The sequence below is a fragment of the Gossypium hirsutum genome, chromosome A11 (genome assembly GCF_007990345.1).
Source record: "Gossypium hirsutum isolate 1008001.06 chromosome A11, Gossypium_hirsutum_v2.1, whole genome shotgun sequence".
Lineage (NCBI taxonomy): Eukaryota > Viridiplantae > Streptophyta > Magnoliopsida > Malvales > Malvaceae > Gossypium > Gossypium hirsutum.
The window spans coordinates 119,729,237-119,873,415 of record NC_053434.1 but is presented as its reverse complement, the minus strand read 5'-3'; the positions used below and the strand labels follow the sequence as shown (position 1 = coordinate 119,873,415).

The following is a 144,179-nucleotide window of genomic DNA, read 5'->3' as shown; positions in this document are numbered from 1 at the left end:
TTTTTTAAACCTTATTAAACTCCATCTATTTTATATTGATTAGGATAAGGTGTTTCAATCCTACTAGAATATGGCTTTACAAGCCTATAAATAGACATAGTCTATTCCTCTTGTATTGATTTCAAATTTTCGACATAGTGAATTTTCTTCTCCTCTGCCCGTGGTTTTTTCCTGAAAGGGTTTCCACGTAAAATTTGTGTGTTCTTTATTTTATTTTATTTTATTTTTCACAAATTGGTATCAGAGCTTCCGGGTTATTCATCTCGATCACGGTAATGGCTTCTTTGAAGTATGAAATTCCGCTGTTGGATCACAACACCAGATTTGCATTGTGGAAAATTTAGATGCAAGCAGTTCTTGCACAGATGGATCTGGAGGATGCCCTGCTAGGGATAGATAAGATGCCTTCGACATTAACAGATGAAGAGAAGAAGCGTAAGAATCAAAAGGCATTAACACAATTACATCTACATTTGTCCAACGAAATTTTGCAGGATGTGATGAAAGAGAAAACTGCCGCTGCATTATGGAAGAGGCTAGAACAAATATGTATGTCGAAAACTCTAACAAGCAAGTTGCATATGAAGCAGCGTCTTTATGCTCATCGTTTGGAGGAAGGTGCGTCTGTACACGAACACTTAACAGTGATTAAAGAAATTCTCTCAAACTTGGAGGCCATGGAGGTTCAATATGATAAGGAAGATCTAGGGTTGATTCTACTTTGTTCGTTGCCCCCGTCTTATTCAACATTTAGAGACACGATTTTATATAGCCGCGAGTCTCTCACAGTTGATGAGGTTTATGATTCTTTAACCTCATATGATAAGATGAAGCATCTTGTGGTTAAACCCGACTCTCAGGGAGAGGGTCTCATTGTTCGTGGGAGACAAGATCGAAATGTTGATGATGATCGTGGTAGGACACAGGAACGGAATCCTCGTGGTAAATCTAAGGGTAGATCGAAGTCTTCAAACAGAGGTAAAACTTGCAACTTCTGCAAGAAGAAAGGGCACATTAAATCTGAGTGCTATAAGCTACAAAATAAGATTAAAAGGGAGGCTGCGAATCAAAAGGGAAAACAACCAGAAAATTCCGGTGAAGCTGATGTTGTAGAAGACTACAGCGATGGTGAACTTCTAGTCGCTTCTGTCAATGATTCTAAAGTAAGCGAGGAGTGGATACTTGATTCAGGCTGCACCTTCCACATGAGTCCCAATCGGGATTGGTTTACAACTTATGAAACAGTATCTGAAGGTGTTGTTTTGATGAGAAATAATGCTTCATGTAAAATCACAGGTGTTGGAACAATTAAAGTTAAGATGTTTGATGGAGTTGTCAGAACACTTAGTGACGTGCGGCATGTTCCAGAATTGAAAAGAAATTTAATTTCATTGAGTACTCTTGATTCAAAAGGGTACAGATACACAGCTGAAAGTGGGGTTTTAAAGATTTCCAAAGGGTCCCTTGTTGTGATGAAAGGGCAGAGAAAAATTGCCAAGTTATATGTTTTGCAGGGTTCTACTGTTACTGGTGATGCAGCTGTCGCTTCCTCTTCCTTGTCAGATGATGATATTACTAAACTTTGGCATATGCGCCTAGGGCATATGAGTGAGAATGGCATGGCTGAATTAAGCAAAAGAGGACTTCTTGATGGGCAAGGAATTTACAAACTGAATTTCTGTGAGCACTGTGTTTTTGGGAAGCAAAAGAGAGTTCGATTCACTAGAGGAATCCATAACATGAAGGAAACGTTGGAGTATATTCATTCTGATCTGTGGGGGCCATCCAGAGTGCCTTCGAGAGGTGGAGCTAATTATATGCTAACCTTTATTGATGATTTTTCCAAAAAAATTTGGGCGTTCTTCCTGAAGCAGAAAAGCGATGTGTTTTCCGCATTTAAGTCTTGGAAAATTATGATTGAAAAACAGACGGGAAAACAGATAAAATACCTCTGTACAGACAATGGCTTAGAGTTCTGTTCTGATGAGTTTAATAGATTGTGCAAGTCAAAAGGGATCATGAGACACTTGACAGTTCGTCATACTCCACAGCAAAACGGCGTTGTAGAACGAATGAACAGAACGATCATGGAGAAGGTACAATGTATGTTGTCAAATGCCAACTTACCGAAGTCATTTTGGGCAGAAGCAGCCTCTACTGCATGTTTTTGATCAACCGATCTCCATCCGTTGCCATTGAGAAAAAGACTCCACAAGAGGTATGGTCTGGTAATCCTGCTAATTATTCTGATTTAAAGATTTTGGGTGTCCTGCGTATGCTCATGTTGATAATGGAAAATTGGAACCGAGATTCATTAAATGCGTTTTTCTTGGTTATAAAGCTGGTGTAAAAGGCTATAAGTTATGGTGTCCTGAAAATAAAAAAGTTGTGATTAGCAGAGATGTTGTGTTTGATGAAACTGCTATGCTACCTAACTTATCTCTTAAAGACTCTTCCAATAAAGAAAACCAAAAGCAGGTGGAGCATCAGATTAATACAGAATCAACTCCTTAAGCCAGTACAAAAATTGAGAATAGAGTTGCTTCTTCACCGCAATACTCTATCGCCAAAAACAGAACAAGAAGAGAAATTAAACCTCCAAAGAAGTATGCCGAGGCTGATCTAGTTGCTTATGCTTTAAATGTGGCTGAAGATATAGATGCGAATCAAGAGCTATTTAATTATTCTGAGGCGATTAGTTGTGAAGACTCAAAAAAGTGGATATTTGCTATGCAAGAGGAGATGAAATCACTCCACAAAAACAGAACATGGGATCTTGTAAAACTTCCTAAAGGTAAAAAGGCTGTTCATTGTAAATGGGTGTTTAAGAAGAAAGAAGGGACTCCAGGAGTTGAAAAACCCAGATATAAAGCAAGGCTTGTTGCAAAGGGTTACAATCAAATTCCAGGAGTGGACTTCACAGATGTGTTCTCCCCAGTTGTTAAGCATAGTTCGATTCGAGCTTTGCTTGGTATTGTGGCCATGCATGATTTGGAGCTTGAGCAGTTAGATGTAAAAACTGCATTTCTGCATGGAGAACTTGAGGAGGATATTTACATGCAACAAACAGAGGGTTTTACAGTCTCAAAAAAAGAGGACTATGTTTGCTTGCTGAAAAAGTCCCTTTACAGTTTGAAACAGTCACCAAGACAGTGGTACAAGAGGTTTGATTCCTTTATGACTTCTCATGATTTCAAAAGAAGTAGTTTTGACAGTTGTGTCTACTTTAAGAAAAATAGTGATGGTTCTTTTGTGTATCTACTTCTTTATGTTGATGACATGTTGATAGTAACAAAAGATAAAGTAGAGATAAGAAAGGTCAAAGCCCAACTAAGTGAAGAATTTGAGATGAAAGATTTAGGACCAGAAAAGAAGATACTTGGTATGGAGATCCTTAGAGATAGAAAAGCAAGTAAATTGTACCTAAGTCAGAAGGGGTACATTGAGAAAGTTCTTTGCAGGTTCAATATGCAGAGTGCTAAGCCTGTTAGTACTCCTTTAGCAGCTCATTTCAGACTTTCATCAGCTTTGTCTCCATAATCAGATGATGAGATTGAGTACATGTCACATGTTCCATACTCTAGTGCAGTAGGATCTCTCATGTATGCTATGGTTTGTTCACGTCCAGATTTATCATATGCAGTCAGTGCAGTTAGCAGATACATGGCGAATCCTGGTAAAGAACACTGGAAAGCAGTTCAGTGGATTTGAAGATACTTACGAGGTACTACTGATGTTTGCTTACAGTTTGGAAGAACTAGAGATGGAGTCATTGGGTATGTTAATGCTGATTTTGCTGGAGACCTTGATAGAAGAAGATCTCTCACAGGTTATGTCTTTACAATCGGAGGTTGTGCAATCAGTTGGAAAGCCACTTTGCAAACTACAGTCGCTTTGTCTACCACTGAAGCTGAGTACATGGCGATTATTGAGGCTTGTAAAGAAGCTGTTTGGTTGAAGGAACTCTTTAGTGAACTTAATAAAGACCTTCAAATCAACACAGTATTTTGTGACAGTCAGAGTGCCATCTTTCTTACAAAAGATCAAATGTTTCATGAGAGAACAAAACACATTGATGTTCGGTATCATTTTATTTGTGATATTATTGCTCGTGGTGATATTGTTGTGAACAAAATTAGTACTCATGAAAATCTTGCAGATATGATGACTAAGTCACTTCCTATAACCAAGTTTGAGCATTGCTTAGACTTGGTTGGTGTTCATTGTTGAAGTTAAACCTTTAAGGGGTTTTATGGAAGAGGTGGAGAACTTGTTTATTGAAAGTTCGCGATGAAGAACTTGTTCATTGAGAATTTGTGTCAAGGTGGAGATTGTTAGAATTAAGTGACCCAAATTCTTATTTAAATAAAATACGATGGAAAATAAAATAAAAGTAAAATCCATATAGAACTAGACTTCTTTTATTTTATTTTAGAATAAGGTTTTTTAAACCTTATTAAACTCCATCTATTTTATATTGATTAGGATAAGGTGTTTCAATCCTACTAGAATATGGCTTTACAAGCCTATAAATAGACATAGTCTATTCCTCTTGTATTGATTTCAAATTTTCGACATAGTGAATTTTCTTCTCCTCTGCCCGTAGTTTTTTCCCGAAAGGGTTTCCACGTAAAATTTGTGTGTTCTTTATTTTATTTTATTTATTTTATTTTATTTTTCACAACGATGAGTTAATAACAGAAAGAACCAACACCATTCCATCATTAACAATTATAGAGTCGTTTATTTCTCATAGTTGGTGAAGTTCAATTAAAGATTTTCTTTCATTTGTTTCTGTTTAAGATTTACGATCCAAATTCAAAACATTTCGTGATAGAGCATATTACAGCTTCAAAGGCCAAACTTGTTGTAAAATTACAACAATTGTATAGAATGTTTTGTAGCTTCAGTTAAAGCTAATGAACCCAGCATCTCCACTGTAACAAGCATGTGCTTCTTTTAGGTTAGTGTAGAATGTCTCTTCCACTATGGTTGGACCTCTCTTTTTTCCCTTTGTTGGTGTTAAGAGCAAAGAGCAAACAAGTTTTGACCTAAAACTTGAGCAGTAAGGCTCGATGCTTGCTGACCAAACAAGCAGAATTCAAGAACAAAATTTGAAAAGTAAAGAACAATGGAGAATATGGAAGGAAAATCTGATGATTTCATTCAAAATGAACATTGGCATAATGCCATTACATATACCAGATATAAGTTGGTCATTACAAGTCAAATTCACCTAAACATCTACCTAACTCCACTAAAACACATTGAAACTTGATAAACTAACTTGTACACTTAGTAAAGTTGATTTATCAACTCAACATCACCTAATTACATCATATATTTCACCTACCAAGTTCAAAAGTAACTAAATTACATGTCATCAACTAAACAAGAACAAAATGAATTGAATTTCATCAGCAGCACTTGGTATAGCAACCTTTGCATGGCTCGAACTGCTTGGTCTGCTTCTTTGCTGCTCCTGGTGCTACATGCTGACCAATCTTCATCACTCCTCCTTGGTTAACATGTTTCAAACTCCCTTTTTAGTTCTCAACTGAAGGAATAGTGCTACACTAAGGGCTTTTGTGAGAATGTCAGCAAGTTGCTCTTCTGAACTGCAATGAGTCAATTTTACTTCCTTTGCATGCTCCATTTCTCTTACAACATGAAGATTAATGCTAAAATGTTTTGTTCTACCATGGAAAATAGGATTCTTTGCAATTGCAACAATAGATTGGTTATCACAATAAATCTCTATTGCTTTCCTTTGATGTAGGTTCAAATCAGCTAGGATTTTCCTTAGCCATATGGCTTGATTCACAGCCCTAGCAGCTGCTACTTATTCAGCTTCAGCAGTTGACTGAGCAATCATATTTTGCTTCTTCAAACTCCAACAGAAGATAGCTGAACCAAGGGTGAAGGCATTCCCTGAAGTACTCTTTATATCATCCATCGAACCAGCCTAGTCACTATCAGTGTAACCAATTAATCTTAGGTCTTCAGCCTTTCTAAATAGCATTCCATAGCTCAGTGTACCCTTAATGTACTTGAGCACTCTTTTTGCTACTCGAAAATTCTTCTCATTGCTACAATACATGAACCTTGAGAGCAGACTCACAGCAAACATGACATCTAGTCTAGTGGCAGTCAAGTATAACAAACAACCAACTAGGCATCTATAGACAGACTCACTAATCTGCTCAAAGTCAGCTTAGCCTGATAGTGTCTCTCTAACAGTACCATGTGTGCTTGTTGCCTTGCAGTTTTGCATTGTGAATTTGGTTAGGATTTTTGAAGCAAATGCCTTTTGACTTAGGAAGATTCCTTCTTGTGTTTGTGACACCTCCATACCTAAAAAATAAGACATTTTTCCCAAATTAGACATTTCAAACATTTGCTCCATTTTGATTTTGAAATCTGCCAACATTGTTTGGTCTCGTCCTGTCACCAGCAGGTCATCAACATATAGAGACACAATGAGCTGAATTTCAACTCCTTTCTTCTTAACATACAATGTTGGCTCGCTAATGCTCCTCTTAAATCCCAAGTTGACCAAGTAGCCATCAATTCTGCTATACCAAACCCTTGGTGCTTGTTTTAAGCCATATAAGGCTTTATTTAGTTTGTAGACCATGTCTTCTTTATCAGGCACTTTGAAACCTTGAGGTTGCTCCATATAAATCTCTTCTTCAAGGAAGCCATTGAGTTCAAGGAAGCCATTGAGATATGCAGACTTTACATCAAGCTGATGGATCTTCCACTGTATCTGTGCTGCTAAAGCAACCAACAGCCTGATGGTGTCTAGCTTGGCCACTGGTGCAAAGGTCTCCAGGGAATCTATTCCATACTTCTAACGGAACCCTTTTACAACTAACCTTGCTTTTAGCTTGTTTAGACTCCCATCAGCATTCTGTTTTGCTTGATAGACCGATTTCACACCAATGATCTTCCTGTTGGCTGGTCTTTCAATCAATTTCCAAGTCTGATTCTTCTCTATCACGCTGATTTCATCAGCCATTTCCTGTTTCCAGCCTTCATGACCCTCAACCTCTTCAAAGCAGCTTGGTTCCACTATGGCTACCTGAGCTTTTTCATAAATTTTAGCCAATGGTCTAGTGCCCCTAACTGGTTCATCATCAATGTCCATTTCAGGACCATTTTGATTAGCTTCAATCTGATCAGCCATAAGGTCCTTAGAAACTGCCTCTGGCTTATTTTTGTCCCAATTCCAGTTTGCTTTCTCATTGAACACTACATCTTTGCTCACTAGCACTTTGTTTGTTAAAGGATCCAGGATCCTATAGCCCTTTTTCACTGAGCTATAGCCTACCAGAATGCCTGCTTGAGCTTTCTTATCCAGCTTGCCTCTTTTTACAACTGGTACTTGTGCATAACACATGTAACCAAAGACCCTCAGGTGAGCTAGTGATGGCTTGAGCTTGAACCAGGCTTCAAATGGTGTTTTGTGAGCCAATGCCTTGGTTGGAAGCCTGTTCTAAATGTACGCTGCTGTGTTGACTGCCTCTGCCCACAAGTTTTTAGGCAAATTTTTCTCAAATAGTAAGCACCTGGCCATATCCATCAAACTTTTGTTCTTGCTTTCACTCACACCATTCTGCTGAGGTGTATAAGTGTTGGTGAGCTGGTGTTTGATACTTGCTTCATCACAGAAGGCTTGAAATTGAGCTACGGTATACTCAGTTCCATTATCAGATCTTAGAGACTTCAGCTTGCAGCCTGTTTCAGTCTCAGCAGCAGACTTGAACTTCTAAAACACTGAGGCTACCTCTGATTTCTGCTTCAAGAAGAAAATCCAGCAAAATCTGGTGTGATCATCAATAAACAAGATGAAGTACCTACTTCCATTCAGTGATTCATTCTTCATAGGGCCATACACATCAGTGTGCACTAGCTGCAGCTTTTCAGATGCTCTTTAGGCCTTATCTGAAGGAAATGGAAGCCTGGCCTGCTTTCCTAGCTGACACACCTAACAAACATCTTCATTTTGTACTGAATTAGTGAAACTTTCAACTAATTCTTCATTGATCATCTGAGCCATTGATCTAAAATTGACATGACCAAGTCTTTGATGTCAAAGCTTGGATTCATCAATAGAAGTTGTATAAGCTGAGTTTGAAGCCTTGTTCCAATCAAAAACAAAGCTTTTATCTGTTATGGCTACTGTCATGAGCATGGATCCACTTGGATCCCTAATTTTGCACTCACTGCCTTTGAACACCACAGCATAGCCCTTTTCAAGCAACTGAGCAATACTGAGCAAGTTTTTGTCAATTTTAGGTACAAATAACACATTTGAAATGAGTTTGTTACCTGTGGGAGTGCATATCAACACATCCCCTTTGCCCTCTGCTTTGATAAAGTGCCCATTGCCAACTTTTACTTTGGTCATGCAGCTTTTGTCTAATGACTTGAAAATGGCTGCATTTGGTGACATGTGATTAGCGCAGCCACTGTCTAGGAGCCATCCATTTGACACTTTCTTTTGAGTAGCTGAGCAGGAGACTGCAAAGACTTGCTCCTTATGGTCACTACCCTCTTTAGCTACTCAAGCCTCAGCCTTTTGCTGCTGTAGTTGGTTCTGTCTTGGTCTGCTTTTGCAAACTCTTTCAACATGCCCCATCTTCTTGCAATGTTGGCGTTGAGCATCTGGTCTAAACTAGCATTTAGCCTCTGGATGACTAGGTCTTTTACAATGCCTGCAGGGTCTATCCCATCTTCTTGGAGCATCTGACTTAGGCTTGTCTTTCAAAGTCTTCTTGCCTTTGTAGGTAGTGGTACTCGAGTCAAGCTTGGTTTTGGCTTGGAAAGCACCCTCTTGGTGCTCCTCCAGTCTGCTGCCTTTTCTTTGCTCTTGTGCATAAAGAGCATTGATCAGCTCAGTTAATGTGATGCTAGTCAGATCCCTTGAGTCTTAAAGAGAGGATATTTTTGCCTCATACCTCTCAGGTAAGGTTGAGATCACCTTCTTCACTATTCTTGCTTCATTGAACTACTCTCCAAGAAGCCCTTATACTGTTAACCACAGCCATAATTCTGTCTGAATACAGCTTGACAGTTTCTTCCTTTTTCATCAAATTCTCGAAGTCCCTTCTCAAGTTCAATAGCTGTTGCTGCCTTTGTTCTCTCAGTCCCTTGAAACTCCTCCTTCAGTCTGTCCCAAGCGTGTTTTGGTGTCTCACAGGCTATGATCCTTGTGAAGATCACATCTGACACACAGTTCTAAATGTAGGACATGGCTTTGTGCCTCTTGGTCCTTTCATCAGCATGTTGCCTGATTTGAGCCACTGTTGGATTGGCTCTCAATGGTGCTGGTTCAGCATCTGAGTTGATCACCTCCCACAGGTCGAATGCCTGCAGGTAGGTCCTCATTTTGACCACCCAAATGTGATAGCCCTCTCCATTAAAGGCTGGTGGTGCTGTTGGTGAGAAGCCTGATGACGCTATCGATTTAAGGTTAAATTGCTATAGGTCTACTGAGATTATAGCTCTAGATACCAATTGTTGGTGTTGAGAGCAAAGAGCAAACAAGTTTTGAACTAAAACTTGAGCATCAAAGCTAGATGCTTGTTGACCAAACAAGCAGAATTCAAGAACAAAATTTGAAAAGCAAAGAACAATGGAGAATATGGAAGGAAAATCTGATGATTTCATTCAAAATGAACATTGGCATAATGCCATTACATATACCAGATATAAGCTGGTCATTACAAGTGAAATTCACCTAAACATCTACCTAACTCCACTAAAACACATTGAAACTTGATAAACTAACTTGTACACTTAGTAAAGCTGATTTATCAGCTCGACATCACCTAATTACATCATATACTTCACCTACTAAGTTCAAAAGTACCTAAATTACATGTCATCAACTAAACAAGAACAAAATGAATTGAATTTCATCAGTAGCACTTGGTACAACAACCTTTGCATGGCTCGAGCTGCTTGGTTTGCTTCTTTACTGCTCCTAGTGCTACATGCTGACCAATCTTCATCACCCCTCCACCACCGTACATGGTTTTCAGGGTGGAATCTGGTTCATAAGCCCTCGAAGCCCCCTTGTTCTTGTTGGAGTTGGAATCATCATTTCTAATTAGCACCGTAAAAATATATATCAACCATTAATCAAAAGCTTCTTTTTCAGGGTTAATGACAAGAAAAAAATAAAGAGCTGCAAACTACAAAGCCCCCTTGGCTCCAATGCAGAAACAGTAATATAGGGAGAATCCAACTAAGAACAGCTGAAAAAAAAACTTGCTATTTGTATGCATAATTTATTTTTACTATTGGTATTTAGATAATTTAATAGAGATAATATTTTTACTATTTGTATGCATAATTTATTTTAAATATTAGAAGCTATTATTCAATTATCTCCATCCTTAATTACTTTTAATAATTTTGAACTGTTATTAAATAGGTGCAGTCTATTACACATTATATTGTGAAATATATTTAACATAATTAAATTTTATAAAAATGATATGTATAAATTTGAAATTTATTCTTATAGTTTTATTTCTAAGTATTTAGTTTGTTTACTTTTTCAAATTTCAAAATCAAGATTTAATTGTTAACACATTTTTTCTTTAAATTTGTTTGTGTAATATTTTAAAATTTTTAAAAAATATACATTTACTTCTAATATTGTTTCTAGAAAAAGTTGAATTGGAATTTTGGTAGATAAAACGACAAAAGCATGAAGATCACTATGTGCCAAATTCACCCACCTTCCTTTTCTTATACAAAATTTTAAAGAGTTTCACGATGATGCCCTCAAGAAAAGAAAGTATACATTAAAGGAAAAAGGAATTGTGTAATGAGTGATGTCAGCTTCACCAATTATTTCTTCTTATCACATGCCAAAGCAATTTCCTTGTACAGACTGGGAAAACTCCTAGAATTTTGTCGAGTTTTATATAGTACGGACTACCAAGTGTATGAAGTCGACCAAACACATAGATTACTTCATCTATAATAAATATTAATCATAATGTCATGTTTGATCATGCTTGTGTTGCTGCTTTTCCTCTTGGTTGTTGCATCTTCAGATATCCACCAGGGCCAGTTTAGTTTCAATGGTTACTTCAATGCGAGGGAGTTACAGTCGTAGATTCAAGTGGCCTGTTTGAACTTACAAATAACAGAGGCAGGATAGGTGGTCAAATCTTCTACAAGAATTCGATCCAGTTCAAGAACTTCACAAATGCTACTATTTCCTCCTTCTCAACTACATTCATTTTTGCAATTGTACCGAAATACACCCACCTTGATGGCAATGGATTGGCCTTCGTAATCTCCCCCAATGATGAAATTTCTAGAGCTCTTCTCACCCAGTATATCAGTCTTTTCAATGCAACGAACATGGGCTTGGACTCGAGCCATGCTTTGATGATTGAGCTGGACACGGTTCGGGACTTTGCAGTCAATGACTTAGACGACAACCATGTGACATCGACATGATCAATAGCCCACTATCAGTGACAGCTGCTTCTGCTGGGTATTTCACTGATTAATGTGAGTTCAAAAATCTCAACCTCAAGAGTGGAGATCTAATGCATGTTTAGGTTGAATACGACGAGGTCGAGAAGCAACTCGATGTTACATTGTACCCCATCAATGTAACGAAGCCAAAAACTCCACTTTTATTCTTGAAAAAAGGATCGTCTCTATATTTGTACGAGTCTATGTTTGTCGACTTCACGTCACCCACTGGTCTTCTTGTATTTTCACACTACATATTGGCATAGAGTTTTGTTGGTATCGGAAACAAAGAGCAAGCAAGCTAAGTTGAAACTTGAGCAGCAAGGCTTGAGGCTTGCAGAAGAAACATGCAGAAATTTAAGAACAAAATTTTTAAAAAGTAAAAAGAAAAAGAAGATAAATGGAGAGAAAATGTGGAAGAAAATCTAATGAATTTTTATTCAATTATAACATTGGCACAATGCCATTACACATACCAGACAAGGGTTGGTCATTACAAGCAAATTTTCACCTAAACTTTTACCTAACACCACTAAAACACATTGAAACTTGGTAAATTAACTTGCACACACACAAAAAAAGCTGATTTTCAGCTCAATCACTACTTAATTACATCAAACATCATACCAACTTGGTTCAAAATAAACTGAATTACAAAATGTTGATTTAAAGTAACCAAAACAAAATAGAATATGGGCAGCAGCATAGTTTCTCAGCTGATGCATGCATAGCTCGATTGTATGTGCTGCTTCCTTGGTTGCATGAGCTACATGGAGGCCAACTTCAACACTTCTCATTGGCTTCCATGCTGCAAACTCCCATTAGCCTTTTTCTGCAACTTGTTCTTCGGAACTGCAATAAACCAGTTTCACTTTTTGAGCTTGCTCTATTTCTCTAATAAGATGGAGTTTAATGTTGAAGTACTTTGTCTTTCCATGGAAAATCGAATTCTTTACAATTGCAATAGCAGATTGGTTGTCACACATTATCTCTGTTGCTTTCCTTTGGTGTAGATTCAGATCAGCTAAGATCTTTCTTAGCCAAATGGCTTGGTTGATAGCACCAGTAGCTACCACATATTCTGCCTTAGCAGTTGACTGAGCAACAACACCTTGCTTCTTCGAACTCCAGGAAAAAATGGCTGAACCAAGGGTGAAAACATACCCTGAGGTACTCTTCATGTAATCCATAGAACCAGGCCAGTCACTGTCTGTATAGCCAACCAATTTCATGTTTTCAGCCTTGCTAAATAGCATTTCATGGTTCAGTGTACCCTTGATGTACCTGAGCACTCTTTTAGCAGCTTGAAAGTGCTTCTTATTGCAACAATGCATGAACCTCAAGAGCAAGCTTACAGCAAACATAATGTCTGACCTAGTGGTAGTCAAGTATAACAAACAACCAACTAAGCTCCTATAAACAGATTCATTGACTTACTTAAAGTCACATTGGCTCAACAGTTTCTCACCAATGACAGTTGGAGTACTTGTTGGCTTGCAATTCTGCATTGAAAACTTATTTAAAATCTTCATAGCAAAGGCCTTCTGACTTCCCAAGTCAGACATCTCAAACTTCTGCTTCATTTTGGCTTTAAAGTTTGCCAACATTGCTTGGTCTCCTCCTGTCACTAACAGATCATCAATATACAAGGATACAATGAGTTGAGTTTCAACTCCTTGCTTCTTGACATACAATGTTTGACTCACTAATACTCCTTTCAAACCCCAAATTGACCAAGTAACTGTTGATCCTACTGTACTAGGCCCTTGTTGCCTGTTTCAAGCCATACTAGGTTTTCTTAAGTCTGTACACCATACCTTCTTTATCTGCTACTTTGAAGCCTTGAGGTTACTCAACATAGATCTCTTCTTCAAAGAGTCCATTTAGAAATGCTGACTTCACATTAAGTTGATGGATTTTCCACTACATTTGTGCTACTAAGGCAACCAACAGTTTAATGGTGTCTAGCCTAGCCACTGGTACAAAAGTTTCCAGGTAGTCCAAGCCATACTTTTGGCTGAACCCCTTCACAACTAGTCTAGCTTTTAATTTGTTCAAGCTACCATCAGCATTCTATTTAGCTTGATAGACCCATTTCACACCAATGATCTTCCTATTGACTGGTCTTTCAACTAATTCCTAGGTCTGATTCTTCTCAATCATGTTGATTTCATCAGCCATTGCTTGTTTCCAACCTTGATGAGCTTCAATCTCTTCAAAGCAACTTAGTTTTACCATGGCTACTTGAGCCCTTTCATAAATTTTAGCCAATGGTCTAGTGCCCCTGATTGGTTCATCATCAATGTCCATTTCAGGATCAATTTGATTAGCCTCAATCTAATCTACCACAAGTTCTTAAATAACTGCTTCTGGCTCATTTTTCTCCTAGTTCCAACATGATCTTTCATCAAATACCATATCTCTGCTTACAAGCACCTTGTTTGTTGAAGGATCCAAGATCCTATAGCCCTTTTTAACTGAGTTGTATCCCACTAGATTTCCAGGTTGGCCTTCTTAGCCAGCTTGTCCCTCTTCACAGCTAGGACATGTGCATAGCATATGCAACCAAAGACCTTCAAGTGAGCCAATGATGGCTTGAACCTGAACCAGGCCTCAAATGGTGTTTTGTGAGCCAGTGCCTTAGTTGGGAGCCTATTTTGGATGTACATAGCAGTGTTTACAGCTTCAGCGTACAAGGTTTTTGGCAAATTCTTCTTAAACATAAGGCATCTTACTATATCCATCAAGCTCCTATTCTTTCTTTCACTTGCACCATTCTGTTGAGGTGTGTAAGTGTTAGTAAGCTAATGTTTGATGCCATGTTCATCACAAAAAGCTTGAAACCAAGCTGAAGTGTACTCAGTTCCATTATTAGACCTCAGGGTCTTGAGCTTGTAGCCTGTTTCATTTTCAACAGTAGCTTTGAACTTCCAAAGTACTAAAACCACATCAAATTTTTTCTTCAAGAAGTAAATCCAACATAATCTAGAGTGATCATCAATAAACAGAATAAAGTACCTGCTTCCATTTAGTGATTTAGTCTTTCAGAGGCTCTCCAGGCATTGTTTGAAGGAAATGGTAGTTTGGCTTGCTTTCCCAGTTGACATACTTCACAAACCTCTTCTTTCTCAACTAAGTTAGTGAAGTTTTCAACTAAATCTTCCTTGCTTAGCTGGTCTAAAGATCTGTAGTTGGCATAACCAAGCCTTTGGTACCAAAGCTTGGATTCCTCAGATGAGGCTGTGTAGGCTGAGTCTGAGTCATTTCTCCAATCCAAAATAAAGTTTTTATCAGCCATAGTGACTGACATAAGCCTTGATCCATTCGAATCATTGATTTGGGATTCCTTGCCCTTAAATTCAATAGAATAACCTTTCTCCAGCAGTTGAGCTATACTAAGGAGATTTCTATCAATTTCAGGCACTAGCAACACATTTGAGATGAGCTTGTTACCTATGGGAGTTTTTATCAGGACATTTCCCTTGCCTTCTGCCTTAATGAAATGGCCATTCCCAACTTTCACCTTGGTTTTGCAGCTTCTGTCTAATGACTTAAAGATAGTAGCATCAAGTGTCATATGGTTGGTACAGCCACTGTCTAGGAGCCATCCATTTGAGACTTTCACCTATGCAGCTGAGCAAGAAACTGAAAATACTTGCTCCTCATGGTCACTGCTTTCTTCAGCTATTCGAGCCTCAGCCTTTGGCTGGTATGGCTAACCCTGCTTTAGTTTGCCTTTACTGTTGCAAACTCTTTCAACATGTCCCATCTTTTTGCAGTATTGGCACTGCGCATCTGGCCTAAACCAACACTTGACCTCTGGGTGACCAGGCCTTTTGTAATGCTTGCAAAGTTGATCCCTTCTTGGAGCATCTGATTTAGGCTTGTCTCTCCAAGTCTTTTTTCTTTTGTAGGTAGAGGAGCTCGAGGCAGGCTTGGTTTTGGCTTGGAAGGCACCTTCTTAGTGCTCCTCCAGTCTGCTAGCTCTTCTTTGCTCTTGTGCATGGAGAAAATTGATCAACTCTGTCAAAGAGATGCTGGTCAAATCCCTTGAGTCTTCGAGGGAGGATATTTTTGCCTCATACCTCTCAGGTAAAGTAGATATCACCTTCTCCACTATCCTTGCTTTACTAAACTGCTCTCCAAGGAGCCTTACGCTGTTGACCACAGCCATAATTCTGTCTGAATACTGGTTGACAGTTTTTTCCTCTTTTATTTTTAAATTCTCAAAGTACATTCTCAGGTTTAGAAACTATTGCTGCCTTGTCCTCTCTGTCCCTTGAAACTCCTCTTTTAATCTGTCCCATACCTGATTTGGTATCTCACAGGACATGATCCTTGTGAAGATCACATTTGGTACACAGTTCTGGATACAGGACATGGCTTTGTGCCTCTTGGTCCTTTCATTAGTATGCTGCCTGATCTGAGCCACTATTGGGTTGGCTCTGAGTGGCATTGGTTCAACATCTGAGTTGACCACCTTCCATAGACCAAATGCCCGCAGGTAGGTCTTCATTTTGACCACCCATATGTGATAATCCTCTCTATTGAAGACTGGTGGTGTAGTTGGTGAAAAGCCTGATAAAGCCATCGATTTTGAGGGTAAGCAATAACAGGTCCACTGAGATTATAGCTCTAGATACCAATTGTTGGTGTTGGGAATAAGGAGCAAGCAAGCTAAGCTGAAACTTGAGCAACAAGGCTTGAGGCTTGCAGAAGAAACAAGCAGAAATTTAAGAACAGAATTTTTAAAAAGCAAAAAGCAACAGAAGATAGATAGAGAGAAAATGTGGAAGAAAATCTGATGAACTTTTTATTAAATTAGAACATTGGCACAATGCCATTACATATACCAGACAAGGGTTGGTCATTACAAGCAAATTTTCACCTAAACTTTTACCTAATGCCACTATAACACATTGAAACTTGGTAAATTAACTTGCACACAAAAACAAAGTTGATTTTCAACTCAATCACTACCTAATTACATCGAGCATCATACTAAATTGGTTCAAAATAAATTGAATTACAACATGTTGATTTAAAGTAACCAAAACAAAATAGAGCATGGATAGCAGCATAGTTTCTCAGCTGATGCATGCATGGCTCGATTGTATATACTGCTTTCTTGGTTGCATGAGCTGCATGGAGGCCAACTTTAACAAGTTTCAAGATGAATGGGAAAGCTGATGAGCTAGACTTATTTTACCTTCCAAAGATTCCACGGGATGACAACAATAATAAGTGAGGGATCAAGCAATTGTAGAGGATTTTGGCTCTCACCCTTTCTTTAACAGGCCTGACTCTATTCCTCGTACTAGTTTTTGGGGCGGTGTTGATATCGAGGAAGAAGAGATTTGTAGAGATTCTCAAGGATTGGGAGGTTCAGTATGGGCCACATAGGTTCTCTTATAAAGATCTATTCAAAGCTACAAAGGGGTTTAAAGAAAAGGAAGTTCTAGGGAGAGGTGGATTTGGTAGGGTGTATAAGGATGTGTTACCATCATCTAATGTACAAATTTCTGTCAAAAGAATCTCTCACGATTCAAGGTAAGGGACGAGAGAATTTGTGCCCCTAAAATGGAAAATTACTATTTAGGCCCTTTAAAATTTTTAAAAATTTTAAATTAGTAAAAGTAAAATTGCATTTTGGCCCCTCTAAAATTATAAAAATTCAATTTAATTATTTAAAAATTATAAAGATATTGATTATAAAAAATTAAAATTTTATTCACCCCCTAAATAATTGTTCTGGCTTCGCCCTTGGTCACGCGTCACCTGTTTTATCTCTTCTGCTTCTATGAACTTGTGAGCTCGCTCATATAAGTCCGCTAAACTCTTGGGCCTATTGATAAACCATAAAAGGAATATGTTTTTAATCTCATTCTTGACACGTTTTTGGATGATTTATTATGTAAATTAGTGAATTTGATGGGCCTAATCCTTTAAATTTATGTTTCTATAATTATACGAGCATAGGGAAGTGAAAGGAGTGAAAAACGAGCCAAAATTAGACAAAAAGAGCTGTTTTCAAGAACCACATGACCTGGGCATTTCCACACGGGCTGGGCACACGCCTGTGTAAGCCATATGCCCATGTGCCAGCCCATGTCGATATCGCTCCTTGTTTCCTGAACACGTGAAAAAACCCAATTTTTAGGCTTTCTGAGCATTCTAAAGTCTATAAATACACACTTGAAGATGACCTAAAGAGGTCATGCATAGAAGAACAAAGAAAAGACTCGAAGAAGCCATCAGATTCCTGGGACTAAATTTTCCAAAAATCGACAGAGACACGCCATAAAATAGTCTACACGGCCTAGACACGTGGGCGTGTCCTAGGTCGTGTGAAACCTGGAGCTAAATTTTTCAAGTTTAAAACAAGTCAGAGAGTTACACGGGCAAGACACACGCCGTGTGCGAGACACGGCTGAGGCACACAGGTGTGGGAGAAGCGAAGAAGGTTGCACATGGCTATACGACACGGCCGTGTGAAGACTGGGTTAAAAATTTTAAACAAACACGGGCTGAAAAAGAGTCACACGGGCGTGTGACATGGCCGTGTGGCCCAACATGGGCCTTTAGACGATTGTGTCACCCTTTAAAACCCTAATTTCCTTTTTATTTTTATTTTACTTTACTTTGTCTTCTTCCCCAATTTTACTAACCCTAGTAGCCGGCGTTCCCTCTCCCTTTTCACCATCTGGCCACAAGTCAACCCCCACGCCACTCCACCGTTGTAACACCCCTATTCCGTAACCATCACCGGAATAGGATGAGACGTTACCAGAAATTAGGAATTGGATCAGAAAAGTAAAATTTTGAACCTTTTCTTAAATATAAGATCATTTATTTATATAACTAATAGACACAAACAAAGATCGAATTTAAAACTTATAAAAGTAAACTTCCATAAGATGCCATATTCGCATGGCTTATATACAATAGTCAAAATATCATTCTACTTGTAGTCTATCCTATACATGCCATAAGCTAAGTCCAAATCACATGATTACTACAATAATAGATAGTGTGACGAAGTGCTGACGATCCCCGAGCTAATAGTAAGAGTCAACGATCTACAAAAATAAACAGAGAAACAAAACATTCAAAGTAAGCTTTCATAAGCTTAGTAAGTCTTAAGCAATTTAAATAGTTGAACATAAACATGAAACCATTTCTTATATTTTCGATTCACATCAATCATCAAATTCATTTAATTCACATGTACTTAATTAGGTTATTCGTATCTGAATAATTTACTTTACGGAAGGAATCCATATATTGTATTAGCCCATAGTCTTAAAGCGCCACACTTTTAATAGTTTACCTCATCGAAGTTCACATTTAATCACTTTAGTGCCAAGCCATATTTGGCTACCACAAAGGACTAATAATAATAATTTTATACACATCATGGTTTCCTTTAGATATTTAATAATCACAAATCGTGATATCTCTACCAACACATATACGGCATAGTTTACTCATTGTAACACTCATTTAGTGCATCAAATTTCCAAATCCAATTCAACTTAAGCATAATAACCATAATCGGGTTATAGCCTTAAATCATTACATATTCGGCACATTAACTAAATAAAATTTACATTCTCTTTGCCATATTAATTTAACTCTTAGGCATATAAAAAGGAATCAAGCCTAAACACTTAGGAACTTACCTCGAATGTTGCCGAACGATTACAACGGCTATTCGATTACTTTCTCTTTTCCCTTATCCGAATTTGTCCCTTTATGCTCTTGAGCTTAATCTAGCAATCTCCTTAGCCGAAAATTTTAACAACAAAAGGAAATTTCTTCTCCCCCCTTTCCTAGCTACGGCAATGGAGGAATAAACCAACTTTGGTTTCTCCTCCCACTAACACCTTATTTTATTACCCATACTCTTTTATTCATCTTTAATTCATTTAATACATTTTTTTATTACATATTTCTCACCACTAATAAATATAATAATATTAAACCATGCATATAATGCCCATACTTATGAGCTTGGCCGGCCACTAGCATTAAAAGTGGCAAATTGGCATGCAAACCCACTTATTGGCATCATTCAAAAATTAATCACTTAAAATAAGCCACACATATATTCAAAGCTTCTCACATAAGTCCTTTTTATTTAGAAACACATTCAAATTGACAAAAATAAAAGCATTCAAATTTCACACATGCATGATCACATATTTTAGACATAAAATATTATATTTAATTATTTCTGCGACTCGGTTTAGGGGTCCCGAAACCACTTTTCGACTAGGGTCAGAATAGGGCTGTTACAACTCTCCCCCCTTAGGGATTTTCGTCCCCGAAAATCTTAGTAGCGACTAGGTTAGGATAACGTCCTCTTATTGAATTATGTCCATATAAACATTAGCTCATCAATAACAATTGTAATTCATTACTGCTTTCACATCGATCTATAAAATCACTTTCTTATCTTAAAACAAATACATAAACATTTCTACAAGTATACACATACATCTCATTTTCTTGATTTCATAAGCAATAATCACTTAATTGAATTTATACTTGCATTTCAAACACATATAAATCACATATTAACATGTATAATACATAACATCAACTCACATATTCATAACCCACATTTTCATTCATGTATAAGCTGTAACCTGGCCGAAAGTATACATATTCTCAAACATCCCAATGAATATCCTTTATAACTTTATCACATCTCAATATTCAACTTAACTCATTTCCAAAAGAAAAGTCAACTTCCACGTACCTGAACATTTAGTTCATTTAGCACATTCAATCATAGTTAACGTTACCTGTATACAGTCGAATAGGCATAAAGCCTAATATAATACACTGGCATGAGATTTATTCTAGCGCATAACTCGTATATCCAAAATTATCAGCATTCATTAAAAATTCTTTCAAACTTTTGAATGTCGAAACTTAATCAAAATAATTTCTTGAACAAGATTAACAAAATAGTGTCTATTCAGCAATAGCACATATAACTTCATATACCGAAAATCTCATAGACTAAATCCATAACACATTTTCAACTAAGCACTTAAGTGTACATATAACATAAATCCATTCCTTAACAACATATCCACCATTTTTCTTTTCATGTATCCACTTATAACAAAATTACAGCCGAAACAATAATCAATTGTCAATTTATATCTATTAATCCCCAATTCAAACTCAAATACCGAATATCATTATCTAATTAAAATTCAACATCTAACTTCAATTCTACTTCTTAACATTTGTCAATTTAAAGAGCGTCGTACTTGTCTGAGTATGTCGTTTACTTAAAGCCATAGTCCAACCATGGTCTTACATGTTATCACATATCGAGTCGATGCCATGTCCTAGACATGGTCTTACACAACATCTCAAATCAATGCCTTCATCCCAGACGAGGTCTTACATGAATCTCATTTCACACACTTAGTGCCCACTGACCGATCTCGCACACATAGTGCTCGGTTGAAGAACTCGCACACACAGTGCCTTAATTACCGATTTCGCACACATAGTGCTCGGTTAAAAGAATTTGCACACACAGTGCCTCTAATCATCCGCACACATAATGCCCATATTCATTCGTTATTACACATTGAAATGACTTAACTAAGTCTATAAAACATCATATATGTACACTTTAAACGTATTCTTTCATTTAACTTTGAATTCATATAGTAATGAACACTTAAACCTTGCTCGAATCACTGGCATTAAGCCTGCTAGGCACGAAGACCTGAATACACATCACCGAGTTTCATGCATATTTATTCACATTTTAATACATTTCATATAGCATATCATATTTGTAATTCACTTACTTCGTTTCAATATATACATATCATATACACCTTGACATTATATCATAGACATCATTTACATGTAGGCTCATTCCAAATACATTATTTTCTCTTCAAAGTTCTCATTCACATATTTAAAACATAACATCATATATAACATTAACAAAGCATAAACTACACAACAATTCCATTTCTAATAGATGACATATATATGTATATATTTTGCCCATTTACGTAAAATCCTGAACCAAAATATAACTTCTCATGCATACAATATACATCACTATTATCCTAATATACTTTTCCATATTTATTTCATAACACATTCAGCAAAATTACTTTGCATTTCAATACTTCAAATGTATATCATACTTCTATTCATACCTTTCTCAATTTTGACACATCATAAGCATGTTTCAATCCTCTCAATACTATCTGCAACAGCTTGATCAGGATCGAAATTCATTATATTACAAAAAACACATTTTAACTGTCAGAAATCATCACACTATCATTTTATCACTTTATGGCATGTATAGCTAGACTCACATACGCTAGGTTAGTCCGAGAATCGACTAAACCATAACTCTGATACCAATAAAAATGTAACACCCCTATTCCATAATCGTCACCGGAATAGGACGAGACGTTTCCAGAAATTAGGAATCAGATCAGAACTGTAAAATTTTGAACCTTTTCTTAAATATAAGATCATTTATTTATATAACTAATAGACACAAACAAAGATCGAATTTAAAACTTATAAAAGTAAACTTCCATAAGATGCCATATTAGCATGGCTTATATACAATAGTCAAAATATCATTCTACTTATAGTCTATCCTATACATGCCATAAGCTAAGTCCAAATCACATGATTACTACAATAATAGATAGTGTGATGAAGTGCTGACGATCTCCGAGCTAATAGTAAGAGTCAACGATCTACAAAAATAAACAGAGAAACATAACATTCAAAGTAAGCTTTCATAAGCTTAGTAAGTCTTAAGCAATTTAAATAGTTGAACATAAACATGAAACCATTTCTTATATTTCTGATTCACATCAATCATCAAATTCATTTAATTCACATGTACTTAATTAGGTTATTCGTATCTGAATAATTTACTTTACGGAACGAATCCATATATCGTATTAGCCCATAGTCTTAAAGCACCACACTTTTAATAGTTTACCTCATCGAAGTTCACATTTAATCACTTTAGTGCCAAGCCATATTTGGCTTCCACAAAGGACTAATAATAATTTTATACAAATCATGGTTTCCTTTAGATATTTAATAATCACAAATCGTGATATCTCTACCAACACATATACGACATAGTTTACTCATTGTAACACTCATTTAGTGCATCAAATTTCCAAATCCAATTCAACTTAAGCATAATAACCATAATCGGGTTATAGCCTTAAATCATTACATATTCGGCACATTAACTAAATAAAATTTACATTCTCTTTGCCATGTTAATTTAACTCTTAGGCATATAAAAAGGAATCAAGCTTAAACACTTAGGAACTTACCTCGAATGTTGCCGAATGATTACAACGGCTATTCGATTACTTTTTTTTTCCCTTATCTGAATTTGTCCCTCTATGCTCTTGAGCTTAATCTAGCAATCTCCTTAGCCGAAAATTTTAACAACAAAAGGAAATTTCTTCTCCCCCCTTTCCTAGCTACGGCAATGGAGGAATAAACCAACTTTGGTTTCTCCTCCCACTAACACATTATTTTTATTACCCATACTCTTTTATTCATCTTTAATTCATTTAATACATTTTTTATTACATATTTCTCACCACTAATAAATATAATAATATTAAACCATGCATATAATGCCCATACTTATGAGCTTGGCCGGCCACTAGCATTAAAAGTGGCAAATTGGCATGCAAACCCACTTATTTGCATCATTCAATAATTAATCACTTAAAATAAGCCACACATATATTCAAAGCTTCTCACATAAGTCCTTTTTATTTAGAAACACATTCAAATTGACAAAAATTAAAGCATTCAAATTTCACACATGTATGATCACATATTTTAAACATAAAATATTATATTCAATTATTTCTGTGACTCAGTTTAGCGGTCCCGAAACCACTTCCCGACTAGGGTCAGAATAGGGCTGTCACAACCGTCGCCTACACCAGCCCCCCTTTCCTCTTCCTTTTCCCTTTCCCCTTCTCCCTTCCTCCCTATCGCCGCGTCTCCCTTCACCTTGCCCTTTACCTTTCCCTTTTCTTTCCTTGTCCTTCCCCCTCCCTCCAAGCCGCGACACCCTATCACCGTCCCCACATTCCCCTCTTTCCTTGATCGACCCCACCATATCCACTTCGACCCACATCTCCCAACCACCCAAACAGCCCCCTCGCCCCTTCCCATTTTCCTTGTCGCACAGCACACACCCACACGCCCGACCCGAGTAGACCGACCCCCCATCATTCGACCATCGTTCCTTGTCGACCGACCCACGATCCTCCAACCACTGCCTCACTGTCTATTGGTCATTCTTTTTCCCCTTTTCCCCTTGTCTTTATCTTCTTTAATTAATTAATTAATTATTTCTTTATTTATTTCTTAATTGTTAATTGTTAATTTATTTTATTTTCAATTTCTTCTTTTTATGTTATTTAGTTTTCCATTTTAGTATTTTTCTTATTTTCCTTATTTGATGCTTTTGATTTCTTTTTGGTAGAGTTAGATTAGATAGCTATTATTCTACTGGTTATTCTTATTATTATTAGCTATATTATTTATTATTTTCTACTTGTTTCTTGCTGCTATTTTTTTATGTTTATTTTTCTTGCTAGTTTGTTTTTCTTTTATATTTATTGTTGCTCATTATTAGTTTTTGTTTAGTAGTAATATGTTGTTTCTTAGTTTTATTATGTCCCACATCTATTTCTCTATTAACCCAATTTTGGAGGTTCTCTTAGATTTTTATTCTTTCTTAGCGTGCATCTCTTATGTTGGTTCATCCATTTAATATATTTTGATTGCTTTATTGTAGATACACTATGACGATCACACGTGGTAAGTCTAAAGTCGCTGCTTCGAAAAAGCAGAAGACCCCTAGTGCGATCTCCTCCTCGAGCGCTTCAGCAAAAGCCCACCATCCTTATCTCCGATTTTCTGCGGGCCCCCAGGAGGATCTTTTTCAGCTACTTAGATAGAGCCCACTTGGTCTAGGCCGCTATATCGACTAGGCCGCGTTGGAGTACGTCTGACTAGTTGATGATGTTCACACCTTCATTACCACAGCTCCATAGGACAAATTCTTCTCCATCATCGAGACCACCTACATGGAACTTACTTTAGAGTTCTGCGCGATATTTCTTCTATAGCAGGTCATTACGACTCGTGACGAGCCATGTACCATCACTTTCTGACTTGGTAGTTTGGTGCGCCAGATGAGTGTCCTCGAGTTCGGTGCTGCTATGGGACTCTAAACCAAGGAGTTCGTGAGTGCCGAGAACTTCCTTTGTCTACATCGGCACATCCATTACACTCTATCTCGTTGTTGGACAGAGCTTACAGCGAGCCAGACACTTTATGATGCGAGGCGCTCGAAAGCGACCTCTTTTGCTCCAGCCTTACGGTACCTTCATGCACTTTTAGCTCACACTCTGACCGGTAAGAAGGGGAGCACCAGACTCGTTAGCACTCATGACGCTTATTTTCTATGGAGCATAGCCACCAAGTATGTCTTTGACTTGGAGTACTTCATCACCTTAGCCTTTTTCCATCAGACTAACCGCACAGGAAGGGCCCCATCTATTTAGGCCCTTATGTGACTCATCTCGCTCGATACTTCGGTCTCTTAGACACACCGGAGCAGCCCTCTACACTCACACTAATTGGCCAAATATCCCCTCAGGAAATCTCGAGCATGATACATATGAGGATGATCAAGCAGCGTTGTCGAGTGGATCCCCCTCAATATTGATTGTTTCATTCTGAAGCTCAGAATAAACCCGAGGACTTTAGTGATGATGTTCCTCTCCATCACGAGGACCCACCACAACCTCCACCTTCGTGTCACTGACCTGTTTGTTCTGCTGCTACTTCAGATGACCTCTCCGAGCGGCTCACTCACTTCGAGCAGTACTGTACTCAGAAGTTTAACAATCTTGACGTGACATTACAGCGAATTTGTCAGCATTTCCATATCTTCTCTCCAGCATTGACGACTCATGACACTGACGTGTCTAATGATGAGGACCATTGAGTCCATTTATTTTATTTTATTTTATTATTTTTGGTTTTAGTTTTATTTCTATTTTTATGTTTATTGTTATTTTCTTAGACTTCTTTTGCTCTTATATTTTAAACTATATTTTTATTTATTATGGTTGTTTCTAATCGGGTTAGTAACCCTTTAATCTTCTTCACCATTTGTGTTTATTTTCTTATTAGTTGCTCAAAACCATGCACTACATTTAGATTTGTCTACAATTCCACTTTTCACCATTCTGAGGATTTCATCCAATACTCAGGGCAGTTTCAATTCTCTCACTCTCTTATGATATTCTGTTTCTACTGTGATTATTCTAGAACTTGCTTCGATTATGCATGTCGAGACCACACCTTTGATTTGATATACTGTGATGATAAAGACACTTAGGTTTTAACCCACTTATCCCATAAAAAGTCCACCTTCATAATTAACTCTTAGTAAACCCCGTTGAGCCTAATACATCATTTCTTGATTTACCCATTCATGTTAATCCATAACTCACTCGTTTGATTCGTTGAGAATTTTCCTCATTTTATTGACTCCTTTTTTTATCGAGATTTGATTTGGTTAGTTTCCTAATTATGCTCCTTTGTTTCATTTGCTGAGTTATTTCTTATTGTTCTCAAAAAAGAAATACATGTATATATTTTGATTATTACTTAGTTATATGTTAATTAAGCTTGAACAGTTAAATTCATATTTTGAGAAGAAGCTCATGTTATTCTTGAATAGTTTGATTGCTGTAATTGTTTTTAATTTAGCATTTGTTTATTTTTCTAGTTTGGTAATTTATCGTTTCGATCTCGATTCTAACCATCTTTTTCAGCCTTTCTCCACACCTTTAACCTAAGCCCCATTACAACCTTTTAAAGACCTTTTGACTTGTGTATCATCTTATTTTATAGTAGTGGATGTTTGATTTTCATGCAAGCTTATGGTAATAACTTTTCATGTTTGACTTTTCAGTGCTTAATTTTTGAACCTTAAACACTTTGAGTGATTTGAGTGAATCTTTAGTGAGGATGTCAATTTTTTTCGATTTTGAATTAAAAGTAATTACTTAGATAAGGGGAAATACCTATGTTTTCATGCTTTAAAAATGTTCGACTTGAATTGTTTGAATCTTTAGTGCTCTTTTAGTTGAATTATCAATGTATGATTATTTTTGAATTATGACAAAACATTATTGATGAGAATTATGAGTTGAGAAAATTTAATTTTAATTGTGAGTTTGGGATTTTACTTAAGGACAAGCAAACGCTTAAGTGTGGGGATTTTTGATAAACCATAAAAGTAACATGTTTTTAATCCCATTCTTGACACATTTTTGGATGATTTATTATGTAAATTAGTGAATTTGATGTTCCTAATCCTTTAAATTTATATTTCTATACTTAGATGAGCATAGGGAAGTGAAAGGAATGAAAAAGGGGCCAAAATTGGACAAAAAAAGCTGTTTTCAGGAACCACATGCCCATGTGAACCACATAGGTTGGCTACACGCCCATGTGTCAGCCCATGTCAATATCGCTTCCTGTTTCTCAAACACACAGAAAAACCAATTTTTAGGCGTTCTGAGCATTCTAAAGTCTATAAATACACACTAAAAGAGGACCTAAAAAGGGCATGCAGAGAAGAATGAAAAAAAGATTCAAAGAAGTCATCGGATTCATTTTAGAAGCGGATCTCCTTCAAGATTGAAGATCTCCATTTAATTTCTTTAGAAGTTTTATTGGGTTTCTTTATGTCTTGTTGTTTACCTAACTTTGAGGTGATGTTATTCCAGATTATGAACTAAATTCCCTAGATACATAGGAAAGATGAAACCTATATAAATCTTATTATTTGATTTCTAAATTACATAATAAATACTTGATTCTTGTTCTCAATTATGTATGCTTATTTCATGCTTTAATATTTTTAGGATATTGATTCATGTTAAATGTGCTTATTTCAATAGAGCAAAAGTCCCTGTTTAAGAGTAGGTCTAGCATAATTAAGTGGAGTTGCATGCAATCCTAGAAATAGGACAACATAAATCTACCAGATTAGAGTCAAATCTAATAGGAGAATCCATAGATCGAGTTAATGCGACAATAAGGGTTTTAATTAGAAAGAGATTTCAATTAATCAACCTAGAGTCAGTTGTTCTTATTCTCGAAAGAGATATTAACATAATTTAGGGATTTGTATGGATCAAGGCATAAGTGAATAAATCGTTTAATTTAGATTCAGAATAATAAGTGAAGTCTAGGTGGATTCTTTCCTGGGTATTGTCTATCTCATTGGTTTTCTTCAAATATTTTCCCAATTCACTCTCTATTGCATTCTTAGTGTTTAGTTTAGTTAATTTTACTTTAAAAATAATTCCTTCAATTTATCAGCTAGATAATAGAAAAATAGTAAATACTAGTACTTTTAGTCCTCGTGGATACGATATTCCCAACTCACCATAGCTATACTATTATTTGATAGATGCGCTTGCTTTTGTCGTAATTTTAGTTAGTTTAGTGAATCATCACCTATTATAAGTAAAGGTGTATTGTATATGTTCATTTTGCACCCCCATATAAAGGCATCGAGTACCCACTAGTCATCAAGGTTCTTCGTGTTGAGAGTTGTTGAATGAAACCGTTTCACATAGCCTTAGAGGGACTCACCCTCTCTCTGTTTCACTGACATTAGCCCCATAAGTGTGCTCATGATTGTCTTATGGCCCCTGCATCTTTCTATAAACATCTGACCTAATTGAGAGAAGCTTCAGACGGAGCCTTGGAGAAGGGACATGTATCAGTCCTTTGCACTCTTTTTGAGTGTTGTAGATAAAACTTTGAATTTCTCTGAGTTCGAAGGTCCTAACACATTCATATAATAGTTGTATTGTATTAGGTGGGCTCGTGATTCTCTCCTTCATTCGAACATGTCCCTCAAGACCTTGAAGTCACGTGGTAAACTTACTATCACCAATTTTGGGGCCAAAGGATTTTTAGAGCAAAAAAGCCAATCCATGTCTTGAGTTTCATGATGTAATGCTCTCATGTTTCGCCGTAATGTATCCATCTCACCTTTCCATGCCCTTGCATGCGAGCCTAGAACTTTCTCCTACATGGTTATATTATCATGAAAATCAGAATTATCAGATTGTACCTTTCTTTTAAGCTTCTCATTTGCTTCAACAACTCCTGTTGGAGGGCTTGTTGTTACTCCATCCGTGCATTTTGTGCAACCATTTGCTCATTCATCAACCTTATCTATTCCTGAAGAGTGAAAAACTACTCTAATAGTGTTTCCTGATCAAAGGGAAGCAATAGCCCTAGCGGTGGGAAGGTTAAAGTCAAATGGGCTTGAAACTCCCGGATGAAACACATTACCCAGGTTCTCGGGCCGATCAGCAAACCCGTTAGCAAATAAGTCTGGTTTAGCAGGTTTGTTGTTTGAACTTGAGACTCTAGCCTGGCTGAATGAAAGATTCACAGAAAAATTTTCATTTGGATAAGCCATTATAAACTTCATATTTAAAAAATTCTGTTGGTCAGAAGTGGATCCATGCTCATATCACTAATTGTTGAGTAATTTTCTCTATGTCTCATTGAAAGGGACAATCGAGTATTTATATATACTATCACTGTTCATGACATGACTCTACTGCTTATGACTTGACCCCACTATTCCTAGGACTGATATTCTGAGTAAGACTCGGGATGTTGGATACGTATACTGCTCTAGCTCGCCCACTAGACCTTGCGGCCCCCCACATGTGAACTCTTTAGGTATAAGCAAACTGAAACTGCAAACTCCCCATGGCTCGTGCTAGCTGATACTGCGAGCTCCCCTTACTGTCCTCTGGATGTAAGCCTTGCATACATCCTTCTACCAGAGTCTATCCGGGTTACGGGTAGGAGACGCAGATCTTATCTGGATCCCAGGTTGGTGGTCATTAGTGTATAACATCACCCAAATGTGATAATTTTCACCATTGAAGACTGGAGGTAAAGGTGGTGAAAAACTTACTGAAAACATGCTAGCAGAAATAGAAAAGAATGGCCCTCAAAGAGCAAAGCTCTTGATACCAATTTGTTGGTGTTTGAAACAAAGAAAGAAATCAAAAACAGAGAAAACAAGCAAGAGAAGTAATAAAACTGATCTACTATAATTTCCTTCTTCAAAACTGATAAACTATAAATGTAACATGTTTCAATCCCATGCTTGGCATATTTTTGGATAATTTATTACATAAATCAGTGAATTTGATGCTCTTAATCCTTTAATTTCATGTTTATATACCTAGGTGAGCATAAGGGAGCAAAAGGAGTGGAAAACGAGCTAAAGCCAGACAAACGGGCTATCTTAAGGATCCACACGACCAAGCCAATCCCACACGAGCTTAGCACATACCCGTGTGAACCACACGGGCTGGCCACACGCCCATGTGCTAGCCCATGTCGATATCACTCCCTGTTTCCAAAACACGCAAAAAAAGCTAATTTTAGGGTTTCTGAACATTCTAAAGTTTATAAATACACACTAGAAGAGGACCTAAGGGGACACTCACAGTAGAACGCAGAAAAGACTAGAAGAATGCCAACGGATTCAACTCAGAAGTAGGATCTCCTTCAAGACTGAAGATCTCCATTCAATTTCTCTCAAAGTTTTTGGGTTTCTTTATATTTTGTACTTTTCCTGATTTTGAGATGTTTTCCCCCAAAAGTATGAACTAAATTCCCTAAATACCTAGAGAGGATGACACCTAAGACGGATCTTATTATTTGATTGTTCTGAATTACATGATAAATATTTGTTCTTGATCTCAATTATGTGTTCTTATTTCATGTTTTAATGTTTTCAGGATATTAACTTATGATTGATGTGCTTATTTAGTGGAGCAAAAATCCCTATTTAAGAGTAGATCTGGCATAATTGAGTGGAGTTGCATGCAATCCTAGAAATAGGATGACATAAATCTACTGGATTAGAGTCAAATCTAATAAGGGAATCCTTAGATCGAGTTAATGCGACAATAGGGGCTTAAATTAGAAAGAGATTTCAATTAATCAACCTAGAGTCAGTTTTTTTTACTCTCGAAAGGAATATTAATATAATTTAGGGATTTCTACGAATCAAGTCAAGTGAATAAATCGTTTAATTCAGATTCAAAATAATAAGTGAAGTCTTGGTGGATTCTTTCCTGGGTATTGTCTCTCTCATCGGCTTTCTTCAATATTTTCCTACTTTATTCTCTGTTTCGTCTTAGTAATTAGGTTAATTAAGATTAGGTTAAAACAAATCCCTTCAATTTATTCGACTAGATAATAAAAAGATAGTAACTACTAGCACTTTTAGTCCTTATGGATACGATATTCTCGACTCACCGTAACTATACTACCATTCGATAAGTGCGCTTGCCTTTGTCGTATTTTAGTTAGCTCGTTAAGTCATAAAAAACACTACAATATGTCATTTTGTTCACCAAAAACTCAACTAACCCAACAAACTATCTTTAAACTTGTAAACATTGCTTACACACAAGCTGATTTGTGTGAATTAGCACCTAAACACATCATTACAATATTAGCTTGGTTCATTTTCAATAAAGTATCTGTACAAAAAACTAAACCAAAACAATATGACATTTGAACTGATGCAGCAAGCAGTTTTCAGTTCACAGCTCGCATGCATTGTTGCTTGCATGTAGCTTGCAGTTCGCAACTTCCCAGATGTGGAGATAGCTCATAATTTGGTGAGCTCGCATCTTTTGCTGAGCTTGCACTTTTTTAGCTCGCCCTTTTTTCATCTTGGACTTTGGTGAGCTTGCACTTTTTGAACAGCTCGCAAGCTCACATTCTTTGGATAGATCGCACTTCTTCACGCTGCTAGCTGCTAAATGGTTGGCCAACTTGCAACATAGGCTTTGTGAAATAGAGAAGAATACAAGTGTGAGAAGAATAAAGCTCCCTTAGCTTCAATGCAGAAACGATAATATAGGAAGAATCCTACTAAGAACAACAGGGGTCAATATCCAGATGGCTATTCTAAGGACATGATTTTTTTGCATCTCAATCAAAGGTTTGAAAAGTTGAATTCTTTGAGGTGCCCATTCAATGGACTAAGAAAGTTGAAAAGTTGAAATTATATTTGTCATATCATTTTTTATTTATATCAAGGATTATATCATGTTAGTATTATGAACACGAATATAATGAATACTAAATTATGGTAAATAAGAATCTATTTGTACGATCAAACAAAAAAAGGGGAAAAATATCAGAAAAGAGAAACTGACAAAATTAACTAAATAGGGGAAAAATCTTGAAAAGGCTAGTGAAGTAGTTTACCACATTTAATGCTTCTTCCCTGATTTGCCCATTATAAAATTGAAAATTTTTTGCATTCGTTTTGGTTGCGGCCCTTCTTCCTTCGCTTCATCATAGATATTAGGTTTCTGTTTTATGTGAGAAGTGCTATCTACTGATCCATCGTTGTGAGCAGGGTGTTGATGGATGTGAGAAGATTGAGTGGTATGTCACTGCAACTCTTTTATTTCTTCCAAGTCTTTCTCATACACTATTCTAGCACCACACTTCTTCACCTTAGCACTGTCTTCATCATTTGGGTTTGAGAAAGACACCTCAAACTCATCACATTTTTCATCTAAGCAATCTATTGCCCATAAATTATTGGTTTCACAATGACCATATTTATCCTCCAAGGAAAATGGATATAATTTATCACGCGACCAATAACGAAGAAAAAGGTGATCTTTCATTATGGGTTGGTTAAATCGTTTACCCACCAACCAGCCGCTCCCATCAATCCGTCGAGGATTTCTACCTCGAAAAATAGATCCATTACAACTGGCTTCTTCAGAATTTCTACAATAGATAGATACTCCCCAACCGATATACTCGTCATCCCTTAAAGCATCATTATTGACAAAAATGCAGCAACAGGCAACTCCAATCCATTCACTATCTTTCGAAAGAGGTATCTGAATTGAAGAGTCACTTTTTTGTTGGCTAAACCATTCTGGGATTTCACTTCCGGGCATCATAATATCAAACTTTTTTCTTGAATTTGCGAATGCCTACAAAATCAAACACAAGTCATTTGGTAACTAAAACCATAAATTCTCAAGTATGAGATTTTGTAAGGGAGAAAGTAGAGATTAATCGACCTTAAGATGTTTTTTCAGCAGTGTTAATGCATTGATATTTTCAGCCAATTTGAAGCAGTTAATGGCTTTAATGAAACCCAAATCCACTAAATTGCATACTTTTGATGGACTTGCAACTACTTCAAGTAAAGAGCAATCATCTATACGCACATCTGCTATACTTGTTAGAAGCTCTGGCAACGATTTAAGCATCTTGCAATTTGATAATCCAAGGAAACTAAGCTTGCTAAGTTGAGTAAGAGCCAAAGGAATGGTGATGAAATTGTTACCCGTAAGATAAAGATAACTCAAAGAGGATAGACCTTGAATATCTGCTTCACCAAGAGTGCACATGTTGCAATTTGACAAATCAAGAAACCAAAGCTTCGAGAGCCGAGTAAGAGATGCAGGTATGCTGATGAAATTGTTACCACTAAGATCAAGATCTGTCAAGGAGGATAGACTAGAAATATCACGTGGAATATCTCCTTCACAAAGATTGCAGTCCTTTAGTTTTAGCTCTCTTAATGAACTCAAACCTAACAGCGAAGGCAACATCCGAGGCATGGGATTCTTCCTTCTTCCTAGGATTACCTTGAAAAGAGAAGACAAATTTGATCTTAACTTTGCTTGCTGCAAATTCTCCGACAAATTTTCAACTCTATAACAACCGGAAAGATCTAGAGTTTTTAGATGTTTCATTTTTCTATCAATCTCCGGAAACCTTACAAGATTTGAGCAACCCGAAAGAATTAATGTTTCAAGAGATTCCATGCCAATTTTGGTCGGAAGATTCCTAAGACTTTTGCAATCTCTTAAATTTAAAAGTTTAAGGCTCTTAAGCACCCCGATTGTTGGATGAACATCCACTAATTTGGTGCAACCTTCCAAAATCAAAACTTCAAGATTTGATGCTGTTGTGAAGTCTGGTATCTTGATCAGGTTTTGGGACCCTTTGAGGTTGATCATTTTCAACTTATACAAGGGCTGTTGAAGACAATAAAAAATTAGACAGAAAACATAATAATGCTAATTTTTGTATTCTTTACCTTAACCAAAGTTTAATCATTTATATTAAAATAAGCTAAAACGATGAGTTAATTCTTACTCTATTTCCCTTCCATAGTTGTTCAATGTGACTATATGGTAAAAGAAGTGCGACAAGGTTGTCCGGTTGAAAGCTTGGAGGCAAGTATCTTAAAGGATATCCTGTCCAATCTAAAAGCCGTAGTTCATTAGAAAGATATTTGATATCATCACAATTTGATACACAAAGCACTTTGAGCAATCTCAATTTTTTCATCCTCGAGAAGGTTTCGATACTTAAATTGAGCATCTTGCTTGATTCCCTAATAACCATGAGCAAAACAAAAATGAGCTTCAAAATATACAAAAAAACATTCAAGATATAAAAGCTATGCTGGATCGATATTGCTTTTTAAGTATCCATATCTAGCACTTATATCTATTGCATATCTGAATATGGTATTGAGATATGATTAACATATTAGACAATACTTTATCTAACACTTATATTCGACTTTTAATTACCTAAGCCTAAAAAAACTAGAACTAATATTTTGATTTATGTTTGTGTAATTCTATACATTACTAGTGAACCAAATGATGGCATCACCTGAATTTATTTTTAAAAACTTATAATGACATGTTATAACCTAGTTCATTGATATATATTTTCATTACATCAAATATAAACCATTAACATTAGCAAAGACAATGACACACATCTCTTTATAATTTCTTTTGAAAGAATAATGTGTTTCTATATAAATTTTATAAATAGAACATAAAAAAAAATTAAACTTTAAGGATATGCTTGGTTGAGTGAAAAAGTCAAGGGATATGAGGATTAATGGTGCTTGGTAAAGAAGAAAAGTAAGAAGAAAATAAATGGGAGAAATGATCATTTTATATTAGTGAGAAGGGAAATGTATTATCTTTCAATTTTCTTTTTACTCTACCAAACAAAGTCAAAAGGATTTTTTGTTGTTGTTTTTTATTGGACCTTTTACAAAAATATAATAACAATACTAGAAGTATATATTGAAAAATTTATATGTTTCTTTTCCTACCTTTTATTGTCGATGATCATGCCTTCAATCACTTCGGTAGCCTGAAAGTAATCAAGAATCGATAAATAAGAAGATAAAATTAATGCTCTAAATTGTACAATAAAACTTGTGAAAATTTACATACATGTTACATTATCGCAATCTTTTGGCCGAAATATAGTAAATAAAATATATTTTAATGAGAGTAATTCAATAAAAGTAAACATTTAGATTACAAATCATCATTAATATTTATAATCAACAAATGAAAATTATCTTAAAGTTACTCAATGTCACTTAAGATATCGATATACAAAAAGCTTTGGATTTACACCATATATTGATACAAGAAAATGTTGTATATAAATTTTGTTGAATGGTTTACCGTTTTTTTGGTTAGAACATGATGGACATCCTTTTCCTTCCACAATCTGCAACGTTTTCCAGGTTCATTAACACATTTGTCTTCAACAATTTTTCTTCCCATTTCTTGCAACAAGGCATGCATCCACAAATATTGATTGTCATCATTGACTTTTATGAGAGATATCTTAAGGAGAACATCAATTCCAATATCTGGGAAAAACTCACAACCATCCAATACTTTCATTACCAAATCTTTCTTCTCTCCATTGAAAAAACATGCTATATCTAGAAATATATTCTTCTCATTTTCTTCCAATCCATCAAAGCTGATTCTTAGTGTATTAAGAATTTCTCTATTAGAATCTTGTTTAAGTCTTTCAATTGCACTTCTCCATTGAACTATATCTCTACCGCACAAAAATGAACCCAAAACTTCAAGAGCTAAGGGGAGACCATCAACATAATGTACAACATGTCTAGAAAGTTGATTGAAATCATCTTCCGGCGTTGTATCACCACCAAAAGCTTTCAAATTGAAAAGCCTTAGTGCATCGTTGGTATTCAATGTTGTAGGCTTATACACATCATCGATTCGATAAGATCGAAGCAAATGTTCATCTCTTGTTGTTACAATGATCCTACTACCTAAACTGAACCAATCACGCCTTCCAACCAAGCATTTCAAGTGTTGTATGTTATCAACATCATCAAGAACAACAAGAACTTTTTTGCTAGATAACCTGCGGCTAATTATGGCATTCCCTTCATGAACATTGAAAAAATTGAAGCATTCATTTGGCAAGATTTGATAAAGAAGTTGTTTCTGCAAAGAAACAAGTCCACACTTGTTTGAAACTTCTCGAATATCAGCAAGAAAGCTTTTACCTTCAAAATGAGGTGACATTTGAGCGTAAACAACCCTTGCAAAAGTTGTTTTACCGATGCCACCCATTCCACAAATTCCTATAATGCGGACATCGTCTTCCCCAATATTTATTATCGAGTACAATTGCTCCAAACGTGAACTAATTCCAACCAACTCATCATGAAGAACTGGATATGTCTGACATAATTTTGCTGATATCTTCTTAACAAGATCTCCAATAAACTCTGATTCATGCCTACAATGAAATTAAATTTCGGTGCTATATTTCAAATGCACTTCTTCATTTTTAGTTCAGTGTATCACGAAATATAATATAGTTGGAAGCAAACAAAAAGCAAGAATAAGACAGCAAGATCTGTTATAGCATCAAAATACACAACTTGCTCGTTAGTGGAAATATGGGAATTCTCAATTAAACACAAAATAATATAAAAAAAAAAGCATGCAATCCAAAAAAAAAACAATTTTTTAATCATTAAAATTAGGAAATAGAGAAGAAAAGGAAGAAATACCTATTATGTAAATGCCATCCTTTGATGTTAGCTACTTCAGTCAAAGCATTTCGCCACTTTTGGATCTTGTCTGTATCTTCCTTGTACCTCTCTTGGTGTTTGGCGAAGGCTTCTTCAACTTTTCCTTTTTGTTTTCTTAAATCGGATGGATCCACATCGTAGAAAATTGGAAATACTTTATGTCCGTAAACATTTTTTTGTTGAACAATCTCAGCGAGTTCCTCCAAGCACCATCCTGAAAAGGTATAGGTTTTTGAAAAAACGATTACCGAGCACCATGATTGCTGAATTGCATTGAAGAGTTCAGGTGCGATCTCTTCGCCAGCCTCCAGCTTTGGATCATCCCTGAAGGTGACGATCCCACTCCTCTTTAGAGCATCATAAAGATGATCCGTGAAGTTGTTGCGAGTATCTTCACCTCTAAAACTCAAGAAAACATCATATTTCTTTTTAGAAATGGAGGAAGAAGTTAAAGGTAACGACAACATGAGTATGTATGAAAGGAGATGGATATCTCAATCTGTGTTCAAAATCAGAAAATAGATCGCCCAATACCCACAAAGAAACTAGAAAAAGTAGGTATATGAGCATAGGGGCGGAAATTAGGGGTCAAAAGATGAGCAATGGATGTTCTTGCCAAGAAGTATCCAAGAAGGTGAGAGTTGGCAAAGTGGAAATTAAGTAATAATTAAAAAGTTGGACGGTTTGTATTTTACGTGTTGAATAATTATGAGTAGATAAGATTATGACTAATAATTAGAATTAATTTATGGGCTGGTTAAAAAGTTTACCAAACAACCAACTACTCGCATCCACACGTGGAAGATTTCTATCTCCAGAGACAGATCCATTTCGACCGGCTTGTCCAGAATTTCTACAATGGATAACAGCTCTGGAGATTATAAACTTACCCTGGGCAGAAAGTCAGAATTTTTTTTTTAAATTCAAAATTTAAATTGTAATTTTTACGATAGTAAAAATATAATTTTTAATAGCTTATATATTTATGATATTTATAATATTAAATTAAATTTTTATCATTTTTAAGGGATTAACGTGTAATTTTATCTTTACTAATTTAAAATTTTAAAAATCTTAAAAGACTTAAAAGAAAAAACTTTCTATTTTAGGGGGTGAAACTCTACCAGCCCTCTAGATTCGCCTCTGTATCCCGAGAAACATCATCATTAATAAAAATGCAACAGAAAACTACTCCATTCATTTGTCTTAATTACGCCTGAGATTTTGCTCTTGATTCATCTTGTTCGCTCTAAGCTCCTCAGTAAACTTTTCATTTCTCTTATCTGTCTGCCTTTGCCTTTTCATTTATTCTTGGATAAATTTCTGTGGTTCTTCATATTTCTTTTGTTGAGAGGACATTTGCTCCTCCATAACTCTTGAGAGGACATTTGCTCCTCCATAACTCTTATTCTCTCCTGCATGTCCAAATATTGATAACTACCAGACTGATGATGCTGGGACCTTTGATCCATTTGTGATGCTTCGGCATGGTGTTTAATTTTTGGGGTTATAATACCATGGAGGAGTATTGGTAAAACTGATGGTATGAATTTTGTTGGTTTTGATTTTGTGGGGATATTGTTGACCATCATGCATTAGACCTGGTTTGATTTCTTAGTTTGATCCATATTTGCTTCGATACTCTAACCAATTGATCATTGGCAAGGTTAAACTCAATAATAGGAGGATCATTGGTATCCGAATGTTTCATGCTTGTCCATACTCACTGCACCAATTGTTAACTAGTGAGGTGAACAAAGGGAAGAAGATGTTGGTTTGATGAAGGAGGGAATGTGAAGGTTGGAAGGAATTTTTGGTCTCATGGAGGTAGTTCAGAGGTTTAATGAGAGAAGTATGTAAGAGTGGACCTACGTGAGTTATTTGCATGACCTTTTTATAGTGAGGGACAAACTTAGTTACGTTTCTTAATATGGTTGATATGAAAGTCTAATTTTATATCCTTGCAATGATGATGATATGATGTCCTAGGATGATACATGTTAAGACAGCTAGCAATCAATTACTCTGAGTCTTCACATAGTCCTCATATTTTCTCAGCAGAGGTGTGCAGTTCAAAAGTTCATTAGGTTGTGGTACGAGGAAAAATTACTGGTCCACAAACTAGCTGTGGGCTCGCTAGGCTGTGGTACGCAAACCAATTAATGATTCGCGAACTAGATGTGAGTTTGGGATATAGTTGGTTCCATTAGAAGACACTGTCAAACCATTAATGCACAATGTGAAATTTTTTGTCCAAACAAGTTTAAATGATACTTCTATTAGCAGGAATTAAAGCCGTATAAGTAATACTAAGGAACTATATATAAACTACAAAAGGAAGCTATCTAAATACTATCGAAGCAGGCATTGAATCACACCAAAACACATTACAGGCATCCAATGGTATATTGTCATTTTTTTTCTAGTAAGTATTCATGTTTAATACTATGCTCGACTTAAATATATTTAATAGATTAAATTGGAAACATATCACATTTAATATATAAAGAAGTATCAATTGTGATAATCCCCAATAAAAATGAAATGGTGTTCTATTTAGAGAAACAGCAGCAATCGAACATCTCCACATTTTTGTTACAAAGTTGAACCTACAAAGAAAATCTAGATGTAAGTTTATACATACATATAATGTTGAGGAAAAAAATAAAAGTTCATGGATATAACATAAAATGTAATAAAAAAATCCATTAAACTTTACAAGTTTCAATCATGAACAAAAGAATGAATTATATGAATAAAAATTTAAATGGTATAAAAAATTATGTTCTCCAAATTCGAGATACGTGTAGAATATGAGTTCAGTGTTTAACATGTCCATACTCAAAATTTAGAATTAGTTATATATATTTCAAGAATATTACCAAATCCTATGTTGAGTAAAGATGTCCAAAATGAATACTTCAAATCAAATAAAACATGTACATAAAATGGATAAGTATGTCAAAAAAATAATTAATAGGCGATTGAATTTTAACTCGATTGGCATTAGTATTTTTGCATATGATGAAATTAGCTCGATTGGCATCAATATTTTTGCATATGATGAAATCCATTCTAACAATTTTAGTTCATTATAAAATTGAAAAACTTTTGTAAACCGTTTTGGTTGCAGCCCTTCTTCCTCTGTCTCCTCATAGATATTACGCTTTCGTTTTACAAGGGAAGTGCCACCTATTGATCCGTCATTATCAGCAGAGTGTTGATGGATTTCTTTGAAATTTGGAGAAGATTGAGTGCTATGGCTATGCTTCTATTTTATTTCATCCAAATCTTTCTCATACATTATTCTAACACCACACTTCTTCACCTTAACACCGGGACCAATTGGGTTTGTGAAATACAGCTCAAGTTCATCGATTTCCTGATCTGAGCAATCTATTGTTGATAAATTCTTGGTTTCACATTCATCTCCCAAGGAAAATGGATATAATTTTTCACGCGACAAATAACGAAGAAAAAGGTGATCCTTCGTTATAGGCTGGTTATTTTGTTTGCCTAACAACCAGCCCAACCAGTCACTCTCATCAACTTGTCCAGAATTTCTACAATGGATAACCGCTCTACAGATGATAACCTCCTCATTCCTAGAAGCATCATCATTGACAAAAATGCAACACCCGGCAACTCCAGTCCATCAACTTTTGAGTATTGAGAGGTAGAGGTATCTTGATTGAAGAGCCACCTGTCTATCGATTAAACCGTTCTGGGATTTCACTTCCAGGTATAATAACGTCAAATATTTTTTTGAATTTGCAAATGGCTGCAAAATAAAACACCTGTCGTTTGGTAACTAGAACAAAAAATTATCGAGTATGAGATTCTGTTGGTGCAAGAGGCAGCAACAGGCTGTTTTGTATCTTGCTTGAATAGCAAGCCTCGAGCCTTGGTGAAGAAACAAACTCGGAAGCAGAAACAGAAAATGAAACTAGCTAGTGAATAACAGAAAAGAGAGAAGAAGATTTGAATGAAAAATGAGCTGATCTTTTTTTCATTAACACATCAACAAGGCATTAAGCCATTACATATATCAGTCAACAAGTAAAACAAACAAGTAATCACCTAATCAACTACCTAACTCCACTAATTTGCATTGAAACTTACAAGATTAGCTTGTACAACTTGCATTGCTGACTTTTCAGTCAATCAATATCAAAACATTTACCTACTTAGTTCAACATGAACTAGATTACAAAACAATCAAAATGGAACTAAAAAACAGCAAGTGGATTGGCAGCTTCAAACTTCAGTTGCTGCACACCATGGCACCACTGCTTGCTGCTATTTCTTCGAGCATGACCACCTTTGTATGTCGTGCATGGCCACCTTTGCATGGGAACTAAACTTAACACTCCTCCTTAGTTTCCATGCTAGTAACACCTAATTCCCTTTTGAATTTAACAAATTTAGACACATTGAGTGCCTTTGTGAAGATATCAGCAATTTGCACTTCTGAATTGCAATGAATCAGCTCGATTTCATGAGCTTGTTCCATCTCCCTTATAACATGCAACTTAATATTGAAGTGCTTGGTTCTGCCATGAAAAATGGGATTTTTTGCAATTGCAACAGCAGATTTGTTGTCACAATAAATCTCTGTTGCCTCCTTTTGGTTTTGGTTTAAATCAGCCAAGATTTTTCTAAGCCATATGGCTTGATTCACAGCAGATGCAGCAGCAACATATTCAGCTTCTGCTGTTGATTGTGCCACCAGACTTTGTTTCTTAGAACTCCAACAAAACATGCCTGAGCCAAGACTAAATGTATATCCGGATGTGCTCCTCATGTCATCACTCGATCCAGCCCAGTCACTATCAACATAGCCTATCAGCTTCATGTTTTCAGCCCTTTTGAACAATACACCATGATCAATGGTGCCTTTGATGTATCTTAGCACTCTTTTAGCTGCTCGAAAGTGCTGATCATTACAGCAAATCATGTATCTCGATAGCACACTAACAGCAAACATGATATCGGGCCTTGTTGCAGTCAAATACAACAGACTACCAATGAGACTCTTGTACATGGTCTCGCAAATTGGTTCACCACTCCCTTGCCTCGAAAGCTTCACTCCAACAGCCATTGGTGTGCTTGTTGGCTTGCAGTTCTTCATAGAGAACTTGTCCAAGATCTTCATAGTAAAAGAACTCTGGCTAAGAAAGATTCCCTTTTCTGTTTGCTTCACTTCCATTCCAAGGAAGTAGTTCATTCTGCCTAAATCAGACATTTCAAACATTTCCATCATTTTTCTTTTGAAATCTTCCAGCATTCTTCTATCTCCTCCAGTTACCAATAGATCATCAACATAGAGTGACAGAATAAGCTGAGTTTCAGCTTGGTTCTTCTTCACATACAGTGTTGGTTCACTGGGACTTCTCTCAAATTCCAAACTGAGCAAGTAAGAGTCAATTCGAGCATACCAGGCTCGAGGAGCTTGTTTCAGGCCATATAAAGCCTTTTTCAGTCTGTACACCATGTGTTCTTTGCCAGTGATCACAAATCCTTGAGGCTGCTCGATGTAGATCTCTTCTTCCAGGAAACCATTGAGAAATGCAGACTTAACATCAAGCTGATGAACGGTCCACTGATGTTGAGCAGCCAAGGCAACTATCATTCTAACTGTGTCAAGCCTGGCTACTGGTGCAAATGTCTCCAGGTAGTCTAGACCATACCTTTGGTTAAATCCTTTGACAACAAGCCTGGCTTTTAGCTTGTTCAGACTGCCATCTGCATTCTATTTTACTCGATAGACCCATTTTACTCCAATGGTCTTCTTTCCAGTAGGTTTATCAACTAGCTCCCATGTATGGTTCTTCTCAATCATGTTGATTACATTGACCATAGCTAGTTTCCAGCCTTCATCTGCCTCAGCCTCTTCAAAACTGCTAGGTTCTGCTATTGCAACCTGTGCCCTTTTATAAATATCTTCTAGGGGCCTTGTGCCTCTCACAGGCACATCATCAACATCCATTTCAGGTCCTAGCTGCTCAAGTTCAGCTTGATTAGGCACTAGGTCTTCTGAAACTGCTTCTGGCTCATTTTCTCCCAATTCCAGCAGGCTTTTTCATCAAAGATGACATCTTTGCTCACCTGGACTTTGTTTGTCAAGGGATCCAGAACCCTGTAGCCCTTCTTGACTGAGCTGTAGCCTACTAGAACACTTGGTTGAGCCCTTTTAGAGAGTTTGTCTCTCTTTGCTGCTGGTATTTGTGCATAACACAGGCAACCAAACACCTTCAGATGTGCCAAGGAAGGCTTGAACCAAGCCTCGAAAGGTGTCTCGGATGCAAGAGCTTTGGTAGGAAGCCTGTTCTGAAGGTAAACAGCAGTGTTTACTGCCTCAGCCCACATGGTCTTGGGCAGTTTCTTTTCAAACAGGAGACATCTGGCCATATCCATCAGACTTCTGTTCTTTCTTTCAGCTACCCCATTCTGCTGAGGTGTGTAGACATTTGTAAGCTGATGTTTGATACCAGCATCATTGCAAATGGCTTGAAACTGAGCTGAAGTGTACTCAGTGCCATTGTCTGTCCTTATCGATTTCAGCTTGCAACCTGTTTCTGTTTCTACAGCATTTTTAAACTTCACAAACACTTGAGCTACCTCAGACTTGTGTTTTAAGAAGAAAATCCAGCAAAACCTTGTAAAATCATCAATGAAGAGGATGAAATACCTGTTTTTGCTGAGTGATTCAGTCCTCATCAGGCCACATACATCAGAGTGCACCAGCTGCAGTCTTTCAGTAGCTCTCCAAGCTGAATTTGTAGGAAATGGCAGTCTTGCCTGTTTCCCCATCTGGCAAACTTCACACACATCATCATGCTCCACTGAGCTGGTGAAGTTCTCTGCCAAGCCCTCTTTGGCCAATCGAGCCATTGATCTGAAGTTGGCATGTCCAAGCCTTTGATGCCAAAGCTTGAAGTCATCAACAGAGGTTGTGTATGCTGAGTTTGAGTCATTTGCCCAGTGAACCTCAAAGCATTTATCAGTCATTGTGACTGTCATAAGGCTTGATCCACTTGGATCAGTAATGTGGCATTGTTTGTCCTTGAACACAACAGAATAACCTTTCTCGAGCAGTTGAGCTATGCTGAGAAGGTTTCTGTCAATCTCTGGCACGAACAGCACATTTGGAATGATCTTGTTGCCTGTGGGAGTACATATCAGCACTTCTCCTCTTCCTTCAGCCCTTATAAACTGACCATTTCCAACCTTGACCTTGGTTTTATAACTTCTGTCCAAGGTTTTAAACAAGGAGGCATCTGGTGACATGTGGTTAGTGCAACCACTGTCCAACAACCAGCCTTTTGAGTATTTCTTCTCAGCAGCTAAGCAGGAAACAGCAAAGACCTGTTCTTCTTGGTCACTACTGTCCTCAGCTACTCGAGCTTCAACCTTTGACTGCTGAAATTGATTCTGCCTTGGCTTACTCCTATTTTTACAGACCCTTTCAACATGGCCCTTCTTCTTGCAGTGTTGGCATACTGCATCTGGCCTAAACCAGCATCTGTCTTCTGGATGACCTGGCCTCTTGCAATGTCTGCAGGGCTGGTCATGACTCCTTGCAGTATCAGGCTTAGGCCTGTTTTTCCAAGGCTTTTTGCCTCTTTGAGCATTGGTGCTCGAGGCTTCTCTGGCTTTGGCTTGAAATGCACCTTCTTGGTGATCTTCAGCTCTGCTAGCTCTCCTTTGTTCCTGAGCATAGAAGGTGTTGATTAACTCAGTCAAAGAAATGCTAGCAAGGTCTCTTGAGTCCTCTAGGGAGGATATCTTTGCTTCATATTTCTCAGGCAAAGTGGAGAGGACTTTCTCCACAATTCTTGCCTCATCAAAGTGCTCACCTAGGAGCCTTATACTGTTAACCACTGTCATAATTCTATCTGAATACTGCTTCACTGTTTCTTCTTCCTTCATCTTCAAATTCTCGAAATCCCTTCTCAAATTTAACAGCTGCTGTTGCCTTGTTCTCTCAGTGCCTTGAAACTCCTCCTTAAGCTTGTCCCAGGCCTGTTTTGGAGTCTCACAGGCCATAATTCTGGTAAAGATGACATCTGATACACAGTTCTGAATGCAGGACATGGCTTTGTGCCTTTTGGTCCTCTCATCAGCATGTTGTCTGATCTGAGCTACTGTGGGATTAGCCCTCAGTGGTGCTGGCTCAGCATCTGTGTTAACAACTTCCCACAGATCAAAGGCCTGCAGGTAAGTCTTCATCTTTACCAGCCATATATGAAAGCTTTCTCCATTGAAGACTGGTGGGGCTGCTGGTGAAAATCCTGAAGAAGCCATCAGGTTCCTTGGTTTGAAGCAACAGGTCCACTAAGACAATGACTCTAGATACCAATTGTTGGTGCAAGAGGCAGCAACAGGCTGTTTTGTATCTTGCTTGAATAGCAAGCCTCGAGCCTTGGTGAAGAAACAAACTCGGAAGCAGAAACAGAAAATGAAACTAGCTAGTGAATAACAGAAAAGAGAGAAGAAGATTTGAATGAAAAATGAGCTGATCTTTTTTTCATTAACACATCAACAAGGCATTAAGCCATTACATATATCAGTCAACAAGTAAAACAAACAAGTAATCACCTAATCAACTACCTAACTCCACTAATTTGCATTGAAACTTACATGATTAGCTTGTACAACTTGCATTGCTGACTTTTCAGTCAATCAATATCAAAACATTTACCTACTTAGTTCAACATGAACTAGATTACAAAACAATCAAAATGGAACTAAAAAACAGCAAGTGGATTGGCAGCTTCAAACTTCAGTTGCTGCACACCATGGCACCACTGCTTGCTGCTATTTCTTCGAGCATGACCACCTTTGTATGTCGTGCATGGCCACCTTTGCATGGGAACTAAACTTAACAGATTCTATAAGAGAGATCAATTGACCTTAAGATGTTTTTTCAGCAATGTTAATGCATTGATGTTCTCTGCCAATCTATAGCAGTTAACGGCTTTAATGAAAGTCGTAAGCGCTAAATTGGGTACTTCCAATGGATTTGCAAGTTCAACTATTTCAAGCGAAGCACAACCATCTAACCGCACATCTTCTATACTTGTTAGAAGCTCAGGCACCGATAAAGCTCCTTGCAATTTGACAATCGAAGGGTTTGAAGCTTGGAAAGTCGAGTAAGAGTTGAAGGAATGCTAATGACATTGTTACCACTAAGATCAAGTAACATCAAAGAGGATATACCAGAAACATCACTTGGAATATCTAATTCACAAAGATTGCGAACATTGCAATTTGACAATCCGAGATATTGAAGCTTGGAGAGTCGCATAAGAGACACGAGTATGTTGCTGAAACTGTTACCACTAAGATCAAGTTTTTTTCAAAGAGGATAAACAAGAAATATCACTAGGAATGTCTCCTTCCCGAAGATTGCTATCCCTTAGATTCAATTCTCTTAAACTGGACAGGAAGGCAACATCAGAGCCATGGAATTCATCCCTCCTCTTTGGATTACCTTGGAAAGAGAAGAAAGATTTCTTTGTAACTTATTTCTTTGTAACGTAGATGGTCCCTTGCATCCATTGAAAGAAAAAATTTCAAGATTTTTCAATTGAAAAATGAAGGATGGTAGTTTTGTTATAGTTGTTTCACTTAAGTTAAGCTCTTCCAAAAATTCTAATTGCTGTGAACTCTGGAAAATTTTCAACTTTATAACAGCCAGAATCCCATTTTTCCATCAATCTCTCAAACCTTAAAAGATTTCAACAACTGAAAGAATTAATGTTTCAAGAGATTCCATTCCAATTTTGGTTGGAAGACTCCTAAGATTTCATTCCAATGGTTTTACTTGTTGTGGCCATAGGGGTGATTATAGTGGTGAGAGGTTCATGTCTTTAAAATGCATGGGTGAAGAAAACGATCAAGATGTGTGTGATTAAGTAGGTTCATTTTATAATTGTAGAAAATAGTATATACTTTTAACTGACTTAAGCTCCACAGACGTAGGGTAACTAAACTGCGTAATCATCTTCGTGTGTTTTTTTTGTTTTTCTCATTTAGTACTTGAAGAAGTGCCCACCAACTTAGGCACCAATTTCTTAGTGTCGTGTCTCTATTGGCAACGCCCTTCTTGCTAGCAATAGCATTTTTTTTCAAAACCATTTACATTTTTATTTCTTTAATGATTCATTAGTTTTTGATTTAAAAAATAATAACTTTTCATAAGGGCAAGGATGAAATTAAAATTTGATGTCAACTTTAATTTTTTTGATATAATGCCTAGAACTACTCATAGTCTCTTCCCAATCTTTAAAAGGGAGGATAACGCACCACAGCTCGTTTGAACCCACATCCTTCTACACTAACAATAATGTGAATGTCAACTTAAAACTTAAATACAAATTATTTATCACTTCACTTGTGATTCAATTACATATAAAAATTGTTTTGTTTATAGTTTAGTTATATTTTTAATTGATTGAACTAATTTGATATGATGACATATTTAGGCTTCCAACATTACAAAAATAAAAGTCTTTTTAATTTTCTGTTTAATTTTCCGCCTCTCTTTAATCCTCGAATTTGAGTTTGTTTAGATCACCGCTAAAGTGATCAAACCTTTAATTTGCTGATGTAGTCATACATATGTATGTCAAATCAACAATTAATTAATTTTTAATATTTTTAAATTTTTAAAAAAATTATAATATATATTTTATTTTTACAAAATTTTTAAATAATCTTAATAACTTTCTTCTTCTTTTTTGGATTTTTTTAAAAATTAATTAATAGGGCATTATGCGATTTGAGTTTTACCGAACCCTACTGTTTTAGCTTCAACTAATACTCCCAGCTCTACCAACTTGTTTACAAGTCCTTGCCACAATAATTTCACATTTATCACCCTCAATAATTGCGAGCACCAAAGCCAATTTTATTGCTCGCCCCAAATAGTTGCATGTGCTTTAGTTTAATTACAAATATTTAAGCTTGTTGAAAATTGATACAGTATTCAATTGCTTAAAATGTTTGACTTATTAATTAGAATTATTAAATATATAATTGCTTAATTTATTCTAATAAATATGACAAATAACGAAGGTGGTATGACAAAGATATACATAACTTGGTGTTACATGGTGCCAAAGAAAATGCCCACTTTCCTACCCATAAAATGTGCATGGTGACAGTTTTCATATTTAGATATTGACAATTTATTGAACCTTATTTTTGAGCTATGATAATTACTTTGTGAATTTCTAGTCTGTTATGGAAGATTATACTGCTATGAAGTATGAATATTGGTAATTGATTTGGATCGAAATTCCTCATTGCAATCTCTTGAATTATAAACTTTGGATTGGATCGTGATTCTTCTGATAAGCTGTCAAGATTCCATTTTTACTTCATATGTCATTATTATATTGTAATACTCTTATGGTATTATTGTTTTATTGGGATTTTATTAGATCTCCTATTGTAAGCAAGTCTCGAAATCAATGTCTATATATTTGAGAGACTTAGCTAGGAAAATGTATTGATATTTTAAGAACTTAATCTGTTCTTAGAGTAAAACCTATCGTTGTGGTTTTACTTGTTGTGGTCATAGGGGTGATCGTAATGGTGAGAGGTTTGTGTCTTTAAAGTGAAAGGGTGAAGGAAACAATCAAGATACGTGTGATTAGATAGGTTCACTTTGTAATGGTAGAAAACAGTGCATACTTTTAACTGAGCTATGATCCATAGACATAGGAACCAAACTACGTAATCATCTTCGTGTATTTTGTGTGTGTTTTTGTTTTTCTCATTTAGTGCTTGAAGAAGTGCCACCAACTTAGGAACCAATTTTTTAATGCTGTGTCTCTATTAGCAATGCCCTTCTTACTAGCAAAAGTAATTTTTTTTCAAAACTATTTACATTTTTATTTCTTTATTAATAATTCAATAATTTTTGTTTTTCAAAAAAATAGTTTTTTATAAGGGCGAGGATGAAATTAAATTTTGATGTTAACTGATTTTTTTTATCAATGCCTAGAACTACTCATAGTCCCTTTCTAACCCTTAAAAATGAGGATAACACGCTTCAACTTGCTTGAACCTAGATCCTCCTACACTGGCAACAATGTTAATGTCAACTTAAAACTTGAATACAAATTATTAATCACTTCACTTGTGATTCAATTACATATAAACATTGATTTGTTTATAGTTTAGTTATATTTTTAATTGATTGAATTAATTTGGTATATGACATATTTAGGCTTCAAACATTACAAAAATAAAAGTCTTTTTAGCCATCTATTTAATTTTTTTGCCCCTCATTAACCCTTGAACTTGCATTTTTTTTGTCAAATTACCTCAAAATAGATGGAAAAGTTATCATCCTAAGTGGAACTTAGTTCACTAGAGTTGTGGGGGACCTCACTAGTTAACCCAACAAATTGATTGACAGTAAGTCTTTCGAGACTATGGTAAGAAAGGGGAGTCCATCATGAACTATATAGTTTAGAAAAGATCACCAAAGTGCGTGGTCTTTTCTCGTAGGCCTTATGAGTAGATAGGCCTCACAAGTAGAATACTTGAGTATCCATCGGGATTATGGTGCTTACAGTTCTAGAACAAGACACCTAGAAACCACCAAAATCTTATCGTAAGGACATAGGCTTGACTAGTGACTTAAGGTATTAGCAGTCAAACCACCATTTAGGAACAACGAAAGACACATAAAAGGCTGATAGTTCAAATAAGGCATTAAAGTCTGAGTATAAACAATGAGTTAAGCATTTTATTTTCTTTTAAAGATATTACCCTAGTAAAGAAGGGACGAGATATGAAATTTGGTAGTAAAGAAACTCACGAAGTTCAATTAAACTTACAAAGGTTTTGACCTTTGGTTGCAGGATCCGCGGAATAAGGAACTCGATGAGGGACCAAGTCAGACCATGTTGGATAAATGAGCACTATTTGTAACACCCCTTACCCGAGACCGTCTCCGGAATCGAGTACGAGATGTCATCCAATTTAACTTACCGATTCGGAGCATAAAAATTTGCTTTTAAAATTAAATTCACTATTCATAACAACACTGTCCACCTGCGCAACTGTCACTAATTTAATTATAACTTGAGTTACGAAACTCAAAATTTAAATCCGTAAATTTTCCGTGAAACTAGACTCATATTCCTACTTACCATAAAATTTTCAGAATTTTTGACTTAGCACATTAGTACAGTTTATTCATTAAATTATCCCCTGTTTCACAGCTCGACAGATCTGACCTCTTGGCGCTAAAAATCAAATATCTAATTGTACAGAATTCATATAAGGTTACCATTAATTTATTTTGAAAATAGACTCACTAAGGAATCTGAACATATAAATTATGACCTATAATTATTTCTGTACAATTTATAATGATTTTCTAAAGTTAGAACAGGGGACTTCAAAAACCATTCTGACCCTGTCTCACTAAAATTTAAATATCTCAAAATATAAAATTCCTTTGCCTACACCGTTTCTTTCATGTAAAAATAGACTTGATAAGCTTTAATTATATATATCATTCACCCTCTAATTCCATTTCTACTATTTATGGTGATTTTTCACATTCACGTCACTGCTGCTGTCAAAGAAACTGCTTCTTTGAATTAGTTACCATTTAAACATACATAACTCCAAAACATATTCTTTAATAACTACTTCAATAGCTAACATTAGCCATATCATTTGGACATGCTCAAAATGATTAAGACTCTATACATGCCATAGTTTAAACATTTTGAAAAGCACATAATACCGAGATGGTTATGATAGTGTGATACGAGCTCCGACGGTCCACTATTCGATCAAGTTCAAATCACTATAAAACAAAGGAAAGAAAGAGATGTGTAAGCTATAAATAGCTTAGTAAGTTACATGTAAACAATAATTACTCAATTAATAATTAACACTTTTAACATATAACTAATCAAAACATTTCTTAGCAATTTCAATCACTTACACATACACAATCTTACCAATTCACTTGCATATACATTTTCACACTTAACATTTCATATTCACTTTAATTCATTATTAATCCCGTTGAACACTTGGAATATACACGGATACGTAGAGATTTAGCACATAAGTGCCACACTGATATGTAGCCGAAGCTACCACTGATATGTAGCCGAAGCTACCACTGGATGTAGCCAAAGCTACCACTGAAATGTAGCCGAAGCTACCACTGATCAATAACACTGGAAATGTCCACGGGTCTGCTCACACAAGCTGTCAGGTGTCTGCAACACATGCTAGATCACCCAGCACCCGGGACTCACTGTAACACTGTAACACTGGTCTCTAGTGACATGTCACTTGTATCCAATTCTATTCCTAAGTTCAACCGGGAATTTACACTTAACACTTTATTTTCAACACTTTATCACTTGAATAATTCATGAACAACTTTCATGTTCAACCGGGAATTTACACTTAACACTTTATTTTCAACACTTTATCACTTGAATAATTCATGAACAACTTTCCTTCCACATTCAATATTAATTCACATATCAAATATAATTCACAATTTATACAAATATAACTATTATTTACATATAACCTACCTCGGATGCAAAACGACTATTTTTGTAATTTAGTCGATAACTTTCTCTTTTCCCCGATCACTTGCACTATTTCTTCTTTCTTGATCTATATTAACACAATTTAATACATTTTATCAATATTCCATTCAAATACAATTCATCACAACATTTTGACACATTTACATTTTTCCCCATAACTTTTCAAAAATTCCACTTTTGTCCCTAAGCTCGTAAAAATAAAATTCTCTAAATTCTTAAATTTCAAACTTCACTAAATCATATTTCATGCTCATAACGGGCCTCAATTTCACAAAATCACAACTTTATGCACACTTTACCATCTTTCACAATTTAGCCCTTTTTTAACATTTTTCATTGAAATTCATCTAGTAAAACTTGTAATTAACACTTCAAACATTCATTATCTAACATCACTAATCAATTTACAATTATATCATGAATGGGTCAATTTTTAAACTTTAATTTCATTTAAATTAAATAGTAGAAACATGAAATTCAAGCTTCAATAAGCATAAAAATACGAAAATAATTAAAAACGGGGCAAGAAATCACTTACAATTGAGCTTAGGAAAATCAAAACCCTTAACTATGGTAACCTGAAACTTTCGGCAGCAAGCTTCTGATTTTTTTGAAGAAGATGGACACTTATTTTCTCTTTATTTTGTCTTTTACCCAATTTGGACAAAAATGCCCTTGACCCATTACTTAGATATTTTCTAGAAATACCCTTTTGTGTCCATAACACTAATTTATGGTCTAATTGCCACATAAACACTTCCAATTTCATGCAATAATTCAATTAAGTCATTTAATCACTAATTAGACACACTTTGCATTTTTCTCAATTTAGTCCTAAAAATTCAATTAAGCACTAAAGCATTAAAATTTCCTATCCATATTTTCACACAATATTTCAATCAATCAGTAACTAATAAAAATTTATAAAATTAAACTATTTCACTTCGGATTTGTGGTTACGAAACCACTATTCCGATTAGGCCCTATTTCGGGCTATCACACTATTAGAAAAGTGTTGTGCACATAGGAAGGGGGTACCTTTAGAGGCTTCGCCCGAGGTGGAACATATTGTAGTTATGAAGATTCTTTAGAGTTTGAGTTTGAAGATAATAAACTTTTGTTTTAAAATTTTAAGGATTTTATTATAAGCAAATAGTTACTACTTAATAAAGTTTGTCCTGTAAATTATCAAGCTTACAATTTGATATTTAGTCTAAATCGGCCAATTTGTGGCACACCACACCCGGATTCGGTGGCTGCGTCGGGTGAAGGTGTGACAGACGAAATGAATAGAAATAGCTAATTGAGAGACATTCAGAAAATAATTATGGTTTTCTCTGAAATGGAGAAATGAAATCATTTTGGACATGAATGTGAGTTTCTCAAAACGGAAATAGAAATTAAAATGAGAAATGATACATTTACAAATGTACATAGGTTGCTTAGAAATGATGAAAGAATGAATTTATGTTTTTAAGCAGTTTTAGGGCCTAAAAATGAAAATAAATCATTCGATCATAGTGAACAAGTTGAGTTGTAAAATATTAAATATATTTTCTCGAAATTTAATGGAAGTAAAATCATCATAATTTTACTGGGAGATAAAATAAGGATAAGAAAATTATTTAATTAAATATAAATATTTAAGCTTATTTTGGTAATAGAAAAACAAATATATGGTTTGATCGAATTATAAAGTATTAGATTAAAAGCCCAGAAAGTAATTATAATTGGTGTAACACCCCAAACCCAGGCTAGACGTTATGGCCGAATCTTGAGATGTCACAAAGAATGGGTTTTGAAAACAAGTTGATTCCATTAACTAATCACTAATAAAATTCATTCATTACAGAAAACATTATTATAACAGTTCATTTGCCAAAACACTTATTACAGCGGAAGTTAAACAAGACCAAAACATTTTAGAAATCCATTTCATATTTTTAGAAAACCTCTTTTTGGCATAAAATCCGTTTCCGTAAAATATTTTATCAAGCATGTAACATATCGAGCATATCAAACTAAATCAAGTTAAAACCCAACACAGTCCAAAGAGTCCCAAAAATTACAAACTCTCATAATCATATCCCAAATTATTAAATAAACCATAAATTAATAAATCTAAACAGTTTTATAGAAGAGTGGTCACCACTGAGTTCCTGTTACACCGATCTGCCTAAGACTATAGATTACTTGACAGTACAGTCAAACATATGTGAGTTTATGTAAATTTAGTGTGTAACCCAGCATAATTAAGCATGCAATCATACAAAATCATATATACAGTCGAAAACAGATGCAAATACAGATACAAATACAGATTTGAGCTCAAGCCCATTTCAGTTACAGATACAGTAAACAAAATCAAACAATCAAAATTCTACCCCCATCCTCTACATACCATCTCCGACCATCCCAACACACCATGTGGAGTTAAAAACACCAACCCATCCCTACACACCAAGTTGTGCCGTTACGGCACGTATTAGATATAGTGCAACCAAGCTACCAAATTATAGGCGATGATCGCTGTACAGAACACTTCCTCCATCAATACAAAACCCACCCCACAATCATATACAGAACAGATACAAAATACATACTAGACATGCTCAACATGCAATGTATAGATATTAGAATAATTAGATATGCATGGCATAATCATACTCAGAATAGATTATCAGTCTATCAGATCTACAGTTTTAGGGTTTGGTTAGTCCTTACCAACCCTACGGTAGGCCCACTGTTGATTGGGACGACCCTTGCGACCCTTGGGAAATTTTAAAAATTTGGGTCCACATGTCCTTGTGGGCCTACACGCCCAACTCGGCCAAACCCGTGTGGCCCACACGATCACACTCAAGCCACCACACTGTTGTGTCTTACGCACGGCCATGCCTATGTCTATCACACGGCAGTGTTCTCGCACACGGCCTACCACACGGGTGACCACACACCCGTGTGGCATCGACAGAACAATTTTTTGACTTTTACTGAAACCTCGTTTTCTACGATTCAGGTACAGACCTAGTATTGATTTGATGCTAAAACTATCCCGAGCCTTCCAAAAGCTAAAATCAGAGTACCGAACACCTTTAATTAGCGAATTGCATCACAAAAGGCTAAATAGAATAATGTGCACACACTCTTACTGTTAACTAAAACAACCGCACGTAGAATTCAATTCGTTGAAACGAAATCCAAAGCAACACCGCCTTCTCGAACACAACCTTACAAAAATTAAAACCCCTAATAAGAACCCACATACCGACAAACAAGAAATCTAACAAAGACCACTTACCAAAACTTACCAACCCCAAGAACATCAAAAGCTAAATATCGCGACTGGAAAATTAGATTGGCCGAAAATAGAGAGTGAAAGAGAGGAATCGTCAAAAGACAGAAAATGCAGAGAAAGGAGTATACCAATGCCATTTTTTTGCTTTAGAGAGAGAAAGCTGAATTTTGGAAAAACAAAAGATAAAAAAATAAATCCGATAACTCCTCAATATCCCAACTCCCCACTATTCTGTCATCCTCAACCACCTACTTTAGAATTCTATCTCAATCCAAACACTCTCAGACAATCGAAACAAAAATAACATAATCAGTAGGCTTATTCTGATATGAAATTGCAGGCAATTTAATATAAGCCCAAAGAAAAAGGTAGAGCTTAGATCCAAAAATAACCAAAATTTGCTAAAGATAAAGGTTGAACTTAGGACCTCTCAAACACTTCCTGAACACTCAACCACCGAAGCAGATACACCTTTATGACAAGTACTTACAAAAACTTAAATAAAAAGACTAGGGCGTTACCATTAGACCCAATATAGAAGAGGCCCAAAAGCCCCTTATGTAATAAAAAAGGGACGGCAAAGCCTAGTATATTTAACTAGGGTTGCCGCCCCCTACATCTTAGTTGAACTAGGATTTTGTTTTTCTAGTGAAAATAAATTTTTACAACTCAGCAAGGTTTCTACCTTCTCTTATTATAAATAGATGGCACCGATAGGGCATAAAACAAAACTTTGAGAGGTTATTACTCTGTCAAAAAATGTAGAGTTTTATTCTTTATTACTAAATATATATTTTTTCTGAAATATCGAATCTAATTGTTTCTATTTAAGAAAAGAGAACTTTTATTTTCACCCCAAAAATAAAAGAAAACTTTTTTTAGTTCTGTGTTTTGATTCAATTGGTTCTGGCTCACACTTGAAGTAGTTCATGGTACGAGAAAAGTAAAGAAGATTGTTTGGTTGAAAGCCGAAAAATGTCTAGGATTCGCTTATCCAAAAACATAGGTATAATTTCAGTCTAAGGTTTACTACTATAAATATAACAAACTAGGTCGATTTTCAAAATTTTAATTTTTCCCTGGGTAAGAAAACCGTTTTCAAATCAAACTTTTTCGAACAATTAGGGTTCACTTTGTAATTGTTGAAAAGTGTACATACTTTTAACTGAGCTAGGCTTCACAGACGTGGGGTAACTGAGCTGCATAATCATGTTCGTGCCCACCAACTTAGGAACCAATTTCTTAGTGTTCTGTCTCTATTAGCAACGCACTTCTTGCTAGCAATAGTATTTTTTTTTCAAAACCATTTACATTTTTATTTCTTTATTAATAATTCATTAATTTTTGTTTTTCAAAAAAGTAGTTTTTTATAAGGGCAGGGATGAAATTAAATTTTGACGTCAACTGAAAATTTTTTTGATAAAATGTCTAGAACTATTTATAGTCTCTTCTCAACCCTTAAGAAGGAGGATAACACACTTCAACTTGCTTGAACCCAAATCTTCCTACACTAGCAACTATGTCAATTTCAATGTCAACTTAAAACTTGAATACAAATTATTTATCACTTCACTTGTGATTCAATTACATATAAAAATTGTTTTGTTTATAGTTTAGTTATATTTTTAATTGATTGAATTAATTTGGTATACTGATTTGGTATTGTTTAACTTAATCATGTCTTGTCCTACATTACAATTTTGCAGAACGTTGATGCTACAACTAAACTACAACATGAAGAACTGAAAGAAGAATTAAGGAGGATGATTAAGGTAGTGATGGATGATGAGTTATTCTACAGACTGCGTTTAATTGATACAATCAAACGATTGGGTGTGAGTTACCATTTTGAAAGAGAGATAGAGGAAGTATTGCTCAATATGTATGAGCATGACTATGAAGATGGCCAAACTCTCGAGACTACTTCTCTTCAATTTCGATTGCTTAGAGAGAATGGATTTGGTGTTCCTTGTGGTGAGTCCATTTTCCTTCCTACTTTTTTATTGTTTTGATTCAACAAAAGCGTCCAGCTCCTTTGCCAGTAACTTTAATTGATGATCCAACCCAATAATAATTGTTAGAAATGGAAATGACTTCTTCTAGGTTTCTTTTTCTAAATAATTATTTTTTGTCTAATTTGTTAGGGTTTTGTAATCTATTTTGGACTTTTCTCTTGCATAAGGGTGCACAAATGATCGGTTCAATTATTAACCGAATTACTCGAAAGATAAAAATCTTTAATCGTTAACTAAACCAAATTTTTTTCAAATACATTAACCGAATCGAAATATTTTAATTAATTTAGTCAGTTAACCGAAATTTATATATATTTTTCTTTTGATCAAAATAAGTATAAAACATATAAAATGTTTATTTTCTTTTTTTTTAATAGTTCAAAAAATATATTATATATAATGTATATTATTTATTTTGATTAATCTAAAAAATAATATTTAAAAATACATTTCTAATATAAAAATATATTATATATAATATATATTATTTATTTCGGTTAATTATCGGATTTTGAACCGAATTAACTTATAATAAAAATTTCAAAAAATCATTAACCGACCTATTAACCGAATTAGATCAATTCAGTTCATAAATCTAGTTTTGACCGAACTATGAACACCTCTATCCTGCACACACTTACCATGCTCTTTTTCTTTCTTTTTTTGCCTTTTATAAAAATGATTAATTTTCAGTTTTAGTCCCTCTAATATGTTTAAATTTGAGATTTAATCTATATACTTTAATTTTTAACATAATTTTGTCCTTGTATTTTTTAATGTTATTAATTACTCTAAATATTTAATATCGTTAAATTTTCAGTTAAAACGTTACATAGTTATATATTATTTTTAACATAATATAGGAATTTTAACAAATGACTTCCCATTTCTTTTAGTTTTGTGTCGTTTTTTCTTGACATTATAAGACAATGGTCACAATTCAATTTTGGCCTCTAGGTTATTTTGAAACTTGAGATTTAATTTATATGCTTTAATTTTTTACTTAATTTAGTCCATCTACATTTATAACGTCATTAGTTAGTCTAAATAGTTAAAATTGTTAATCATTTCAATCAAAATGCTAACATCAGTTTTCCTTAAGAAAAATATTTCAACACACAAAATTATTTTATCATGACAATTTTGAATAAGTGCTTTTAAGAAGAAAAAAATCCTAATAAATAATTTTAATGTTATTTTTAATGTTATGTGATTATCAAGTGAATTTTATTTAAAATTCAAAATGTCACACTAGAGAATCTAATAGAAAAATTTTAACAATGGTAACCATTGCATTTAAATTTTTAAATTCGAAAACTAGAGAACAATGCTCCTAAAACTAAAAATAGAAAATTAAATTTCAAATGTACAAAGTATATAGAAATCTTGTATATATTTTCGTCTTCAAATTTTTACTCTTTAATTTAATACAAATAAATAATTAGCTGGTGGAATCCATACTAGTTTTGGTTAAAAGCCTTATAAAAGTCGCTGCATGTAACTTATTTTCCTATAATAATAAATTATGATGATGATGACGACGACCACGATGATGATGAAAATCTTTGTAATCTTGTGAATCTTAATTTCTTTTCTTCGTGTTATATTTCTCTTTTTCCTACAAAGCTTTGTTGTTGAGAGTTCAAATTTTAGATTTAATTTCTGTATATTATAATGATTAATATAATAATATCTTTTTGAGTTGAGTAGAATGGTTCAACAAGTTCAAAGATGATGAAGGAAACTTTAACATGTCCTTAACAAGTGATGTGAAAGGCTTACTAGAATTATATGAAGCTTCACATTTACGTGTGCATGGGGAAGATATACTTGAAGAAGCTCTTGGTTTCACCACCACTCATCTAGGTTTAGCCAAAGCTGCTGGCACTATCGAATATCCCCTTTCAGTCTTAGTCTCCCATGCTCTATACCAACCCATCCGCAAGGGCTTGCCGAGGTTGGAGGCTAGGCGATTCATTTCCATTTACCGAGACGATGCTTCACATAACAAAACACTGTTGAAGTTTGCAGAGTTGGATTTCAACTTGTTACAAATTTCACACAAGGAAGAGCTAAGCAAGATCTCAAGGCAATATATTACTCCTTCAACATTCAATATTAATTGTTTATCCTAATTTAAAAGGACTAATTGATACCTAATGATACTATACATTGTTAGGCTAATTTGAGTTTTGTTTCAGGTGGGGGAAAAGTTTAGACTTACCTATAAAATTACCTTTTGTTCGAGATAGATTGGTAGAAGCTTACTTCTGTGCATTGGGAGTGTATTTTGAGCCACAATACTCTTTTGCTAGGGAGATATTAGCAAAAACAATGGTCATGACATCAATAATGGATGACATATATGACGCATATGGCACACTTGAAGAACTTCAACTCCTCACGAATGCAATTCAGAGATTAGCAACTTCAACGATTCAATTTTAAATCTAAAATTTTATTCAATTAGTTCATATAATAATGTATAAAAAACATTATTCAATATGTTTGATTCTGAACTTTTCTCTAATTGATTTTGCAGGTGGAATGTTAATTAGATAGATCAACTCCCAGAATACATGAAATCGTTTTACATGCCATTGTTAGATCTTTTTGCAGAAAAAGAGCAAATAATGGTCAAACAAGGAAAATCATATCGTGTCAAATATGCGAAAGATACAGTACGTTCGTACTTTATCTCATTTTTTAAATGATTTTACATAAACAGTAAAAATTAATAACCTTTTTTTCATATGTTATATGAGGAAAATGACAAATATAAGTAGGGTTGGCAATGAGGCGAGGCTTTCTGAAACTATTCACCTCAACCCCATCTAATTTTTGTATCTCCTACCTTGACACCACCCCAAACATGATATTATTTGAAATTTCATATCCAACAAAAAAAAAAATTTCTCAACTTTACCCAACTCACCCCAAAATATTAAATAATTTTTATGTTGTATTACTTTTTACAATATCAAATAAAATGCATATTATAAAATCATATAAAAATTTAAAATATCTAACTAAAAATAAAAATTTTAAATTCTTATAAAATCTTATAGAAGTTTAAAAATTTTATAATTAAAACATATAAAATTAGTTATGAAATTAAAAAAGGCATTTTGGTAATTTTTTAAGATAGGCGGACCATGCAAGTTTAATCAAAACCTTATCTCTGCCCAAACTCTAATTTTCATAAAAAGAAAATATATTTTATAGGGTTGGACCGAAACATATGGATTCGGGTTATTTTATTATCCCTATATATGGATATATGTTTAACATAAAATGGAATATATATGAAGGATTATAATTATAAGTTGGTACTTATATACTCTAAACTTGAAAATTTATTATGACCTAAAGGTAATGACTTTTTTTTTCTTCTTCTTTTTTATAGTTTAAACAATTGTGTCAATGTTATTTTGTGGAGGCCAAATGGTACAATGAAAACTTTGTACCAACAATGGAGGAGTATACGAGGAACGCGGTTTTATCTGTTGGTTATATGATGTTAGCCGTCACATCTTTTATTGGAATGGGAGATTTTGTGACACTTGAGATTTTTAATTGGGCATCTAAGAACCCTAAAATCACTAATGCTTCTTCCGTTGTTGGTCGTCTCATGAATGATGTTACTTCACACAAGGTACCTTTTTTTTTCCGAATTTTGCAAGAGTATTTTTAATAAGTTATATTTGGTGAATAAAACTAATATAAATATATAGTTTGAGCAAGAGAGAGGGCACTGTGCATCAGCTGTTGAATGCTACATGAGAGAACATGCAGTTTCAGAAGAAGAAGCATGTACTGAATTGAAGAAGCAAGTGGAGAATGCTTGGAAAGATATTAACCAGGAAATGATATTTAGTGAGATATCCAAAGTTGTTCCAAGGCCGGTTCTTACACGAGTTCTCAATGTTACAAGATCCATCAATTTCATTTACAAGATTGGAGATGAGTACACACATGTTGGGAAAAATACAAAAGATGGGATAACTGTTTTGCTCATTGATCCAATCTCAGTCTCCTAATGAGGAATTAAGACTCTATATCATCTAGTGATCCATTTCCTGTTTGTGTTGCTTTTATATGTTATATGTGTTTAAGATGTTATTTAAATCCTAACATCTCAATAATCCATAGTGTATGCTTATGTTGCTCTTTTGTACTATGTTTTATGTTATATTTCAATAAATTTTCAAATCTCATGATTTCTTGAGCCGTAAGGGTTGGTGAATGAATCAAGGCATTGTTATTTAAATGGGTTTTAAGGTTGTTGTTCTGGTGCAGTTCTGATTTTTGGTCTCAAATGATTTTTGTTTCTGAGATTTTAGTGCAAGGGATCATGTGTGATAGTTGTGTTGCAAAGGGATAATACTTACAGTATATCAACATGGGACGATGGTGAATGAACCTTGGCTTTAAAGTTTTTTAGGTGTTAAAATATGGTAAGTATGTGATTGCTTAAGAGACTAAAGGTATGGGTTTTAAAGAAAATGGGTGGATGGAAGGAATTGTGGGTAATCAGCAGTGCATTTTACTGGAGGAGGGGAAGTGCAATTGGTAAGGGATTTCTAAGTTTTTAGAATGGTTTGCATGTAAGTTTTAGATTTCTAAGTTTATGGACTTTTTTTCACTACATTATTTATGGTCTCGCCCAATTAAAAGAAACACATCATCTTTAATTCGAAAGTTTAGTCCAAATGTACATATGATATGTTCTCTTCTAATTGGAGGGGCCACGGATGATGTGGTGATCGATAAAAGGGTCCATAAAATAATTTCTACTCCGTGCCACATAGTTTTTAGCTCTTGGTCTGCGTTATTTTTTAAATGGATTAATTGCAATTTGATCCTTCAAAGTATGTAAGTTATGTGATTTAATTCCTCAATTCATTTAATTTGAACACTACTGCTATTTATCTAAATGAATTATATTTTGAATTATAACATTTATCAATTATCAATTATTCTTTTATTATTTTCATGATTAATATAATTTGAGCATGATTATATTGATTATTTAAGTTGGCAAATTGGAGGATGATGTAATGGGAATTTTCGCCAGCAGCTCGTTTCATTGAATTACTTACATGGGATGATTATGTACTTCACTTTTATTATCCATATCATTAACATTAATTGTTTTAAAAATGAATATCAATCTTCAAAATATATTGAAAAAAAAACTCACAACAAAAATATCATTCTTTTAAGCAATTTAATTAATGATTATGATTTAAACTAAAAATATATTAATTCTTTAATTAGAAAAATAATCACTCAACTATGTACTTTGTTTTATTTTGATCACCCAATTATCAATTTTTTTTTATTTAGCCACTCAACTATTTGAAATTAAATATTTTAGTCACTCTTCGGTTAATTACTCAAAATAAGTCTAATATGAGCTTTGTTTTATTGGCCTAATAACAAATTTAGCATTCTAAAATGTACATATTCTATCAATTTAATCCTAAATTTAAAAACATCAACAAATTAGGCCTTTAGTTTTTACAATATTTGTCATTTGATTCCTAAATATAAATAATCTTTAAATTTTTTATATTTAATTTTTTAAATTTAAAAATTATATTTACTTTTTCTAATTAACCAAACATGTGAAAATCTAAAAATTACTAGTATATTTTTATTTAGTCCCCTTTTTCTTTTTTCTTTTTACATTGTTTGTCTCAAATACCTAATAAAAATTTCAGAAAAAAGCTCAAAATTAACAAATTTATAAACCAGGAAAAATGGTTAGGTTGACAACACCAACTTCAATGGCTTTACTTTTTGCTACAGAGATAATGCCGGTTTCAGTCTAAATCTTTTAGAGTTGTTGTGTTTTTATCATTTCTAACCCTAACATTGAAGAGATATTGCAAATTAATTCCATATTATTTGATATTTCCAAGGCAATTTGCGTTTCTTTCTTCAATTTCAAACCCATCTTTTTATCTTCCACTTTGGGTCTCATATTTAGTTGGTGCTAAACATATATATCAACTTTGGGAAATTTTGTGAAATATGTCTTCGATATGGGCAGCAAAAAGCTATTATAGAAGACACATGCCAATAGGCAAAGAGAGCCAAACTCCATGGAATCTTACGGGGCCTTCCAATGCATTCAAATCATTCCCAAGTTTGTTCCAACGTGCTTGAACTTTGATAATTTACCTTCGATTTTGGTATAAAAATCTCCTCAATCAATAAGCTAGTAATCGAACCTGCTGATCGACCCTAATCAAGTTTCGTAGAAGAAATAAAAGGAAAAAATAAAATAAAACTACAGTTTGCATATGTTGGAATATGTTAATACGCCCATTTTATGTGTTTATTGTGCTTAATTTCCATAAATTCTCGAATGAGATGTCATTAATTTTGGGTTTATTATTTGATTTTTGATTAGGTACAAAAGTAAAACCAAAAAGTAAAAAAGAGTCAAAGATGTGGACTAGACCAAAGAACAAAGTTGATGGACAATGATTTTTTTGAAAATTTTTATTTTGGAGATTTTATTTGTAAAAATAATACTTTTAATTTTTTTATTAGGATAATATTTTATGTTTTGATATTTTAAGATAACTCTTTATAAATACTAGATTAGATAAAAGAGTTTTAAGTAAAATTAGATTTTTAGATTATTAATATATATGTATATATATTGCGTCGGTGTAAGAGATAGACACCATTATCTTGTAAAGTTGTATTGACATCAAGTAAAAAAAAACTAGTTGATTCGGTGTTGATAGACGTACTGTTGAAAGTACCGAATCAATCGTCTATCGTATTCGGTCTACGGAGAAACACATTGACGTATCTAAATAAGAATTAAGAGGACATTGCTTGTTTAAACTCTCTTAATAGCATAAATACCGTCTAAAGCTAGTAACCAGTTAGCAGAGGCTAATCTAGGGGGCTGGCATGGGCCCGCCCCCCTTAAAATGGAAAATTGTTATTTAGGCTTTGTATTTTTTAAAATTTTAAATTAGTAAAGGTATAATTGCACTTTGGCCCTCTAAAAATATAAAAATTTGATTTAATCCTTTAAAAATTATAAAGATATATACTATAAAAAGTTTAAAATTTCATTTGTTCCCCAAAAAAATTGTTACATCTTCTTCCCTGCTAGTTGGTATATATTAAAACTCTTGAATTAATACACCATTTATATAATGTATATCAGATGAATTGGAAAATAGAAGGAAATTGGTGACATATATTACCATTTTTGTTTTGTTGTAATATTTTGGCAGATAAACAAATTGTAGTACAAAGTATGGCCTCTGCTTCTTGTAGTGGATGCTATGTTCTGCCGAAGAAGAGAGCCAAGAACTAACCAAAATTAAGAGAAAAATAGGATAAATTTCTTTTATGAAAAAAAAAAAAACATAAAACTCTCTACATATATGATAGTTAAGTGATTAAATTTGGAAAATGAAGAAAGCAGAGCAAGAAGTAGAACCATTTTGATGGGTAGCATGCTAGCTTCATAGGTGTCTCGACATCAATGTCCAATGGGTACCTTTAAAGAATTTTTAGACAGAAGCCCTTAAATTGAAGTCTATGAAATGATAGATATGAAGCAAATAGAAAATAGAAGAAAATAAATGAGTGGTATGAAGTACCTGTCATGTCATTCCTTGTTGGTATAAACTTCAATTTCAAATGTGTAAACACTGGAGGATTCAGCTCATGCTGACAAAAAGAAATTGGTATAAGCATTGTCTATTGCACTTGTGAAATCATTATGATTTAAAAGTATAAAACAATTAGATAAGTTAGCACCTCTGAGCAGTATCCAATTGTACAAACATTTACTGTAACTAAACAGAACTTCATATTTTGTGCATGGACAGTGGACAACCACAAAGCCATTGTCTATGCTTTTGCAGGGCAAGTTTTAACAAAGGGCCAAACATCATCTGCAATGATAACAAATACACATACCCATTAGTGCCTTAGATTTGCACACTCCAAATATTCTGAAGCAAGATCAAAGTTGGCTGAAATTCCAAACAGCTAAACGGATGCCCTGCAGCAGAAATTATTGTGAATTTTAAACAACTCAGGATTATGCTTCAGTAACAAAATTTGACTCAAATTCTGAAAAGAATCTATAAAAATTTATTGTTTTTGGTTTCTCTCGAACTTATCAGAATCATTCAACTTTTTATTTGCAATGCGAAACACTTGAGATATTAGAAGCATGTCCACAAACACTTTACTCTTACAATCCAACTTCACATTTTCCTTGAAAATTTGATAACATATCACGTGAAGCCATGCAGATTTTCAAATAGAAAGAAATCATAGATACTAGACCCACAAGTATCCCATAGCTTTTCGTGCTGATAGGAACTAATCATCTTTCTTAACCTTTATTCCTCTAAAATTTCTCTTTTCCAACAAGGCACTATTAGGAATGTTAAAATCAGGTGGTGGTGGAATATTTCGACTATTGAAAACATGGTAAAGAATCTATTTCTACCATCAAACAAAAACATGGGAAAAAGAGAAACTTATAAAATTAACTAAATAGGAGAAAGAATCTTGAAAAGGCTAGTCAAGTATTATTGCTTCTTTTCTGATCGGCCCATTATAAAATTGAAAATTTTTTGCATCCGTTTCGGCTGCGGCCCTTCTTCCTCTGTTTCCTCGTGGGTATTGCGTTTTCGTTTTACACGGGAAGTGCTACCTGCGGATCCATCGTTGTCAGTAGAGTGATGATGGATATGTTCCAAGTTTGGAGAAGATTGAGTGGTATGGCAGTGCACCTCTTTTATTTCTTCCAAATCTTTCTCATACATTATTCTAACACCACACTTCTTCACCTTAAGAGAAGGATAACCAAGTGTGCCTTCGAAAGACATCTCGAAAGACATCTCATCGCATTCATGATCAGAGCAATCCATTGTCCATAAATTATTGGTTTCCCATTCACCACATTCATCCTCGAAGTATAATGGATACAATTTATCACGCGAGAAATAACAAAGAAACAGGTGGTCCTTTGTTATGGGCTCCGAATATTCTCCACCAAAAGCAAAGAAATTCGATGAGATCCATCCAGGATTCCTTCCTTGAAAATCAGATCCGTTATAACTAGATTGTCCAGAATTTCTACAACGGATATAAGCTCTACCACCGACAACCTTTTCCTCAGGACCACCCTCATTGACGAAAATGCAGCAGAAAGCAACTCCAATCCATTGACTGTCATTCTGAATATTGAGAGGCAGAGGTATGTCAATTACAGAGCCGCCTCTCTGTTGGCTGAACCATTCTGGGATTTCATTTCCAGGTATAATAACGTCAAACTCTTTTCTTGAATTCGCAAATGCCTGCAAATTAAAACATCAGTCTTTCTTGAATTTGCAAATGCCTGCAAAATAAAATATCGGTGGTTCTGTAACTAAAACCATGAAAAAAAGGGAGATTAATCAACCTTAATATGTGTTTTCAGCAATGTTATTGCACTAATGTTCTCAGCCAATCTATAGCAGTTAATGGCCATAAGGTGAGCACAATCAACTATCCACTCACTTGTCATTCTTGCTAGAAGCACAGGCAACGATTCAAGCTCACTGCAATTTGACACCCCAAGCCTTTGAAGATTGGAAAGACGAGTAAGAGACGCAGCTATGCTGGTGAAATTGTTACTACTAAGACCAAGAAATCTCAATGAGGAGAGACCAGAAATATCACTTGGAATATCTCCACCAATATTGAACAGGCCGCAATTTGACAATGTAAGATATTCAAGCCTGGAGAGTCGTGTAAGAGACCCCGGTATGGTGTTGAAATTGTTACCGCTGAGATCAAGATTTGTCAAAGAGGATAGACAAGATATAGCACCAGGAATATCTCCTTCACCAAGACTGCAGTCCCTTAGAGTCAACTTTCTTAATGAACTCAAACCTGATAATGAAGGTAGCATTAGAGCTATGGAATTCATCCTTCCTCTTTGGCTTACCTTGAAAAGAGAAAGGAGATTTCTTTTTAACTTAGACGGACCCTTGCATCCACTGAAAGACAAAATTTTAAGATTTTTCAATTGAGAAATGAAGGAGGGTGGTTCTTTTATGGCTGTTTCACTCAAGTCAAGCTCTTCCAAAAATTCTGCTTGCTGCAAATTCTCTGGCAAATATTCAACTTTACAGCAACCAGACAGATGAAGAGTTTTTAGATGTTCCATTTTCCCATCAATATCTGGAAACCTTGCAAAATTTGAGCAACCTGAAAGAATTAAAGTTTCAAGGGATTCCATTCCAATTTTGGCTGGAAGACTCCTAAGACTTCTACACTCTCTTAAATTCAAGAGTTTAAGTCTCTTAAGCACTCCAAGTGATGGATGAACATCTACTAATCTGGTACAACCTTCCATAATCAAAACTTCGAGATTTGGGGCTGTTGTAAAGTCTGGTGTCTTGATTAGGTTTTGGGACTCTTTAAGGTTGATTATTTTTAATTTATACAAGGGCTGTACAAAACAAAAACATATTACTCAGAAAACAGAAAACATAATAAAAACTCATTTTTATTATTTTTATTTTTATCTTATTCAAATTGAACTGGTTATATTAAAACAAGCTAAAACACAAGGAGTAGATGAATTTAATTCTTACTCTATTCCCTTTCCATAGTTGTTCAATGTGACTATATGGTAAGAGAAGAACGACAAGATTATCCGGTTGAAAGCTTGAAGGCAATGATCTTAAAGGATATCCTGTCCAATCTAAAAGTCGTAGCTCATTAGAAAGATATTTGAGATCATCACAATTTGAGAGGCAAAGCACTCTAAGCAATCTCAAAGTTGTCATCTTCGAGAAGGCATTGACACTCAAATTGAGTATCTTGCTCGATTCCCTAAAAACCATAGGAAAAACAAAAATAAGCATTAAAATATACAAAACATTCAATACCTCAAAGCAATGTTTCTCCAATACTATTTTTTAAGGACTTGTATCCTGTTCTTATATCTAACACGTGTCCAAATATGGATATTGATATATGATCCTTCAAGAACTCATTAAATACATAAAAAAAAAGCTTTTTAAAAAAATCACACATACCCATTTTGGACATATATATCTATCTAACACTCACATTTGACTTTGAATTACCTAAGCCTTAGAAACTAAAAATAAAATTTTGATTTATATTGGTGCAATGATAATGCATAATTCTATTCATTGTTACTGAACCAAACTAGGACACATCATTAAAAATGAAATCAATTGGTTTTATTTTTAAAAACTTTTGATGACATATTAAAATTTTGTCCACTAAGATACATTACGAGTGCATCAAATACAAGCACTTAATATTAGAAAGGATATATCTCTAATGTGTTTGTTTTGAAAGAGTAATGCGTAGCTAGATAAATTTTATAAATATGACATTAAATATTCAGCCTTAAAGGTTTTTTCCATTGATTCTTATTGGATACTTTTACCCAAAAAAATAATAACAATATTAATAATACACATCATACCGTTTATTGTCGATGATCATGCCTTCAATTATTTCTGTAACCTAAAAAAAAAAGAATAAATCAAAATAAATGGTGTAAACAGTATGATAAAACTTATAAAAAAGTTGCATACATATTTAACACTATCATAACCTTTTGGTCGCAATATAGTATATAAAGCATTTTAAATGAAGTAAAATATTTCTAATGAGAGTGATTCAATGAAATTAAATATTATTTATATAAATCCTTACTAAGTTATAATCAGCAAAAGGAATTTATGTCAAAAGCTCCTGAATCTCAATTTTTTTTTTTTGGACTCTACTATATAAATAAATTCCTCTAAGTCTTTTTTTTAATTAAAAATTCTATAAAAAAATAGAATGTAAGTTTTGTTGAATGACTTACTGTGTTTTTTGTTAAGACATGATGGACATCTTTTTCCTCCCACAATCTGCAACGTTTTCCAGGTTCATTAACAGATTTTTCCCTAACAATTTTTCTTCCCATTTCTTGTATCAAGTGATGCATCCACAAATGCTTGTGTTCATCAACTTTTATGAGAGATTTCTTAATGAGAACATCTATTCCAATATTTGAGAAAAATTCACAACCATCCAATACTTTCATTATAAAATCTTTCTCCTCTCCATTGAAGAAGCATGCTATATCTAGAAATATATTCTTTTCGCTTTCTTCCAATCCATCAAAGCTAATTCGAAGCCTATCGAGAATTTCTTTGTTAGAATTTCTTTTAAGTCTTTCAATTGCACTTCTCCATTGAGCTACATCTCTACCGCACAAAAATGAACCCAAAACTTCAAGAGCTAAGGGGAGACCACCAGCATAATGTACAATATGCTTAGAAAGTTCAATGAAATCATCTTTCAATGTTGTATCACTACCAAAAGCTTTCAAATTAAAAAGCCTAAGGGCATCATTAGGATTCAATGTTGTAGGCTTATACATATCATCAACTCGGTAAGATTGAAGCAAATGTTCGTCTCTTGTCGTTACAATGATCCTACTTCCTAAACCAAACCAATCACGTTTTCCAACCAAGCATTTCAAGTGTTGTAGGTTATCAACATCATCAAGAACAACAAGAACCTTTTTGCTAGACAACCTGCGGCTAATTATGGTATTCCCTTCATGAACATTGAAAAAATTAAAGTATTCATCAAGCAATATCTGGGAAAGAAGTTGTTTTTGTAAAAAAACAAGTCCACATTTATCCGAAACTTCTCGAACATCAGCAAGAAAAGTTTTACCTTCAAAATGAGGTGACATTTGAGTATAAGCAATCCTTGCAAGAGTTGTCTTACCAATGCCACCCATTTCGCAAATTCCTATAATACGAACATCATCTTCCCCAATGTCTATTTTTGAATACAACTCCTCCAAATGTAAACTAATTCCAACCAACTCATCAGGAACAACAGGATAGGTCTGACATAATTTCGCTGATATCTTCTTAACAATATCTTCAATAAATTCTGATTCATGCCTATAAAAAAATATCATTTAATTCTTTTAAAAAATTTGTTGCATCATAATATAGTGTGGAGCAAACAAAAAGCAAGAATAAGAAAGCGAGATCTGTTACCACATCAAAATGCACAACTTTCTCTTTAGTTGAAATATTGAACTTTACAATTAAATATGTAGCAACTATATTTTGCTTGGGTAAAGCTAAAATTGAGTTCGAATTTTATATTTTTTAAATCTTATTATTTCTTATTATTGTAATTTTATTATTAATTAGAATTATAGCTATTATTTATTAATAAAAGGGAAAGGAAAGAGTTAAAAGAGAGAGAGAGAGAGAGAGAGAGAGAGAGAACTAAAACAAGACACACCCAGCGACAGGGTGAGCCAATAGAAAGACAGAAATAAAACAAAGAAATTATTTGCATGCCTAAAATAGTTACATTTCGTTGTTAGGTATGTTTTTAGAAAACGAGGGAATATTCTAGAGCCATAATAATTTATGAGTTACGGTCGAAATATTTAGTAATTATTTATCGTAGAAGAATACTCTTTTCCATTAATAATCAAAGTGATTGTTTTAAAAGTTTTTAATCATGAATTTTTATGGGGTTGTAGCTCGAATTTTTGTTTTAAAATAAATTCATTTTATTCATAATAAAATTATTTTATAACAAGAATTATTTTTAAATATTAAATATAAATTTAAGAATAGCACATGATTACATGATACCTTTTATCACATGTAACTGTACAATCAATTTTAAAATTTTATTAAAGGTTCCACCAAAAAAATAAAAAATTATATATTCTTAAGTGGGCAATCACACCTAACTAAAACAATTGAGTGGTGACCAAAAAAATAGTCTAGCGGACCTGAATACTGTTTCGACAAAACACATATATAGGAATATCCAAAAAAAATAACAATCTTGTTAGACACTAAAACTAGAAAATAGAGAAGAAAGAATGACCTGTTATTTAAATGCCATCCCTTGATGTTAGCCACTTCCCTCAAAGCATTTCCCCACCTTTGGATCTTTTCTCTATCTTCCTTATATCTCTCTTGATGTTTTGCAAACGCTTCTTCAACTTTTCCCTTCTGTTTTCTTAAATCGGATGGATCTACATTGTAGAATATTGGAAATACTTTATGTTCCTTATCCTTTTTTTGTTTAACTATCTCAGCAAGCTCCTCCAAGCACCAACTTGAAAAGGCATAGGTTTTTGAAAAAACGATGATCGAGCACCATGATTGTTGAATTGCTTTAAAGAGTTCAGGTGCGATCTCTTCACCCGCCTCCAACTTTGGATCATCTCTAAAGGTGACAATCCCACGCCTCGTTAGAGCTTCGTAGAGATGATCTGTGAAGTTTTTGCGAGTATCTTCACCTCTAAAACTCAAGAAAACATCATATTCCTTTTTAGAAATGGACGATGGAGTTGAAGGTAACGACAACATGAGGATATATGAGAAGAAAAAGATACCTCAATCTAGTGCTCAAAATCAGAAAATAGTTCGCTCAATACCACAGAAAGAAACTGGGAACAAGGGGTTGATGAGGATAAGAAAGAGAAAAGCAGATCTACAAATAGATGAGGGATGATGTTCTTTCCAAGAAGGTGAGGGTTGATTTTACGCCGGGTATATATAATAGTGCTGTTGTTAAATTATTTTTATGCAATTATTGAATGAAGGAATCATAATTTCAAGGCTAGTTTAATTAATCGTAAGTAAGAAATAAAAATGTTGGAGGGTTTGTATTTTACGTACTTAACAAAAAGAGTGGGGTTGTTAGGGAAAAATAATAATTAAAAACATGTGATGCAAACGTATTGGCTGATTTTATATCCGATATATATAATAGTGCTCTTGTTAAATTATTTGTATGCAATTATTAAATGAAGTTTAATTAAAAATGTTGGATCCAAACAGAGAACCTAATATAATATAAGGGGCTAAGCATGAAATTAACCCATTAATTTCCCAATTCATTCTCTAAAAAGCTGAAGAGGCTGCAGAGAGCGGAGCAACACCGGTGGAGTTTGTAAAGCCAAAGACTATCTATCCTTCCTTTTGCTAATTAACAGCCCACTATTCGATGATGGCGCTCTTCTCAGGCGGCTATCACTTTGTTCTTTCTAATTATCGGCAAACGACTGGCATCAAAAACCCCCATCCCCGTCTTCATTCAAAACATCTTCGCAGCTTAAACTTGGATTTTGCTTTGCACCAGAAAGCCAGAATTAGTAATACTATTGTGAGTGGCAACACCAAAAACTGCACTGCCACCTTCAATCTGATTTGGCTTATGATACCGTCTCTAAATATCAAGTTTTGGATACATCTGTTTAAAAAAATAATCATCTTCGTTTTTCTAAACGATGTGGGGTTAAATTAAAATAGTCATTTTAAGGGTGAAAAACAGAGGCGGATACTGAGGATGGCAGAATTTCCAGAACATAGAATATTGCCTTTATTTTATGAATTTTGATGAAAGTTGGTGAAATATTTAAAAATGATATATGTGTAGTTTTATTCGAATATGGCTAAAGTGTAAAAATCTCATATCGGATGAACGATAATGCGACATAAATTCAACAAATTAGTAAAGCATAAAAATAATGATAATAAAACAAAATAACAATACGCATAATTTAACAACATTAATAATAAAAAATGATGAAAACGATAATAATAATAATAATAATAATACCAACAACGAAAATAATAATAATAATAATAATAATAATAATAATAATAACGTAAGTAAATACGAAAAGGAAATATATAATGTAATATAAATTAATTAGTTTAATAATATGATGATAATAATAGTGATAATACAATAACAATAATAAAGTGGAAAATAAATAATAATAATACATTAAGAATAATAATAATATACTAATAATAACAATAATAGAAAATAATAATAAAAATAATAAAAATACAAAAAATATTGAAAATAAAATAGCAAATTAAAATATAAATAAAATTAAGGGAGCAATTTGTAAATAAATACATAAATAATATTGGATAGTAAAAAAAACATACTCAATAAAAAATAAAATAAACAAAGAATAAATAAATAATGAATTGGCAAATAAATAGATTTATTAAAAAAGGGACTTAATCGGGATAAAAATGAAATTAAAGGTAAAAACTATAATAAAATAAATAAATAGGGACCAAAATGAAATAAAAACAAAAAACGAGGGGCAAAATTTAAAGAAAAGAACAAAATAGGACCAAAATTAGATGTGCGAACGAAGGCGGGGACCGATTAGGGAATTATCCCTATTCCCCAAACGACACCATTTCAGATGTCGACCTCTTCAAACGGTCTTAGGGCCAAAGTGAAAACGAACTAAAATTAAAGGAAAAAATTTTAAAGAAATAAAATAGAATTGGACTAAGTTGAAAAAGATTGAAAAAACAGAGGGATCAACAGTGTAGATAACCCATTATTAGAGAAAACACGTGGATCCCCTGAGCAATGGATCAAGTCGACCCGTTTCGCGTCAAAACGACGCCGCTTAGCGCCTGGGATGCTAAATCAAAACGACGCCATTTCTTGTTGTTATAAAAACCTAAATTTTTTTTTCAATCTCTCATTTCAACCCTAACTCTAAAAAAAACTAAAAGCTTTCCCCTTTTCTCTCCTTTCTCCCTTCTTCTCCGGCCAATATGGTCATCGTCCAACCACCATGGCTGTTGGCCTCCAGCGTTGGTGGCCGCCGTATATGGTGGTCGGAGTAATACGAAAAGAGGTCTTTTTGACCGTTTGGTTCTCCCCAACCCTGATTTAAAACCTAAAATTCTAGAAAAAGCCTTTTAAAAGTAAAATAAAACAAACAAACCCTTGGTTCCCCTCTCCGATCTCAGAAAGGTAACTTTTTTTCTTTGAATATCTATATATGCATGTTCTTTATTCGAAAATAAACTTGCAAAGGAAATAAAAGAACAGAACGAAAGACCACCTTGATTCTTTTTTTATCCGATTGCTATTTTTTTTGTGTCTCCTTCTAAAAAAATTACAATGAAAAATGTTTATGGCTTTGTAGCCGAGTGATTACAGTTTTTTTTTGTTCTTTTTTGCTGCTATTTCTTGCTGTTGTGTGGCCTTTTCTTGTAGGTATAAGGCTGGATGCAAGTGTGGCATGCTAGTACGCGGACGTGGAGGCCGTTCGGAGGTTGCGCTGTAGGCTGGGGGCTGCGACGCGCCTTAACAAACCCTAGGGTTTCTTATTTTTTAATTTTCGGGCCAATTTAGTTGGGTATTATGTAGTTGGGCTCGGGTTATGATTTTGGGCTGTGTAAATTGGACAGTGGACATTTTATTTTTGTTTATCTTATGGTTTTGGGCTCAGGCTAAATTGACCCATTACATCAATTAATGCGTAGGATGTGTCAACAATTTATAATTTGTTTTTTACTATAGCGCAGTTGTTGTCTTCAACCCCATTTTCAGATTCAAAAGTTTCTAATGAGCCTTGCCTTTAATTTTTGTAAATTTTGACTTATTTTATATCGGATATATAATGTGTAAATTATTTGTATGCAATTATAAAATGAAGTTATCAATACTTTATTAAGTTATAGAGAAGCTTTGAGGACATCTATCGGTACCCATATGAAAGTATCGGTACCTTATTCTTTGTATTGATACATTTTTATTGTTAACTTAAAATTTATATTTTGAAGCTAAAAACAATGTCGGTGCTTAGCTTGAGTATCGATATCCATGCCCAATTTTTGAAAAGTTTGAAATTTGGTCCTTTGACATGTTTGAATTGATTTATTAACATTTATAAGTCCAATTAATTCTTATTTTTGTTTGTAGATCCTATTATGTATGAAATTGGGAAATGACTTAAAGTATTTAAATTTGAATGTAATTTGTATGTAACTATTTCGGTGATTGTAGTAGCATCTCACAGCTTGGGTCCAGAGACCAAGCTGGGTGAGGGGTGTTTGTAATACCCTAAATCCGGCCTAGACAAAAAGACTAAGTTTAGAAAGTCACGAAGTCTCACCAGACCAGTCATACTTAAAGCAAGTCTTCCACTATAGTTAAGTTATAAAACATTCAATACTCAAAACATAATCAAATCCTAGAAGTTTTGAAATACGAATTCAAAGTTATAGATTCACTCACATATAAACATAGTAAGTACTACAAATGACTGAGTCCCCTGAAATTCATACGAATAGTTAGAGTGTTGCAGCATATAGTGAAACATAATTGAACTATACTATATATAAGTACTCGGATGATATTGAGTGTCCAGATACAATTTGGTATCATCATTCAAGTGATAACCTAAAATAGATTCAGACACAAAATAGTCCGAAAATACAGCAAATCAATTATAGATGCACATATAACACAAAGACATCAGTAGATACATATATCATGTTGATACAAATACAAATGCAAATTCCCTAGTCCAACCGCTACACACCATCTCCATTTCCCCCTCCTTTACACACTAATAGGTATATTATACTCGTCCATCCCTACACACCTCATTGTGTCGGTATGACACGTTGTAGCGTTTACAGTCTCACTGCCAAATTAACATAATATATGGGTGGTTTGACCACCGATTCAATACAGAACACTTCATTCACTTCATACCCTCCCCACATGCTGTTTCAGAACAAATATCAATCACATATATATAACATGGTTGCAAAAATAGCCAGACATTTTAATATACAAAAGCCGATATCAGAAATATCTATCTCATTCCAATGTCCAGGATCAAATAACATTCATGATAAATAGATTCGTACATCTTAGTTCAATTCATACTACGGCTTACCCCACCTTGCACATCAATTACCACACTAACAGGGATTCAAAATTCAGGCTCACACACTCACATGACCTAGCACACGCACATGTGTCTCAAATATAAACTCAGTGAGTCACACACCTGTGTGACTCTAATATGAACTCGGTGAGTTACACAGCCTAGACACGTGCCCATGTGTCTCACCCATGTGACCCCTGCATCTCATTACCCACACATGGCCTTTCCGATGCCCATGTGTTTACAAATTTGAAGTCAGGGAGTTACACGGCCTCCACATAGCCATGTGAGTCACATGGCTAGCACACATGTCCGTGTGGCCACCCGTGTGTAGTTAACACTCTCGATTCTGACAAAGAAAACACAGAAAAAGACGAGTTTTAACACCCACCTGTTACTCAACACTGAAGAAGCACCTAATTGCAAAATCCAAGCCTGAAACAAGTCTAAAACACTCAATTCAATCAAACTTCACAAAATACACAACCACCAACAATCAAACATCGTCGAAACTTTTGACTCACTACACTAAACAAGTGAAAGATTACTTACCACGGATTCCTAGTACTCACTCAATTCCTAAGTAAACGATAGGCGTTAGGCGTCTTTTAAATTCCTCCATAATGTATGGAAACAACGCATAACAAGTTATCAGACCTCAAGACTTTTGAAAACCCCAAATTCACAATAACAAACTTTATGAAAATATCGACTCAACTTACCTTGAAACACACCAAAACAAGCAAACACGCGATCTAACGAAGCAATTTATACAGAAGAACATACAACAAAAGAAAAGAATTAAGGAAATATGAACAGAAAAGAAAGAAGGAAAAAAATAATTTTGGAAAGAAAAAAATGAAGAAAATCGTCAAATCAAAGAGGGAAGGACATTTAAATTTCAAATCAATTTTTACTGAATATGCAAAAATAAAATCATTGTTGCAAACATAGTAACTTGAACATAGAACTAAAGAATAGACAGACATTTAACTAGTGAACCAACAAGCTCATTCTTGACATAATCTGCACAAAACTAAACTTGAACAAAGAATCCTAAGTTAAGGGTTCAAGTAAGAAACATAACAAAATTCTAAAATTTATGTAATTCAAACCTCAAACCTTTAGTGAGCAAACAGAGCACACAACCACAGAAGCAGACACATATTCATTGACACAACTTAGCAATTAAAACTCAAATTTTGAGGCGTTACTGTGTTGCAAAGCTAATGTGTAACAAGACATATATATAAATTGAATTCAAAACATGCATAAAAGTACAAACCATATTCGTTTCTTGTCTACGACTCTCGCCTTTCCTTTTTCTCGAGACAATCTAACATCATCTTTAGCTACGTACAATAATATAAGTATAGAAAATATATGAGTTTTTCATCTAATCACATTAAAAACAAATAATCAAACATATTTTACATTTTATTCATTTTAGTCCTTATATATGAAATACTCATATTTTCCAATATTTAATAGCGGATCAAAATCTGATTTCATATCCTTTCATTAGAGACATTATACTTTTAATCTATAGCATAATTTATTAAAAATGATCAATTTATTAAATTTCATCCCTAAGGTCACAAAATTATCTTTAAAGCTTAACTTGATTTCTAAGTTTACTAACAAACAATCTCTTCAAGTTCAAGCTTAATTTTATCAATTATACATCAATGATAACTTATTAGACATCTAACAATTAAAGAAATCGATACATGGGTAGCTAAACCAAACTCTAATGATTCAAAATTCAAAAAAATCTTAAGGAAAGAACTTAATTACCTTGATTAATTTTGGATTAAAATGAAAAAGAAAAGAAAGAAGTTTTTCCTTCTTCTTCTTACCTTGGGACGACCAAACACAATAAGAAAGATAACTTCATCTTTCTCTCCACTCACTTTTAAAATCTTAATTAGATTAATTAATCATCATTAACAATATAATGTTAATAAGATAGTCTTAATTAATCAAGGCAATTAAGATCAGTGGGTGTAATCATACCATTGCACTATCATATTTTATTAATGATCAATTTATTTCAAGGTCCTTAGATTAATTATTAATTAAGTCCTCAATTATTTTCTAAATTAAAATTTAATAGTGATTGAACTTTTAAAATTTACGTCCTAAACTTTAATTATTGATTTTCTCGACCTAATTACATGTTTCTTAATATATTTTTATACTAATTTTGTCTATACTTCCGTTCATATTTTCTGTCTCTAAGTGAATATATAATGAAAAAAATTAATAAAAAAATGAAACCAATCAAAGGGTACACATTTCAATTATATAAAAAAATGAATTAAATGACTAAAATTTTAAATAGAATATGAGCTCATGTTCAAAATGAGTATGAATGAAAATTTTAATTTTTTTTGGTATACAATGGAAAGATGATATCTTGAACGCAAATAAATTTAGAATGATTACTATAAATGAAATAAAAGATATAAACAACGTAGATGTGTAAAAGAAATTCAGGACAAGGTTGGTTAGGTAGCTTACCACAGTTAATGCTTCTTCGATTGACCCATTATAAAATTCAAAAACTTTTGCATCCGTTTTGGTTGTGGCCCTTCTTCCCCTGCTTCCTTGTAGATATTATGTTTTTGTTTTATGTGAGTAGTGCTACGTACTAATCCATCGTTGTGAGCAGAGTGTTGGTAGATGTGCTCAGAATTTGGAGAAGATTGAGTGGTATGGAACTGCAACTCTTTTATTTCTTCCAAATCTTTCTCATACACTATTCTAACACCACACTTCTTCACCTTAACACTGCGTCCAAATGGATCTATGAAAGACACCTCAAGCTCATCCCATTTTTTATCTAAGCAATCTGTTGCCCATAAATTATTGGTTTCACAGTCACCATATTTATCCTCCAAAGAAGATGAATATAAGTTATCACGAGACCAATAATGAAGAAAAAGATGATCTTTCATTATGGGCTCGTTACGTTGTTTACCCACCAACGAGCCTGTCCAATCAATCAGTCGAGGATTTTTACAGTAGATAAATGTTCCACAATTGATAACCTCGTCATCCCTTGAAGCGTCATTATTGACAAAAATGCAGCAAGAAGCAACTCCAATCCATTGACTATCTTTCCGAAGGTTGATAGGTAGCGGTATCTTAATTGAAGAGTCACCTTTTTGTTGGCTAAACCATTCTGGGATTTCACTTCCGGGCATAATAATGTCAAACCTTTTTATTGAATTTGCAAATGCCTGCAAAAAAAAAAACACAAGTGGTTTGGTAACTAAAACCATAAATTCTAAATTTTTGAGATTTTGTAAGGGAGAATAAAGAGATTAATCGACCTTAAGATGCTCTTTCAGCAGTGTTACTGCATTGATATTCTCAGCCAATTTGAAGCAGTTAAAGGCTTTAACGGCACCCGAGTCCACTGAATTGCATACTTTTGATGGACTTGCAATTACTTCAAGTGAAGAACAACCATCTATCTCCATATTTCTTATGGTTGTTAGAAGCCCAGGCAATGATTTAAGCTTCTTGCAATTTGATAATGCATGCAATTGAAGCCTGGAAAGTTGAGTAAGAGCCAAAGGAATGGTGATGAAATTGTTACCCCTAAGTTTAAGATAACTCAAAGCGGATAGACCATGAATATCCGCTTCACCAAGAGTGCACATGTTGCAATTTGACAAATCAAGAAACCAAAGCTTCGAGAGTCGAGTAAAAGATGCAGGTATGCTGATGAAATTGTTACCACTAAGATCAAGATCTGTCAAGGAAGATAGGCTAGAAATATCACTAGGAATATCTCCTTCACTAAGATTGCAGTCCCTTAGCTTCAACTCTCTTAATAAACTCAAACTTGACAACGAAGGCAACATCAGAGGCATATTTGGTCGTAACTTAGATGATGGTCCTTTGCACCCATTGAAAGACAGAACTTTAAGATTTTCCAATTGAAAAATCAAGGATGGTGGTTCTGTTATTGCTGTTTCACTCAAGTCAAGCTCTTCCAAAAACTCTATTTGTTGCAAATTCAATGGCAAATATTTAATTTTATAACAACCAGAAAGATCAAGAGTTTTTAGACTTTCCATTTTCCCATCAATCTCCGGAAACCTTATAAGACTTGAGCAACCTGAAAGAATTAATGTTTCAAGAGATTCCATTCCAATTCTGGTTGGAAGACTCCTAGGACTTTTGCAGTCTCTTAAATTTAAAAGTTTAAGCATCTTGAGCACTCTGATTGATGGATGGACATCTACTAATCTGGTACAACCTTCCATAATCAAAGCTTCAAGTTCTGGTGCTGTTGTGAAGTCTGGTGTCTTGATCAAGTATTCAGACCCTTTGAGGTTGATCATTTTCAACTTACACAAAGGCTGTTGAAGACAATAATAAATTAGAGAGAAAACATAATAATGCTATTTTTTTTACCTTAATCAAAGTTAAATAATTTATATCAAATAAGCTAAAACACAAGGATAAGATAAGTTAATTCTTACTCTATTTCCCTTCCATAGTTGTTCAATGTGAATATATGGTAAAAGAAGTTGATGAAGTTGGTTCAGCATGCAGCAAGCTCGACAGCATGCAGGCCATGAAGACCAAGTCATGCAGGAGCTGCTGATGCAAGCTTATTTTGTTTATTTTGTAATTCCTAGTCAATGAAATGTAATCTTAGTTCATTTCTAACTAAGTTAGATTGTTGACTGATGTAATTAGCTTATGTATGAGCTGTAAACACAACTTTGTGTAAGTTTACAAGCCAAAATTTCAAGTTTCCATGTCATTAGTGGAGGTAGGTGATGTTTAGGTAATTACTTACTGTTTTTGACAGGCTTAGTGCCTGTTTTATGTATTGGCATTGTGCCATTATGCATTTTATGAATGAAGTTCAGTTTGTTCATCAATTTTTCTCTTCATTTTTCTTAGCTTTTCTTCCTTTCTTCTGCTCGAATTCTCTTGTTTGCTCAGCAAGTCTCGAGACTTGCTTAACAAGTCTGCACTGAATCTGTTAGTTTCAGTTACAGCACCAACAATTGGTATCTAGAGCCTATTTCTTAAGGGATCTGTTACACAAATCCATGGCTTCATCAAGCTTTTCACCAGCTGCACCTCAAGTCTTCAATGGAGAAGGCTATCACATATGGGTGGTCAAAATGAAGACCTACCTGCAGGCTTTCGATCTGTGGGAGGTGGTCAACTCTGATGTTGAACCAGAGCCACTTAGAGCTAATCCAACAGTAGCTCAGATCAGGCAGCATGCTGATGAAAGGACTAAGAGGCACAAGGCTATGTCTTGCATCCAAAACTCAGTGTCTGATGTGATTTTCACAAGGATTATGGCCTGTGAATCACCAAAACAGGCCTGGGACAAGTTGCAGGAAGAGTTTCAAGGGACAGAGAGGACAAGGCAGCAACAGTTGTTAAACTTGAGGAGAGATTTCGAGAATTTGAAGATGAAGGAAGAAGAAACTATCAAGCAATATTCTGACAGGATTATGGCTGTGGTTAACAACATCAGGCTCTTTGGAGAGCAGTTCAATGAAGCTAGGATAGTGGAGAAGGTTATAGCAACTCTGCCTGAGAGGTATGAGGCAAAAATCTCATCTCTCGAGGACTCAAGGGACCTGTCCACCATCTCCCTGACAGAGTTGATCAATGCTCTATATGCTCAAGAGCAGAGGAGAGCAAGCAGACTGGAGGAGCACCAAGAATGTGCCTTTCAGGCAAGAACAAATACTGCCTACAAAGGCAAGAAGGCCTGGAGAGACAAGCCAAAGAATGATGCTGCAAGGAGAGAAGGTCAGACTTGCAAGCACTGCAGAAAGGCTGGTCATTCAGAAGAAAAATGCTGGTTCAATCCAGATGCTGTGTGTCAGCATTGTAAGAAGAAGGGTCATGTTGAGAGAGTCTGTAAGAGCAAGGCCAAATCAAGGCACAATCAGTTTCAACAGATGAAAGCTGAGGCTCGAGTAGCTAAGGAGGACAGTGACCAAGAGGAGCAAGTTTTTGCTGTGTCATGCTCGGCTGCTCAGGAAAGGTCCTCATCTGGTTGGCTCCTAGACAGTGGATGCACCAACCACATGACACCTGATGCTGCAATCTTCAAGTCTTTAGACAGAAGCTGCAGAACTAAAGTCAAGATAGGAAATGGTCATTTTATTCAAGCTGAAGGCAAGGGTGATGTGCTGATATGCACCCTTACAGGTACCAAAGTGATTTCAAATGTGCTGTTGGTGCCTGAAATTGACAGAAAAATGCTCAGCATAGCTCAGTTGCTGGAAAAAGGTTATTCAGTTGTGTTTAAAGACCACCAGTGCCAAATCAGTGATCCAAGTGGATCCAAACTGATGGCAGTCCCCATGGCTGATAAGAGCTTTGTGGTTGACTGGACAAAGAAGTCAGACATTGCCTACACAGCCACTTCAGATGAATCCAAGCTGTGGCATCAAAGACTGGGACATGCCAACTTCATATCGATGGCCCGAATGATCAGAGAAGACCTGGCTGAAAACTTCATCAACTCAGTGGACCATGATGATGTATGTGAAGTATGTCAGCTAGGAAAGCAGGCCAGACTCCCATTTCCCTCGAATCAAGCCTGGAGAGCCTCTGAAAAACTCCAACTGGTGCATACTGATGTGTGTGGCCCTATGAAGACTGAGTCATTAAGTGGAAACAGGAATTTCATACTGTTCATTGATGATTTCTCGAGATATTGCTGGATTTACTTCTTAAAACAGAAATCAGAAGTGGCCACTGTGTTTTGGAAGTTCAAAACTGCTGCTGAGACTGAAACAGGCTGCAAGGTGAAGACCATAAGGTCTGATAATGAGACTGAGTACACCTCAGCTCAGTTCCAAGCCTTCTGTGATAAGGCAGGCATCAAACATCAACTTACCAACACATATACACCTCAGCAGAATGGGGTAAGTGAAAGGAAGAATAGGAGTTTGATGGATATGGCCAGGTGCTTGATGATTCAGAAGAATCTGCCTAAAGCACTATAGGCAGAAGCAGTTAACACTGCAACATACATTCAAAATAGACTTCAACCAAGGCTTTGGATCAAAAGACCCCATTCGAGGCCTGGTTTAGCTTCAAGCCATCACTGGCTCATCTGAAGGTCTTTGGATGCATCTGTTATACACATGTACCTGCTGTTAAAAGGGACAAATTGTCTGAAAGGGCTCGACCTGGTGTTTTGGTGGGCTATAGCACTGTTAAGAAGGGCTATAGGATTTTAGATCCTTCAACAAACAAAGTGTCAGTAAGCAGGGATGTGGTATTTGATGAGAGGTCATGTTGGAACTGGGAAAGACATGAACCTGAAGAAGTTTCTGAAGAACTTGCAGCAGACCAAGCTGAGCCAGACCAAAATGTCCCTGAAATGGATATTGATGATGAACCAGTCAGAGGAACAAGGCCATTGGCTGAAATTTATGAAAGGGCTCATGTAGCCATAGCTGAACCAAGCAACTTTGAAGAGGCTGAGGCTCAGCAAGGGTGGAAGCAGGCAATGGCTGAGGAGATCAGCATGATTGAGAAGAACCAGACCTGGGAATTGGTTGAAAGGCCAGTCAAAAGGAAGGTGATTGGGGTGAAATGGGTGTACAAAGCCAAGCAGAATGCTGATGGTACCTTGAACAAGCTGAAAGCAAGGCTAGTTGTCAAGGGGTTCAGTCAGAGGTATGGCTTGGACTACCTGGAGACCTTTGCACCAGTGGCCAGGCTCGACACCATCAGACTGCTGATTGCCTTAGCAGCACAGCTCGAATGGAAGATCCATCAACTTGATGTGAAATCAGCCTTTCTGAATGGTTTCTTAGATGAAGACATCTATGTTGAACAACCACAAGGGTTTGAAACAGCTGACAGAGAGCATATGGTCTACAAATTGAAGAAGGCCCTATATGGATTAAAACAGGCTCCAAGGGCTTGGTATAGCAGAATCAATGGCTACTTGACTGATCTGGGATTCGATCGAAGCAAGAGTGAGCCAACACTGTATGTCAAGAAACAAGGGACACAAATACAACTCATTGTGTCCCTGTATGTTGATGATCTTCTGGTGACAGGAGGAGATCGAGTAGTGCTGGCTGATTTCAAGACCAAGATGCAGGAAGTGTTTGAAATGTCTGATCTTGGGGAGATGTCATATTTTCTTGGAATGGAGGTGTCTCAAGTACAGAATGAGATATTTCTAAGCCAGGGAAGCTTTGCCACAAAGATTCTGACCAAGTTCTCCATGCAAAACAGCAAGGCAACTAAAACACCTGTTGCTGTTGGAGAAAAACTATCGAGCCAAGGTGATTTTAAGAAAGTTTGTGAAACAACCTACAGGAGTCTAGTTGGTTGCTTGCTATACTTGACTGCCACTAGACCAGACATCATGTATGCTGTAGGATTACTCTCAAGGTTCTTGCATTGCTGCAATGAGAAGCATTTCCAAGCTGCAAAGAGAGTGCTGAGGTATGTCAAAGGCACTTTAAACTATGGTTTGAAGTACAGCAAAGAAGGAAATCTGAAGCTGGTTGGCTACACTGATAGTGACTGGGCTGGCTCGGTAGATGACATGAAAAGCACTTCAGGGTATGCTTTTAACCTTGGTTCAGCCATGTTTTGCTGGAGCTCAAAGAAGCAAAGTCTAGTAGCTCAATCTACTACTGAAGCAGAGTATGTGGCAACAGCAAGTGCTGTCAACCAAGCCATATGGCTAAGGAAAATATTGGCTGACTTGAATGTACATCAAGAGGAAGCTACTGAGATCTTCTGTGACAACCAATCTGCAGTAGCAATTGCTAAAAATCCAGTGTTCCATGGAAGAACAAAACATTTCAGCATCAAGTTGCATGTTGTTCGAGAAATGGAGCAAGCTCAGGAAGTAAAACTGATCCACTGTAATTCAGAGGATCAACTTGCAGACATTTTAACCAAAGCCCTTAGTGTCACAAGGTTCGAATGTCTAAGAAAGAAGCTAGGTGTTTGCTTCATGCAAACCAAGGAGGAGTGATGAAGTTGGTTCAGCATGCAGCAAACTCGACAGCATGCAGGCCATGAAGACCAAGTCATGCAGGAGCTGCTGATGCAAGCTTATTTTGTTTATTTTGTAATTCCTAGTCAATGAAATGTAATCTTAGTTCATTTCTAACTAAGTTAGATTGTTGACTGATGTAATTAGCTTATGTATGAGCTGTAAACACAACTTTGTGTAAGTTTACAAGCCAAAATTTCAAGTTTCCATGTCATTAGTGGAGGTAGGTGATGTTTAGGTAATTACTTACTGTTTTTGACAAGCTTAGTGCCTGTTTTATGTATTGGCATTGTGCCATTATGCATTTTATGAATGAAGTTCAGTTTGTTCATCAATTTTTCTCTTCACTTTTCTTAGCTTTTCTTCCTTTCTTCTGCTCGAATTCTCTTGTTTGCTCAGCAAGTCTCGAGACTTGCTTAACAAGTCTGCACTGAATCTGTTAGTTTCAGTTACAGCACCAACAGAAGTGCAGCAAGGTTATCTGGTCAAAAGCTTGAAGGCAAGTATGTTAAAGGATATCTTATCCAATCTAAAAGTCGTAGTTCATTAGAAAGATATTTGAGACCATCACAATTGGACAGGCAAAGCACTTTGAGTAATCTCAATTTTTTCATCTTCAAGAAGGTATTGTCACTCAAATTGAGCACCTTGCTCGATTCCTTAATAACCATGAGCAAAACAAATATGAGTTTCAAAATATAAAAAAAAAACATTCAATGTCTAAAAGCAATGTTGCATCGATTTTGTTTTTTTAAATACCTACATCCTACACTTATATCTAATGCATATCTGAATATGGTATTGAGATATGATTGAACATATTAGACAATAGTCTATCTAACACTTACATTTGACTTTTAATTACCTAAGCCTAAAAAACCAGAACAAATATTTTGATTTACGTTTGGTGCCAGTGAACCAAATGATGGCATGTTATAGCCTAGTTCAATATTGATATATATTGTCATTACATCAAATATGAACCATTAATATTAGCAAAGACAATAACATACATCTCTTTAAATTTTCTTTTGAAAGAGGAATGTGTTTCTATATAAAAAGGACATAAATTTGAAGTGTGTATTTTACATCCTAATGTATAAAAATCGATCATTCCAAATTGAAATAATCAGAATTATGCTCTTTTTCTTCAAATGTTCTATTTTTTCTTTCCTTCCCAGTTTCCACTATGTAAAGCAATAGTGTGAAGGGAAATATATTTTCTATTCAATTTTCCATCTTTTCTACCAAGCACACCTATAGAAAGAAAAATATATTTTCTATCCCTTCAAATTTTCATCCTTCCAATTTTTTTCACTATACCAAGCAAAGCAAAAAGGGTTTTTTTCTTTCATCGTTTGTTATTGGATTTAAAAAAAAAATAATGACAATATTAATAGTACATATTGATAAATTTATATTTATGTTTTCCTACCTTTTATTGTTGATGATCATGCCTTCAATAACTTCGGTGGCCTAAAAGTAATCAAGAATAGGCAATAAGAAGGCAAAATAAATGCTTTAAATTGTACGATAAAACTTATGAAAATTTACATACATGTTCAACATTATCACAATCTTTTGGTCAAAATATAGTAAATAAAATATTTTGAACTAAGTAAAACATTTTCTAATGAGAGTAATTCAATAAAATTAAACACCTATATTACGAATCCTTATTAATAATTATAATCAATAAATCCATACGTAAATCAATTAGACTAAGCTTTGGATTTACATCATATATTGATAAAAAAATTGGTATGTAATTTTTGTTGGATGACTTACGGTGGTTTTTGTTAGGACATGATGGACATCTCTTTCCTTCCACAATCTACAACGTTTTCCAGGTTCATCAACACACTTTTCTTCAACATTTTTTCTTCCCATTTCTTGCAACAAGGCATGCATCCACAAATATTGGTTGTCATCAACTTTTATGAGAGATTTCTTAATGAGAACATCAATTCCAATATTTGGGAAAAAATCACAACCATCCAATACTTTCATTACCAAATCTTTCTTCTCCCGATTGAAAAAGCATGCTATATCTAAAAATATATTCTTCTCCTTTTCTTCCAATCCATCAAAGCTAATTCTTAGTGTCTTAAGAATTTCTTTGTTAGATTCTTGTTTAAGTCTTTCGATTGCACTTCTCCACTGCATTATATCTCTACCATACAAAAATGAACCCAAAACTTCAAGAGCTAAGGGAAGCCCATCAACATAATGTACAATATGTTTAGAAAGCTCAATGAAATCATATTTCGGCACTGTATCACTATCAAAAGCTTTCAAATTGAAAAGCCTAAGTGCGTTGATAGGATTCAATGTTCTAGGCTTATACACATCATCAATTCGATAAGATCGGAGCAAATGTTCATCTCTTGTTGTTACAATGATCCTACTCCCTAAACTGAACCAATCACGCTTTCCAACCAAGCATTTTAAGTGTTGTACGTTATCAACATCATCAAGAACGACAAGAACCTTTTTGCTAGACAACCTGTGGCTAATTATGGCATTCCCTTCATGAACATTGAAAAAATTGAAGCATTTATCTGGCAAAATTTGAGAAAGAAGTTGTTTCTGTAAAGGAACAAGTCCACATTTGTTTGAAACTTCTCGAATATCAGCAACAAAACTTTTACCTTCAAAATGAGGTGACATTTGAGTGTAAACAATCCTTGCAAGAGTTGTTTTACCGATGCCACCCATTCCGCAAATTCCTATAATGCGTACATCGTCTTCCCCAATGTTTATTTTCGAATACAACTCCTCCAAACGTAAGCTAATTCCAACCAACTCATCTTGAACAATTGGATATGTCTGACATAATTTTGCTGATATCTTCTTAACAATGTCTCCGATAAACTCTGATTCATGCCTACAATGAAATAAAAAATCGCTGCTATCTTTCAAATGCACTTTTTCGTTTTTAGTGCAGTGAATCATGAAATATAATATAGTTGGAAGCAAACAAAAAGTAAGAATAAGATAGTAAGATCTGTTATAGCATCAAAATACACAACTTGCTCGTCAGTTGAAATATGGGAATTCTCAATTAAATACAAAATTATAAAAAAAACATGCAATCCAAAAAAAAAACCAATTTTTTAGTCATTAAAATTAGGAAATAGTGAAGAAAAGGAAGAAATACCTATTATGTAAATGCCATCCTTTGATGTTAGCTACTTGAGTCAAAGAATTTCGCCACTTTTGGATCCTGTCTTTTTCTTCCTTGTACCTCTCTTCATGTTTGGCGAAGGCTTCTTCAACTTTTTCTTTTTGTTTTCTTAAATCGGATGGATCCACATAATAGAAAATTGGATATACTTTATGTCCGTTAACATTTTTTTGTTGAACAATCTCAGCAAGCTCCGCCAAGCACCATCCTGAAAAGGCATAGGTTTCCGAAAAAATGATTACCGAGCACCATGACTGCTGGATTGCTTTCAAGAGTTCCGGTGCGATCTCTTCGCCGGTCTCCAGCTTTGGATCATCCCTGAAAGTGATGATCCCACTTCTTTTTAGAGCATCGTAGAGATGATCCGTAAAGTTCTTGCGGGTATCTTCACCTCTAAAACTCAAGAAAACATCGTATTTCTTTCTGGAAATTGATGAGGAAGTCGAAAGTAATGACGACATGACGATTTATGAGAAGAAAAAAATATGTGGATGTAGTGTTCAAAATCAGAAAATAGATCGCTCAATCCTTAGAAACAAAGTAGAAACAATGAGCATGAGGAAGGAGAAAATTAGATGAAATTTACAGGGAACAACAAAGGACTTTTCCAAATGAATCTTTCTGTATGATAATACCTATGAAAGGGAGTCGGTAACAATAAATTCGGGGGCCATAGATGAGCGCTAGATGTTCTTTTCGGGAAGACTGCAAGAAGGTGAGAGTTGACAATTGCTGCCTACTTTAATTACAACTAATAACGATAAAGTTTTAACAGTTTTTTTCACTATTAGCGTCACATCTGATAGTGAAGAAGAGGCCCAATAAGATAAACAGGCAATGCGCGTAGGCGTAGGTCTTCCACTATCACCTCTGGTGTGCCACTCGTCAGTTGAGAAACCTGGGGGAGCTATCTTTGTGGTACCAATGACTGGGGGCAGGGGCCCATTATATAAAACAGGGCAACTGAATCATATGCTTTGAAGGTGGAGCCTATTGCTACAGAAGGGAGGCCGGACTTTTCCAACTATGGCCTTATTTATTGCTAATAAGATAATGCAAAAAACGGGCTATGACTTGGAAAATCCTGTCGGACTAAAAACTGGGAAGGGGCTTGACGAAGGCACAAAAGAATACATTAAAAGAAGGGGAGGCTATCCGCTTTCCGATGTACGGCCTGGGGTACATCCCAGATTATGGAACGAGAGATGGGTCAGAATTTGAAGCTTATGAGTCGTCCACTACTTGTTAAAATGTGCCACAATTTTATGCACTTTTTGTAAATTTAAAATTTAGTCCCTATATCATTAATTACTAAATTATGGGTAAATTTTTATTTTGATTATTTAATTAAAAAATTATAATTTAATCATTGAACTTTTCAAAATTATTTTTTTGTCACTCAACTATTAAGTGACACTTTTTTAGTTAGTATAATATATGTGGATGTAGTGTTCAAAATCAGTCACTCAATACCTCAAAAACAAGAAGTAAATGAGGATGAGGAAGGAGAAAAACAGAAGAAATTTACAGGAAACAACAAAGGACTTTTCTAAGAAATTTGTGTATACGTTTCCCACCTTTTACTTTTCCAAATGAATCTATCTTGATAATACCTATGAAAGGGACTCGGTAACAATTAACTCGGGGGCCATTGATGAGCGTTAGACGTTCTTTTCGGGAAGACTCCAAGAAGGTGAGAGTTGACAATTGGTGACTACTTTAATTACAACTAAAAATTATAGAGTTTTAAGGGTTTTTTTCTGGTTAAAATGTGTCACAAGTCATCGTGCTTTTTATAAATTAAAATTTAGTCCCTACATCATTAGTCATTATTCTATGGGTAAGTTTTTATTTTGGTCACTTAACTAAAAAAAGTTACGATTTGATCATTAAACTTTTCAAAGTTATTTTTTTGTCACCCAACTATTAAGTGACACTTTTTTAGTTGGTATAATAACAATTTTAGTCCTCAATTTTTATATTTTTTTACCAATTTGACACCGATTATATATGAAGTAATAAAATTTAAAATTTGTTTTAAAAATTTTAGAGAACTCTAGATATTTAAATTAAAACAAAAGTAAATAAAAAAATTCAAAAATAGATAAAGTGAGTGAAGATGAGCGAAAAATGTTTTTAAACCCTCCAAAATTTCTCTTTGTATTATCTTTATAGAAATATTGAATACCAATTCTTTAAAAAACAAAAAAAATAAAAATATTAAGTAAAATTATTGGTTCTTTCTTCTTTTTTTCCTTTTCTATTTCTTAATATGGCTTTTCCGTTATAAGAAAAGAAAAATTCAAAAAATAATTTGTTTTCACAGTTTGGATTTCTAAAAAATAATTTAAATGAATTAAAAAATTGAATCGAGTCTAAAAAAGGAAATTTTGTGGTATATTTTGTATTCTTTTTCTAAAAAATTACATTAAAGTCGATTTCACAAACCTTTGTAATATCAGTTTTAGATGTTCTTCAAATGTATGGAACTTGACTTGAAAATATTACTAATTTGGTTTCAAAAAACATTGAGGAAGCGCATAATGATCTAACATTGTTTTATTTTGTTCTATTTTTAATTTTTTATAGGATTCTATTGAAGAATAAATTTCTATATTTTCCATACATATTAGTTCTTGAAAAATAACATTTTCGAGATTTTATTTTTCTATAATTTTCATATAGAATTTTTTATTTTTTAAATAGTTTTGATTTTTTTTATAATTTTATATAGAACCATGGTGAAGTTTTCAAAATATAAAAATTGAGGACTAACGTGTTATTTTACCAACTAAAAAGTGCCATTTAATAGTCAAATGACCAAGAACAACAATTTCGAAAAGTTTAGTGACCAAATTGTAGCTTTTTGTAGTTAAGTAACAAAAATGATAACTTACCCATAATTTAGTGAGTAATGATGTAATTTACCCTAAAAAATAGTGGCTTGGATTTGGTCGTAAGTCCCATTGGAACATACGGACTGTAAGGGTATCATTACCCAATCTATATAATATAATATACATAAAAACACGATTTGGAAAAAAAAATTGAACTGACGAGAATATCCTTTATTTTTCATCAAATTACTAAGTTCACATTTAAAGGTTATGCTAATTTTATTGATCTAAAATAAAGTTATTACGTGAATATAATTCTCAGCATCTTAATTATCCCTAAATTAATATTAGAGTTACACATCAATTAAAAATTTAAGTTTAAGTTTGTAAATAACATCGAATAGTTAGACATATTTGATTAAATAGCATGTAAGAAAAATCATTGACAAAAGAATTGGATATTGTTAACTCAGCCAAAATTAAATTATGATCTAATCCTCATTAAACAATTTTTCACCTTATTATTACCTCAAAAGCTATCCATTTTTCACCATATTTCTATCTCAATTGATTATATTTATACTTCAACCTACAAATAAAATATAGATGTAAGTGAATATATATAATGAAAATAAAATTTTAATAAATAAAAAAATGAAACTAATCAAAATGTACGCAGTTCAATTATATAAAAAGGAATGAATTAAGTGACTAAAATTTTAAATGGTAAATTTAGTATATAATAAAATGATTATATCTCATATGCAAATAAGTCTAGAATGATTACTTTAAATGAAATAAAAGATCTAAACAAGGTAGATGTGTAAAAATTTTAGTAGGACAAGGTTGGTTAAGTAATTTACCACAGTTAATGCTTCTTACCTGATAGACCAATTATAAAAAATTGAAAAAGTTTTGCATCCATTTTGGTAGCGGCCCTTCTTCCTCTACTTCATCGTAGAGGTTTTTGATTTATGTGAGAAGTGCTACCTGCTGATCCATCGTTGTAAGCAGAGAGTTGGTGGATGTGTTCAAAAATTGGAGAAGATAAAGTGGTATGGCACTGCAACTCTGTTAAAGGTGGCAACAAACAGCAGTATGTGTAACACCCCTTACCCGTACCCGAGGCCGGGATAAGGTACGAGGCGTTACTGGACAAACATACAAACATTAAACTAAAATATGGGCCATAAAATTTCATTCATATTTCAAAACGTTCATTCACTTACACATAGTCCCTTATTTGAGTGTACGGAGCCCAAAACATACTTTAGAAAGAGTTCGGGACTAAACCGAGAACTTACGAAAATCTTGGAAATTTCATGCTTTAAGGCTCCACACGCCCATGTCCCAAAGTCGTGTTCCATACACGGCTGAGACACATGGTCGTGTCTCTGCCTGTGTGGAATATACCTATGCTATTTTCCAAGCTTTGGTCAACCTTAATCTCTTACACACTTATAAAAAATCAAAAGCATATAACATGGTATTCATTTAATGATTAAATATTCTCAATTAAACCACAAACATAGCATTTGTATGTCATCATACATGTGTCTCTCATACTCATTTTACCTTGTTTATTATAGTACCACTTATACATTTATACCAAGATTATCATCTTACAAAATATCTTCAGCTTAATCATCAAGCATTCATATTTAAAACTATATCATATCTTTATAAAATACCACAATTCAGATACGAAAAATAACATGTTTGCCTGAAACATTTCAATTTAACTCCATAACCAACAAGCATTACATTGAGACTAGTCATACATATATATATACATGTCATGATACATATCATTCTCTTTCTGTTTTCTTATAAACACATATCATTTATTTCATTATATCAATATTTCATATACCATAGTTTCCATGTATTCCACATATATTTATTTTCCTCCTCCTCCTCTCCATTCCACATCCTTAATGTATATAGCATTCTTGTAAGTACGATTTCACAATTTACTAATAAATGCTCACATCAAACTATCCACACGAGTCATAGTCACTTACTTATTTATAATTCGAGCTACAGAGCTTCAAATTAAGATCCGTAAATTTCCCTAAAACTAGACTCACATATCTTTCCACCATAAAATTTTCATAATTTTTGGTTTAGCCAATTAGTACAGTTTATTCATTAAAATTTCCCCTGTTTCACTTTCTGATAACTCTAACCTCTCTTCACTAAAAATTAATTATCTCACAGTACAGAACTCTGATAATGTTCTTGTTGATTTATCTTGAAAATAGACTCATTATGGATTTTAAAAATATAAGTTTAAGACTCTAATTATTTTTATCCAAAATTTTGTGATTTTCCAAATTCAGAACAAGGGATCACGTAATCATTCTGAACCAGTCTCACAAAAACATAAATGTCTCAAAATATAGAACTCCTTTTTTTCTCTATTTCTTTTATATGAAAATAGACTCATTAAGCTTTAATTTGATATCTCATTCAGTCTATGATTCAATTTCTACTATTTTTGGTGATTTTTCAAAATCACGTCACTGCTACTATCCAAAACAGTTTTATTGCTAATTCACTCTTTCACACTTTCTTTGTATTAACCTCATTTTAACATACATATCACAAATCATTTTCACCACATTTCATACATCACAAGTATAGGCCCATGATCAAAAGGTCACCATAAAATCATCCTCATGTATAACTTACTTGTTTATAACCTCACCACATCCTGGTCACTTAATGAACACATCATTCACATAATCAAGTTCCTGCACTTATTCATCACAAAACTCACAAAGCAATACATAGAGAGTCTCCCGTTGAACACTTCGAATCAATCCTCGATACTTGGTGGTTTCAGCACATAGCTCCACCCATCATATAGTTCGGCTCTCTTGTACACATGGTGAACACTTAGTACCACCCATGTGACCTAGCTAGTTTATCTCGTAGCTCTCTTGTCTACATGGTGTCCTTCACCTGGAACCACGCTTGTGACCTAGCTACATATATCCTATAGCTCACTTGTCTACATGGTGTACACATAGTATCACCCATACGACCTAGCTACATCATAATGTCTTGTAGCTCTCTTGTACACATGATGTGCACTCAGCACCATACATGTGACCTAGCTGCATACTATCTGTATCATTCAATCTTTCCGAAGGTTCAACCGGGATTTCTCTCTTTTTTCCAACAATTTCACCAATCAAGTAATTATCCACAAACATATTTCCAATATTATTATAAAATATCATAATACAAGTAATATTGATGTATTACTTACATATAAACTTACATCTCATTTAATATCAAGGCAATAACATTAAATTACACATTGCCTTATTAAAAATCATATGAACTTACAATTTCCCATAATATCCATAATCATAGAAATCACATTTATGTATGATAATTCAATGCACTTCATGTACCATAGACATATTTTTAAATCAATTCATAAACTTGGCACCACAATCATTTAATTTAATATAATTCAATTAATATTTCACTAAATTTAACTTTCAAATATAAATTACAGCATTATTGCTGTATTATTATCATACCAACTTACATACTTTCAACACCTCGGAAATCATAATGAATATATCAATTTTACATTGAAACATGCATAAATTAATGCTTATTATACATATGAACTTACCTCGATACTAAAACGGCCATTTTACCAACTTTCTTAATTTTCGATTTTTCTCTCATTCTAGGTTCAAATCTCGTTTTCCGGGATCTAAAACATCATATTTTACTTATTTAATTAATTTCATATTCAAAACAGTCCTTAATTCAAACTTTGGAAAAATTACAATTTTGCCCCTAAACTTTTGCATATTTACACTTTTGCCCTTAGGCTCAGGAATTAAACTTCATCCTTTATTCTTATATTTTATGACATGCTGATCACTTTTCCCTTCTATGGCAACATCAAATTCTCACTCTTAACATATACTTATGACTATTAGGTATTTTTACCGATTAAGCCCTTTTACTCATTTTCACTCAAAACCAAGTAGCACAAGTTGTCTAACATAATTTAAAACCTCATATTCTATTATAAAATAGCAAAATAAACACATTTCACCTATGGGTATTTTTCCAAACATGAACCCTAGCTTAAATTATTGCTAGAATAAGCTTAATCAAATTACCGGGGTTTTAAAAACGTAAAGAACTTGAAAAACGGGGTTAGAACGGACTTACTATTGAGCTTGGAAAGCTTGAAAACCCTATCCATGGCTTCCCCCATGCTAATTTCGGCCTCCATGAGAAAGATGAGTCAATTTTGGCTTTATTTCCCTTTTTATTTCTTTTAATTACCAAATGACCAAAATGCCCTTCCTTACTAAACTTTCAAAAATTCCATCTATATACAATTTTTGTCCATCACTTAGAAATTGGTCAAATTTCTATTTAAGACCTCCTAATTAATATTTCAAAGCAATTTCATACTAGAAACTTCTAGAATGCAAGTTTTGCAACTTATTCAATTTAGTCCCTAACTTCAAATTGAGCACTTTATGCATAGAATTTCTTCACGAAATTTTCACACAATCATGAAATCATATCATAGACCTCAAAATAATCATAAAATAATTATTTCTATCTCAGATTTTATGGTCCCGAAACCTCTGTTCCAACTAGACTCAATTTTGGGCTATTACAGTATGTATGTTACCCGGATGAAATACAATAGCATATAAATGTACGTATGTTGTCCGGATGAAGTACGTCTTTTGTAACGACCGACCTGTATATGATTTGACAGCTACTTTTTGAAGGATAAAGTAAATCAGTGCTTTGCAAATTTAGACAGGTCCTAGGTTATTATTGAGCTGTTTTTTAGCATGTTCTTTTTAATAAAATTTATTGCTCTTTCAATGTAATAGTACCATATATGTACATCTTATTTTTTTTTAGTTGAAAAATAGTTATGAGAGTTGCTAATTTGTTCTCTCAATTGTTCATCCCTTTTGCTTCTGTTTTGAGCTTTCAATACAAATTCTTTTCTCTACTTTAAAGTGTTGTTCATTTGATTAAAACTCAACAGATGATATCAAGAGCCTAAGTTTTTGAGGTGGTTGTGCTTTGTTTGTGAGTGATTTGTGTTTGAAAGAAAAGAAGCAAAAGCTGTTTTTGTTGGTTAGTTTTGTTGCTGTAAAGATGAGTTTTATACCACCACCACCACCTGTATTTGCTGGAGAGAACTACCACATTTGGGTAGCTAAGATGAAGGCATATCTCCAAGTGTATGATTTGTGGAATGTGGTCGAGAATGATCTGAACCACCTCCATTGAGGGTCAATCCAACCATTGCACAAATGAGGCAACACAGTGAAGAGTGTGCCAAGAAGCATAAAGCAATGGTCTACTTGCAGAATGGGGTATCTGATGTGATTTTCACTCGGATAATGGCTTGTGACTCACCAAAGAAAGCATGGGAGAAGCTAAAGGAGGAGTTCATAGGGTCAGACAAAACAAAGCAGCAGCAATTTATCAACCTTAGAAGGGATTTTGAAAACTTAAAGATGAGGGAGTCAGAGACCATCAAGCAGTACTCTAATAGGATAATGGCCATAATCAACAACATTAGGCTTTTTGATGATGATTTCAGTGAGAACAGAGTTGTTGAAAAGGTTATTGCAACTCTTCTTGAAAAATTTAAGTCAAAGATCTCTTCATTGGAGGACTCGAGGGATTTATCAACCATCTCATTGTCTGAGTTGGTGAATTCCCTATATGCACTTGAGCAAAAGAGGCCCAATAGGCAGGAAGAGCATCCTGAAGGAGCTTTCCAAGCAAAGGCCAAAGAAGGCTCAAGTTCTAGCCAAAAAGGGAAGAAACCTTGGGTCAATAGAAGGGAGAAATCAAGGAGAGATGTAAGGAAGAAGAGGTTTCCACCATGCATTCACTGTAAGAAGAATACATATTTGGAAAAGAACTACTGGTTCAGGCCAGATATTCAGTGCATAAGCTATAAATAGTTTGGACATGTTTAGAGGGTGTGCAAAAATAAAGGGAAGGAACAAGCTCAGCAGCAAATGCAAGCTCAGGCTGCTGAGGATCTTCAAGTTCAAGAGGGCATATTTTTACAGCCTCCTGTTTTGCAACCTCAAGCAATGTCAGATGTGACTGGCTAGTGGATAGTGGCTGCACACACCATATGGCAGTTGATGAAAGGCTGTTCAAGTAACTTGATAAAAGATTTGCCTCAAAGATCAGGATTGGTAATGGAAACCTGATTGAAGCCAAAGGTAGGGGTAATATGGTGATCAATACACAGTTAGGTAACAAAGTGATTTCTGATGTGCTTTTTGTGCCTGACATAAATCAGAATCTACTTAGTGTTGGTCAGCTTGTAGAAAAAGGTTACTTACTTGCTTTTAAGAATGGCTCATGCATTGTTGAAGATTCTTATGGTTAGGAGTTGGTCACAGTAGCAATGACTGATAGGTGTTTTATGCTTGATGTCAATCAACTTAAGAAGAAGGCTTACACCAGCCTTCTTGATGATACTGGTCTATAGCGCAGGAGATTAGGCCATGTTAATTACAAGTCACTTGATCAGTTGCGCAAGTTGAACTTGGTTGAAGACGTGTCGAAAGTTGAAGCCAAAGACACTACTTGTGAAGTTTGCCAGCTTGGTAAGCAAACCAGATTACCTTTTCCAGTTGATATGGCATGGAGGGCTCGAGAAAGACTTGAGCTGGTTCATTCTGATGTCTGTGGACCAATGAAGACTTCTTCATTGAATGACAGCAAGTATTTTGTGCTGTTTATTGATGATCTGGCCAAGTTTTGCTGGGTCTATTTCTTGAAGCAGAAGTATAAAGTGTTTGAAGCCTTTAGCAAATTCAAGGCATTGGCTGAGAATCAGTCAAGTTGCAAGATTAAGGCTTTAAGAACTGATAATGGCACTGAGTACTTATCTGAAAAGTTTCAGAAAGTGTGTGAGCAAGCTGGGATTCACCATTAGCTAACAACAGTCTATACTCCTCAGCAAAATGGGGTATGTGAGAGAAAGAATAGAATTATGCTTGATATGGCTAGATGTTTGCTATTTAAGAGCAAGCTGCCAAGCAAATTTTGGGTTGAGATTGTCAATACCTCAGTTTCCTGCTCAACAAGCTTCCAACTCATGCTATGAAAGAAAAGACTCATTTTGAAGCCTGGCATGGACTCAAGCCTATTGTTTCACATTTGAAGGTGTTTGGCTGTGTTTGCTATGCCCTTATTCCAGTTAAGAGGAGAACCAAGCTCGAGAAAAGGGCTGTTCCAGGAATATTTGTTAGGTACAATAGCATCAAGAAGGGCTACAGAGTGTATGATCCCTCAACAAAAAAGATTTTAGTAAGTAGGGATATGAAGTTTAATGAAGCAAGCTATTGGAAATGGGATGGAACTGATGCTAGTTTGCTTGAAGAAGACTAGAATGATCTTGACCTACAGCATGCTGAGATTGAAGCTGAAGCAGAAGGTGATTAAGATGATCCTCTTATTAGAGGCACTAGGACACTAGCAGACATCTATAAAAGGTGTGCTATAACCATGGTTGAGCCTTCCTGCTATGATAAAGCAGTAAGAGAGAACTGCTGGCAAGAAGCTATGGAAGCTGAACTAAGGATGATCCATAAGAATGACACATGGGAGCTGGTTGATAGGCCAGTAGATAGGAAGATTATAGGTGTCAAATGGGTGTTCAGAACCAAGAAATGCAGATGGGTCTCTGAACAAGCACAAGGCTAGGCTGGTTGTAAAAGGGAATAGTCAGTAACAAGAAGTTGATTTCTTTGAAACCTTTGCGCCTATTGCAAGGTTGGATACCATAAGGCTGTTGTTTGCCTTAGCTACTCAAAAACAACGGAAAGTGCATCAATTGGATGTCAAATTAGCATTTCTGAATGGATTTCTCAAGGAAGAAATCTTCATAGAACAACCTAAGGGCTTCAAGGTCCCTGGTGAGGAACACAAGGTTTACAAGCTTAAGAAGGCTTTGTATGGCCTAAAACAGGCTCCAAGGGCCTGGTATGACAGGATAGATGCATACCTGTCAAGGCTAGTATTCGAGAAGAGCATTAATGAGCCCACACTCTATGTGAAGAAGGCTGAAAAAGAAACCTTGTTGATAGTCTCACTTTATGTGGATGACTTATTGGTTACTGGTTGCAAAAGTGAGTTGATTGAAGAATTCAAGAAGCAGATGCAAGATGTTTTTGAGATGACTGATTTAGGTTTGATGACCTACTTCCTTAGTATGGAAATGAATTAGAATGAGCAAGGTATTTTCATAAGCCAGCAAGATTTGCACTTAAAGTTCTAAACAAATTCAGCATGTCAAACTGCAAGCCTGCTAGCACTCCCGTTGCACTAAGAGAGAAATTGTTAAGCACTAGTGAGCATGATCGTGTGTAATGGTCATGAAACTAACTAAAATTTTGACTAAGGCAAGCGCACCTATCGAACAGTAGTATAGTTGTGGTGAGACTGAAAATATCGTATCCACGAGGACTAAAAGTACTAGTAATTACTATCTTTTTATTATCTAGCCTAAGAACTAAAGAGTGTTTTTAAACTAAGACTAATTATCTATTTAACTAAGATTATGATAGAGATTAAAGTTGGAAAATACTTTTAGAAAATGGATGGATAAGACAATACCCAAGGAAGATTCCACCTAGACTTCACTTATTACCTTTGAATTAGACTATTTATTCACTTGACTTAATCCATAGAAATCCCTGATTTATGTTAATATCTCTCTCGAGACTAAGAACAACTGACTCTAGGTTGATTAATCGAAATCTCTTTCCAATTAAAACCCCTATTGTTGCATTAACTCAATCTATGGATTCCCTTATTAGATTTGACTCTAATCCGGCAGATTTATGTCATCCTATCTATAGGATTGCATGCAACTCTGCTTAATTATGAATGATCTACTCTTAAACAGGGACTTTTGCTCCACTGAATAAGCACATCAAAAAATTGAATTAATATCCTAGAATATTTATCACCACCTGAAACGAAATTAAATCCAAGTCAAATTAAAACAAGTAAATAAAATAACAAATCAAAGATTAAGAAAGCGAATAAAGAAAATAAATGGAAAGATAGAACATGGCGTATAGAAGTCCTAAGAAGCCTTGGAAACACGAAGATTCCATAACTCCCTTCAAGCGGCTCTAATTTCCCCTCCAAGATAAAAACCTTGGCAAGAAAAAGTTTGAAGATGATCCCCACAATCTAAAAAGATTGTTAAAACTCTTCTAAAAGAAACTCAAGCGAAATTCTTAAAAATAAAACTCAGAGAGAATTTATTAACTCAAAAGAGAAATATAATAATAATGAATTGTCTATTTTGTGTACAATGCGAAGGCTTATATATATAGGCTAGCTAAATAAATCTAAATAAAACTCCTAAGTATACTAGAACTCTAATTTATTCTAAACAGAACTCTAATTTATTCTAAACAAGAAGTAGTTTTAAATTAAACTTTCTTATTAACATAAAATTCCTAAATAACTTAAAATACTTAATAATTATAAAAAAATTCGGAATAAAACAATAATAAAATAATAAGAGCTGATAAATAAAATATTGGGCTCATATATAATAAAAATTAAGCCTAAAACCCAAACCCAATATGATTTAAACTCGAATTAAAAACCCAAAACTCGTAATTTCCGTCATAATCCCGTTTAGAAATTCTTCTTGTGCAGTCTTCACTAAAATTATCATAACTTGAGCTCCCGAACTCAAAATCTAGTGATTCAAAATGTGTTTCGAAGCTAAGAGATAGATATTCAAACGCCATGAGACATCTCAACCCAAAAATGCCAGGATCCCATCCAAAAATTCGTCGAAAGTCTGCTGATTTCCAAGCCTAAAAATTGACAATATTGGAATTTAATAAATTTCATCCCATCTGTGCATGTATCATTCTCCCTTTCCTCAAAAAGATTCATCCTTGAATCTTGTGTTTGATCAAATCCTGATTTGATTTGCTTAGCCTTTGACATTGTTGTTGAGCCTTGAAGTAGTGTGAATCCATCATATCCATGAGTCTGAAATTGTGCCTTGAGACCTCAATCAAAACCTTTCTCGTTGACTGGGTAATGGATTGCTAGGATAGAGGAGACATTTTGGGGGCGGTCGATGGGAGGTTGGGAAAGGGGTTTGTGATACAAGAAGCAGAGGTTTGTGTACTAAAAAATCTGAACAGTTGAAATTATATTTATCTAATCATTTTTTATTTATATCAAGGATTTTATTTTACTAAATAACAATCTATTTGTACCATCAAACAATAACAGGGGAAAAACAGAAAACTAAATAGGAGAATATCTTGAAAAGGCTAGTCAAGTAGTTTACCACAATCACTGCTTCTTCCTCGATTGGCCCATTATAAAATTGAAATTTTTTTGCATCCGTTTAGGCTGCGGCCCTTCTTCCACTGTTTCCTCGTCGATATTACGTTTTTGTTTTACAAGGGAAGTGCTACCTGTGGATTCATCGTTGTCAGTAGAGTGATGATGGATCAGTTCAAAGTTTGGAGAAGATTGAGTGGTATGGCACTGTAGCTGTCTTATTTCTTCCAAATCTTTCTCATACATTATTCTAACACTACACTTCTTCACCTTAACACAGGGAATACTATTTGTGCCTTGGAAAGATATCTGAAGCTCATCGCATTCATGATCAGAGCAATCCATTGTCCATAAATTCTTGGTTTCATGTTCACCACATTTATCCTCCAAGGATAATGGATATAATTTATCGCGCGAGAAATAACAAAGAAACAGGTGATCCTTTGATATAATTTCTCTATCTGAAGGAAAGAAAGTTGATTGGATCCTTCGAGGATTTCTACAACGGATATAAGCTCTACAGCTGATAGCCTTTCTCTCGGAACCACCATCATTGTCGAAGATGCAGCAGAAAGCAACTCCAATCCATTGACTGTCATTCTGAATATTGAGAGGCAGAGGTATTTCAATTACAGAGCCGCCTCTCTGTTGGCTGAACCATTCTGGGATTTCATTTCCAGGTATAATAATATCAAACTCTTTTCTTGAATTCGCAAATCCCTGCAAATTAAAACATCAGTCGATCTTGAATTTGCAAATGTCTGCAAAAATAAAATAATCGATGATAAAAAAGAGAGATTAATCAACCTTAAGATGTGTTTTCAGCAATGTCACTGCACTAATGTTCTCAGCCAATCTGTAGCTGTTAATGGCTCTAATGCTAGCACTAGTTCTCCACTCACTTGTCATTCTTGCTAGAAGCACAGGCAACGATTCAAGCTCACTGCAATTTGACACTTCAAGATTTTGAGGACTGGAAAGACGAGTAAGAGACGCAGCTATGCTGGTGAAATTGTTACCACTAAGATCAAGAATTCTCAATGAGGATAGACCAGAAATATCACTAGGAATATCTCCTTCACCAATATTGCACAGGCTGCAATTTGACAATATAAGAAATTCAAGCTTGGAGAGTCGAGTAAGAGACGCTGGTATGCTGTTGAAATTGTTACCGCTAAGATCAAGGTTTGTCAAAGAGGATAGACAAGAAATAGCACTATGGATATCTCCTTCACCAAGATTGCAGTCCCTTAGTTTCAACTTTCTTAATGAACTCAAACCGGATAATAAAGGTAGCATTAGAGCTATAGAATTCATCCTTCCTCTTTGACTTACCTTGAAAAGAGAAAGGAGATTTCTTTTTAACTTAGACGGACCCTTGCATCCACCGAACGACAAAATTTTAAGATTTTTCAATTGAGAAATGAAGAAGGGTGGTTCTTTTATGGCTGTTTCACTCAAGTCAAGCTCTTCCAAAAATTCTGCTTGCTGCAAATTCTCTGGCAAATATTCAACTTTACAACAATCAGAAAGGTGAAGAGTTTTTAGATGTTCCATTTTCCCATCAATCTCTGGAAACCTTGCAAGATTTGAGCAACCCGAAAGAACTAATGTTTCAAGGGATTCCGTTCCAATTTTGGTTGGAAGACTCTTTAGACTTTTGCACTCTCTTAAATTCAAAAGTTTAAGTATCTTAAGCAGTCCAAGCGATGGATGGACATCTACTAATCTGGTACAACCTTCCATAATCAGAACTTTGAGATATGGGGCTGTTGTGAAGTCTGGTGTCTAGATTAGGTTTTGAGACCCTTTAAGGCGGATTATTTTCAACTTATACAAGGGCTGTCGAAAACAATAACAGATTAGAGAGAAAACAGAGAACATAATAAAGCTCATTTTTATAGTTATTATTTTTTATCTTATTCAAATTTTAACCGTTTATATTAAAATAAGCTAAAACACAAGGATTAGATGAATTTAATTCTTACTCTATCCCCCTTCCATAGTTGTTGGATGCGACTATATGGTAAGAGAAGTACGACAAGATTGTCTGGTTGAAAGGTTAAAGGCAATGATCTTAAAGATATCCTGTCCAATCTAAAAGTCGTAGTTCATTAGAAAGATATTTGAGATTATCACAATTTGAGAGGCAATGCACTCTGAGCACTCTCAAATTTATTATCTTCAAGAAGGCATTAACACTCAAATTGAGCATCTTGCTTGATTCCCTAAAAATCACGTGCAAACAAAAAATGAGCATTAAAATATAGAAAAATATTCGGTACCTAAAAGCTATGTTTCTCCAGTACTATTTTTTAAGGATTTGTATCCGATACTTAGATCTAACAGCTATCCAAATATGGGTATTGATATATGATCCTTCAAGAACTCTTTAAATATATAAAAAAGTTTTTTTTTTAAAAATCACAAATACCCATTTTAGACATATATATCTATCTAACACTCACATTTGACTTCGAATTACCTAAGTCATAGAAACTAGAATTAAAATTTTGATTTATATTGATGCAATGATAATGCATAATTCTATTCATTATTACCGAACGAAACTATGACAAATCATTAAAAATGAAATAAAATGATTTTATTTTTTAAAAAAAATTATGACATTAAAATCTTGTTCACTAAGATACACAATCACTGCATCAAATATAAACACTTAATGTTGGCAAAGGATATATCTCTATCATGTTTCTTTTGAAAGAGTAGTACCTTTTAGATAAATTTCATAAATATAATATCAAATATTAAGCATTAACTTAATTTTTATTTGATACTTTTACTAAAAAAAAAACTAATAACAATATTATAATACACACCATAAATGTGTATATATAGATTCTTACCTTTTATTATCGATGATCATGCCTTCAATCATTTTTGTAACCTAAAAAAACAAAAATAGAGAATAAGACAAAATAAATGATGTAAATAGTATGATAAAACTTACAACAAATTGCATATATGTTTAACACTATTATTATCTTTTGGTCTCAATGCGTAAATAAAGCTTTTTAAATAAAGTAAGATATTTGTAATGAGAATGATTCAATGAAATTAAATATTTATTTATATAAATCCTTATTAACAATTATAATCAACAAAAGGAATTTACTTCAATGTCACAATTTTTTATGGACTACTATACAAATCATTTGGACTAAGCCTTTGTGTTGATTAAAAATTTTATAATAAAATTAGTTTCAATTTTTTGTTGAATAATTTACCGTGTTTTTTGTTAGAACATGATGGACGTCTTTTTCCTCTCACAATCTACAACGTTTTCCAGGTTCATCAATAGATTTTTCTCTAACAATTTTTCTTCCCATTTCTTGTATCAAGCTATGCATCCACAAACACTTGTGTTCATCAACTTTATGAGAGATTTCTTAATGAGAACATCTATTCCAATATTTGAGAAAAACTGACAACCATCTAATACTTTCATTATAAAATCTTTCTCCTCTCCATTGAAGAAGCATGCTATATCTAGAAATATATTCTTTTCGCATTCTTCCAATCCATCAAAGCTAATTCGAAGTCTATCGAGAATTTCTTTGTTAGAATCTTGTTTAAGTCTTTCTATTGCACTTCTCTATTGATCTACAACTCTACCGTACAAAAATGAACCCAAAACTTCAAGAACTAAGGGGAGACCACCAGTATAATGTACGACATGTTGAGAAAGCTCAATGAAATCATCTTTCACCATTGTATCACTATCAAAAGCTTTCAAATTAAAAAGCCTAAGGGCATCATTAGGATTCAATGTTGTAGGCTTATACACATCATCAACTCGGTAAGATCGAAGCAAATGTTCGTCTCTTGTCGTTACAATGATTCTACTCCCTAAACCAAACCAATCACGCTTTCAACCAAGCATTTCAAGTGTTGTATGTTATCAACATCATCAAGAACAATAAGAACCTTTTTATGAGACAACCTATGGCTAATTATGGCATTCCCTTCGTGAACATTGAAAAAATTGAAGCATTCATCAAACAAGATCTGGGAAAGAAGTTGTTTCTGTAAAAAAAACAAGTCCATGTTTATCTGAAATTTCTCGAACATCAGCAAGAAAGGTTTTACCTTCAAAATGAGGTGGCATTTGAGTATAAGCAATTATTGCAAGAGTCGTCTTACCGATGCCACCCATTTCGCAAATTCCTATAATGCAAACATCATCTTCCCCAATGTCTATTTTAGAATACAACTCCCTCAAAGGTATACTAATTCCAACCAGCTCATCATCAACAACAGTATAAGTCTGACATAATTTCGCTGATATCTTTTTAGCAATATCTTCAATAAATTCTGATTCATGCCTACAAGGAAATATCATTTAATTCTTTAAAAAATTGTTGAATCATAATATAGTTTGGAAGCAAACAAAAAGAAAGGATAAGAAAGCAAGATCTATTACGACGTCAAAATACACAACATTCTCTTTAGTTGAAATATTGAACTTTGCAATTATCTTTTTAATCATTTTTAATTTTTATTTTAAAATTTTATTATGGGATATGTTTTTAGGTGGCCAATAGTAAGAGGATTGGTGGTTGAGGTTAACGATTTTTTTTATAAGAAAAAATTAGTCTAGCGGACCTAAATACTGTTTCGACAAAAACACATAGGATTATATATATATATCAATCTAGAAAATAACAATTTTGTTAGACAGTAAAACTAGAAAATAGAGAAGAAAGAATGACCTGTTATTTAAATGCCATCCCTTGTATTGGAACCCACCCATTCTTTGAAAAGTCAAAAAGGGTGGGCACCGAAAGTAGAAAGTAAGATTGGTTGGCAAGTTGGGTTAAAAGTTGGCATGGGATAATTGCAATTTTGGTCCCTAATTGTATAGGGACATTGCAAGTTGATCCTTGAACCTCAACTATAAATAGGCCTAACCATTTCTTACTTTCTTCATCCCATAATTGCCATTCTCTACTTAAGGCATTATTCTCTCTCTCTATTTGTAAATTTCACTTGTAATTTTTGGAGTGAAATATATTTGGTAGTGCCCGAGGACGTAGGCAAAATTTGCTGAACCTCGTTAAAATTCTGGTGTTCTTTATTATTTATTTTGCATATTTTGTGAATGTGATTGTAGTGATTTATTGTGCTATTAAGTTACGATAGAGGGATATTCTGGCTAGGAAAGACTTGGTATTTAAGTGATCTTCGTGATCTACCTCTCTTTCCTGGGAATTGAACTTAGTGTGATTTTTCAGTACAATATTTTTACTCTTTCACAGCTTCCGCGCAACAATTGGTACCAGAGCCAGATTCGTACTTGGGGAATACGACCATTTATGGCACTATTCACGTATATGGAACTATTCATGTATACGGTACTATTTACGTATATAGTACTGTTCACGTATACAGTAGTTGGGATTGAGGAGAAAAATAGCAGCAACATCGTCATCAGCAAGGACTACTGTGACAAATGCAAAATTTGAAGTAGAGAAATTTGACGGTTCCAATAATTTTGGTATGTGGCAATGTGAGATCCTGGATGTCTTATGTCAGCAAGAGCTAGATATAGCCCTTGAAGAAAAACCTGACAAGATTGGATGACAAGGAGTGGGCCAAGATCAATAGACAGACGTGTGGTACAATCCGCCTATGTTTGGCCAAAGAGCAGAAGTACTCTGTCATGAGGGAGACATCAGCGAAGAAGTTATGGGATACACTGGAAGAAAAGTTTCTAACGAAAAGTCTTGAAAATAGGCTTTATATGAAAAAGAAACTTTATCGATTCACGTATGCACCCGATATGTCGATGAATGACTATGTGAACTCTTTCAATAAAATTTTAGCAGACTTGCTAAATTTGGATGAGAAATTTGAAGATGAAGACAAGGCATTATTGTTGTTGAATTCCCTTCCTGATGAATATGATCATCTTACCACCACATTGCTTCATGGGAAGGACACGATCACATTTGATGCAGTCTGTAGTGCGTTGTATAGATCTGAGACTCGAAAGAAAGATAAAAGAGATCACAGAGATACAACCGCAGAAGTCTTAACAGTAAGAGGTCGTTCACACAGCAGCAAATCTGGTAGAAGGGGAAAGTCCAAAGGGAGACCCGCCAAAGATGAATGTGCCTTTTGCCGTGAAAAAGGGCATTGGAAAAAGAATTGTCCTAAGCTACAAAAAGGCAAGGCTATTTCTAATGCATGTGTAGCGGAGCATGATGAGGAGTCAGACTTTAGCTTGGTTGGCATGGCAATGGCATGTCAAACAGATGAGTGGATTTTGGATTCAGGATGTACTTACCATATGTGTCCTAATAAGGACTGGTTTTCTAGTCTTAAAGAGCTAGAAGGTGGAATTGTTCTTATGGGCAATGATAGTACTTGTAAGACAATGGGAGTAGGTACAGTCCAATTGAAGAATCACGACGGCTCAATCCAATTCTTGACAGATGTTCGCTACGTACCTAGCCTGAAGAAAAATCTCATCTCATTAGGGGCCCTAGAATCTAAAGGGCTCACAATCACTTTGAGAGATGGATTACTAAAAGTAGTAGCTGGGCAATTGACGATGATGAAAGGCACAAGAAGAAATAACTTGTATTTTTTAAATGGAAGTACAGTTATTGGATCAACATCAATAGTTTCTACAAAAGATGTAGATTCAGAGGCTACCAGATTATGGCATATGCGATTGGGACATGCTGGTGAAAAAGCTTTGCAAACTTTGGCGAAGCAAGGCTTGTTGGAAGGTGCAAATTCTTGCAAATTGGAATTCTGTGAACATTGTGTTCTGGGCAAGCAGACGAGAGTAAAATTTGGTCCAGTAATTCACAATACAAAAGGAATTCTGGACTACGTTCACAGTGATGTGTGGGGACCTACCAAAGTGGCTTCTTTGGGAGGTATGCACTATTTTGTTACTTTTGTTGATGATTATTCAAGAAAAGTATGGGTGTATCTAATGAAAAGAAAAAGTGAAGTTTTGGATGCATTTCTGAAATGGAAAAAGATGGTGGAGATTCAGATTGGTCGAAAGGTCAAACAACTTCGATCAGATAATGGTACTGAGTACAAAAATGATCCATTTCTACAAGTATGTCAAGATGAGGGCATTGTGCGACACTTCACTGTTCAGGATACACCACAGCAGAATGGGGTGGCAGAACGCATGAATCAAACTATACTGGAGAAAGTTCGATGTATGTTGTCCAATGCTGGATTGGACAAAGAATTTTGGGTTGAGGCAGTTACATATGCGTGCCATCTAATTAACCGTTTGCCATCAGCTGCAATAAATGGAAAAATTCCTATGGAGATGTGGACTGGTAAATCTGCTACTGATTATGATTCTTTGCATGTATTTGGTTCCACTGCATATTATCATGTCAATGAATCTAAGTTAGACCCAAGAGCAAAGAAAGCATTATTCTTGGGTATAACTGATGGAGTAAAAGGATACCGTCTCTGGTGTCCTGATACAAGGAAGATTGTTTTCAGTAGAGATGTGACTTTTGATGAATCAACCATGTTAAAGTACAAGGATTCACAAAAGGATGACAAAACCAGTAGTACTTTGCAGCAGGTGGAGCTTGAAAAGGTTAACGATGATCCAGCTAATATTGATGGGACAAATGATGAAGAGGTTCCTACCCAAGAACCTCTACAGCAACAAGATTCAATTGCATATAGGAGGCTAAGAAGAGAGATTCGTAAGCCTGCTCGCTTTGATGATATAGTGGCCTATGCACTTCCAATTGCAGATGATGATGTTCCTTCTACTTACACAGAAGCAATAAGTAACCCTGATAGTGTAAAGTGGAAGCAAGCAATGAATGAAGAAATGCAGTCTCTTCATAAAAATAGGACCTGGGAGTTGGTGACACTGCCCGAGGGAAAGAAGGCAATTGGATGCAAATGGGTATATGCAAAGAAGGAAGGATTTCCTGGTAAAAATGAAATTCGATACAAGGCTAGATTGGTAGCAAAGGGTTACGCTCAGAAAGAAGGAATAGACTACAATGAAGTGTTTTCTCCAGTTGTGAAGCATTCATCTATTCGGATTTTGCTAGCCTTGGTTGCGCAATATGATCTTGAACTAGTTCAGCTTGATGTGAAGACCGCGTTTTTACACGGTGATTTGGAAGAGGAAATCTATATGACTTAGCTAGATGGATTCAAGGTTGCTGGAAAAGAAAATTGGGTTTGCAAACTGACAAAGTCGCTTTATGGATTGAAGCAATCTCCGAGGCAGTGGTACAAGCGATTTGATCAGTTCATGAAAGGGCCAAGGTACACAAGAAGTAAATTTGATCATTGCATGTATTTTTAGAAGCTACAAGAAGGAACTTTCATATACTTGCTCTTATATGTTGATGATATGCTAATAGCATCTAAGAGCAAAGTTGAGATTGAAAGATTGAAGACTCAACTCAATCTCGAGTTTGAGATGAAAGATCTAGGAGAAGCTAAAAAGATTCTCGGCATGGAAATATGGAGAGATAGAGCTCATGATAGAGTTAGCTTGTCTCAGAAGCAATATTTGAAAAAGGTACTACAGCAGTTTGGCATGAACGAGCAGACAAAACCTGTAAGTACCCCGTTGGCTTCTCATTTTAAGCTTCCTGCACAACTATCTCCTTCGACGAATACGGAACGAGAATACATGTTGCAAGTTCCGTATTCTAATGCAGTGGGTAGCTTGATGTATGCAATGGTGTGTACAAGACCCGACATTTCACAGGCAGTTAGTATAGTGAGCAGGTATATGCATAATCCTGGAAAAGGACATTGGCAAGCTGTGAAATGGATTCTACGGTATATTCAGAAGACCGTGGATGTTGGATTACTGTTCAAGCAGGATAATACACTTGGTAAAGGTGTTATTGGGTACGTTGATTCTGATTATACCGGTGATTTGGACAGGCGAAGATCAACCACCGGTTATGTGTTTACACTTGCTGGAGAACCAAAAAGTTAGAAGTCTACATTACAGTCTATAGTTGCGTTGTCAACCATAGAAGCTGAGTACATGGCTGTAACAGAGGCTGTAAAGGAGGCTATTTGGTTACAAGGTATGGCTAAAACCTTGGGGTTGGTTCAGGAGCATATTAACGTGTATTGTGATAGTCAAAGTGCTATTCATTTAGCAAAGAATCAAGTCTATCATGCACGTACAAAGCATATCGACGTACGATTCCATTTTGTGCGGGAAATTATTGAAGAAAGGAAAATTTGTCTTCAGAAGATCAAGACTGCAGATAATCCCGTAGATATGATGACCAAGGTGGTAACAGCAACCAAGTTCGACCATTGTTTGAACTTGATTAATATCCTGCAAGTTTAACAGTTGAAGAAGGCACTATCAAGTATTGTTGTCAAAGGCAGAAAGAATTGTGTGAAGACAAGATTATCCTAATCAAATCTTCAAGGTGGAGATTATTGGAACCCACCCATTCTTTGAAAAGTCAAAAAGGGTGGGCACCGAAAGTAGAAAGTAAGATTGGTTGGCAAGTTGGGTTAAAAGTTGGTATAGGATAATTGCAATTTTGGTCCCTAATTGTATAGGGACATTGCAAGTTGATCCTTGAACCTCAACTATAAATAGGCCTAACCATTTCTTACTTTCTTCATCCCATAATTGCCATTCTCTACTTAAGGCATTATTCTCTCTCTCTATTTGTAAATTTCACTTGTAATTTTTGGAGTGAAATATATTTGGTAGTGCCCGAGGACGTAGGCAAAATTTGCTGAACCTCGTTAAAATTCTGGTGTTCTTTATTATTTATTTTGCATATTTTGTGAATGTGATTGTAGTGATTTATTGTGCTATTAAGTTACGATAGAGGGATATTCTGGCTAGGAAAGACTTGGTATTTAAGTGATCTTCGTGATCTACCTCTCTTTCCTGGGAATTGAACTTAGTGTGATTTTTCAGTACAATATTTTTACTCTTTCACACGCTTCCGCGCAACACCTTGATGTTAGCCACTTCCGTTAAAGCATTTCGCCACCTTTGGATCTTTTCTCTATCTTCCTTATATCTCTCTTCATGTTTCGCAAACGCTTCTTCTACATTTTCCTTTTGTTTTCTTAAATCGGATGGATCCACATCGTAGAATATTGGAAATACTTTATGTTCCGTATCCTTTTTTTGTTTAACTATCTTAGCAAGCTCCTCCAAGCACCAACTTGAGAAGGCATAGGTTTTTGAAAAAACGATTACCGAGCACCATGATTGCTGAATTGCTTCAAAGAGTTTAGGTGCGATCTCTTCGCCCGCCTCCAACTTTGGATCATCTCTAAAAGTGACAATCCCACGCCTCTTTAGAGCATTGTAGAGATGATCTGTGAAGTTCTTGCGAGTATCTTCACCTATAAAACTCAAGAAAACATCGTATGTCTTTTTAGAAATGGAGGAGGAAGCTGAGGGTAACGACAACATGAGGATGTATGAGAAGAAAAAGATATCTCAATCTAGTGCTCAAAATCAGAAAATAGTTCGCCCAATACTGCAGAAAGAGAAAAGCAGATCTACAAATAGAAGAGGGATGATGTTCTTTCCAAGAAGGTGAGAGTTGAAAAACTGGAGGATAGTTTATTTAATCATAAGTAAAAATTAAAAATGTTGGACGGTTTGTATTTTCCATACTTAACAATTAGACAATGAAAAATAATAATTAAAAACAAGTGTTGTAAACGTATTGAGTTATTTTTTATTGGATATATAATAATACAATTATTAAATGAAGTTATCAATAGTTTATTAATTTACAGAGTACAGATCTAGCCACGGAGTTATCAATAAACGACGTAATCGGAGGATGGATGATTGGGATCTGTAGACGATGACACTCAATGAGCGTGCAGCCTTCCTTGAGTGGACAACGGCAGCATTGGGTTCACACCTGCGTGTGGAGAAGACTCTGAAGCCTTCACAAATCATGTAAAGAAGATGAAGAAAATGCTAAAAGCATGTGCCAAATGTACCATGATTAGGGAAATGAGATACAACAATACAAGGCATGAGTCCAACTAATAAAATTAAAGCTGATTTGAATTTTATAGGATGGGATAATTTCATTTTCGGTCCTCTATAATCCGCACTATATGCGTAGCTCCTGATTTTAGTTTTTTCTTATTTATTTAATTCAATCCTTATTGTTATTTATTTTAGTTTTTTTAATTATTATTTGTGACTCTTAACATTATTATTGTAGGTATTTAGATAACATTTTTACTATTTGTATGCATAATTTTTTTAAAATAATAGAAGCTATTATTCACTTATCTTTAATTACTTCTAATAATTTTGAATTGTTATTAAACAAGTGCAGTCTATTACACATTATATTGTTAAATATATTTCACGTGATTAAATTTTATAAAAATGATATGTATAGATCTGAAATTTATTCTCTGTACTTTTATTTGTAAGAATTTAGTTCATCTACTTTTTAAATTTCAAAATCTAGATTCAATTGTTAACACAATTTTTTCGTCAAATTTGTTTGTGTGATATTTTGAAAAAAAAATACACTTGGTTTTAATGTAACTAAAAATATGACGTTGTAATATCTTGAATTTAACAAAACAATTTTAACAATGTTAGTAGTTGGAACTTAATTTTGAAATCTGAAAATAGAAAAATTAAATCCTAAAACTAAAAAATATATGGACTAAGTTTTAAATTTGTAAAGGGTCTTAAGGCATTCGTGGAGCCTAAACCCTAAACTTCAATTTGCGAACCCTTAATCTCTTCGATCACTTTGGCTTTGTCTACTAATTCGTCGAAATTTGCAATATCATGAGCACTAGGTAAAGCTAGATATCACGATGTAACCCAAAACGAAACCTCTTACAACGATCCTTCTCTTGCAAGACCATCTCAACTGTGTACTGGCTCAACTGCACAAATTTTGCTTCATACTCAACCACAGACAACTTGCCCTGCACAAGATTGATGAACTCACGCTTGCAAGCTTCCATTTACTGCTCACCCATGAAATTCTTCTTAAAGGTTCCCAAGAAAAACTCTCATGTCAACTGGCTCGCAATAGTTCCTTACTTCATAGTGTTCCACCAATAATGGGCTTCGCTGGTAAGTAAGGACACAGTGCTTCCTAACTTTTTTTCATCAGAACACACATTTGCTCAAGGATTTTCTCAACACCCTCAAACCAATACTCAGCCATGGTAGGACAAGATTCTCTAACACCACTAAGCTCCTTACCACCTAGAGTTCGCAGACGCTCCAATGGCAATCCACGGTAGGCAGGCGCGATGTTGGCACCAGCAACTCACTAAAATGCTCCAATCATTGCTTGTACCAACGACTCCATGCCATCTTCCAGGATGTTTGCCCTATGGGGTCGTTCATGCATAGCCGAAGTCTTGTCACCTTCAGAGAGATCGGTAGCTTCGTTTACATGGTTCGCATTCACTCCACGGGGAGGATTCTAGCTTATTCTAGACGTACATGAGACACTAGCTTAGGTAAGACATCAAACACACGTGACTGGGTATCCAAACTTACAGACACAATTCACACCTGACAAACTTACATGCGAACACAATTCACCAAAACACTACTTTCTAGAATGGCAAACAACAGAGGGTGTTAGGTGTGGGTCCCACTATGTGGAAAACCCATAATTTCTGCCACATTTTATTGTCTCTTTTTGGTTTTGTCAAAAGCCATTTTTGGGGGGCTTTTAACGGGTGATGTGGGTAGAAATTTTTGCAGAGCTAAAACAAAAAAAATCTCAAATTAAAATAGAGAGAAAGAGAGAAGAAAATTTCAGTTTTTCAAGTTTGGTGCAGCAGTGATCAACTCTTCGATCGAAGGTTCATCCGTGGTTCGATTGAGCTGATTTTTGGACAGCAGCTAGACGATAAGGTGTTCTTAACTTTGTACGGGCGGATTTTTCATTCGAGTCTTGTAGCGTCAGAAATACCCATTTTTCAGCAGCTACGTTTTTTGTGATGTTCTCTCATTTTTCTCTCTTTTGCTAAAGACTACATATTGTTAGCCTTGTCGGAGTTGAATGCTTGTTGTAGGCTTGATATTGTGATCTTGTAGTCGAACATTTGATGATAGTAGAGCTCTTTATCGGACTCTAAAGTCCCGTGGTTTTTACCCTTGATTTAGAGGGGTTTTCCATGTAAAAATACCGGTGTCTCTATTTATTTTTGTTGTGGTTGCATTAGTTGATTTGTGGTTGATTAAGGTTGCTAGAGAACATATCTTGTGCTATTGTGCTTGCCATAATTTTTTACAGGAGTTATAGGGAGAAAAAGAACACCGGTTGTGCTTTCGCTTTGTTTCGGTTGTTCGGTTTCTTCCCAACAAACTGGTACCAGAGCTTGGTTATTGTGTCAGATAATTATGGAAATTAATACGAGCAAGATGATTATGTTGAATGGCACAAATTATCAACTTTGGCGGAATAAAATGAAGGACTTGTTGTTTGTGAAGGCTTTGCATCTTCCGGTCTTTACTACTCAAAAACCCGATTCGAAAAGTGATGAAGAATGGGAATTTGAGCATCAACAAGTGTGTGGATTTATTCAGCAATTTGTTGAAGAAAATGTTTACAACCACATTGATCAAGAGACACATGCTCGAACATTGTGGGAGAAGCTTGAAAGCTTGTATGCTTCGAGGTCGGGCAATAACAAGTTATTTTTGCTGAAGAAAATGATGGCGCTGAAATATAAAGAAGGAATGTCTATAGCTGACCATGTTAGTGAATTTCAGAGTGTGATGAATCAGTTGCTTGGTATGGGTGTCAAATTTGATGACGAGATTTTAGGACTTTGGTTGCTTGCTACTCTACCAGACTCTTGGGAGACCTTTCGAGTCTCACTCATTAATTCTGCCCCACAGGGTATTATTACTTTGGATTTGGCTAAGAGTGGTGTGTTGAATGAAGAGGTTAGAAGAAGATCTCAGGGTTCTACATCACAGTCCGAGGTGTTGGTTATCGAGAACAGGGGGAGAAACAGAGACAAAGATGGATATGGTAGAGATAAAAGCTGAAGCAAGTCAAGATCGAGATACAAGAATCTTGAGTGTCATCATTGTGGTAAGAAAGGTCATATCAAGAAATATTGCTTCAAGTGGAAGAAAGAGAACAAAGGTGGTGGTGATAAACACGATCGGAATGACAATGAAAAATCCGAGCGTGTTGCTACTGTTACTCGTGAAGATTTGTTAGTTATTTGTGATGAGAATTTGGTCAACCTAGCATGCGACAAGACTAGTTGGGTGATTGATACTGGTGCATCACTTCATGTCACGTCGAGGAAGAAATTCTTCACATCTTATACTCCTGGTGATTTTGGGGTATTGAAGATGGGTAATGATGGTTTGGTTTCGGTTATTGGTATGGGAGATGTTAGCTTGGTAAGTAAAAATGGAACAAAGTTAACTCTCAAGGATGTCAGACATGCACCGGATGTCAGTTTGAATTTGATTTCTGCAGGAAAACTTGATGATGAGGGATTCTGTAACACCTTCAGTGAAGGGCAGTGGAAGCTGACTAAAGGCTCCTTGGTTGTGGCTCGAGGAAAGAAGAGCTCAAATTTGTACTTGATGCAAGCTTTGACTTCTCGAGAGATGGTGAATGTGACACTGAATGACAGCTCAACTGAGTTGTGGCATAAACGACTTAGTCACATGAGTGAGAAGGGGCTTAGCTGTTTAGCGAAGAAGAATCAACTTTCGGGTTTAAAGAATGCTACACTGAAGAATTGTGCTCATTGTCTAGCAGGAAAGCAGAGAAGAGTTTCATTTAGAAGCCATCCTCCTCATAGGAAATCAGAGTTGCTAGAGTTGGTCCATTCAGATGTTTGTGGTCCGATAAAAGTAAGATCACATGGTGGTGCACTTTACTTTGTGACTTTCATTGATGATTGTTCAAGAAAGCTATAGGTTTACACTTTGAAGTCTAAAAATCAAGTCTTTGAGGTGTTTAAACAGTTTCAAGCATCAGTTGAAAGGGAAACTGGGAAGAAGTTGAAGTGCATTCGTACTGATAATGGTGGCGAGTACACAGGGTCGTTTCATGAGTATTGTCTGCGACAGGGAATCAGACATCAGAGAACACCACCAAAGACTCCACAGTTAAATGGGTTAGCTGAAAGAATGAACCGAACATTGATTGAGAGAGTCAGATGTTTGTTGTCAGATGCAAAGTTACCAAGATCATTTTGGGCTGAAGCTTTGAATACAGTGACACATGTGATAAATCTGTCTCCTAGTGTTCCTTTGAAAGGTGATGTGCCAGATAGAGTTTGGTTTGGTAAAGACGTGTCATATGATCACCTACGTGTGTTCGGTTGTAAAGCATTTGTTCATGTTCCAAAGGATGAAAGATCCAAGTTGGATGCCAAGGCTCGACAATGCATTTTTATTGGTTATGGTCTAGATGGTGAGTTTGGTTATAGACTCTATGATCCAGTTCAGAAGAAACTCGTGAGAAGCAGAGATGTTGTCTTCATTGAGGATCAGACCATTGATGACATTGATAAGACGGAGAAAGTGGATTCACAAGGTAGTGGTGACTTGATCAATGTGAATCCGGTTCCCCTAGACTCTTCACCAGATCCTATCCAGGATGATGTGCATGGTGATGTTAGTGGTGACCATCAGACTATAGGTGACTTTGATACTCCCATGGATGATGTTGTGAATGATCAACAACAAGCACCTATAGCTCCACCAGCAGTTCCACTTCGAAGGTCTTCCAGAGATCGACAATCTTCTGTCAGGTATTCTCCTAATGAATATGTTCTTTTGACTGACGGGGAGAACCTGAATGTTATGAAGAGGCTATGGAGAGTGAATGCAAAGATCAGTGGGTTGAAGCGATGAAAGACGAACTTCAATCCTTGCATGAGAACCATACTTTTGAATTGGTGAAACTGCCTAAGGGCAAAAGAGCTTTGAATAATCGGTGGGTTTACAGGTTGAAGCAAGAAGAGAAGTCTTCATCTCCACGATACAAAGCTAGATTGGTCGTCAAGGGTTATACTCAGAAAAAGGGGGTTGATTTTGAAGAAATATTTTCTCCGGTTGTGAAGATGTCCTCTATCAGAACTATACTGAGTTTGGCAGCTTGTTATGACCTAGAGGTTGAACAAATGGATGTGAAAACTGCTTTTCTTCATGGTGACTTGGAAGAAGAGCTTTACATGGAGCAGCCAGAGGGTTTTGTTGCACAAGGGAAAGAGGACTATGTGTGCAGATTGAAGAAGAGCTTGTATGGTTTGAAGCAAGCTCCAAGGCAATGGTACAAGAAGTTTGAGTCTGTTATGGGGGAGCAAGGCTACAAGAAGACTACTTCTGATCATTGTGTGTTTGTTAAGAGATTCTCTGGTGATGATTTTATTATTCTTTTACTCTATGTTGATGATATGCTTATTGTTGGTCAGAATGCTTCTAGAATTGAGAAGTTGAAACAAGAGTTGAGTAAATCCTTTGCAATGAAGGATTTGGGGCCAGCAAAGCAAATTCTTGGCATAAGACTGACACGTGATAGAAAGGCCAAGAAATTATGGTTATCACAAGAGAGGTACATTGAGAAAGTACTTCAAAGGTTTAGTATGGACAAAGCTAAAGCGGTGAATACTCCCTTTACTATGCACTTTAGATTGAGTGTTAAGCATAGTCCTTCCACAGAAAAGGAGAAGGAAGAGATGCAGAAAATTCTTTACTCTTCAGCCGTGGGTAGTTTGATGTACGCAATGGTTTGCACGAGACCAGACTTGGCTTATACCGTTGGTACAGTTAGTCGGTTTCTTTCTAATCCAGGCAGAGAGCATTGGAATGCAGTGAAGTGGATTATGAGATATCTTCGTGGCACTTCCAACATGAAACTTTGTTTCGGCAATGAGAAACCTGTTCTTGTTGGGTATACAGATTCAGACATGGCCGGAGACATTGACTCGAGGAGATCTACTTCAGGTTACTTAATCACTTATGCAGGGGGAGCTGTGGCATGGCAATCGAGACTGCAAAACTGTGTTGCATTGTCCACCACCGAATCAGAGTTCATTGCAGCAACCGAAGCGTGTAAGGAGATGCTTTGGATGAAGAAGTTTGTGCATGAGCTTGGTTTTACTCAAGAGAAGTATGTCCTGTACTGTGATAGCCAGAGTGATATTCATCTTGGTAAGAACTCAACTTTTCATGCTAGATCTAAGCATATTGATGTGAGGTACCATTGGATACGAGATGTTCTTGAAGCTAAGCTGTTAGAGCTTGAGAAGATACACACTAATGATAATGGTGCTGATATGTTGAAAAAGGCCTTACCAAGAGGAAAGTTTTCAGCATGTTGTTTGACCTTCGGTATGGAGGCATTCCCCACATAGTTGGAGGGGGAGATTTGTTAGGTGTGGGTCCCACTATGTGGGAAACCCATAATTTCTGCCACATTTTATTGTCTCTTTTTGGTTTTTTCAAAAGCCATTTTTGGGGGGCTTTTAACGGGTGATGTGGACAGAAATTTTTGCAGAGCTAAAACAAAAAAAAATCTCAAATTAAAATAGAGAGAAAGAGAGAAGAAAATTTCAGTTTTTCAAGTTTGGTGCAGCAGTGATCAACTCTTCGATCGAAGGTTCATCCGTGGTTCGATTGAGCTGATTTTTGGACAGCAGCTAGGCGATAAGGTGTTCTTGACTTTGTACGGTCGGATTTTTCATCCGAGTCTTGTAGCGTCGGAAATACCCATTTTTCAGCAGCTACGTTTTTGGTGATGTTCTCTCATTTTTCTCTCTTTTGCTAAGGATTACATATTGTTAGCCTTGTCGGAGTTGAATGCTTGTTGTAGGCTTGATATTGTGATCTTGTAGTCGAACATTTGATGATAGTAGAGCTCTTTATCGGACTCTAAAGTCCCGTGGTTTTTACCCTTGATTTAGAGGGGTTTTCCACGTAAAAATACCGGTGTCTCTATTTATTTTTGTTGTGGTTGCATTAGTTGATTTGTGGTTGATTAAGGTTGCTAGAGAACATATCTTGTGCTATTGTGCTTGCCATAATTTTTTACAGGAGTTATAGGGAGAAAAAGAACACCGGTTGTGCTTTCGCTTTGTTTCGGTTGTTCGGTTTCTTCCCAACAGAGGGATGATTTGAGGCATAATCCTGCAAAAGATACACCTGAACCAAGGCGATGTTATTCCCGATCCTACCCCAAATCAAACAATTTCACACATACAGCACTTCAAAACTTATTTACAAACTTGGCGAACTTATTATTTGAATTATTTCTATCTCCCAAATAGCAAGAAATCATAGCCGACCCTTTCAAAAAAAGGTAATCATCATTGGCTAGTGGTTATGGGATTTAGAGAGTTTTTTTTTTGGGGGGGAGAGACTGTAAAAAAATCTAAATTTTTATCGAGATTTATAAGCATCAATAAAAGACAAAATAACCACCGATTATTTCTATGTCCCAATGAACCGCCAGAATGCCGGTAAAAATTTACCGGCAAACTAATCACAGGTATTGGTAAAGTGTGAAAATTTGTAGTTTCTTCGACACTTTTAACCTCCGTTATAGGTAAGATATTTTTCAATTGAAAGGTTAATTTACATTTTTTGAGATATTTATAAGTACAGGGAAAATTCATATTCAAATTATATTTAAAATTAAATTTCATATTTCTTGAATTAACTATTTTAGTATTTTGTTAATTCGAGACCATTATTGATTGATTTTACCCAATTTCATAAAAAGTACCATATATCTCTTACTAAGTTCCACAAAATATCGTATACCAAAGAATGTGATAGAACTTACAAGGTCGAAACTAAAGATTACAACAAAATAAAGGTTCTTACAAAACATAAAGTTTGAGTTTTAAGCATTCTGAAATACTCCCAAACTATCCGAAAAAGCTTTCATCCTTGCTGCTGTAGGATGAAAACTGAACAAGCAATCAACACCCATACATTACGCACCAAGGATGAACATGAAACACACTGACAAATTTAAATCCCCTTCTAGCTTGTTAATAAGAAGCAGAAACCAAAATTGTAGAATGAAAGAATATTTGAGAAAAGAAACTTTTTTTTTTGTGTTTTTGGGTATACAACACATGAAATTCCTCTTCTATTTATAAGCGGTCTTATGTCTCTTCATAGGGACATAACTACCAAACGGATAGTCATATCTTTAAACATAAACATAATTATTCAACAGGTATTAACTTGAATAATTATGACAATTTGTTATTAAATAAGTGATATAACTTTTGGTGACAAGAGACATAACTGATCACTATGAATAGTGACAATTCTTGCTTAATTTTAAAAACGAATTCTAGTTTGGTAAATCATATGATTTTACAGTTTAATGTTAAAAAGCCAAAAGTCGACGAACGAAACGCAAACCAAAACTTAGTCAAAAACATATTTACAGTCCAAAAAGTCCAGAATAATAAATTATGAAAACAATCTTATTTTAATTAACCAGAAAATAATCTAAGCTCTCACACGCCATCTAGTCCTAAACTTGTAGATTACCTGAAACATATTAAACAACCAATGAGCCATACGAGCTTAGTGTATAACACAACACAAGCAACAAATCAGATATGCATAAATAAACATATATGTTCTCGGATACAGAAGTCAACATATTCTCATATACAGAATCAGATGTATTTCCTTAATTAGATACACATGCACATATCATCTTAGAATTTTACTTATTTTGTACACATATGTAAATTTCAGATCAAAATGTCATTTATACAAACTTACAAATCAAATTAGAACAAATCCTATCCCAATCCACTACACACCAACTCTGTCCAACCAATCACACCAAATAGGACTTCATGATTCCATCCATCCAATCACATCGGGTCGTGGTGGTATGCCACTCATAATGGTGCAGCTGAGCTGCCAAACAAATATTGTGGTTTAACCGCCAAAATTACAGTAACACTGTATGAAAATGCTAACATACAATCGTAATGAATTAAAAATATGACATGCTTATGTAAAATTCATTAATATAAATAATATCAAATAGCCTACACAAGGTTTATTAATCCAAGTCAAGCTTACCATACATAATCATACTTTTGGATTTACTAGAACACAGAACATAAGCATATTCTCACATACCTTACCCATAAAACATGCAGTCACATATCAACAACGTCACATTTTGAGTATTATTTAAGCCAAATAGACCACACGGGTGTCTAAATATGATTTTCGGAGTCAAATGGTCCACATGAAAATTTATGAAAAATGGGTCCATACGACCGTATAGCCCACACGGCCTAGCACACGACCGTGTGACACACACGATCTACCTAACTTGCCCTTGTAATCACACACGCTCGTGCACACTTACACAGCCCACACATGACCAGCCAAACGACCTTATGGTGCACACACGGTCTGCCACACGGTCAGACCATGTGACGTCGACAGAGAACTTCCCAGCATTGCATCGTTCGTTATTTTTTAAGTTTTTTGTTACACACCTAGCCATTTTTTTATTTCAATTCCAACCACAAGATTTCCAAAACCTAAAAGTATCATTCAACTAATTTAATTAGCACCCAAATCTGAGACACAACCCTTGTATTCATAAAAATGAAAGTCTAAACTTATAGGCACTTGACTTTAACACCAAACTGAACACTTACCCCAGAAAAACGACAGCCTAAAATGGTGCTTAAGTCGCCAGAGAGAAGTCGAACACACCACCCTCTCCACCTATTGAGAACCAAAATACTTAATAATCGAATCTTACAAAATACCACCCCCAATTGACAAACGGAAACTTACCATCGAAGAACATAATTGCAATACTTACTTGTTAGAAAATCAATGACAAAGAAACGGCAAGACAGAAAATGAAGAATGGCATCAAAGAAATCCTTAGCAGCCCAAAATTTTCAAGAAAGAAAATTGGGAAAGGAAAAAAAAAGAAAAAAACAGAACTAAATCAAATTAACTAACCACCCATCAAATTTCCTCAGAGTTAAAAACAAAAACAATTTTCATTTTATACACACAAGGATTTAAACATCAAACCAAAGGATAAGTTGCCTACCACTAAACCAATAGACTTATTCTTATTAACAATTGCATGAAATTAGTTTTTAAGTCTGGTATTCAAAGATAGGAGTTTAGGCAAAAATAACAAAAAAGTAAGAAAAATGGTTTGAACCCGGAACCTTGCACATACTACTAACAACACTTAACCATTGAACCAAAATAAATAACTTGATAAAATTTTCACAATCTTAACTCAAAAATCAAGGTGTGACCACTCTTGGTTTCACAAACCCAATTTCTTCTAACCCGACTTTTGGGATGTGACGCAATTAGTTCGAGCCCACACTCGAAGTAGTTTCGGGGTACGAGAATTGTAGAGAAGATCGTTTGATTAAAAGCCGAAAAACATCAAGGACCCACTTATCTGAAAACACAGATCAATATCGATCTAAGGTTTGTTACTATAAATATCACAAACCAAGTTGATTTTCGAAATTTTAATTTTTCTCTATGCAATAAAACTATTTTCAAATCAGATCTTTCCAACAAAAGGTGGAGTTGTGCTTATGGGAAACAATTCACCCTTTAAGATTATTGGTATTGGCATGGTTCAGATCATGATGCATGATGGAATTATGAGGATACTGTCAAATGTTAGACACATGCCTGATTTGAAGAAGAATCTCATCATGCTTGGTTTGAGGAAGAATCTCATCTCTTTAGGTATCTTAGACTCAAATGGTTGTAGGATCGTCATCGAGTCAAACAACATCAAAGTATCTCGTGGAGCTCTTGTTTTGATGAAATGATAGAAAATTAGTAGCCTATACATTTTGCAATGTTCAATGGTGACCGATGCAACGAAAACTACAAAAGCAATGATGAGGACTCCCATGATGTCACGACGACACAAGGAAATCCCCTCTGTATGAATTCTGAATCAACTCAGTTATAGCACATGCAACTTGGTCATATAAGTAAAAAAGATATGACCGTTTTGAGTAAAAATGGTCTTCTCACAAGTATCAAAGTTGGAAAATTATATTTCTGCGAAGATTGTGTTTATGGGAAGCAAACTTGAATCAACTTCGATTCGACAAAGTGCATGACAAAAGAGACCCTTGATTACATTCATTCCGATTTATGGGGCCGACCCCAATCACCCTCAAAGGAGATATCAGAGATCTTCTAACTTTTTCTATTCTATCTAGTAAAACATTAGGCAAACAAAATTGATTATGAGACATTTCAATAAAAGTTAATTTTATTTTTCATACAAGTTTCGTTTTAAAGTCAATGTCAGATGGATTTATGGATGGTTTTTATTTATAAATTTAGAAAGCTTTAAATGTAATTTATTTGGTAATAATTATAATGCAATGATTAAAGAAAGAAAGAAAAAGTTTGTGCAGAATTTTGAATTTTGGATGGCGCTGGAATTATAAGTCGCAATGAATAAAAGAAAGAAAAAGTTGTGCAGAACTTTCAATTATACGTCACACCATAGTCACTAAATTATACTGTTTGCCCCTCCTTTTCTTTTAAAATTTTATTTATTTTTGGTGAGAAAATATACATATATTCCTTTATGGTAAGTGGTGATTTGTTAATTACTATGAATATTGTATATTATGAATCAAACTTTATTTTATTATTTCTGGTGTTTTGTAAGTTGTTTACAAGGAGATGTTTTATTAGGATAAATTACATCAAAGATCATTAAACTATTAATAAGTTTATATTTTAATCATTAATTTTTTTTTAGAAAAGAATTAAAACTAAAACAAGATACAAAAAATAACTTACCCCCTAGCAGGGAGTCCTCATATAAACATAAATTGTTCTATGATGAGCTAGTTTAATCAATCTATTTGCATCCTGATTATCTTCTCTAGAGATGTGACGATTATGCCAATGGCTGAAGTGCTTCATCAACGTGTATTGTTCGAACCAAAGCAGAATTAGAACCATTTGATGTCTTCTCCTGAATAACTTGTACTCCCTCAAGATTATCAGTTTGAATAAAAACTCTATCATAACCACAGTCAATTAAGATTATCATAACCACAACTTAGCATCGAAAATAGAGCTATTTAAATTTTTTTATTTAAGTTATTGAATTATCCAAAATTTTTTATTTAAATCACTAATTTGTTACATTTTTTTTCTTTTAAATATATATATACTTATTAGGAAAGGGTCAAAGTTTTTGATTTGTTTATTATTAGGGATAAATATCCAATTTATATATGAACTTTGGTTCAATGTGTAATTTGATCCATGAATTTTGATTTATCCATATGAAACTTAAATTGTAGTTCATATATATACATGAAACTTTGGTTTTGATTTAATTGTACACATTTAAAGAAATGACTACATATAATTATTTTTACATTGTATTAATATAATTGTTTGTGTATGCCAAATATAAAAGTAAAATGGTACTAATTTGATAATGGTGTTAGTAATTTGTGAAAATTGGATCAAATTAAAGTTTCATTTACAAAACCACACAAAATCGAAGTTCATATATAATATTACACATTGGATCAAAGTTCACATCTTATGTTATTATCATGGATGATACATTGATTTAAAGGAGCTCAAGTGTTCATAGTAAGGAACTATTATTGAGTGTTGATTTTTACTTACAGTAGGTAAAATGAGTTGGGAGAGAGTATACTTGACTGTACAATAGTGAGGTTGCACCAAATTAGGCTTGAATAATTTCTTTGTATTGTAAAGTTTATAGTGGATTCATCTTTTTGGGTAAAGCCTAACAGATGTAGGATGAGTTTCAAACTATGTAATCATTTTGGTTATACTCCTTATTTTGCATATTGCATAGTACATACCAACTCAAAAATTAACACATTTTTGGCTTTTAGTGTTTTAGACAATATTCCAACACAAGGAATAATATTGTCAAAGCACGCCATTTTTTTAGCAAATTCTAAAAGATAATAAAATATTCATAGAAATAAGGATTTAATGTATATACATATGTGGTAAAAATAAAAATCAGATTCTATTAACAGTTCGGATGCATTAAAACTTAGATTTAATTTTTCATATTCATTGCCCAATAACATGAGCAAATTTATGTAGACACATTCTACCTGATATATTGTTACAAGCAAATGAATGTTGTGGAATTTGTTTATATCTACGAGATTTATTCGTTTTAATTGTGAATTTTCCATAATTTTGGCTTTGGTGAGCAATTTTGAGTGGTTTCCAGGATTTTTAATGGTGGGTGATTATTACGTCTTTATTGGGTGTTTGATTTGATACATGAACTTTGATTCAGTGTAATTATATAAATGAAACTTTAATTGTGATTCGAATATATACATGAAACTTTAATTTTGACTCAATTATATATATATATATAAATAAAGGCATTAATCTATTTTTCTATTAAATAAATATAATTATTTCCATATACATAAAAAAAACAAAATGTTAATACATACATACATTACCAGTAGAGTCAATTTAGTCTTTTAAAGATGTCACCCACCCACCCACCCACTAATTAATAATTAAATAATAAGTTATTAATTTTATATTAAAAACTTATTTAAGGGACGGTCTTTCTTTATAAATTTTCTGCAGTTTTCAGTGTAATTTTCTGGATGATAATGAATAGCAGCACATGATGCTATGAATAAAGAACAAAAGTTGGGTAGAATTTTCAATTGAATTTATTATATTATATACTTTTTAAAAGGGTAAAAGTGGGATTGGCCAAGAATCGAATTTAATTTTAGTGCTAATTGAAAATTCAATCACAAGTTTTTATCTCTCCATATATAGTTTAAATACTCTTTTATACTACTCTTATTATTAATTATTAATAATGTTGATGTAGGTTAGCGTCTTCATATTTGTTATTAATGGTAGTAGCATTTTAATTATTTTAATATACATTTATTTGTTATTTTTGGAAATTTTTTCCCATTCTTTTGTTCCATGTCATGTTCGAAAAAGAGTTTGGAATGGTAAAAATTGGCACGTTTAACTTTTTAATTACGTGGTTGTTGATTTATCTTGTTGAGCAATAAATTTTGTACCAAAATTATGACATGATCGTCATCATCTTTACCAATGACTTGGAGAAGAAGTAGAGAAATTTGAGATAATTAAAGCTAATATTATTTACATTATTGTCATGCATTTTTGGATAGTTTTTTTTCCATGTACTTTTTACTAATCATTTTCTCATGTTTTCAACATATTAAATTTTGTTAGGCTTTTTTTTAGGGTTTTAAGTAGAAAAATAAAAGTATAATTTTGGGTACTAGGTAGAAAACAAAATGTTTGTTTCTCTCCACTCATTGCGCACGTCCATTTACGTATCCTATCAAGTGGGAGTAAAATTGCTATGCCTTTGTGATTTCTCTTCAAGTAAGCTATTCACTGGAATTAAATATGTTTCTTATCATCCTACAATGGGTGATGATTTGGGGTTTTACTAACTTTAATAAGCGATAATGAGAAAATTTCAAATGCCTTGTTACACCTAAACTACATATAATAAACCGTAAGAAGCATTAAGTAGAGAATCTTCCATCGACTAATGTGGTTCTGCGAAATAAATCTTGGATATGGAGAGATATTATCCGAACTTAGTTTGGGCAAGACAATCTTAATGACTTCTTCGCATCGGGTATTCAATTTTAGGTTGGGGACAGGAATCGAAAATCCAATTATTGAAATGGATTGTAGCAACCTCAAACAGCTCCATCGTCTTTGAAGCACACTATAATCTTATGCAAAATTTTCATCTTGAATAAAAAAAAATTAAAGCACAATGAAAATAAAATTCCTAAAGTTATATGAGAAATTAATGAATGTTTCAAGGTGTATCAATGTCATTTTCTTTAAGGTTTTATTCGCCTCTACCTATATATGGTGAGCAAAAGAGTTATTGGCATATAAACCTCGAGGTTATAATAAAAGCTAATGACGATCTACGTTTTCATTGACGGAAACAGTCCACTGAGGAGAGCATAACAAAGATATCAATTTCTATATAAAATTTATGCAATAATTCTTTATAGAACAATCTAAGAATATACAATATGATGGGGGATCAAAAAGAAACTTTTTTTTTTTTAGTTTCTGGGTGTATGTATGCAACAAATGAAATTCCTCTCCTATTTATAGAAGGTCTCATGTCTTTTCACAGGGACGTAACTACACAAACATATAGTCATATTTTTAAACACAAACATAATTATTCAATAGGTATTAACTTGAATAATTAAGACCATTTGTTATTAAATAAGTGATATAACTTTTGGTGACAAGAGACATAACTGATCACTATGAATAGTGACAAGTCTTGCTTAATTAACAAAGTGATATTATTTTTGGATCACTTAATAACTTTTTCAGTTATAACTATTGGAACATTAAAAATATTTTGAAAATGTTCCAACACAGTTCATGGTTTTTAAGGTTTGAAGATCTCCAAGGTGGAAATCTTCGGTGTACAATCTTCCCTTCCCAATTGAATTTAAATTACTCTAATAGATTTGGTAATTTTAATCTCAACAATCAAAACACAAAATAAATAACTAAATATAGTAAATTTTATCTGCTTGTTGGTGAACAAAACATCACACAAACCAAGAATTGTTTGTTTTTGGGTGCCCGAAGAGCTTTGCGCATGGTCGCTCTTTAGTACAACAATATTCAAAGACAACGATTTCTAACTTGTGTAATGTTTCGCACATCAATAATACCATTAAAAATTTATTTTGAAGTATGTGAAATGTTAATAGAATTTGATTTCTAATTTTTATTATATATTATATTTTTTAAAATCTTATCTTAGGCTTTTATCATATTTTCTCTTTTTGATACATGCTTAGAATTACAATAGTCCCTCCCAAACCCTTAAAAAGGAGGATAATGTGCCTCAGCGTACTCAAACTCATATACTCCTGCACTAGTAACAATGTCAATGTCAATCGAGCTAAGACTCAAACCCACGTGTTCTTAAACCACTATGCTTGATAATCCTAGGAAGTAATCATAGTTTAGATGAGGTCGGGAGATAAGTCAAACTGAGTAAATCGTAATTTATCCTGGTTGAGAAAGTGAGGTTGGGAGATAAGCGAATATCAACCAATCGATTAATTAATTAGAGGCCAGGAGGTAATAATTGGTTAATCAGTAGCTAATCCACCCTAAAACCCTAATCTTAAGTTAATTACAAACCCTGAAGCGAGTTAATTTTCCTAATTGGTTTATTGATTTTAGTCATTTGTTATTTTTCTTATTTGTTTATTTTAGTTATTTAAAGTTCCTCATTAATCTATTTTATGGTTTATCGTAATATAGAGATTAATTACTACCACTTACACTTTTTATTGTAAAAAGGTTTTCGTAGATTTATTCCATCTTCCACTGAGTACAATCCTCGGAATACTTCCAAGTATTTCGTTGTACTAACTATATTACAATTTGATCCATGCACTTGTGAACACCACAATTCTAAATTCTTATATATTTTTGGTGTATTATTTTACTATAAACAATAACTCATTTATAGGCAGTCACTCGCTTCCCTTTTACCATTCCCTTGGACCACTTTAGCTATAGAAAGACCCTTGATTCAAACGAATTGAGTCAGTGGTTGGACCTTCCCCACTACCTTTAGCCTCAACCAAGACTCCCTTTCCTTTTTTTATTAGCTTCTAGAATTATCTCCCCTGTTTCCCCCTTCCTTCCCCAATATCATTGACAGAATCAAGAACTTTAAATCTAGAATCCCCAAACAAAACCCCCGAGTTAGAATTACCTGGCTTCCTAGGTTCCTTAAAATTATGCCTTAACTTCCTCTTCACAAGCATCCATGGTCCATAGACTGGTGACTCCTCTAGTTTATCATCTTCAACCATCACCGTAATATCCACTTTAGCACCTCCACCGTCCATATTTGTCCCATCTCTTGCAATTGAACAAGTCTTCATATTTGGACATATTTCTTTTGCATGCCCATACCTACCACATGATAAATAGACTGTTGGTAAGTACTCATACTAAACCCATTGTAACACTCCATTAATCTAGACTTGGAAAATCAACGGATTGTGTAAATTGACATAAACCGCCATGTGAGCAAACCTACCCCTTACTCCATTAGTAGTGTTAATATTCAATTTCACAACCTTTCCCACCATCATTCTGATCTCCCATAGAACCTTCTAATTATAAATGTGTCCCGGTAACGTAGGCAAGCGTATCCAAGACATTACCATACTTGGAAAGGACTGAGCAGGGTTAAATGAACACACCACAGCTTCACTATTAGATATTACCCATAAATAATCGAAGGACCCTAGGAAAGAACCTTTTCAAAATCTTCACAATTTTGAAACTTGGCCAGAAAATATTCATTCTCAATGTCCATAAGTTGAAACGACATCGCTGGTCTCCATAAATTTGAAATTCTGTTTTGAAGAGCCACATATCCAATATTTCAGCCTAAGAGTTTGATCACAATCGTATTTGCCATATCCTTGACCAGAAATTGTCATACCCTCTCGGAGAAAACAATGGAAGGTGTTGGAATTTGACCAGAAATTGTCATACCCTCTCGGAGAAAACAATGGAAGGTGTTGGAATTTTGGACAAGAAAAATTCAAGGTTCACAGAAGCTTGAGCAACAAGGCTTGATACTTGCTGTGTAAACAAGAAATAGAATTGAGCTCAAAGAACAAAATGAATGTAAGGAAATTAGAGAGTATTTAATGATGAATTCTAATGAATTTTTATTAAGAGTATTTAATGATGAATTCTAATGAATTTTTATTAGCATTGAATAATAGCATAATGCTAATACATATACTAGACATAAGCTGGTCAAAAATAAGCAAATTTTACCTAATCACTTACCTACCTCCATTAATTACATTGAAACTTGATAACCTATACTAGCACAATTTGTAAAGCTGATTTATCAGCTCAAATGTCAACAAAATTACATCAAGTACATTACCAACCTAGTTCTAAACAAACCAAGTTACAAAATGTTAATTTAAAGTAACAAAATTAGCAGCATTGTCTTCAACTGCGACCTGCATGGCTCGGGCAGCTTGTTCTTCTTCTTGGCTGCTTCATGTGCTGCATGAAGGCCAACTTCAACACTCCTCTTTGGCCTGCATACTGCATACTTCCAGCTTAGCTCGCAAATCCATAAACCTTGACACACAAAGAGGCTTTGTCAAGATGTAAGCAAGTTGATCCTCTAAACTGCAATGAATCAGTTTCACTTCTTGTGCTTGTTTCATTTCTCTAACAAAATGAAGCTTAATGTTGAAGTGATTTGTCCTTCCATGGAATACTGGATTCTTTGCAATTGCAACATCAGATTGGTTGTCACACATAATCTCTGTTGCTTCCCTTTAGTGAAGATTCAAATCAGCTAAGATTTTCCTTAGCCAAATGGCTTGGTTGACAACTCCTGCAGCTGCCACATATTCTGCCTCTACTGTCGATTGAGCAACAACAAATTGCTCCTTTTCACTCCAACAAAAAATAGATGAACCAAGAGTAAAAACATATCCTGAGGTACTCTTCATGTCATCTATCAAACCAACCCAATCACTGTCAGTATAACTAACCAATTTCAAGCTTTTGGCTTTACTAAACAACATTCCATAGCTCAGTGTACCTTTGATGTACCTGAGCACTCTTTTGGCAGCCTGAAAATGCTTCTTATTGCAACAATGCATGAATCTTGAAAGCAAACTCACAGCAAACATAATGTCTAGTCTAGTGGTAGTCAGATATTACAAACAACCTACCAAGCTCCTATAGACATGTTTACTAACCTGCTCAAAGTCCCCTTGGCTTGATAGTTTCTCTCTAGTGGCAACTGGTGTGTTTGTTGCCTTGCAATTTTGCATGAAGAATTTGCTCAGAATTTTGGAGACAAAAGCCTTCTGACTTAGGAAGATTCCATATTGTGTTTGAGTCACTTCCATACCAAGGAAGTAAGACATTTGTCCCAAATTTGACATCTCAAACACTCGCTGCATTTTACATATGAAGTCTGTCAGCATTGCTTGATCTCCACCGTCACTAGTAGCTTATCAACATATAAAGACTCTATCAATTGAGTTTCACTACCTTACTTCTTCACATACAAGGTAGGTTCACTGATGCTTCTTTCAAATCCAAAGCTAGCTAGGTAGCTAATGATCCTGCTAGACCAGGCTCTTGGTGCCTGTTTCAAGCCATACAAGGCTTTCTTCAGTTTGTAGACCTTGTCCTCTTCACTAGCCACTTTAAAACCCTAAGGTTGTTCAACATAAATCTCTTCTTCAAGAATACCATTGAGGAAGGCGGACTTCACACCAAGCTGATGGATTTTCCATTTCATCTGTGCAACTAAGGCAACTAGCAGCCTTATGGTGTCAAGCCTAGCCACTGGTGCAAATGTTTCAAAGTAGCCAATGTCATACTTTTGGCTGAACCCTTTTACAAGCAGCCTTGCTTTCAATTTTTTCAAGCTTCCATCAGCATTGTGCTTGACTTGAAACACCCATTTCACCCCAATGACCTTCCTGTTTGCTGGTCTCTTAACTAGCTGCCAGGTTTGATTCTTTTCAATCATACTGATTTCATCAGCCATTGCCTGTTTTCAGCCTTGTTGAGCTTTAGCCTCTTCAAAGCAGCTTGGTTCCATTGTAGCCACTTGAGCTCTTTCATAAATCTCAGCCAATGGTCTAGTTCCCCTGACTGGTTCATCATCAATGTCCATTTCAAGACCATTTTGATCAAGTTCAATCTAATCTGCCACAAAATCTTCAAAGACTGCCTCTGGTTTATTCTTTTCCCAAGTCCAACTTGATTTCTCATCAAACACTACATCTCTGTTCACAAACACTTTGTTGCATGAAGGATCTAGGATTCTATAGCCCTTCTTCACATTGCTATAGCCTACTAGAATACTAGGTTGAGCCTTCTTGGCCAACTTGTCCCTCTTGACAGCAGGAACATGTGCATAATAGATACAGCCAAAGACCCTTAAGTGAGCCAGGGATGGTTTGAACTTAAACCAGGCCTCGAATGGAGTTTTCTAAGCCAAAGCCTTGGTTGGGAGCATGTTTTGGAGGTACACAGCAGTGTTGACTACCTCAACCGACAATGTTTTGGGCAAATTCTTCTTAAACAATAGGCATCTGGCCATATCCATGAGACTTCTATTTTTTCTTTCACTAACACCATTCTGTTAAGATGTGTAGGTGTTGTGAGCTGGTGTTTGATGCATGTTTCATCACAAAAAGGTTGAAACTGAGCTGAGGTGTACTCAGTTCCATTATCAGACCTCAAAGGCTTGAGCTTGCATCTTGATTTTGTTTCTACTGCAGCCTTAAACTTCTAAAACACTGAGGCTATCTCAGACTTATGCTGCAAGAAGTAAATCCAGTAATGCTTTGAGTAATTATCAATGAATAAGATGAAATCCCTGTTGCCATTTAGAGACTAAGCCTTCATGGGACCACACACATCAGTGTGCACAAGTTGTAGTCTTTCGAAAGCTCTTCAGGCTTTGTTTGAAGGGAATGGAAGTTTGACTTGCTTTCCTAGCTGACATATTTCACAAACCTCCTCTTTCTCAACTAAATTATTAAAGTTTTCAACCAGGTCTTCTTTGGTTAGCTAAGCCATTGATCTGTAGTTAGCATGGCCAAGCCTTTTGTGCCACAGCTTGGATTCATCTGAAACAGCTGTGTAAACACTATCTAAGTCTTTGTTCCAGTCAACAACAAATCTTTTGTCAGCCATGGTCACTGACATGAGTTTGGATCCACTTGGATCACTAATTTGGCATTCCTTAGCTTTGAACACCACTGAAGATCCCTTTTCTATCAACTGAACTACAATGAGCAGGTTTCTATTAATTTCAGGCACCAATAGTACATTTGAAATAAACTTTTTACCTGTGGGGGTGTTTATCAGCACATCTCCCTTGCCTTCTACTTTGATGAAGTGACCATTTCCAACATTTACCCTTGTTTTGAAGCTTTTATCAATTGACTTGAAGATGGCAGCATCAGAGGTCATGTGGTTTGTGCAACCACTGTCTATCAGCCATCCACTTGTGACTTTTTCTTTGGAAGCTGAGCAAGTGACTATAAAAACTTGCTCTTCATGATCACTGCCTTCTTCTACTACTCGAGCCTCAGCTATTGGCTACTGGGGTTGATTTTGTCTTGGTTTGCCCTTGTTTCTGCAAACCTTCCCAACATGGCCCATCTTTTTGTAGACTTGGCACTACATATTTGGCCTGAACCAATAATTTGTCTCTAGATGACCAAGCCTTTTGCAATGTCTGCAAGGTTGATCTCTTCTTCTTGCACCATCTAACTTAGGCTTGTCTTTCTAGGTTTTCTTTCCTTTGTAGGCAGAGAAGCTTGAGACTGGTCTGGTTTTGGCTTGGATGGCACCTTCTTGGTGCTCCTCCAGTCTGCTTGCTTTCATTTGCTCTTAAGCATAAACAACATTGATCAGCTCTGTCAATGAGATGCTGGTCAAGTCCCTTGAGTCTTCAAGGGATGATATCTTTACCTCATACCTCTTAGGTAAGGTTGAGATCACCTTCTCCATAATTTTTGCTTTACTAAACTCTTCTCCAAGTAGCCTTCTGCTATTTACCATAGCTGTGATTCTGTCTGAATATTGCTTGACAGTTTCTTCCTCCTTCATCTTCAAGTTTTCAAAATCCCTTCTCAAATTCAGTAGTTGTTGCTGCCTTGTTCTGTCAGTCTCTTGGAACTCCTCCTTCAGCTTGTCCTAGGCCTGCTTTCGTGATTCACAAGCCATGATCCTTGTGAAGATCATATCTGATACACTGTTTTGAATGCAAAACATAGCTTTATGCCTGATGGTCACTAAACTAACTAAAAATAAAACTAAGGCAAGTGCACCTATCGAACAGTAGTATAGTTATAGTGAGATCGAAAATATCGTATCCACGAGGACTAAAAGTACTAGTAATTACTATTTTTTTATTATCTAGCCTAAAAATTAAGAGAATGTTTTATTTAAATCTAATTATCTAATTAACTAAGATTGCGACAGAGATTAAAGTTGGAAAATACTTTTTAGAAAACCGATAGAGAAGACAATATCCAAGGAAGAATCCATCTAGACTTCACTTATTACCTTTGAATTTGACGATTTATTCACTTGAATTAATCCGTAGAAATCCTTCATTTATGTTAATATCCCTTCCGAGACTAAAAACAACTGACTCTAGGTTGATTAATCAAAATCTCTTTCTAATTAAAACCCTTATTGCCGCATTAACTCGATCTATGGATTCCCTTATTAGATTTGACTCTAATCCGGCAGATTTATGTCATCCTATCTCTAGAATTGCATGCAACTCCGATTAATTGTGAATGATCTACTCTTAAATAGGGACGTTTGCTCCATTAAATAAGCACATCAAAAACCTGAATTAATATCCTGGAATATTAAAGCAAATGTTAATTTCACAATTAAGAATAAGAACAAGTATTTATCATATATATAACTCAAATAATAATAAGATCCGTCTTAGGTTTTATCTCCCTTAGGTATTTAGGGAGTTTAGTTCATAATAATAATGGAAAACATCTCAAAGTTTGGAAAACAACAAAACATAAAGAAACCCAAAGAACTTCTAAGAAATTGGATGGAAATCTTCAGTCTTGATGTAGATCTTACCTCCGAGGTGATTCTGATGGCTGTCATTGAGTATTTTCTGCCTTCTACTCTATGTGTCCCTCTAATCCTCTTCTAGGGTCTTTAAATAGACTTTGGAATGTCTGAATTCACCCCAAATTAGCCTTTTCTAAGTAGAATTAGACTTAGGCTCAACAGGGACACGATCGTGTGCCACGCCCGTATGAAGGTGCTTAGGCCATGTGCAATTCTGAGTTGATTTAATATCGACACGGCCATGACACATGGGTGTGCGATCTACCCGTATGTCACACACGACCATGTGGATCACCCATGTGGAAGTGTCTAGGCCGTGTGCTACACTGAATTAGGCCCATTTTGTTCATTTTTGGCCCGTTTCTTGCTCTTTTCACCTTCCTATGCTCACCTAAGTGTAAAACATGAATTTAAAAGATTAGGAGCATTGAATTCAATAAAACAAAGGAAAAATCATCCATAAATATGCCAAGCATGGGGTAAAAATATGTATATATTATGGTTTATCAAATATCCCCACACTTAAGCATTTGCTTGTCCTCAAGCAAAATCCTCAACTCACAATTAAAATAAATCCTTCTCGACTTATAATTCTTATCAATAATGTTCAAAATATTTCACAAGTAATCATACGTTAAGAGCTTAAATATAAGAACATTAAAGTTTCAAACAATCCAAATTGAGCATTTCAATCATAAAATTGTAGGTATCACCCTTTATCTAAGTAATCACCTTTAATTCCAAATTGACAAGGTTGACATCCTCACTAATGATTCACTCAAATCACTCAAAGTGTTTAAGGTTCAATAATTAAGCACTCAATAGCCAAATATGAAAGGTTATTACCATAGGCTTGCATTAAAATCAAATCAACACCACTATAATGAGATGATACACAAATCAAATGATCTTTAACCGGGTTGTAATGGGGCTTGGGTTAAATGTGTGGATAAAGGCTAAAAAAGAGGGTTAGAATCGAGACTAATTTTATAGCTTACCAAACTTAGAAAAACAAAGCTAATTACTGAATTATAAACAAGTGTTAGAATTAACACTAACCAAAACTAATGAAGTGAGCTTTTATCTCAATAATGACTTTAACTTATCCAAGCTCTTTATAACAATATGTAATTTGAATGAATATAAATATATTTTTTTAAGAATAAGAACAAGTACAATAATGGAAAATACATAATAAGAAATAATTCAACAACTAGAATGAACGAACAAAGTTAGGTAACTAATCAAATCAAATCTCGAAAAAAAAGGAGTCAATGAAAAGGGAGAAACTCTTAATGAATCAAAAAGGTTAAGTTGTGGGTTAATAGTAAAGGGAAAATCAAGAAATAATAGTTAAGGCTCAAAAGGGTTCACTAGGGGTCAATTATGTAGGTAGGCTTTTTATAGGCTAAATGGGTTAAAACCTAAGTGCCTTTCTCATTTTAGTATATCAAATCAAAGGTGTGGTATCGACATGTATAATCGATGCAAGTTCTAGAATAACAAATCAATGTTGACACACTCATAACTAATAAAATCAGTGAGCAAGAAAGATATATGCTCTAAAAGGCTCAAGATCTTACGAAAATTATGGGTACTTGATGTCAAACCTGTAAATTCAAAACTTCAAGATAATACCTCAATTTAGGGAAATAACCTAGCTATTTTACTTCTCAAAAGTCAAATTATCATTCTTGATTCTCTAATGTCTTAAAGTTTAAACAATCAATGCACAGTTACCTATGATTTAATTCAACACATATCAATAAAAATCATAAATCAATTAAAATTTACTCTAATAATGATATGAGTAAATTATTTGAGAACAAGATAAATATTTAGGGATTTTCTAATAATTACATAAATAACCTCCCCACACTTAAGATGTACATTGTCCTCAATGTACAAAGATATATAATAGCAATATAAGCATAATATCAAAAGAGAGAGAGAGAAGCGAAACTGCCCTAAAATTTTGGATGAAATCCTTGGAATGGTGGAAGCTAGAAGTGTAGATAATCCTAATGAAAGGCATGATTCTGAGTTACTAGTAAGAAAATAAACACAACTGTGGAAGAGAATTAAGGCGTCACTCGATAATAATCATAAAGAAAAACATAGGTCAAAATATAAAACATAAGTCTTCAAAAAGAAATAAAAGACAAAATAAAATTAAAATAAAATAAAAAATAAATATAATAGTAAAATAAAAGGGCTCAAAGGTCGTCATCATCATATGCCTCGTGGGTCGACAGTGTCGAAGGAGAGATGTGGAGGTGGTGGCAAATCTGTCAAAAAGTGGCATCAATGCTATCGAACCATTCAAAGCACTGCTACTCAAAGCGAGTGAATCGCTCGAATAAATCTGTCAAAGTGGCAGTAGGAGGTCGGTGACTCAGTGGTGGTGGTGGGTGTGGGTTGGTGGTTAAGAGAAAAATTGGGAAGAAAGATGAGGGGCTGGGGTGCGATGGTGGAGAGGGATGGGCATGGTTAGAGGGTGAGGGGGTTGCTGGTGAGGGAGTAGAGAAGTGAGGGAGGGTAGGTGGGGTTGGGGCGCTAGAGGAGAGGAAGTGGGCTGGTTTGGTTTGTGATGGACAAGGGACCAATCGGGGTGGGGGGAATGATTTGTGGACTGGTGGCTGAGTGTTTGCACGCAAAGGGAGATGGTGGTCGAGAGAGTGAGTGACGATGGTGGCCGGATGGTAAGTAAGAGGGACTACGGTGGCCGAAGTAGGGGTAAAGGTTGCGGCGGCTGGAGGTTGAAGAAGAGAGGAAAAAGATAAAGTAAGAGAAAAAAAAGAGGAGTTAGGGTTTAAAAGGGGACACGATCATGTGAGGCCCGTGTTGGGCCACACGACCGTGTCACACGCCTGTGTGGCTCGGGTTTACCCCGTGTTAATCGCGAAAATTTAGTGCCTATTCATCACAAGGCCTGTGAACACACCCGTGTGTCTAGGCTGTGTCGCATGGCCGTGTGCTTCGTTGTTCACTTCTCCCACGCCCGTGTGGTATCCCACAAGCCCGTGTATCCGAACACACGGCCGTGTGCTTTTGGATGATCCTTCTCGACTCGAGTAAGCCAGTTATAGTGGAAGAGGACGCCTACGACCACCAGCTCCAAAGATTAGACTTACGGTTTTTAGGGAACCTGACTCTAGCCAGTAATCTATGCTAGATCAACGCTTCTCAATGGCGAATCCCACGCCATTTTGTCTCTTCAGCTCGCCAACCTCTGACGCAGTAAGTTAACGAACCGACTATGCAATCCTTCCAAAACATACAAAGCGACCGCCTTTGCATATGCTAAAAAGCTTACTTCTTAAGGGCCATGGACGAAAGCGTCAGCCCGTAGTGCGGAGAAACGATGAATACTTGGCGAGAAGGCTAAGTACGGATTCTAGGCCTCAAGAACCCTTTTTGGGGAAATATTGACAACTTTTGGCTAGAAGGGTTTTTTAGTGCCTCATGATAATGGAGGGAAAGCAAATAAAAATATGGAAAAAGAAATTTTATTGAAAAGAAATATGAAAGAAGAAAAGACTTTTGGGGGAGAGTGTTAACAGAAAAAGATGCCCCCAAATAGAGTCACTTCACCCCCTATTTATAGTGCTAGGGAGATAGTCTAATTAAACTTAAATTCTAAAAGATAAATACATTTAATTAAAGATAAACAAAGATAATTAAAATAAAATCCTAAATTTGAATAATCCTAATAATTATCTTAATATTAATTATCCTAATAGAATAAAATAAAATAGAGTCTTCCAAAATAAAATCTCTTCTATTTGCTTTTAAGTCCTTGTGCCTTCCATGTTCGCACTTTTGGCACCATATTTGTCCCACGTTGCATATTGGCCCATTTAATCTCCAAATTGACGCTTTTTCCCTTGAATTTACTTTTCGCCTCCAATTTAGTCCTTAAAAGATAAAAAGACATAAATAGCTCAAATTAGTAGGCTCAAGCTCAAAATAAACACATGATTAATATATAAAAACACGTCATTTTAGAGTATTATCAATTATTTACTTTGAAAGTTTCCAATTCAGTGTGTGTTACCTCGACTGTACTATGTGGGAAGGTTTTCAGTACCATGAAGGGAATTTCTCCATTTGTATTGTGCTCTAAAGTAGCAATTCGGGAATCTTTTTCATCTAACAATACTTTGTCCCTGACCTTAAATTGTGTTGTTTCATCCCTACGCTTGTCGTGGTGTTGCTTTGATTCGTCGTGCGCTTTTGGTTTCTCCTTGACATGTGTTTGCTATTGGTCTAGTTCATCGATTTGTAGTCTTCGTTCCTCATAACTCATTCCGTTTTTGTCACATGGACTAGAATGTGTCTCCATCACGTTCCTCCTAGAGGATTCTTGAAAAGAAGTTTGAGCCATAATGTTATTTATATCAACAGAACTTGTATAGCCACCTTGCTTACTAGAAAATTTAATTGAATCACGAGCTTGGAGAGTAATCGTGTCATCTCCTACACGACGTATTAGTTCTCCTGTGCCAACATCAATGATAGTCCTAACAATTTCTAAAAAGGGTCGTCCTAAAATCAAAGGCACGTCACTATCTTCTTCCATATCTAGAACAACAAAATCAATTGGGAATATAAATTATCAATTTTAACAAGCACGTCTTCAATAATACCCCTAGGAAATCTAATTGTTTTATCTGCCAATTGAATGCTCATCCTAGTTTGTTTGGGTTTCCCAAGACCTAGTTATTTAAACATTTTATAAGGCATGACATTAATGCTTGCCCCTAAATCAGCCAAAGCATTATTAACATTTAAGCTACTAATTAAGCAAGGAATCGTAAAACTCCCTAGATCTTTCAACTTGTTGGGTAGATTATTTTGTAAAATGGCTAAGCAAAATGCGTTTAACTTCCTATGCGATGCATCATCTAACTTTCATTTATTAGCCAAAAGCTCCTTTAAAAATTTTACTGCGTTTGGCATTTGCGAAAGAGCTTCAATAAACGGTAAGTTAATATGTAATTTTTTTAATAATTTAAGGAATTTACCAAATTGTTCATCTGTGTGGTCTTTCCTTGTCACATTGGGGTATGGCACACGAGGTTTATACTCTTTGCTTACCAGTTTCTGCTTACTGTGGTTCACCTCATCCTTACCGTTACTTACCACAAGTCCTTGCTTCGGTTCTGGTTCAAGTTCAACTAACCCTTCTTCATCTCGAACAGTAATCACATGAAGTTGTTCCCTTGGGTTAGTTTCGGTGTTACTTGGTAGGCCACCTTGTGGTCGTTCAGTAATCAACTTAGCAAGCTGTCCTATTTAAGTTTCGAGCCCTTGAATCGATGCTTGCTAATTCTTAAGTGCTATTTCAGTATTCTGAAAATGAGTTTCTAACACCGAGATAAATTTTGTGAGCATCTCTTCAAGGTTCGGTTTCTTCTCTTGTTGGTAAGGTGGTTGTTGAAAGCCTGGGGGATGTTGTGGCCTTTGATTTCCTTGACCACCCCACGAGAAATTAGGATGGTTCCTCCAACCTGCATTATAAGTATTACTATACGGGTTATTTTGAGGTCTAGAATTATTACCCATATAGTGGACTTGTTCCTCCTCAGTGCTAGGGTTGAAGGATGAATAATCTATATTGTGTACTCCTCCTCCATTTGAATCACACCTCATCACTGGATGTACCTGAGTAGAACCATACAAACCATCAGTCTTTTTATTTAAAAGTTCTACCTGGTTGGATAGCATAGTGACCGTATTGAGATTGAAAACACCAGCTGCTTTTGTCGGCTTTGTTATCATGACCTGCCACTGATAGTTATTCAGTGACATTTCTTTGATAAATTCGTAAGCCTCTTCAGGTGTTTTATTTTTTAAAGTTCCACCAGCGGCTGCGTCGCTAAGTTGCCTTGTAGAGGGCTTCACACTGTTGTAGAAAGTCTAAACCTACAGCCATAGAGGTAACCCATGGTGAGGGCACCTTCTTATCCTTGTATCTCTCCCATGCATCATAAAGAGTTTCTAGATCCATCTGCACAAAAGAAGAGATATCATTCCTCAATTTAGTCGTTTTAGCCGGCGGAAAATATTTAAGTAAAAATTTTTCGGTCAGTTGTTCCCAAGTGGTGATTGACCCTCGTGGTAACGAGTTCAACCATTGTTTAGCCTTATTTCTCAATGAAAAGGGAAATAACGGAATGAGAATGGCATCATCAGAAACGCCATTGATCTTAGAGGTGTCGTAGAATTCCAAAAAATTCGCTAAATGAGTGTTTGGATCCTCGTCCTGGAAACCATCAAACTGAACAAACTGTTGTATCATTTGAATTGTGATAGGTTTCAGTTCAAAATTATTTGTAGCAACAGCAGGTCTAACAATATTCGATTCAGCTCCTGTTAAATTAGGTTTAGTATAATCATACATAGTACGAGGAGCAGGATTCTGATCTACTGGATTTGCAGCAACCACAGGAGGTAACGGATTATTCTAATTTTTATCCATCTCCTCGGTTGGGTATGAATATCGTCCTCTTGCCCTTCCTCTATGTATTGTAGGCTTCGCCTTATTTCTCTTCGGTTTTTGTGAGCTGTGCTTTCAATTTCACTGTCGAAAAGTAGAGGTCTTGACTGGTTTCTTCTAGTCATAAACTATAAAAACCTACCAGAAGTAAGAAAAAGAAAATTTAGTAATTAAGAAAAATTAAAAATAAGATTAAATTGCAATAAAAATAAAGAATGTCTAAAGTAATAAAAATTAAGTGTTCCTAATATCTTAATCCCCGGCAACGGCGCCAAAAACTTGTTGTTCGCTAAACTAACTAAAAATTCGACTAAGGCAAGTGCACCTATCGAACAGTAGTATAGTTATTGTGAGACCGGAAATATCATATCCACGAGGACTAAAAGTACTAGTAATTATTATTTTTTTATTATCTAGCCTAAAAATTAAGAGAATGTTTTATTTAAAGCTAATTATCTAATTAATTAAGATTGCAACAAAGATTAAAGTTGGAAAATACTTTTTAGAAAACCGATGGAGAAGACAATACCCAAGGAAGAATCCACCTAGACTTCACTTATTACCTTTGAATTAGACGATTTATTCACTTGACTTAATCCGTAGAAATCCCTAATATATGTTAATATCCCTTTCGAAGCTAAAAACAACTGACTCTAGGTTGATTAATCAAAATCCCTTTAAAACCCCGATTGCCGTATTAACTCGATCTATGGATTCCCTTATTAGATTTGACTCTAATCCGGCAGACTTAATTGTGAATGATCTACTCTTAAACAGGGACTTTTGCTCCACTGAATAAGCACATCAAAAACCTAAATTAATATCCTGGAATATTAAAGCAAGGGTTAATTTCACAATTAATAATAAGAATAAGCATTTATCATATAACTCAAATAATAATAAAATCTGTCTTAGGTTTTATCTCCTTTAGGTATTTATGGAGTTTAGTTCATAATAATAATGGAAAACATCTCAAAGTTTGGAAAATAACAAAATATAAAGAAACCCAAAGAACTTCTAGGAAATTGGATAGAAATCTTCAATCTTGATGTAGATCCTGCCTCAGAGGTGATTCTGATGGCTGTCCTTGAGTATTTTCTGCCTTCTACTCTGTGCGTCCCTCTAATCCTCTTCTAGGGTCTTTAAATAGACTTTGGAATGCCCAAATTTGCCCAAATTAGCCTTTTTCGAGTAGAATTAGACTTAGGCTCGACAAGGACACTACCGTGTGCCACACCCATGTAAAGGTGCTCAGGCCGTGTGCAATTCTGACTTGATTTAATGTCGACATGGCCATGACACACGGGCGTATGGTCTACCCGTGTGTCACACACAGGCATGTGGATCACCCGTGTGGAAGTGCCTAGACCGTGTGCTACGCTGAATTAGGCGCATTTTGTCCGTTTTTGGCCCGTTTCTTGCTCTTTTCGCCTTCCTATGCTCACCTAAGTGTAAAACATGAATTTAAAAGATTAGAAGCATCGAATTCAATAAAACCAAGGAAAAATCATCCATAAATATGCCAAGTATGGGGTAAAAATATGTATATATTACGGTTTATCAATGCCTTTTGGTTCTTTCATCAGCATGCTGCCTGATTTGAGCAACTGTTGGATTGGCTCTTAAAGGTGTTGGTTCAACATCTGAGTTGACAACCTACCACAAATTGAATGCTTGCAGGTAGGTCTTCATTTTGAGTACCCATATGTGGTAACCTTCTCTATTGAAGACTGGTGGTGCTGTTGGAGAGAATCTGAATGAAGACATGGCTTTAATGGTTGAAAAGTATGACAGGTCTACTGAGAATACTGCTCTAGATACTCATTTGATTTTGGACAAGAAACAGTCAAGGTTCACAGAAGCTTGAGCAACAAGGCTTGATACTTGTTATGTAAACAAGAAACAGAATTGAGTTCAAAGAACAAAATGAATGCAAGGAAATTAGAGAGTATTTGATGATGAATTATAATGATTTTCATTAACATTGAATAATAGCATAATGGCAATACATATACCAGACATAAACTAGTCATAAAATAAGCAAATTTTACCTAATCACTTACTACCTCCACTAATTACATTGAAACTTGATAACCTATACTTGCGCACTTTGTAAAGCTGATTTATCAGCTCAAATGTCAACAAAATTACATCAAGTACATTACCAACCTAGTTCTAAACAAACTAAGTTACAAAATGTTAATTTAAAGTAACAAAATCAACAATATTGTCTTCAACTGAAACATGCATGGCTCAGCCAGCTTGTTCTGCTTCTTGGCTACTTCATGTGCTGCATGTGCTGCATGCAGGCCAACTTCAGTAGAAGGAATACCGTTCAGATACGATCTCTTGATATCTCGTTTGACAAAACCCAAGTCATCTTCCCCTGGTGCAATGGTCCCACTCTTTGATCCCACAGATCCTTTCCCCATTAATTCTCTTTCCATGATATCTAATTATTTGGACTCAGAACATTGTCCACCATGATATTGTCAACTACCTTGTTCTTTAAGCCGTACTTTCTTGGTAAAACGGTCTTCATTTCGACAAACTTCATCCCTGTTATCCTCACAGAGAGAAAAAGTTTCTATGGACACTAGAAATACAGAAAGTCCTTTTAATTCAAACTTTTAATTCACTCAAAGAAATTATTTTATTTTATGTGAATACTTAAAGGGATCATAGTTAAATATTAGATTTTGCATTTTTAAATATCAATTTTTGATAACATGACATTAAGGAGGTATCAATTTTTGACCAATTCCTGAACCTTGTTTTTCTTTGGATTTGAAGGCGAACCTTAAAATTGTCAATTTTTGTTTGAAGCTTTCTTGTTTTTTTAGAACAGAAGTTTTCCATATTTACAAATATCATCAAGCTTGGGTTGCTTTGCTTGCACCCGGTGGCAGTAGCTAGGCCTAGCACGTCCAGCGTGGTATCATATTTGGATGGTGTTGCATCATTGCCTGTTGACTTAAGCTCTGTTATTAAAGCTAGAGAATTCACCGGCGGATCGAATAATGAGTTAATAAGTGATAGAAACAACGCCATTCCTCCATTAACAATTACAGAGTCGTTTGTGTCTTATGGTGGTTGAAGTTTAATTGAAGATTCTCATCATACAAAATTTTTTTTTTAAGGAATTAGGATCCAA

General features: G+C 35.0%; 7 protein-coding genes, 1 long non-coding RNA gene, 1 other non-coding gene and 1 pseudogene across 16 annotated transcripts; 4 read left to right on the top strand and 6 right to left on the bottom strand.

Annotated features, from left to right (window-relative positions):
• Window positions 1-8,095: 8,095 nt before the first annotated feature.
• Window positions 8,096-11,409, bottom strand: LOC107954666 (uncharacterized). The gene is made up of 5 exons (XM_016890295.1): window positions 11,279-11,409; window positions 9,950-10,113; window positions 9,045-9,230; window positions 8,716-8,934; window positions 8,096-8,526 (listed from the first exon to the last, which is right to left on the bottom strand). The coding sequence occupies exons 1-5, from the start codon at window positions 11,407-11,409 to the stop codon at window positions 8,096-8,098; spliced, it is 1,131 nt and encodes a 376-aa protein (XP_016745784.1).
• A 19,664-nt stretch (window positions 11,410-31,073) lies between these two features.
• LOC107962528 (disease resistance protein RPV1) lies at window positions 31,074-37,239 on the bottom strand. 2 transcript variants are annotated; one of them, XR_001701660.2, is made up of 7 exons: window positions 36,581-37,239; window positions 35,202-36,303; window positions 34,838-34,878; window positions 33,853-34,093; window positions 32,766-33,731; window positions 31,927-32,675; window positions 31,074-31,500 (listed from the first exon to the last, which is right to left on the bottom strand). XR_001701660.2 is itself a non-coding variant. In XM_016898952.2 (6 exons), exons 1-6 carry the CDS (start codon window positions 37,066-37,068, stop codon window positions 32,115-32,117), a joined length of 3,399 nt encoding a protein of 1,132 aa, XP_016754441.1. In that variant the 5' UTR covers window positions 37,069-37,239; the 3' UTR covers window positions 31,074-32,114. The 2 variants fall into 2 exon arrangements, 1 of the variants encoding a protein (XP_016754441.1); XM_016898952.2 differs by having other exon boundaries at window positions 31,074-32,675.
• An 8,106-nt stretch (window positions 37,240-45,345) lies between these two features.
• On the top strand, window positions 45,346-60,732 carry LOC107954945 ((+)-delta-cadinene synthase isozyme XC14-like; annotated as a pseudogene).
• A 3,148-nt stretch (window positions 60,733-63,880) lies between these two features.
• On the bottom strand, window positions 63,881-71,819 carry LOC107962536 (disease resistance protein RPV1). Of its 4 annotated transcripts, XR_001701662.2 has the most exons (8): window positions 70,474-71,810; window positions 68,420-69,518; window positions 68,033-68,073; window positions 67,164-67,404; window positions 65,984-67,018; window positions 64,324-65,879; window positions 64,164-64,233; window positions 63,881-64,060 (listed from the first exon to the last, which is right to left on the bottom strand). XR_001701662.2 is itself a non-coding variant. In XM_016898970.2 (7 exons), exons 1-7 carry the CDS (start codon window positions 70,959-70,961, stop codon window positions 65,216-65,218), a joined length of 3,489 nt encoding a protein of 1,162 aa, XP_016754459.2. In that variant the 5' UTR covers window positions 70,962-71,812; the 3' UTR covers window positions 64,629-65,215. The 4 variants fall into 4 exon arrangements, 3 of the variants coding, with proteins under 3 accessions (XP_016754459.2, XP_040936053.1, XP_016754467.2); XM_016898970.2 differs by lacking the exons at window positions 63,881-64,060; window positions 64,164-64,233 and having other exon boundaries at window positions 64,629-65,233; window positions 65,313-65,879; window positions 70,474-71,812; XM_041080119.1 differs by lacking the exons at window positions 63,881-64,060; window positions 64,164-64,233 and having other exon boundaries at window positions 64,629-65,879; window positions 70,474-70,893; window positions 70,988-71,808.
• Window positions 71,820-72,733: 914 nt separating this feature from the next.
• LOC107963149 (uncharacterized) lies at window positions 72,734-73,962 on the top strand. Its single transcript, XR_001701869.2, has 2 exons — window positions 72,734-73,392; window positions 73,639-73,962. It is a non-coding gene; the product is annotated as an uncharacterized lncRNA (long non-coding RNA).
• An 845-nt stretch (window positions 73,963-74,807) lies between these two features.
• LOC107963139 (disease resistance protein RUN1) lies at window positions 74,808-88,272 on the bottom strand. 4 transcript variants are annotated; one of them, XM_016899726.2, is made up of 5 exons: window positions 87,517-88,272; window positions 87,008-87,243; window positions 86,145-86,917; window positions 85,792-85,832; window positions 78,286-78,567 (listed from the first exon to the last, which is right to left on the bottom strand). In XM_016899726.2, exons 1-5 carry the CDS (start codon window positions 88,002-88,004, stop codon window positions 78,549-78,551), a joined length of 1,557 nt encoding a protein of 518 aa, XP_016755215.1. In that variant the 5' UTR covers window positions 88,005-88,272; the 3' UTR covers window positions 78,286-78,548. The 4 variants fall into 4 exon arrangements, with proteins under 4 accessions (XP_040936050.1, XP_016755215.1, XP_016755211.1 ...); XM_016899722.2 differs by having other exon boundaries at window positions 86,145-87,243; window positions 87,517-88,270; XM_041080117.1 differs by lacking the exon at window positions 78,286-78,567 and adding an exon at window positions 79,588-79,698 and having other exon boundaries at window positions 86,145-87,243; window positions 87,517-88,270.
• A 7,435-nt stretch (window positions 88,273-95,707) lies between these two features.
• LOC107954935 (uncharacterized) lies at window positions 95,708-96,810 on the top strand. Its single transcript, XM_016890632.1, has 3 exons — window positions 95,708-96,265; window positions 96,386-96,507; window positions 96,609-96,810. The coding sequence occupies exons 1-3, from the start codon at window positions 95,708-95,710 to the stop codon at window positions 96,808-96,810; spliced, it is 882 nt and encodes a 293-aa protein (XP_016746121.1).
• Window positions 96,811-100,763: 3,953 nt separating this feature from the next.
• Window positions 100,764-102,500, bottom strand: LOC107954927 (disease resistance protein RPV1-like). The gene is made up of 2 exons (XM_016890623.1): window positions 101,562-102,500; window positions 100,764-101,474 (listed from the first exon to the last, which is right to left on the bottom strand). Exons 1-2 carry the CDS (start codon window positions 102,498-102,500, stop codon window positions 100,764-100,766), a joined length of 1,650 nt encoding a protein of 549 aa, XP_016746112.1.
• A 2,022-nt stretch (window positions 102,501-104,522) lies between these two features.
• On the bottom strand, window positions 104,523-111,319 carry LOC107904327 (disease resistance protein RPV1-like). The gene is made up of 3 exons (XM_016830670.2): window positions 110,737-111,319; window positions 105,488-105,507; window positions 104,523-105,100 (listed from the first exon to the last, which is right to left on the bottom strand). Exons 1-3 carry the CDS (start codon window positions 111,202-111,204, stop codon window positions 104,773-104,775), a joined length of 816 nt encoding a protein of 271 aa, XP_016686159.1. The 5' UTR covers window positions 111,205-111,319; the 3' UTR covers window positions 104,523-104,772.
• A 29,148-nt stretch (window positions 111,320-140,467) lies between these two features.
• LOC121210320 (small nucleolar RNA R71) lies at window positions 140,468-140,569 on the top strand. Its single transcript, XR_005905434.1, has one exon. It is a non-coding gene; the product is annotated as a small nucleolar RNA R71 (small nucleolar RNA).
• Window positions 140,570-144,179: the final 3,610 nt, after the last annotated feature.

Excerpts from the sequence above, each read along its gene's own strand:
- LOC107963139 (XM_041080116.1), bottom strand. The coding sequence starts at position 79,680 with ATGATCAACCTCAAAGGGTCTGAATACTTGATCAAGACACCAGACTTC. Across the intron at positions 78,568-78,660 it reads TGCTGAAAGAGCATCTTAAG|GCATTTGCAAATTCAATAAA; the intron begins GTCGATTAATCT and ends TTTTTTTTGCAG.
- LOC107904327 (XM_016830670.2), bottom strand. The coding sequence starts at position 111,204 with ATGTTGTCGTTACCCTCAGCTTCCTCCTCCATTTCTAAAAAGACATAC. Across the intron at positions 105,508-110,736 it reads CGGAAGTGGCTAACATCAAG|GGATGGCATTTAAATAACAG; the intron begins GTGTTGCGCGGA and ends TTCCAATACAAG. Across the intron at positions 105,101-105,487 it reads GGATGGCATTTAAATAACAG|GCATGAATCAGAATTTATTG; the intron begins GTCATTCTTTCT and ends ATTTCCTTGTAG.
- LOC107954927 (XM_016890623.1), bottom strand. The coding sequence starts at position 102,500 with ATGGAAGGTTGTACCAGATTAGTAGATGTCCATCCATCGCTTGGACTG. Across the intron at positions 101,475-101,561 it reads TGCTGAAAACACATCTTAAG|GGATTTGCGAATTCAAGAAA; the intron begins GTTGATTAATCT and ends TTTAATTTGCAG.
- LOC107954935 (XM_016890632.1), top strand. The coding sequence starts at position 95,708 with ATGAGGCAACACAGTGAAGAGTGTGCCAAGAAGCATAAAGCAATGGTC. Across the intron at positions 96,266-96,385 it reads GGGAGAAATCAAGGAGAGAT|AGGGTGTGCAAAAATAAAGG; the intron begins GTAAGGAAGAAG and ends GGACATGTTTAG. Across the intron at positions 96,508-96,608 it reads GTTTTGCAACCTCAAGCAAT|GATTGGTAATGGAAACCTGA; the intron begins GTCAGATGTGAC and ends CTCAAAGATCAG.
- LOC107954666 (XM_016890295.1), bottom strand. The coding sequence starts at position 11,409 with ATGGCTCGAGTCCAAGCCCATGTTCGTTGCATTGAAAAGACTGATATA. Across the intron at positions 10,114-11,278 it reads ATCAAGGTGGGTGTATTTCG|AAATGATGATTCCAACTCCA; the intron begins GTACAATTGCAA and ends GGTGCTAATTAG. Across the intron at positions 8,935-9,044 it reads CAGACAGAATTATGGCTGTG|ACTCAAGGGATCTGACTAGC; the intron begins GTTAACAGTATA and ends CCTCTCTTTAAG.
- LOC107962528 (XM_016898952.2), bottom strand. The coding sequence starts at position 37,068 with ATGTTGTCGTTACCTTTAACTTCTTCCTCCATTTCTAAAAAGAAATAT. Across the intron at positions 36,304-36,580 it reads GGATGGCATTTACATAATAG|GCATGAATCAGAGTTTATTG; the intron begins GTATTTCTTCCT and ends ATTTCATTGTAG. Across the intron at positions 34,094-34,837 it reads ATGATCATCGACAATAAAAG|GGAATCAAGCAAGATGCTCA; the intron begins GTAGGAAAAGAA and ends CATGGTTATTAG.
- LOC107962536 (XM_016898970.2), bottom strand. The coding sequence starts at position 70,961 with ATGTTGTCGTTACCTTCAACTCCATCGTCCATTTCTAAAAAGGAATAT. Across the intron at positions 67,405-68,032 it reads ATGATCATCGACAATAAACG|GGAATCGAGCAAGATACTCA; the intron begins GTATGATGTGTA and ends TATGGTTTTTAG. Across the intron at positions 67,019-67,163 it reads AACTATGGAAAGGGAATAGA|CCCTTGTATAAATTAAAAAT; the intron begins GTAAGAATTAAA and ends TGTTTTGTACAG.